At 43.6% G+C, this 136,700-nt stretch overlaps 2 protein-coding genes across 5 annotated transcripts; both read left to right on the top strand.

Annotated features, from left to right (window-relative positions):
- Window positions 1-17,504: 17,504 nt before the first annotated feature.
- On the top strand, window positions 17,505-21,061 carry LOC121586493 (DEP domain-containing mTOR-interacting protein). The gene is made up of 5 exons (XM_041903212.2): window positions 17,505-17,960; window positions 18,782-18,913; window positions 19,040-19,110; window positions 19,237-19,341; window positions 19,510-21,061. Exons 1-5 carry the CDS (start codon window positions 17,942-17,944, stop codon window positions 19,636-19,638), a joined length of 456 nt encoding a protein of 151 aa, XP_041759146.1. The 5' UTR covers window positions 17,505-17,941; the 3' UTR covers window positions 19,639-21,061.
- Window positions 21,062-23,247: 2,186 nt separating this feature from the next.
- On the top strand, window positions 23,248-134,041 carry LOC121586492 (collagen alpha-1(XIV) chain). Of its 4 annotated transcripts, none has more exons than XM_041903210.2 (47): window positions 23,248-23,588; window positions 26,013-26,138; window positions 28,445-28,561; window positions 35,582-35,722; window positions 35,882-35,986; window positions 49,125-49,277; window positions 49,604-49,723; window positions 50,007-50,171; window positions 50,563-50,724; window positions 51,191-51,478; window positions 53,040-53,185; window positions 54,065-54,194; window positions 55,464-55,603; window positions 55,954-56,080; window positions 56,461-56,600; window positions 57,448-57,580; window positions 60,542-60,598; window positions 63,207-63,349; window positions 64,989-65,118; window positions 66,244-66,366; window positions 67,699-67,848; window positions 85,995-86,111; window positions 88,789-88,935; window positions 93,204-93,278; window positions 96,052-96,191; window positions 96,409-96,532; window positions 97,234-97,377; window positions 97,534-97,698; window positions 97,822-97,860; window positions 98,264-98,402; window positions 99,041-99,183; window positions 99,493-99,602; window positions 110,530-110,688; window positions 112,212-112,289; window positions 113,316-113,402; window positions 113,678-113,731; window positions 114,702-114,797; window positions 115,929-115,982; window positions 116,820-116,873; window positions 117,001-117,054; window positions 123,413-123,484; window positions 126,270-126,305; window positions 128,229-128,295; window positions 128,514-128,702; window positions 128,995-129,072; window positions 130,228-130,383; window positions 131,833-132,404. In XM_041903210.2, exons 2-47 carry the CDS (start codon window positions 26,048-26,050, stop codon window positions 131,850-131,852), a joined length of 5,358 nt encoding a protein of 1,785 aa, XP_041759144.2. In that variant the 5' UTR covers window positions 23,248-23,588; window positions 26,013-26,047; the 3' UTR covers window positions 131,853-132,404. The 4 variants fall into 4 exon arrangements, with proteins under 4 accessions (XP_041759144.2, XP_041759142.2, XP_041759143.2 ...); XM_041903208.2 differs by lacking the exon at window positions 131,833-132,404 and adding an exon at window positions 132,412-134,041 and having other exon boundaries at window positions 23,250-23,588; XM_041903209.2 differs by lacking the exon at window positions 131,833-132,404 and adding an exon at window positions 132,451-134,041 and having other exon boundaries at window positions 23,251-23,588.
- Window positions 134,042-136,700: the final 2,659 nt, after the last annotated feature.

Below are 136,700 nucleotides of genomic sequence, written 5' to 3'. Positions count from 1 at the left end.
TCTTTTGGGACTGAAGCTGTAGAGATCAGTAAAACATGGCACTTCTGTAGCTAAATATCTTATTACAGTTTTTCTCGATTGCTAAGACACATTTCTTGAAACCTTCACCCATTTTCTCAAAACTTTCAACACAAAACCAAATCTTCAAACTACATTCATAAAACCCCTGACTCTTCTGGCAAAATTAAATAATCTCCTCAAAACCATTTAATCTGTGCTCAAAAACAAACAATGCTTTCAGATCATACACACAGCCAGTCAATATATAAACACTACAGAGCGTTCATTAGACACTACATCAAAAAAATGGAGAACACAGTGTCCAGGGCATGTAGTTACAGATATTTTTTAAAAATTGTATATAGTAAACGCATTTTGCAATTAAAACAAAAAGTATAGTAATCACAATTTAGTACAGTGAATATATTGTATACTGTAAGTACTGAAAGTAATACAGTATTGAATGTCTGTATATTCAGCACTTGCATAAAAATACAGTAGTCCAACTGCAAAAGCCCAAAGAACAAAGAAAACTCTAAATGAAAAGCACATTACAGTACACTCAAAAATGTTGTGCAACTGCGAAATCAAAGTCAATGAGAGATTCATTCTGCCTCAGCATCACGTCTTTGTGCTGGTTCCGGCCAGAGGACTTCGTCCACATCACAGCATTGTCCCTTGCCAGGCAACGGGGGAAAAACCCTCTGGTGTGCCGGATCCAGCCTTGACAACACTCCACACCTATGTCACCACAGGCCAATTCCATTGCCTGTAAGAGATTTTCCCTGGTATATGGGTTTCGGTCATAGACCTTCCACCTCCACGCAGAGAAAAACTATTATATTGGGTTGAGGAAAGGGCTGTATGGTGGAAGGCAAACATTTATGAATCGCTGGTTGATGTTGAACCACTCGCGTATCCGGACACCACGGTGAAAGCTGACATTGTCCCAAACCACGACATAGACAGGATGCACTGCCTGCTGATGATCCTGCTGCTCACGCTCAAACAAAACATCCCGAAGACCACCCAGAAATGTAAGAAGATGTTTAGTGTTATATGGCCCCAGGGTTGCATGACGGTGGAGAACCCCACAATTACTTATGGCTGCACAAAGGGTGACATTGCCACCACGCTGGCCAGGGACTTCCACAATGGCACGTTGGCCAATTATGTTCCTGCCTCTCCTTCTCCTCTTCGCCAGATTGAACCCTGCTTCATCTACAAAAATGTATTCATGGGGCCTTTCCATGGAATACAATTCAAACACTCTCTATATATAAAAATAGATAAATAAGTAGTTTAGTAAGTGATACAGAAAGACAGACCTCTGCAATAGTGCATTTGTATGCACTCCTGATTTACATACACTACAATATAGTGCAGTTTACAGTAACAGTAGGCTAGTAGCATAGCATTGTACTGTAAGCATCAGCGCTGAAAGTGTCTGAGTGTACACTTACTTGCACATACTGAAATCGTAGATCTTTGACCCTTTCTGAGTTGCGCTCAAAGGGTACTCTGTACACTTGCTTCATGCGTACCCTGTTGCGCTGGAGGACACGGTCAATGGTAGAAAGGCTGACACTGTTGATTCCTTCAAAGTTTAAATTGTGTTCAACATCTCTTTGCTGTATTTCACGAGGTCGGATGGCATTGTTTTGAAGGACCATATCAACAATGAGAGCCTCTTGCTGGTGGGAGAACATAGCAGGCCTTCCACACTCATGTGGTAGTCTTGCAATTCTACAAAAAGGGAAAATGCACTTACAAACGTATGCATACAGTAAAAATAGTAATGGACATTACTTCTATACGTAAAATATTGTATGGTAAGACATTTTTTTCTTTCTTCTTCAGTCCCCTTTCTATTGACAAAGTGATGTACTGAATCAAATGTATACAGTCAACTTTCAATGACCAAAATAAAAAGAAACAATTACCTGTTCTCTTCTCTGAATGTCCTGATTATGGTGGCCACAGAGAATCTGCTCAAATTGGGTTGTCCTGCTTCCCTCATTGTCATTCCATGAACCACAACATGGTCTATCACAGTTGCTTGAATTTCTTCTGAAATTACTGTTCTTGGTCTTGCTCTTCCTCGTCCTCGTACTCTTCCTCCTCGTCCACCACCTCTTACACATACTCTTCCTCCTCTGCCTCTCAGATTGTTTCCATCCATTGTTGGTATCAACATTCAACGCACCTGTGCCACCTGTGCACTCTGAACTGGCTTATATTCTGTACAATTGGTTTGATCACATCATTAGAAACAAGTGTGAACAATTTGGAGTCATTGTGTGTAAACGATGACAACTGTGCTGTAGTTGTGTTTAACTTTTGCCGCCTGTGTTTACCATTTTGTAACACAAGTGCATCACAGTGCGAAATGTGTTTTAGTGAGTGAGAATGTGTTTAGAGTGATTGATTCTACAAATGGGTTTAGGCCACTGAGCATTTGGTTCAGAGAATGGGGTTTAGTGTTTTAGCGATTCAGAAAAACTGTAATTCATTTATTTTGGTTTTTAAGCACTACATTACCTGGTATGATGATGCATTGATCAGTTATACAGTTTAAAGCCGTTATTTTTGGGGTTTTGCTCAAAGTCAACCTTTAAAGTAACTGTCCAGTGTTAGGAGATTTCTATGAAATACTACCTATAATTAATTACAATATAAGTTAAATAGTTTTCCTTCCAAATAGTTTTAATTAAGTATGTTAAAAAGCAGATTTTTCTGTGTTGGAATGGTGTGGGCATACCCCAACAACAGAATGGTGTGGGCGTATACCGGTCATAAAAAATATTGATGCGAGTAAAACGCTGATTGGCCAGCTCATCCTCAACAGTATTCTAGAAATAGCAAGCATTTTGAGGTGTTTTTTTTTAAAGTGTTATTTTTCTAAAATTCATGCTGTAGCCACAAATACAAGTATAGGATGAGTCAACAACATTATTTGGGTATGCGTTAACAGAATATTAACTTTTAAAAGTTTGATTTTCACGGGACAGTTATTTTAAAACTGCAACATTTTCTGTCAGTCACATGGCAAACTGTGTAGAATTGCAGGAAATGCATTTTAAAATGTTAACAAAAAGTCTGGGGGAGGTCCCCCAGTCTACTGTTCACCCCCCCAATATCTACATTTTACATTTTAGTCATTTAGCAGACGCTCTTATCCAGAGCGACTTACAGTTAGTGAGTGCATACATTTTCATATTGGCCCCCCGTGGGAAACGAACCCACAACCCTGGCGTTGCAAGCGCCATGCTCTACCAACTGAGCTACAGGGGACCAATCATCACTGTTATAACACTATACTTAACTCCCCTTCACGTAAAACAAGGCATTCATCTTCTCTTAAAGAATAATTGTAAAAAGCTTAGCAATAACATACAATCATCTTTGTGGTCTTTGTAACAATAAAGGTCTGAGACATCAATAAATTGGCCTCCCACAGTGTTTAACCCCAATATAGGCATACTGAGTCGTATTCATTAGGGCACACTGTATAGATTTCAGGTCTTAATTTGAGCCAGTTTGCTACAGCAGGAAAATAATCCTGCAGCAATAGGAAATGTGAATTATTACGTGGATTATAATTAATGGGCATTTTTGTAGGGGATGATACATTTTTGCAAGGGAAAATTAAGTCTGAAATGTCAAAGTGGAAATTGCAAACTTCAGAAGCCTTTTTAAACCTCAAATACACTACACTTTTTAAAGTTCCTGCATTGCATAAAAAGCTATCTTGCAACAGGGTGATCAAATTTAGATCCTACATCTGTAGCAAAACGTTTTGAAACTTTATTCAACGGAAAACAAACACAAGCGGTTTGGTGCTATTTACCATAGGGCAACAAGACTAGATACCTTAAAATCAGTTTAAAGAGACAAACTCAAATGATGAAAGATATATTTCCAGTGTCAACATTTACATCTACACCCTTGCATGGGAGGGTGAGCGCACAGGGTGATTCCATGTTTATTATGAAGATGAAGACACATTGAGATAACAGATAGGCCTGTACTGTATGTCAGGTATGGCATGTGTCCCCTTGTTGACCTCTACTTGTGGTACTAGGGATTTGACTTGAAATTGACACCTTATTGAAATATGTTTTAGAAATGCATGGAAAAGCACTCCTCTTGCCATTTGTAATTGCCTGTGTGATTATGCTCTTAATTCATCAAACCCAAAAAGCAAAGATAAAAGTATTTTGATACTGAACGGGGTAACGCATATTTGAGGTATGAGTCCTCAATTTCATTTACTACAACAAATACACCCCATTCTGTCTAGTTTACCGATCATTCTGTTCTGTTTACTGAGTCAAAGGGGACGTCACAATGCAAAGTGAACAGTTACTCAATGCTACTCTCAAGGCTATAATTATAGAGGGTTCAAACAGCCCACAGGGGCGTCCTTCAGTGCATGCTGATATACAGTACAGTACACAATGTTATATTACATTCATTTAGCAAGGGCTCTTATCCACAGCATTATAAAGACGCCAATGTTAGCAATACTCCGAAATCTCTTTTTTTCTGGGAGTCAAGCCCTTTACAGGAGGCTCTCTGTCACTGCTTTACTGTTTTGAAACTAAACAGGACAACCTTTGCTTGAGGGCATCCACTTCCTAAAATGTACTCCGATGTCATGAAATATTTATCAAACAATGCTGTTTTATTCAGCCGTTGGAGGCTTAGGGAGTCATGGGTAGCTGTTGAAAGACACAGCGTTAAGACTAAAAGCTTGTCCTGTCTCATTCGGCTATTCGGCCTTTGGAGCGGATTACCTGGCATGGCCATGTAGAAGTTTGATTGGGCCGTGAGACTCTGCTACCTTGGGGCTATGCTTACCTCCCTGATCCTACAGGATAGGGTTTGAACTTCCATGTCACCTGGGGACCAGTTTAATTTAAAACATCTCTCTCTCTCTCTCTCTCTCTCTCTCTCTCTCTCTCTCTCTCTCTCTCTCTCACACACACACACACACACACACAAAGGGAAACTTCCGATACGGACTAAAATTACAGCCTGTCTTGGCTTGGACACAGTCTCTTTCCCACTCAGGCTCTGGTTGGCTAACTTTACTATAAGGACACTTATTGGATATGATTTCTAACAATGTTATCCTGCGAATTTCAACTAGAGAATCCTGCATGTTTTTTTTTCTAACGCCAGATACACACCACAAGTTGAAATGGTTAAAGAAAATACATTAGACAAAGACGAATATAATGAATTTATGAGTTTGTCACTGGTCCATGTGCAGAAACCATTGCTCGGGACCCACCCTGCCTCAGTCTTTGTGCAGTCAAATGTGTCAACCACTATGACAGAACTTAAAAGGAAAATTGTTGTCGCTCTAGATTAATTGAACATATTAAGAATTGTCCAGGAATAAAATGGACAGTAATATGGTTATGGGAAGTGATGTCAAGAGTACACTCAAATAAGCTTATGCTGACATTGGTTGATAGCAATGTGAAAGAGCACACTACTGCACTTTGGACAAAGTTTGTAAATATTTGCCCCACCACACACACACACACACACACTAGTCATCTGTAACAACGTAAAGATTACTTGTCATCCTATGAGGCATTTCTAGGATTTTCATTAGCCAATGTACCTCATTGATGCCATTGGGTGTCTTTTTGACAATTACATTTACATTTACATTTTAGTCATTTAGCAGACACTCTTATCCAGAGCGACTTACAGTTAAGTGAGTGCATACAATGATGGTGGTTGTCAGCTAATCCCAGCAAAGGTTAAAGGGACAGTTCACCTAGGTCTATATGCCTCAATTAAAGTGACTGGAGAAGATATTATTTTATTTGGTGCTGATCCATCTATTCATTTGGGTCATGTAGCTGGATCTACGCATCCATTGCCGTGTGAAGTGGAATCATAATGTCAGACTACTTTTGAGGTCTGAAAACGTTATGATTTCGAAGTGAACTGTCCCTTTAAAGACAGCATTGTATATTTGTGTATGTTACCCTTTTCTTGGAATACGTATTCCATGTAATGTTTACAGAGAACTAATCATATTAAAGGTAATCTTGGCAACCCAGAACCAAATCTGGCTTGACCGCTGACTTCCCGCCAGCTTCTCGATTTGGGTCTGTGGGGAAAGGCTGAGATGTTTCACCTAGTACAAGTGGCGGAACCACGGTGGATCCTATCTGCTAGCAGACAAGTCAACACCCCCTCACCTCTTAAAACCTCATCCAAGTCTATTGCCAAATGAACCCCTCCTTTTTTGAAAATTAAAAAGATGCCATGCCAATCATGCATGATTCGTCCAAATAAACAGTGATGCAAAAACCAGCACACCAGTCGAATTGTTCCTCATGATACTCATATCCCACAGCCTACAGACAGACGTAACATGTTATTGTTTTATGTTATTCATGTTGTTTATTGCTCATAGTGTGTAGTGGTTTTGCACACACAGCCCACTAATGTAGCACCACCGACCTAGTGCAAACAATGCAATGTAACTAAAAAAACATATTTGAACTTGTACCGCATGCTGAAAGGCTGGTTCAGGGGTATTATTTCTTTATAGTATTGTTAAGGCCAAGCCAGTATTCACAAGTTTGATCATTGTGCGTTGAAAGTTTGCTCCTTGAAAGGCTGGCAGGTTTGAGGCTGTATGTCTCTATGCTCTGCAATTCTTTTAAAAAACGCAGCATCATATGATGCAAAAGTAATCAAACAGGGATGATTTCTGTACTTTGAAAGTTACATATCTTGAAAACGTGATTGATGACAAGCAAAACATTTTGGGACTATGTCAACAATGGACTAATGAAACAAATACCAAAAGATAGTTTTTGGGTGGAGTTTTCATTTAACCATTTGTGTGATTAAAAAATATCTGAAGCTGTATCAGTTGTTAGGAACTTCAACGTCATTGGAGGAAGTGGAGGACCATTCCTCCTCTATTTGAATTTAAGAAAAAAATATGGGACAAAAACATCATTTTTGGATTAATCTATTCTGAATAAATATCATGTCTTGTTGCAAAATACAGTATCTGGAAAAAACACTGTTTTTCAATGGTCTAGAGTAGTCCCAACAGCACACCCTATAGGTGAGGGCGGCTATTTTCTGTCCTAATCTAGGTTCCCATTCAGTATTTAAAAACTGTCCATTGCTTTATAATTTACACATTCCTGAAATCCCAATGAGTTTGTTTAGCCGAAGAGTTTGAAACCTCTCTGGTTTAACTGTTAATCTAAACAGCTGATGACAAGGTTGCATCAATGCACTATCTGCATTGGGACTCTTGAACTCCTCATCCTGAAACGTACTGTCTCTGCTGGTGAATAGTGGTACTGACATCATTTCTACTTTGAGTAAACTACAGTCATAGGTTCTTTGTTAAAGCACTGCTACTGTACAACTACAAATATCAACCTGGCTGGATCAAATCAAATCAAATGTTATTTGTCACATGCGCCGAATACAACCTTACCTTACCGTGAAATGCTTACTTACAAGCTCTTAACCAACAATGCAGTTCAAGAAATAGAGTTAAGAAAATATTTATTAAATAAACTAAAGTAACAAATGAAAAGTAACACAATAAAATTACATAACAATAACGAGGCTATATACAGGGGGTACCGGTACCGAGTCAATGTGTGGGGGTACAGGTTAGTCGAGGTAGTTTGTAGATGTAGGTTGGGGTAAAGTGACTATGCATAGATAATAAACAGCGAGTCAATGTAAATAGTCTGGGTGGCCATTTGATTAATTGTTCAGCAGTCTTATAGCTTGGGGGTAGAAGCTGTTGAGAAGCCTTTTGGAACTAGACTTGGTGCTCCAATTCCGCTTGCCGTGCGGTAGCAGAGAGAACAGTCTATGACTTTGGTGACTGGAGTCTTTGACCATTTTTTGGGCCTTCCTCTGGCACCTCCTAGTATATAGGTCCTGGATGACAGGAAGCTTGGCCCCAGTGATGTATTGGGCCGTATGCACTACCCTGTGTAGCGCCTTACGGTCAGATGCCGAGCAGTTGCCATACCAGGCGGTGATGCAACCAGCCAGGATGCTCTCGATGGTGCAGTTGTAGAACTTTTTGAGGATCTGGGGACCCATGCCAAATCTTTTCAGTCTCCTGAGGGGGAAAAGGTGTTGTCGTGCCCTCTTCACGACTATCTTGGTGTGTTTGGACCATGATAGTTTGTTGGTGATGTGGACACCAAGGAACTTGAAACTCTCGACACGCTCCACTACAGCCCCGTCGATGTTAATGGGGGCCTGTTCGGCCCTCCTTTTCCTGTAGTCCATGATCATCTCCTTTGTCTTGCTCTTGACTGCTTGTCAGTTAACTTGTCCATTGTTAGAAACAAATATAGATGTCCTCAATAATTACCACCGAACTAGTATAAAGATCTTGGATGGAGACTGTCTGTGAAAATAGAGGACATTGTTTTTTCTTACAACCCAATAAAGAGTCTAAAGGATCTATTGAACTTCAAAGAGATGTATCAAACTGAAAAGTTTTTAGCAAAGAATTACAAACTATGATTGCATTATTAGCACATTATTTTGATCAGAGGAGGCTGGTGGAAGGACTATAGGAGGACCATAGACTGAGTAACAGTGGTTCATTAAAAAAACGACTACCATTTTGTTGATCATAATCAGTGGAGGCTGGTGGGGGGAGCTATAGTAGGACAGGCTAATTGTAATGGCTGAAATGGCATGAATGGATCGAGTCAAACATGTTTCATATGTTTGATACCGTTCCATTTATTCCATTACAGACATTACAATGAGCCTGTCCTACTATAGCTCCCCCCACCAGCCTCCACTGATTATGATCAACAAAATGGTAGTCGTTTTTTTAATGAACCACTGTTACTCAGTCTATGGCCAGTAGATGGCAATGTTATATATAATACAAAAGCATCATAACAGTGGTCACCAACCCTGGTACTGTTAACACTTTTGCTCATGCGCTACACTGAAACTTGACCGAAACACCACATCCAGCTGACCAACCATTGTCTCCTGAAAATTGTGTCATTTCTTCAACCGTCTGTCAACTGACCTTAAATGGCAATGATTAACCATGTACAAGACAAACAGAAGTGACACGTGTTGACTGTTGAAACAAGCCACGCTGTAAAAATTACTGTGAAATAACACTGTGTGTATGCCATTGCTATCATGTAGGCCTATAGCAGGGATGGACTCTGTTATACATGATACAAAGCAAGGACAAATCTAAACTACATTTGTGGTTCCAATGTAGTACACGTGCTGATAAACAGTAAGTAATGTGGTAATACTATCATGTTGACTGTACTGTCATCTTGCAGCTCTCTAAACTTAGCTTATCTTCTATGTTTTTGTCACTGTTCAGTGCAGGCTTTTATGGTCATCTTGACCTGGGGACAGACAGAGACATGTATTGAAGGAAGTTGGGACACATACAGTATAGTACATACTGTACAGTGTGAATTCAGTCAAACCTGCCATAGCAAGTTTATTTACTATTATACAAAGGGTGGTTCTAATCCTGAATGCTGATTGATTAAAACCACATTCCAGCCAGTGTCTATTCCAAAAGTTACCACCGGCTAAATCTACGACGTTAAAATGCCTATTTACTCTGTTCCATCTGACTGCGCAATCCACTGTCTCATCAGCCCAGCCAGGCAATTTATAAACTTGAATTCCACTATAAAAAGCATCTAGACATAATCTCACACTTCTTTCAGACTAACATTTAGTTTTCAACAGTGGAGATTTGTATAAACCTGTCTCTCCGACATTTGCAACATTGTTTCAATATTCAAATTCGATCTCCAGTTGTCCCATAGTAATGAATGTGTCGGGAGTCGGGACGAGACAGGAAGGCAGTGTTTCTCAGCCAGTCGAAATCATGAATCAGCTGGCATCATTTTTATGGATATATACAAATAAATGTCAATTGAAAAAAGGTAAAATGAAACGAAGTGCAGCTAGTTTGCGGTCTTTCCAGCGTAAGTTTGAATTGATTGTGTTAGCTGTGTTGTTGGCTATCTCCTCTGAACAACAGTGTCCTGACGAGATAGCACATTTTCTATGCCATGCAAAAACGAGCCTCATTAGCTCATTGTTATGGATGTATCCAGAAAATGGACACTAGAAAACAGCTTAAACAAGTGTAAATGCAGCTACTGTTGTTATTCTAGCTGCACTATTTGACGTGACTGTAAATTAGCCGTAGTTGGCTAGCTAGCAAGCAAGGGATAAGAACATTGCCAGCCAGTATGGCAATGGAACATTTAGAATTAATGACTGGGTCGCGTCCATAGATACAGAACAAAAAGACTGAACTACTGGGTCGCGTCTCTGGCAACCGAACCGATAGAACGAACGACCGACCGGCTTGGGTAGCAACCCTAGATTTGTGTCGGGACTATATCTTATGGAAGAATGAAATAGTATGAATAAATTCATCAAAATAACGTTTTTTATGAAAATATGTCAATCATTATTTGAATATGTTGGTAACCCGTTGTATAAAAATGATAATGCCATCGAAGTCGGTGTTTGGAGGATATATACAGTACCAGTCAAAAGTTTGGACACACCTACTCATTCAAGGGTTTTTCTTTATTTTTACTATTTTCTACATTGTAGAAGAATAGTGAAGACATCAAAACGATGAAATAACACATATTGAATCATGTAGTAACCAAAAAAGTGTTAAACAAATCAAAATATATTTTATATTTGAGATTCTTCAAATAGCCACCCTTTGCCTTGATGACAGCTTTGCACACTCTTGGCATTCTCTCAACCAGCTTCACTTGGAATGATTTTCCAACAGTCTTGAAGGAGTTCCCACATATGCTGAGCAGTTGTTGGCTGCTTTTCCTTCACTCTGCCGTCCGAGTCATCCCAAACCATCTCAATTGGGTTAGGTTCAGGGGATTGTGGAGGCCAGGTCATCTGATGCAGCATTCCATCACTCTCATTTATTTTATTTTTTTCTTCTTGGTAAAATAGCCCTTACACAGCCTGGAGGTGTGTTGGGTCACTGTCCTGTTGAAAAGCAAATGATAGTCCCAATAAGCCCAAACCAGATGGGATGGCGTATCGCTGCATAATGCTGTGGTAGCCATGCTGGTTAAGTGTGCCTTGAATTCTAAATAAATCACAGACAGTGTCACCAGCAAAGCACCCCCACACCATAATACCTCCTCCTCCATGCTTTACGGTGGGAACTACACATTTGGAGATCATCTGTTAACCCACACCGCGTTTCACAAAGACACGGCGGTTGGAACCAAAAATCTCCAATTTGGACTCCAGACCAAAGGACAAATTTCCACCGGTCTAATGTCCATTGCTCGTGTTTATTGGCCCAAGCAAGTATTTTCTTCTTATTGGTGTCCTTTAGTAGTGGTTCTTTGCAGCAATTCGACCATGAAGGCCTGATTCACACAGTCCCGTCAGAACAGTTGATGTTGATAATGTGTCTGTGACTTGAACTCTGTGAAGCATTTATTTGGGCTGCAATTTCTGAGGCTGGTAACTAATGAACTTATCCTCTGCAGCAAAGGTAACTCTGGGTCTTCCATTCCTGTGGCGGTCCTCATGAGAGCTAGTTTCATCATAGCGCTTGATGGTTTTTGCGACTGCACTTGAAGAAACTTTCAAAGTTCTTGACATTTTCTGTATTGACTGACATTCATGTCTTAAAGTAATGATGGACTGTCGTTTCTCTTTGCTTATTTGAGCTGTTTTTGCCATAATATGGACTTGGTCTTTTACCGAATAGGGCTATCTTCTGTATACCACGAAGAGAGAGAGGAGTCGGACGTGGAAGAGGACATGGAAGAGGACGAGGACCAGTGCAAAGACGTATATCAGATGACATCAGGGCTACTCTGGTGGACCATGTGATAAATCATGGCCTGTCCATGAGGGAGGCTGGGCAAAGAGTCCACCCTAACCTCAGTCGCTACACAGTAGCATCGATAATAAGGACATTCCGACTGGAGAACAGGTATATCTTCAAGTTTCTACTCCAGACTGTACCTACTGTATGTGTCACATGATTCTGTATCATATTACAGTATTACTGTACTAACTATACTATACAAAAATGGGTAGTGCTGTGAAGTACTGTATATGTAAAGGAATACCATTGTGATGTTGCAGTGCTGTGTACAGTTTGAAAGTACAGTATGTGAAAAATAACCTAACCAATGACATCTTGTGGTGGCATTTTCTACAGAATGGTTGGACGACCTCCTCAAGGTGGAAGGGAACGGCTCTTCACTCAACAACAAGAGCTTGCCATCTTTGAAATGGTGCGAAAAAATAATGCAATCCGACTTCGTGAGTTGCAACAACGCATAATTGCAAATGGAAATGAATTCAACAATATCAACAGGGTCAGCATTTCTACACTAAGTCGCATCCTACAGAAACATAACTTCAAAATGAAGCAGCTGTACAGGGTGCCATTTGAGAGGAACAGTGTCAGGGTCAAGGATCTGCGCCATAATTATGTGCAGGTATGTGTCACTTTACTTTACATACTATATATTGTGATGTGGGAATGAGGGTTTATGCTGCCACCTGCCCTGCCTGTAGCTTGTAGTTTTTGTCTATACTCACCCAACCCAGCCCCTACTTGTGTGAAAATATAGACATTGTTGTTACTGTATGTGTTTTCAGTAACACTATTCAATATTTTCTGTTACAGACAGTTCTGGAGTTTGATGCCGCCGAACTGCCGCATGAGTTCATCTACGTGGATGAGGCAGGCTTCAATCTGGCCAAAACCAGGCGTCGGGCCGTAACGTAGTTGGACAAAGGGCTGTTGTAAATGTCCCTGGGCAGCGTGGGGGAAATATCACCTTGTGTGCTGCAATTACAGTTTTTTCCAACTGCTTACACACAAAATCTTTTCATGTCACATGATTTTTGAACCTCTCACTCAAAGTGCAAAACTACACACCAAATCTCCAAAACCATAAGCTATTTCTCAGCCTTTGACTCAGTTGTCAATTGCATAAAACACTTTTTTCAAAACACTACACACAATTCTCTACCTAAAACACAAAAATCTAACAAGAAGTGACTTGCTTTCCTTTTCCAAACACAACCAATCAAAATGCTACACTTATTCACCAGGTCACACACACACTCCTCACATGTGCAAACACTAATTGCTTAACTGATCACTAACCAATCATTGCTTTACTGTAGTATAGGCCTATAAATAGGTCAAAGGTCAGATTACCTGTTTTGAACAATGGATGCCAACAATGGACAGAGAGCAAGAGGAGTAGGAGGGAGAGGCAGGGGACAACAACGAGGACAAATTCAAAGATGAAGAGTTGGAAGAGTTGGAAGAGGAGGAGGAGGAGGAGTAGGAGGAAGAGGAAGAGGACGAGGCCAAAGAAGAGAAGGAAGGAGAGCCATCTCTGATGAGATTAGGGCAACACTTGTTGATCATGTGATCAACCACGGTTTGACCATGAGAGAGGCTGGACTGAGAGTCCAGCCCAACTTGAGTCGATTTACAGTGGCGTCCATAATTCGAACCTTCAGAAATGAGAACAGGTATGCAACTATCTAATGACTATTTTAGCATTAGAGTAATGTACTGTAAAATACGTATGACTGCATAGTATTGCATAAACATTTGTAACTCTAAGCCATCCATTTACTGCACTGCATTGAATGAATGAGGTTGGTTATCATGCTGTACAAATTTTTTTTGTACATTGTTTACAGTTCCTATGCTGAACACATACTGTGTTTGAATTCTGTACAGAGTGGAAAGGCAAAGACATCATGGAGGACGAGGACGCTTGTTTACAGATGTACAAGAGACTGCAATTATAAATATTGTTTTGACCAACAATGCAATTAGGATTCGAGAGATAAGAGAGCATATCTTGAATAATGACACCATATTTAACAACATCAGTGCTGTAAGCCTGTCAACCATACAACGCATCCTCCAACGGCACCAAGTGACGATGAAACAACTTTACAAGGTGCCATCTGAGAGAAACACTGACAGAGTCAAGAATCTGTGACATGACTTTGTAGAGGTATGTATGCAACACTACTTCCAGTACTTCAGACATACCATATTTACTCATCTGTATATCCTTTTGTCTGTTATAGAGAGTATTGGAGATGGATGCCCATGTAATTCGCCATGAATTTATTTATGTGGATGAAGTTGGCTTCAACCTCACCAAAACCAGGTGCCCCGGAAGAAATGTAATATGACAGAGGGCAATTACCAATGTCCCTGGACAGCGTGGGGGTAATATAACTATGTGTGCTGCCATCACTCAAAACGGGGTCCTCCATCACAATGCCACACTGGGTCCGTACAACAACGGCCATATGCTCACTTTTCTGGATGCAATTTACACAATGCTTGTCCCTGATCCAGATTAGGAGCCTGCTAGATTCGTGGTTATATGGGACAATGTTAGTTTTCACCGGGCTGTTCTGGTCCAAAACTGGTTTGCCACCCATCCACAATTTGTAGTTTTGTACCTACACCCATATTCACCTTTTCTAAATCCCATAGAGGAATTATTCTCAGCCTGGCGCTGGAAAGTGTATGATCGCCAACCCTATGCCCACATGCCGCTTCTCCAGGCAATGGAGGACGCATGTGGGGACATAGAGGTTGCCTCTGTCCAAGGTTGGGTATGCCATGCTAGGAGATACTTCCCTCAATGTTTGGCAAGAGAAAACGTATCTTGTGATGTGGACAAAGTATTGTGGCCAGACCCAACCCGGAGAAGAGATGAAGCGTAGCTTAGCACTGGTGTCTGCCCACCCCCCTACCAATTCCTGGACTGCCCCCCGGGACCCCACACACACAATTGTGTTCTTTACTGTATTCTAAAGAATATACTTTTGGTTTACATATGTTTATGGTTTTGTTGTGTGCTACTGTATACAACAGTAATGTTTGGCCTAATAAATATTTTCTGTTTCTACATTGCATTGGTGTTTACAGTGTACTTGTTACCCCTCTCAGCAGATTACTTTCACTGTAGAACATTGTATTGAAATGTAGATATAAGCCTATGAAATACCATAGAGCTTTAGATTTAGAACTACAGTGTTTACATGGTATATCCAAAAATTTACTATTATGAAAGATGTGTTTGTCATTTGATGCAAATGCTTCATTCTGACATGTGTTTATGGCATTTTGAATGCAGTGTTACATTTTGAAGGAGATGTGAGGCATTTTGCATTTTGTGTGTGCAGTTTTGGGAATTGTGTGTAGAGTTTTGAAAAAAGGAGACAGTTTTGAAAACGTGTGTAAGCAGTTGGAAAAAACGGTAGTGTCCAAGGAGTCCTGCATCATCATGCCACTCTAGGTCCCTACAATACAGGACAGATTATTGCATTTCTAGATGCACTACATGCAGTTGTGCAGGACAGACCACAGCAGCCCAGGTTTGTTATCATCTGGGATAATGTTAGTTTCCACTGGGCTGCTCTGGTCTGAGATTGGTTCAACAACCATAATAATTTCACAGTTTTATACCTGCCACCCTTACAGCCCCTTTCTAAATGCAATCAAGGAATTATTTTCAGCGTGGCGGTGGAAAGTATATGATCGGCAACCACATGCAGAAATTCTACTTTTGAGTTTTACAGAAGACAATGACAATAAAATGACAATAAAAATAGAAACACAAAGACTGCAGTGTTTTATATAAAGCCCATCTGTGTGTTGCTGGTGATATGAAAGAGTAATTCAAATGTTGCTTGTGTGTATGGTTTTGTTGCAAGAATTTCATTTTTAGAAAGGAGTGTTAAGTTTTGATTGCAGTGTTTCATTTTGGCATATATGTGAGTTGTTAATCTCCAAGTGCTATGTCTGATTGGCTTGTGTGTTGAGTTTTGACATAATGAGCCAAATTCTGCAAAAAGTGTGTAAGCAATAGGCAAAAACTGTAAGAAGGAAATAAATTCCACAAATTAACTTTTAAGAAGGCACACCTGTTATTTGAAATGGATTCCAGGTGACTACCTCATTAAGCTGGTTGAGATAATGCCAATAGTGTGCAAAGCTGTCATCAAGGCAAAGGGTGGCTATTTGAAGAATCTCAAATATAAAATATATTTTGATTTGTTTCACACCTTTTTGTTACTACATGATTCCATATGTGTTATTTCATAGTTTTGATATCTTCACTATTATTCTACAATGTAGAAAATAGTAAAAATAAAGAAAAACCCTTCAATTAGTAGGTGTGGCCAAACTTATGACTGGTAGTGTATATACCCTCGAAACACCAGCTTCTAGGGCATTATCACATAAGCGGAGTCTGTGCACAGTCACTCACTCACACAGTACGTTTTCTGAAATCCGGAGGCATCTACCTTTGAGCAGAGCCTAACTGTTAGTAATAGTAGTTTAATATCCAGGAACATTCTGTTTTTTTTATTTGGGGACATATGGGGAAATAGATGTAGGATCTTAATTTGAGCCAATTTGCTACAGCAGGAAATTAATCCTGCAGCAACAGGAAATGTGAATTATTATGTGGATTATAATTTATGGACATTTTTTGTAGGGGTTGATACATTTTTCGTTAGGGCAAATCAAGTCTGACATTTTAAAGTGGAAATTACAAACTTTAGAAGCTTTTTTAAACCTTGAATACACTACAAGTTTGCATTTCCTGCTGTGCAGGACGATTCTCAGCAACAAAAGAATGCTCATCCTACGTCTGTATGTAAAGTTATTGAGCTGTATGTTTTCTAAATACCTCAGGCAGTGTGTCATCCATATCAGACTTTATCAGCCTATTGATCATGATTCACCTCTATACATTATGAATTATGTCTACTTTTTAGCAATGTGAGAGGAGAGAGACATTGCTATTGGATATTGCTCTCTGGCTGGGCAACCAGGCAAAGGAGCCACAGAATAGAGGTCATAATGTTATACTACTGATCATGATGCACTCAGTGTTGGTGTGTGGTCAATGATCATCTTGGTTTGATGATCATCTTGGTTTGTCATTGAAATGATACAATACACTTTCTCTTGGATATAGTTGACATAATCTAGGACATTGATAGTAAACTATATGGCAAGATGACTGTCATTGGCATATGGTTTTTAAAAGTATTGAACAGGTTCATTGACCACAATGGCACCCAGCAAACACATGGACACTTTTGTTTCTAGAAACTAATATGTTTGATCCTATTATGTTCTATTTGCTACTACTTTTACATTTCCTGCAGCTTCTTTGTTTCCAAATGACCAATGCTATTATATAGGCCTGTTATATAATTGGGTAAATACATTGAATATTGTATTTGTAGATAGAGGCAAATGCCTCATGCTGTCAACAGCTAGGAATGTTCTTGATTTATCTCACAGAATGCCATTATCATTAGGCCATTATCAGCAGTTTGTTTGTCCATATGTCATTGTGGATGTAGTCATTGTTGATATGGATGTTGTTGTTGTTGATGATGAACCTTCCCACTGGCCACGTCTCTCATCCATGTACCATGACAGAGAATGTGTGTGTGTGTGTGTTTGTTTGTGTGCGCTTGTATGTAATAGAGAATGTCCAGTCCTTCCACTCCACCTTGCCTGACCACAGTGACCAGTGGAAAACTCCACTGTTTCTTTCCCTACCTCCATTAGAGCATTAGTGATCCCAATATGCCTTTCTCAGCTCTTATCTCCTACCCTGGGATAGCCTGGCAACAAGGCATCCCTCAACCCCTCCCTCTCCCTCCCAGCCAGCCTAGACTGTTTACTCTCTCTGGGGGTTAACATTTAACATTTACACCGGAGCACCACAGCTGACTAGATAATCAGGGATTGTGGACAGCACCTTCCCAAGTTACTTGGCACTTTGGCTGGCAAACCTTTGAAGTGAATTGTACGATGGGACCTCGGACAGCTGGTAAGGGCTACTTTTATTACGTGAGGCAAATATGTGGAAAGTGTTGATTTTAGGTTTACTGAACTTGTTTGGGTTTATTTGCTATGGCTAATGTAATATTGTGCCTCTTGTTAAATCATAAACATTGGTGTTGAGTTCACCTTTATGAGTGCTGTGAATACAATGGTATCACAAGTGACTGTGGATCTGTTTTTACCCCTAGTTGGGCTCTTATTAAGTATTGTTTATTCATTGTTTTTGTGAGATTGAGAACCATTTTATTGATGGAAAATTATAGATCAGTCCAATTATATGCAACTACAAATTAGAAGAGATACCCAACACAGATGAAAGCATTATTGCATTGAGTTTGGCTGGGGGTGAATTTTACCTTTATTCTATATGTCATCATAATAGTATGCTGGTGATTGTTATGTGAGGGCAGTAGCCATAGCTTCCAGGATAGGCTGCTAGATGAATATTAGCTTGTCAGGAAGTGTTACTGTGATATGAATCAGGTCAGGGAGTGTTCATACAGCACATTATGTGGCTATATTTGATTAGCAGCAGACACTTAGTTATTTCATAACACTCAGATATGAAATGGGAGGCAGTGGGGTATATGGGGTGTGTTTGATGTGTTCTATTGTAAACTACAGCACAGTAAACAGTTCTGAAACTGGAGTGTATGTATGTGTGTGTGCGGAATGAATAACATGGTGGCTTTCTTTTGTTATTAGTGCTTTTTCCTCTCAGTACACTTTGTCAATCACTCTCAATCATAAAACATGTCTATGCTCTCTGTGTGATATCTCTATATATTCTTATTTTCCTTCTCTCAGTCACTCCATCCAAGGAAAGAAAGATGGTGTCTGGGGGGCATGATAACAGTCTTAGTAGTGGCAACAATGGGTATTGTAACAGAGGTCCCATGCTTACCCCTACCTCACCTGTGCTGTCAAACCCCAAATCAGGTAAGAATCTCTCTGGTCTTCACCTAAAGCTGTATCACGTCCTCTCTACTATGCAGATTCAATTTAAACACCACTGTTCATGATTACACTGAGAATCTGCTAACAGTGTGTTTGTTCCATTGACAGTGCTGAAGAGACAAGTGAGTCCAGAGGAGCTCCAGAGACCAGGAGGTCCATACATAAAGAGGACGTTTACAGTACGTTACCACAGTATTATCTCTTATTCATGCTAAAATAATGAAACACAACCAAATATCAATAAAATCCATAACCTTTTTCATGATTCTATTACTTTGTAAGTAATGTGATCAATCTATCTCCAGATTGTGGGTGATGCAGTGGGCTGGGGCTTCGTGGTCAGGGGGAGTAGGCCATGTCACATCCAGGCAGTGGACCCCAGTGGCCCTGCAGCAGCAGTAGGAGTGAAAGTGAGTACCATGGCATTGTGGGACATTTAGTGCAAAGAGCAGCTCCAGTGCCTACAGGTTGATAGCTTTGTCAAATCAATACATTTGTTAAACTTCTTCCTCTGCCATATGCAGCTCTCATAAATTCTCTTCAATACGTGCAGTATTTGACCAAAGTCTGTTTTCCAGGTGTGCCAGTTTGTGGTCTCTGTCAATGGTCTGGATGTCCTGTCTCTGGACTACAAGACGGTCAGCAACCTCATCCTCACTGGATCGCGAACTGTGGTCATGGAGGTTATGGAGGAGTCTGATTGCTGAGGATGAGGTTGTGTTGTATTCGGTTACAGTCAACTTAAGGCCTCAGTAACCCATTGGCTCTTGGTGGTGGAAAGCTTAGAGTAAGAATGTGGACTGTATTGGCCGAAACAAATCCATAGAAACCTTATGACCTTGATATGGAGCCAAATGGACTTAGCTACATGATCGACCTGAGATGCGGGTCACAGCAACAGTGACCCCACAGAAACCTGATGAGCCTCACTGTGAAGCCATGTGTGCTTACATCATCAGTCTGAGACTCTGACCAGTGTTCCGTGGTTAACATGGATACAGCTTGTGTTTTTGTTCTCTCCCAGCGGTTTAGACTTTTGACCTGTGCGCCTACTCCTTGCCTGCTGTTTGCTTTTCCATCCACTCCCTTGTTTGCGCCAATGGAGGGTCCCTTCCTAGAAAGACAAGTACTTAGGGTGTTGTTGATTAAGTGAGGTGGCACATATTGTAAACAACACCACACTTTGTGACGTGGCAGAGGTGTTTTTGAATAGAAGTTGTTTTGATGAATTAGCTTTGCATTTTGCTTTGAATATGTTTGGCATTGAATTCTAAAGTTTGGTAGCAGGAGTAACTTAAACCTTGTATTCATATTGGACTGAAAATAGCACAATACTGTCAAACTGCAGACCACATACTTTGTGGCAGCATAAAAAGGCTTGAATGTCATCTTGGTTTCTGATTCCACTGCAATATTTTTGGAAGCCCACAATACTGATAAAAGTTCAAATAATCAATCAGTAGTAGCCTATCAACATGTTAATCTTTTTTTATTTTTGAAACAACAAATTATGTCAAAGCACTTTACAGAGAAATAGATAGATTATTACATTTACATTTACGTCATTTAGCAGACGCTCTTATCCAGAGCGATTATAGCAGTGATATTGTGCTTTTTGTAAAATATGTCAAGTGTAATGCATGATCACATGGTCCAACATAAGGTATGAAGGACCAAAAGCACTAAAGGATTTGTACTTTTATATAGCCATATAGCCTGACCCTATACATTTGCTATGGTCAACTGATCTTTAAAGGGTATTGGTGCAGGCCAGGCCAGCAAAGAGTATATACATTTGTGTTAGTGTCTGATCAGTGTGAAAATATTTTAATTAGCCAATGAATTAACGAAATAAAGTAATTCAATTTAAAATGTTAGCAAATGTGTATTTGTATCAATGTTTATGATATTAAAGCAATGATCATCACTTGCAAATAATACATCTTATTATCTTTAAAATAAGGGCTCACATCAAATTAAGCAAATTATTTTAGCAACATCACTGGAATATTTTTTATTTTCATCAAGATTATGGATAGAATTGTAACGGCTTCAATCTAATAGCAATAAAGTAAGAGCATTTATTGAACAATGACATGAACTTTAAACGGCAATAAAAGTTGAAATGACCTTGAAGATCAAGATCAACAGGATCACACTGACATTAAGATTAAGTGGTCAAGGAGTGTGCATGGTGCAATCATATCTGTAGATGGCATATGAACTATAAGGAACAACATTCAATAACGTAAGCAGACGATATGGCTCTGACCACCAGGTGGCAGTATGTACCGTCTATACAACTGATATTTCCCAATTGGATCTCATTGACTAAATATCCAAATCTCTTTTACAGGCTTTTTACTGTGAAGACCTTTTCAGTACTTTGAGATTTTTTTTTGTTTGTCATGTTTGTTTGATGTCACATTTGCCACAATAATATTACAATAACAAACCACAAGCTTTTTCCCTGCATTATATAGATTTTTCCTGCATTATTATTAGGGTTGCTATCACTACAGATTAATAGAGGGATACTAAAATATCCAGATTCGTGCCTGTTAGTGTAGGAAACGTATGTTAAAATAACTCTGATGAGGGCAGCAGAGGGGTTAAGGGGTCAAGGGTTTACGTGCAGTAGCATGGAATGCTCTTTAGATGGGTCAGGTCTTATGTCAAGGGCAGAAATTGTGAGGTATTTAAACTCCATCTAGTGATGAGCTCAGCATTATAAATCCACAAATGCACATGGTATTCAGAAGCAAGAGTAAGTGATAGAGTGTAACCATATCCTACTGTAACTACAGTTACTACTGTCAATTCTATAACTGCAGGAACGTTAAACCCATAAGGGGCCTCCAATAAAGAGAGCTGAAGAGGGATTCCATAGGTAATTGATTTTAAAAAGATGATTCTTTATCACCTCTGTCATGACCATGACTTTGCTGTCATGGCGATGCATAAAACACAGCGTACCTAACTACCCCTCTGTGCTTGTAGAAACACATTCGACATCGGAGCCAACTGGGAAAGGTGTGTAGCCCGAGGGGCTCTTGTAGCCCCTAAGACTTCATGGGCTACCCATGCTAACACACTGTATTCAGTCACAGTCAGCCTTTAGTCAATGCCGTGTTAACTGTCCATTGATGAGTGAGCACTAGTTTGTTGTGAGATGGTCTAATCAAAACAGCTATCCAGAAGTTACTCAGATAAGTCAAAACAACTATATTTTTCAACAGCAAGAGTAGAGCCTGTGTGTTTGGAACCATTTAAATAAAAAATACAATATTTATTGTGTGAAACATTCAACTTCATTTGATATTCATTCAAAAAAATTTAGGCTGTACCGGAGTGCCATCCCACTCATAACACCACTGTGGCAAATTCGGGGGTAACCTTATAGGCACTCTGACCGTAAGTGTAACACATCCGTTATTCCAAGAGGTCCAAGAGGACCTCTTGAAGCAGTTGCTAGGTTGTATTAAGGTTGGTGCAACATTATCAAAGTTAATGGTACTGTATCTTAACTTGGGTCCGTGCTATCTGATATCCTTGGGATGTCCCTACCCCATTGAAGTTGACATTTAAAATGGTTAAGGTAAGGATTAAGGTTAGGGCTAGGTAAGGGTTATTGTTAAGGAGGGGTTAAGGTTAGGGTTAGGGTTTAGGGTAGGGACGTCCCAAGGATACCGGATTGCACTGACCTCTTAACTTGACACAGATAGGGGCCTATTATGAAAGGCATTAACACATTTGATGTGGTCAATATAGGTAGTTAGTTAATTTTTTTAACAAAGTCACTTTCCAGAAATTATTATATCTCTTACCCAACCGATCAAATACAATATAGACTGATGGTACATATTTTAGTTGCATAAGCATAAGATTGATAGACACTTTCATACATGTCCCATTGCATATTGAGCCAAGAACAACTAGCTGCAACCTGATGATAGTGATGGCAAGATAGATGGAATGGAAACAAATAATAGAGCAGAGATGAGGATGGAGATAGTATTATAAATTGAAACCTTGAAACCTGAAATTGTTGACATATTCAGGTCTTGAGAGGACTAGGCTACTCAGAAACCAGGCAGGTAAAAGGTTGACAGTTAAATATTGTTGTTGTAGGCCTACATAACAACACTTATGTGTGTGTGTGTAATATAATAATAATAATAATAATAATAATAATAATAATAATAATAATAATAATAATAATAACATAGACTATGCTAAATTACCATATGGCTACCAGATTAAGCTACCTCTAATGTTTCAGCCACATCAGTGAAGAATTGCGCGCAGGTAGCGCTCGTGCTGACCAGAAGCGCGCGAAAATTACATACCTTAAAAAAAGCAAACCAACGAGGAGTAAAAACAGGTAGCCTACCCTGGGGGCGGTCAGAACAGAATTCATATTTCGTAGCTTGTCACCTCTTTTATATTGGCTGCCGCCGAAACACATTAAACGAGGTGAAGGAATGAATCGCTCAAGGGATGGGTGAATGAATAGCTGCACGGGATACACCCACCTTCGCAAGTCTGAATCTGAAGGAGCGCGAGCTGAAGATAGTTTGCCAACAGCCGGCGAAGGAAGACACAGAGGAAGGGTCCTTTGGGAGCAATATTACCTGTAAACATATGTTTTGAAAAGGTATGAGATATTTTCTTTAGTTTGGGATAAAGTCAGTGTTTAATTACAGCACATATAAAGTAGAAGTGGTCGGAAGTGGAACCTCACGTTCATGCGACAGTGGACGTGGGGGCGCGTTTGACAATATATGCTAATTTGATTTGGTCAATTTACTATATCTGTTTTTGTACTTCGTCAATACTGTTTGTTTATCATATTTATAATTAAAATATAATGTACAGCCGTTTTCCATTTTTACCTAAGTCTGTAGGCCTACACGAACCATCATCAAGGATAGTGGACTACTACTGTGGTTTACCTGTAGGTTAGCCTACTCTTACACCTTCAGTTTGTCATAATGGCAAGATTAGAAGGCTATTTAGGTAAATTGATTAGGCACGGCGATTTGAAGTGCTGCTTTGAAATGCCAGCTAGCCTAATGACGAAGTATTCCTATTGAAGTGTTTGCATAAGTTTGAGATAAAGGTGTGACATCATGCTTATCTATTTTTTACATCCTTCATTTGTTTGAGAAAATACTACTGCCACAGTACTCTGCAGGAGCAAAGATCCTTTGAATGATTTTTGGGTGTCATTATGGTTTAGATGCTTTGATGAGTTTATTCTTTCCAAAATTATTTGAAGGTTATCAATGATATTCATAAAATTGCTCTATAACTTCTAGGGATGTACAACTTTCCCTTTCAGGACGATTCGATACGTATCTAGATACATGGGCTCCGATATGATACAGGAACGATACGTTTTATTTTGAAACGATTCGTGCAATTCGGTTTGATTAGAGAACAAATCGATGCGATTCGGTTCGATGTGATACGATTTTATGCACTAACATTTGTTGCATAAACACATTCATTTTTCATTATAAACTCAAATCTGCTGCTGATGGAGCTCATGAGCTGGGCCTCTCTGAGCTGGATCTGTCTGAGCTGACTTCTGTGTGTGTGTGTGTGTGTGTAGTGTGGTGTGTGTAAATGATGTATGTCTATGGTGTACTGTATGTACTACTGTATGTAGCCACCTGAGCTGAGCAATAAGGGAGACTAGGCATCTATCATCCCACTACCACTATCAGATTAGGGGGGCAATGTAGCCTATGTTTTTTGTTGTTTAGCTATGACATAGCCAATGAATATATAGCACAATTTTGGATTTCACCCCCATCTCAAAATGGAATGTTTTTGACCATTTGGAAGTTTTTATGGAGGGATCTTCTCTTCTCCTCTTGCTTCGGCCATACAGTGTGCCTCAGTGATTACTGTCCTCATAATGAAATCATCAACTTTACCCTGTATATCTAAAAATAACCATATACACAGATTGTTTAAAGCAAAACTACAAGAACTATTGCTGATGGTAAACCTGAACAGTTATAATAAAATATATTGTAGTAAGCCCCGTTCAGCAGGTATAGCCAGATGAGAGTGTCCACTGGGCACAGACATCAGTTCAATGTCTAGTTTTGATTTACATTTGGTTGAGTTTTCAACTAACGTGAATTCAATGTAATTTTGTAAATTATAATAATCACCATGTCATTGGATTATGGTTAAAAGTTGGGTGAAAGAAAGACAAAATGCCATTACGTTGATACATTTTTGCAAATGCAAATCAGTTTTTTTTACGTTGATACAACGTCATTACATAGATTTTTTTGGTTGAAATTCCGGTAAAACACCATTTTCAACAGCGCATAGATAACAATAACCTAGCAAATTACATAGGTTGTCACTCAACTAATAAAGCCTAATATCACACATGCAAGACATTTTAGCGTTTCAATTCTGATGTGCACAATGCGCAATTTCACTAAGCTGCTGATATTGCCTGGGGTTGTTCCGCATACAAAATGACTTGTAGACCAATGACTACAAGACACAGTTACATGCAGTTTCACACTGAAGGAGAGCATGCATCAGTTGTCACAAAATATGAGGTATTTTCAGAAATAATTTAATATGAGCAAAAAAAAATGGTGAACCGGCGATTCGTAATATTTGAATCGATTTTCTGACCGATACATGCTTCATTTGGATCGGTTTGGGGTCCGCAGACCGAAGCACTTGTATCTTAAATCGGGACCTATACATATCGGTGAATCGTTACATCCCTAAATACTTCTCCAAATCCACGCCTTATTATGAAATTGCATTAAAGGGATCGTTTGAGATTTTGGCAATTAATCTCTTTATCTACTTCCCCAGAGTCAGATGAACTTGTGGATTACATTTTTATGTCTCTGCATCCCGTAGGAAGGAAGTTAGCTGTAGTTTCGCAAGCCAATGCTAACTAGCGTCAGCGCAATGACTGAAAGTCTACACGATTTCCAGTCAAGCTGTTCTTATAGACTTCCTTTAATAACGGAACTTATCTATTTATTTTCAATAGCATCAGGCATTGTCATTCCATTTGATGTCTCGTCAGGTTTTCTGAGCGCCTCTCCTATACCAGTGTGAAGGATGCCGGCTACAGGACTGATGACGTGGGTATGGAGTCATCTACTCTGTCTGGCTCTTATCTCTCTCTCACCTGCACCAGCTCAGGGTCAAGGTAAACACAATCATATAGGCTGCTTCTTATCCTCTGTCGTCCCGCGTGTGTCTTTTTGATGTGCAGCTTTTGTCGAAGCATTTATCTTTGTGTCACTGTCACTTTGTGATTATTTTACTTCAACGGGAAAAGTCACTATTTTCTGGTAATATAAGTTCATTTTTGTGTGTAAAATCACATCATTAACATTCAATTTGCAGTTGACTCAAGTGTTTTGAGAATATGCTTTGACATGAACTACCTACCGTTATGGTCTTTCCCCATATAGCCAATGTTGCAAAAAATATCTGCCTTTGGGCTTATCCTTGTTGATGTGAAGACAAACAAGAACTGCACCCTCAAACAGCTGCAGTTTGTTTATCTGGGCTTGTCTTGACACCGTTGCCCAGTCCTCAAGTGAAACGAACCAAAGCATTCCTGTGCTAAGCGTGCACTCTGCACTGTGCTAACCTGGGCTACAGCATAGTGCCGCTTTGAGTTGTATTGTAGCGTTACACCTTGGACAGCATCCATTGTCGGCAGAACCATTGTCGGCAGAAGCATTCTGCTCTGAAGGACCGCCCTCTTGTTTAAAGTAAACAACCTGTCCTTTTTACAGGTCAGAGTTCAAAGTGTACTGTCAGTGGGCTTCAATAGAAGTTTCCTTCAAAGTGCGCTAAAGAGGTTTAACTGAACGCATCCGGCCCTTGAGGCGATAGACAAGGGAGGGATGTCTGGGAACACAGGTCACTGTCACCCAATGGCATGTGGCCACATGCCCATCCCTACAGTGTCAGCATCTCACCCAATATGGCACTTCTTATAACTAATTCTTACATATGAATTAAAATGCATTAAACTTTCTGTATCTGACTTCCAAACTTCCCATGGGTACTTGAGGCCTCTTAAACCCTCCGCAGCCTGCTGGCTGTTTGCACAAGACGGCTATGAAAAATATATGAGAACTTAAGCCCATTTTCACACAGGCAAGTCCTTTGTCTTGGAGATGTTGTTTACCAAGCGTACTACTAGTCTGAGACGTCAGTTCTGGAAATTTCCTGTCTCACTGTACATGGTGATGCATCAAGTCTCTAAAGGTTTAAAAAAAAAAAAACACTCACAAACACACATGCTAATTCTCTCACTCGGGAAATGACATTCTTCAGAGAATATCTTTTTTTCAGAGAGAGTTAAGCCCTGCTGAATACCCACCCCCCATTTTCAGGTTGGTGAGCTCAGTACAGTATTATTTTTCGCCTGTTTGCACCATGTACCATCTCCGGGCTCTTTACCTTCCGATGAGTTACTCCATTCTATGTGCTTGGTTGTATTCTTTCCATACCTACATCAATGTCTCCAAATATATTCCCATACATACATCATTATTCTGTATGTTTCAACTGCAGAGCTTTGCTCTCATTTATGTCAGTCATAGTGAAGGTATTTAAAGAATACATTGTTTCCTGCTCCTAATGAGGACACAAACACGACCAGTTTGTGGGACTGTTTGCAACACTTTCCATTATTACAAAATTGGATGGGAATGTTTATTTTGTATTTTTTCTCTGGGATTTGGTCATGCCTAGTATTAACTACTGTGCGGAGCTGATGGGATGTTGACCCAAGAGGAAGTGGTGAAGTGGTATATAGTTCTACTTGCAGATAGATATCTTCTTGAAGACAGGAATAGATGCTATTCCAGTGCCTTTCCCTTTGTCGCTGCTGCAATTTAAAAAAAGTCACATTCTCCTCTGAAAAGTCCTCAAAGTAAAGAGCACACTCTTTGTAATACACTCTCAATTCGACTGCTCCAGCCAAATGCAATCATGATGAGACCGGGGATGGTACTTTGATGCTGAGATAAGTGCTGCACAAAAGACCCCCCTCCAAAAGAGATATGAGAGCTATCAATGGCAAAGGGAGAGAATGTGACTGCTTTTTTTGTGACATCTGTGGCACTCTTTGAATCTGTATCTTTTTTATTTGGCCAAGATACAATCTTTTAGGACTGTTGAAACACAGATGGAGTGCCTGTTACCTCGCCAAACTCTGGCTGGAGTTCAATCTAGCTGCTAACTGTTTCATAATCACTTTTAACTGGGGAATCTCAAGTTTCATGCATTTTGATTGGCAAAAAATCCCCAAACCTTTCACACTCTACTAGTTAATGAATTGGGACTGTTTTTTCAAAGAACATTGGTTTTTACGCTTGATTGAATCCCAACCACTGTCTTGGTGTCATATTAACCATGCATTCAATATTACAAACTCTTCTTGAGTTAGTCAGTTATTGTTAAAAACGGTGTTTTGTTGATTTTTTTGTCTAGGTGCCACCCCACGAAGACTTCGTTTCAAAGTCCTGAGCGCAACCCAGTTGCATGTGTCATGGAAAGAGCCTAAAGGAGACTTTGAAAGCTACAGATTTATTTATAGCACACAATCAGGTAAGGTCCAGCAATGTTACGAACAAGTTACGATTCGGCCCTGAAGGACTACGCTTTCTAACTTATGTTCCGTGTTTCACAAACAGCTTCATACTTGCAGTGTAGAAAACATACAGTTGAAGTTGGAAGTTTACATACGCCTTAGCCAAATACATTGAAACTCAGTTTTTCACAATTCCGGACATTTAATCCTAGTAAAATGTCCCTGTCTTAGGTCAGTTAGGATCACCACTTTATTTTAAGAATGTGAAATGTCAGAATAATAGTAGAGAGAATGATTTATTTCAGCTTTTATTTCTTTCATCACATTCCCAGTGGGTCAGAGGTTTACATACACTCAATTAGTCTTTGGTAATATTGCCTTTACATTGTTTAACTTGGGTCAAACGTGTCGGGTAGCCTTCCACAAGCTTCCCACAATAAGTTGGGTGAATTTTGGCCCATTCCTCCTGACAGAGCTGGTGTAACTGAGTCAGGTTTGTTGGCCTCCTTGCTCGCACACGCTTTTTCAGTTCTGCCCCCAAATTTTCTATAGGATTGAGGTCAGGGCTTTGTGATGGCCACTCCAATACCTTGACTTTGTTGTCATTAAGCCATTTTACCACAACTTTGGAAGTATGCTTGGGGTCATTGTCCATTTGGAAGACCAATTTGCGACCAAGCTTTAACTCCCTGACTGATGTCTTGAGATGTTGCTTCAATATATCCACATAATTTTCCTTCCTCATGATACCATCTATTTTGTGAAGTGCACCAGTTCCTCCTGCAGCAAAGCACCCCCACAGCATGATGCTGCCACCCCTGTGCTTCACGGTTGGGATGGTGTTCTTCAGCTTGCAAGCCCCACCTTTTTCCTCCAAATATAACGATGGTCCTTATGGCCAAACAGTTCTATTTTTGTTTCATCAGACCAGAGGAAATTTCTCCAAAAAGTACGATCTTTGTCCCCATGTGCAGTTGCAAACCGTAGTCTGGGTTTTTTGTGGCGGTTTTGGAGCCGTGGCTTCTTCCTTGCTGAGCGGCATTTCAGGTTATGTCGATATAGGACTCGTTTTACTGTGGATATAGATACTTTTGTACCTGTTTCCTCCAGCATCTTCACAAGGTCCTTTGCTGTTGTTCTGGGATTGATTTGCACTTTTCGCACCAAAGTACGTTAATCTCTAGGAGACAGAACGTGTCTCCTTCCTGAGCGGTATGACGGATGCGTGGTCCCATGGTGTTTATACTTGCGTACTATTGTTTGTACAGATTAACGTGGTACCTTCAGGCGTTTGGAAATTGCTCCCAAGGATGAACCAGACTTGTGGAGGTATACAATTTTTTTCTGAGGTCTTGGCTGATTTCTTTTGATTTTCCCATGATGTCAAGCAAAGAGGCACTGAGTTTGAAGGTAGGCCTTGAAATACATCGACAGGTACACCTCCAATTGACTCAAATGATGTCAATTAGCCTATCAGAAGCTTCTAAAGCCATGACATCATTTTCTGGAATTTTCCAAGCTGTTTAAAGGCACAGTCAACTTAGTGTATGTAAACTTCTGACCCACTGGAATTGTGATACAGTGAATTATACGTGAAATAATCTGTCTGTAAACAATTGTTGGAAAAATTACTTGTGTCATGCACAAAGTAGATGTCCTAACCGACTTGCCAAAACTATAGTTTGTTAAAAAGAAATTTGTGGAGTGGTTGATAAACAAGTTTTAATGACTCCAACTCCAACTGTAGGACTGAATCATTTTAATATGTTTGGTGGAGCGAGTCTTTGGTAACCAGACAAGAGGCACTTTTTGGAAATGGGGATGGATACAAGCCGAATGGAGTTTGCACTGCTGGTAGGCCTATGTGAATTGTGAATAATGCAAAAGCATGACGGCAAAAGCCTCACAAGTAGACAATTATTTTAGAAAACTTTTATGGATAGGCTTCTTGGCTAATGCATGAAATACACCCGACGCATTGCTGTTGAAACAGCTTTCGTTATAGTAAGCCTAGGGTAAGGGTGGCCTCCTGACAGCTTGAGCCGGCCCACTGCCTCAAGCTCAACCTCAACAAGACGGAACTGCTCTTCCTCCTATTTCTTTATAAGTTTTATCAAGAACCTTAAGCTGAAACTAGTCTAGCTGCAACCGAATGGCTACTTGCTATTAGCCACCGTTAGCGTCTTCACCATTGTCCGTGGCCTGCACTACCCACCAGCCAGCTCTAGCTCTAGCCTGGACAATTTGTCGGCCAGTCTGCACAGCGTGCTATCGACCCAGAGCATATCGGATTTTCTGCCGGAATCACTGGACCCTAGCGCCGGATCATCGCAACCAGCTAGCTGCAACCAAATGGCTGTTGTCGTTGGCTAATTACCATTGCCCCTTAGCAAGCACCAGTTAGCCTTGAGCTAGCCTCGAGCCAGGCCCATCTCCCGGCTATCTACCTCTCTGTCAACCGGACGGGACCTCCTAGTGTTGACACGGAGCCCCGCTGATCCAACACGACTGGTTTGCCGATGAAATCGTCTGATGTGGTTTCAACAGGCTTCCCGTTACGACGTCGACCACGAAGATCTATCTGCTAGCCCCGGCCCGCTAACACACGCAAGCCAGGCCTCTTGCTCGCCAGTGCTGTAGCAGCCCCCGAACTACCTCCGAACTCTCCTATTGCTGTTGACCGGACCTTATGATAACTCAGCTAAACAGCTGATGCCTGCTGGACTGTTCCTTTATACGGTACGGTTTATGTTTAGCCTCAGCCCAAACCTTGTCGCCATTACCAGCTGTTGTCTTAGCTCTCTCGAATAACACCTGTGATTGCTTTATGCCTCTCTCCCATGTCAATATGCCTTGCTTATTGCTGTTTCGGTTATTTCTTATTGTACTATTTCACTGTAGAGCCCCCAGCCCAGCTCAACCTGCCTTAGACAGCTCCTTTGTCCCACCCCCGACTCAATCGGTGCCTCCAGTGATGCTATCTCCTTCATCGTTACCCAACGCTTAGGTTTACCTCCACTGTACTCATATCCTTCCATATCCTTGTCTGTACATAATGCCCTGAATCTATTCTACAACGCCCGGAAATCTGCCCCTTTTTTTCTCTGTACCCAACGCACTAGAAGACCAGTTCTTAAAGCCTTTAGCCGTATCCTTATTCTACTCCTCCTCTGTTCCTCTGGTGATGTAGAGGTTAACCCAGGCCCTGTAGCCCCCAGTATCACTCCTACTCCCCAGGCGTTATCATTTGTTGACTTCTGTAACCGTAAAAGCCTTGGTTTCTTGCACGTTAACATCCGAAGCCTCCTTCCTAAGTTTGAGTTATTCACTGCGTTAGCACACTCCGCCTGATGTTCTAGCAGTGTTTGAATCCTGGCTTAGGAAGGCCACCAAAAAAAAATTAATAAAAAAATACAACATTTTCTGTCTCGATAGAACTGCCAAAGGGGGTGGGGTTGCAATCTACTGTAGAGATAGCCTGCAGAGCTCTATCATACTATCCAGGTCTGTGCCCAAACAGTTTGAGCTTCTACTTCAAAAAATCCACCTTTCCAGAAATAAGTCTCTCACTGTTGCCGCTTGCTACAGACCCCCCTCAGCCCCCAGCTGTGCCCTGAACACCATATGTGAATTGATTGTCCCCATCTATCCTCAGAGTTCGTACTGCTTGGTGACCTAAACTGGGATATGCTTAACACCCCGGCCAACCTATAATCTAAACTAGATGCCCTCAATCTCACACAAATGATCAACGAACCTACCAGGTACAACCCAAAATCTGTAAACATGGGCACCCTCATAGATATCATCCTGACAAATTTACCCTCTAAATACACCTCCGCTGTCTTCAACCAGGATCTCAGCGATCACTGCCTTATTGCCTGCATCCGTAATGGGTCCGCGGTCAAACGACCACCCCTCATCACTGTCAAACGCTCCCTAAAACACTTTAGTGAGTAGGCCTTTCTAATTGACCTGGCCCGGGTATCCTGGATGGATATTGACCTCATTCCGTCAGTAGAGGATGCCTGGTTGTTCTTTAAAAGTGCTTTCCTCTCAATCTTAAATAAGCATGCCCCATTCAAAAAATTCAGAACTAAGAACAGATATAGCCCCTGGTTCTCCTCAGACTTGACTGCCCATGACCAGCACAAAAACATCCTGCGGCGTACTGCATTAGCATCAAACAGCCCCCGCGATATGCAACTTTTCAGGGAAGTCAGGAACCAATATACACAATTAGTTAGGAGAGCAAAGGCTAGCTTTTTCAAACAGAAATTTGCATCCTGTAGCACTAACTCCAAAAAGTTTTGGGACACTTGTAAAGTCCATGGAGAATAAGAGCACCCCCTCCCAACTGCCCACTGCACTGAGGCTAGGAAACACTAAATCTACAATAATCGAGAATTTCAATAAGCATTTTGCTACGGCTGGCCATGCTTTCCACCTGGCTACCACTACCCGGGCCACCAGCTCTGCACCCTCCGCTGCAACTTGCCTGTGCAAATACCTAGGTGTCTGGTTAGACTGTAAACTCTCCTTCCAGACTCACATTTAGTTGATCTCCAATCAAAAGTTAGATCTAGAATCGGCTTCCTATTTCGCAACAAAGCCTCCTTCACTCATGCTACCAAACATGCCCTCGTAAAACTGACTATCCTACCGATCCCTGACTTCGGCGATGTCATTTACAAAATAGCCTCCAACACTCTACTCAGCAAATTGGATGTAGTCTATCACAGTGCCATCCGTTTTGTCACCAAAGCCCCATATACTACCCACCATTGTGACCTGTACGTTCTTGTTGGCTGGCCCTCATTACATATTCGTCGCAAAACCCACTGGCTCCAGGTCATCTATAAATCACTGCTAGGCAAATCCCTGACTTATCTTAGCTCACTGGTCACCATAGCAACACCCACACGTAGTCTGCGCTCCAGCAGGTATATTTCACTGGTCATCCCCAAAGCCAACACCTCCTTTGGCCGCCATTCCTTCCAGTTCTCTGCTGCCAATGACTGGAACGAAATGCAAAAATCTCTGAAGCTGGAGACTCTTATCTCCCTCACTAACTTTAGGCGTCAGTTGTCAGAGCAGCTTACCGATCACTGCACCTGTACCCAGCCCATCTGTAATTAGCCCATCCAACTACCTCATCCCCATATTGTTATTTATTTTGCTAATTTGCACCCCAGTATCTCTATTTGTACATCATCTTTTGCACATCTATCATTCCAGTGTTAATACGAAATTGTAACTATTTTGCACTATGGCCTATTTATTTATTGCCTTACCTCCATAATTTACTACATTCGCACACACTGTATATATATTTTCTGTTGTATTTTTGACTTTATGTTTTGTTTACCCCATATATAACTCTGTGTTGTTGTTTTTATCGCACTGCTTTGCTTTATCTTGGCCAGGTCGCAGTTGTAAATGAGAACTTGTTCTCAACTGGCTTACCTGGTTAAATAAAGGTTAAATAAAAATTAATAAAATAAATGTCACCCTGCTCCTCCGCACACTCCATTGGCTTCCAGTCGAAGCTCGCATCCACTACAAGACCAAGAGGAAATGCCCCTCCCTACCTTCAGGCTATGCTCAAACCCTACACCCCAACCCGAGCATTCCGTTCTGCCACATCAGGTCTCTTGGCCCTCCCACCCCTACGGGAGGGCAGCTCCCGCTCAGCCCAGTCCAAGCTCTTCTCTGTCCTGGCACCCCAATGGTGGAACCAGCTTCCCCCTGACGCTAGGACAGCAGAGTCCCTGCCCATCTTCCGAAAACAACTGAAACCCTACCTCTTCAAACAGTATCTTAAATAATCCTCCTCACCTTCTATTTGACTATTTGGCGAATGCATTGGGCAGGACATAAAAACAGCCTTCATTGGGCAGGACATAAAAACAGCCTTCATTGGCAGGACATAAAAACAGCCCCCCCCCCAGCTCTGACTCTGCTGATAGCTACGTTATTGAGGAAAATTTAATTTTGTATGCCTGTGATATGTGGTTGTCCCACCTAGCTATCTAAAGATGAATGCACTAACTGTAAGTCGTTCTGGATAAGAGCGTCTGCTAAATGACTAAAATGTAAATATATACAGAGTGTGTTGTATGAACACAGACATTTTGCTGAAAAGATAGTAAAATATCAGTGCTTTTCAAGTATGCTGCTGTACATTCGGAAGTATTGGTCAAGATTGTTTGAATCATTCATAGGGGTGCATCTAAGGTCTAGTTGTGTCAGATAAGGCCTCCATAATACCTATGAATTACCTATGATGGGCGCATCCCTCACAAAATATATTTTTTAATCATCTTTAAGCAAGACCTGACAAGACTTGACACCCCCATTTCTACAACATGCCTACACACTTCCATTTGCAACATGTTGCCTTCAGGCCATGCTTAGCAGATATATCAAAATAGTAATAAAGGAGGAACTGTACGTGTCAGTGAACACAGTTAAAGACGAGTGTGAAATGTCAGGATAATTGTAATTCCGTAGTTCTGTTCTGATATGCAAAACAAGAATGATGAAACCTAAGGTCAATGCATAAATAGTGCATTTTAGCTACATTCCCTTAAGTTCTCATCTGCCAGTCTCGATTTATAGAAATTGATTTAGAATCAGTAGGCTACACAGTGAGTGAATTCTCTCCTTTTTATTTGAGTCCCAACTGAGTGTCTCCATGTCCTGTGGGTACTGCTTAAAATAATTCAGGTGTGTTGGAACACTGAGGCCTCTCTTTACTTGTCCTGCAGCAGCCGCTGAGCCACTGCCCAGTTCATTTACTGCCGATATACCCCCCCGTATCCAGTAGTATCCTGCATTGCAACATCAAATGTCATTCCTGACATTCCACCTGAAAAGGAGATTTCAAAATAGTCAAAATATCCAAAAAGTATATTTCTATTATGGTAACTCATTTTTAATAGAATGCATTTAATAAACAATCAGAACACAAGTGAAAACAATTTCTTGAATATTGACAAAGTTTGGTCTTCTTTGTTACTTTCTCCCAATTACAGATGCAGAGGAGACTGAACTAGATGTGTCAAAGAAGGAAGCCAAAGTGATCATAGACTTTGACCCCAGCAAGTTATACACAGTCAAGGTCACTGCTGTGAAAGGTGCTCAGGAGAGCAAGCCACTTCTAGGAACATTTGAGGGTGAGAAGAGCCTTATACCTTTTACAAATTATTCTACGATTTCAGGAGGTTTATTCAAAGGAAATAGCTGGTCTGTGTGATTGCCATTGTTCCAACATATTTGACAAAATGTATTCTACAGTATAATGTGTCAATGGAAATGTGTTTGGTTTGTTTCAGCCCAACTTTCAGAGCCTGACAATAAGAACGTACAGCCCCAGAATGTACGACCCAAGAACCAGAAAGACACCAGTGTCACCGAGGAGAACAATGAGATATCTGAAGGTAAGTATGGAATGTATGAGTGACCAACCTCTGAAATCTGGAAATTGCCATGGCTCAGTCTTCAAATCGCAACACAAACCTGGATTTCAACCAAGATTTCAACATAGAGAAGATTAGCTTGATGACACACAGGTAAGTTGAAGCTCCAAAGGCCTCTTGGTTGGTGCTGAGGCTATACCTGGTGGTGGAGTGGACTGCTGTACATTTTTAATTGGGAGTGGATGCGACAATTAGAAAACATTGCCCTTGTGATGTTTTTGTTTGAACTTTTCTGAAGAAGAAAGGCCTTGAATGTGATCCTCATTCTCGCTCACTCCTTGGAGCAAGAACTGCAATGTGCTTCATTTCAAGTGGACTTTGAAGGAAAGTCCAGGGCTGGAAAATGGTCAGTTAAAAGTAAGTCTACATTGGATCCCAGTATACAAAACTTGTAATTGGACTTCAAGACACCAGAGGCACCACAGGCACTGTCTTGTGGTCCTGAATCAGAAAGAGCCTGAGTGGATCTGATTAAACCAAAAGCACTGGACATTGAAGCATTTTGGAGCAATGATCTACTAGTGATTGCTGTGTTCTGCAAAACCAAGGTAAGCCTAAACTGTTTTCCTTTTAAAATGAGCATGAAGTTGTTATAAATCTGTTATGATAAATGAGAATTTATAAAAAAACAGGAATGACAAAGTTTACAACCAGTCATCATGGCACTGATACAAAGCTGTAATGTCATAGGAATCTACAGCTATGTCTCAGGGCTAATACTGTATAGGAGGATTCAGCCCCAACTGAAATAACATCTGTCAGGGTAAAGGTTATGTATGCAATAGTTGCAGAGGTATTTTAACATGCCCTTCCAGTTGAGTTCAAACAGATAAAAGAGACCTAAGGGACTAAATATTGATTATTTGCACAGGATTGATCTCAAAGTGTCTGCCACATTATTCCTCCTTGTCTGTATCCAGCATCAATATTAAAAAAAACAGGGATATTGTAAGAGCTGTCGGTGGGCTGAAACAGGCTATTAGTGGGAGATTTAGGAGTTTGTTTTCAGACAAAGATAGTAACAGTGTTTATGAAACTCCTGTGGTGTGTGTGTCTCATGGTGACTTGGATCGTCTGTGCTTCTGGCATAAAGAGCTATGATTTGGCCGAGGTGTCAAAAAGTGTTTGAGGAGGGAAGGCTTTGTAGTTATGGGGTGTGGTGTAAGGATCCCTGTGGTGCTTTGAGGTCTGCGATGGATCACCTGCAGGCTCTTAAAATGCTGGAATTGCCTATGAGTAAAAGACAGAAGGGGGAAACTAACTCAGCTATAATGATGCTGCTTTGCTTTCTCCCTCACTCTCTAGCTTCTTCTCTCTTTCTCTCTCTTTTTCCACCTCTTTCTTTCCCTCTCAAGCTCTCATTTCTTCCTCCTCACTGTTTCTCTCCATTTTCTCTTCCTCCCTCCCTCTCTCTCTCCCTCCCTCTCTCTCTCCACTCTCCCTTTCTCTCTCCATTGCATGTAGACAGTTGACACAGGCAGCTAGCTCCTTGCCCACACTTGCAGAATACCATTGCTATGTTATCATGGGGCCCATTCTTGGATGGCTCCAGCCTTGCTAAGTAAACCCACTATAGCTCCCTGCATGCCTGGGTGTGCAGGGATACCAGAGGGCATACAGGTGTGGCAGAAGCCAAAGTCCCACACAACCTAGCACTTAGCTCCACGCCTACCCTCTCTGAACTGGGCCCAGGAAGGATATTAGACCCCAATATTTATGCCCTAATTGAAACTGCTGGGGCCATGCTCGGCAGAGTCGGCGCTTCCGGCGGTGACGGTGGTGTCATAAGGGACACATACAGGTAATTAAGGCCGGATGACTCATGCGTCGCCATGGCAGCGCTTATGTTGTGCAGTGGCCGGGGTTTGGGACCGAGGCTCAGTGTTGATTGACACATTTTTGAGCGAAAGGTAATTGGTGTCAGTCAGTGAAGGGATAAAATGGCATAGTTTATGTATGCCACATTGATTTTCAGCCCCTTTTGGCTCTAGATGACTATATGGGTATGGGCGTGTGTCGTGTGGTATATTACACTGCCATAACATTATCATAGGCATTACTTAACCTCTTTTAATTTATTTCCAGTTATGTTTTCATTCTACAGTGCCTTCGGAAAGTATTCAGACCCCTTGACTTTCCACATTTTGTAACGTTACAGCCTTATTCTAAAATGGATGAAATAAATACAAATCCTCAGCAATCTACACACAATACCCCATAATAGCAAAGCGAAAACAGGTTTTCAGAAATGTTTGCAAAAAAATATCTATATAAGGTCCCACAGTTGACAATGCATGTCAGAGCAAAAACCAAGCCAAGAGGTCGAAGGAACTGTCCGTAGAGCTCCAAGACAGGATTGTGTCGAGGCACAGATCTGGGGAAGGGTGCAGAAAAATGTCTGCTGCCTTGAAGGTCCCCAAGAACACATTAGCCTCCATCATTCTTAAATGGAAGAAGTTTGCAACCACCAAGACTCTTCCTAGAGCTGGCCGCCCGGCCAAACTGAGCAATCGGGGGAGAAGGGCCTTGGTCAGGGAGGTGACCAAGAACCCGATGGTCACTCTGACAGAGCTCTAGAGTTCCTCTGTGGAGATGGGAGAACCTTCCAGAAGGACAACCATCTCTGCAGCACTCCACCAATCAGGCCTTTATGGTAGAGTGGTCAGACGGATGCCACTACTCATTAAAAGGCACATGACAGCCCGCTTGGAGTTTGCCAAAAGGCACCTAAAGACTCTCAGACCATAAGAAACAAGATTCTCTGGTCTGATGAAACCAAGATTGAACTCTTTGGCCTGAATGCCAAGCGCCACGTCTGGAGGAAACCTGGCACCATCCCTACGGTGAAGCATGGTGGTGACAGGCTCATGCTGTGGGGATGTTTTTCATTGGCAGGGACTGGGAGACTAGTCAGGATCGAGGCAAAGATGAACAGAGCAAAATACAGAGAGATCCTTGATGAAAACCTGCTCCAGAGTGCTTAGAACCTCAGACTGGGGCGAAGGTTCACCTTCCAACAGGACAACGACCCTAAGCACTCAGCCAAGACAACGCAGGTGTAGCTTCGGGACAAGTCTCTGAATGTTCTTGAGTGGCCCAGCCAGAGCCCGGACTTGAACCAGATCTCTGGAGAGACCTGAAAATAGCTGTGCAGCGACGCTCCCCATCCAACCTGACAGAGCTTGAGAGGCTCTGCAGAGAAGAATGGGAGAAACTCCCCAAGTACAGGTGTGCCAAACATGTAGCGTCATACCCAAAAAGACTTGAGGCTGTAATCGCTGCCAAAGGCGCTTCAACAAAGTACTGAGTAAAGGATCTGAATACTTATGTAAATGTGATATTTCAGTTTTTTATTTTTTAATAAATTAGCAAACATTTCTAAAAACCTGTTTTTGCTTTGTCATTATGGGGTATTGTGTGTAGATTGATGAGGGGGGAAAATAATGTAATCAATTTTAGAATAAGGCTGTAACCTAACAAAATGTGGAAAAAGTCAAGGGGTCTGAATACTTTCCGAAGGCACTGTATATGCAGCGGCATAAGCAGTTACCAGTACATCAGAACCAATAACCGCAACCAGTACCAGACCATATCCTTTACCTTTCAGCTAGACTGCTTTCAGTTCCCGCTGGCTACATTGCTACCTGCTCAAGTTAGCGCAGATAGCATTAGCTTATCATCCGCCCTGTCGCTTGAGGGTCAAGGAGGATATTACGCGTCCTCAATGTCCCTTAACTAGCAGGTGGTTGGGGATGTGGTGCTGCCAGACAGTATTACGCTGTGATGACATGGCCCATTTGTTTAACTTTAATTACACGGTCATTTGTTCACAAGGAGGTAATTGGACTGTATCCGGAGAGGCCGGTGAGATAATGAAATCACAGCTTGCTCCTGATGTCCCCCACTCATCAGGGGACCCTAACGCGCTGTAGTGTAGCCCCCAGGAACCACAGGTTATATTTTAAGCATGGAAGACTTTTAGTGGTCTCCAGTAGCCTACAGGCAGGGCTGCTTAGAGGACAGAGATGTTTTCTCTAAGCTCATGAATAACAGCTAAGAGATGGGGACAGAAGAAGTAATGGTAGTGGTGTCTTTTGAGGCAATGTTTAGTGAAGGAGGAGGTCGTTATTTAGATTTTTTGTTGATTAAGATGCGATTAAATATCTGTGCAGTAGTGGATTTTTTTTTGACCATTTGCCTTGTAAAATAGCATAAATTCAGCACTAACAGGAGCAAACTAGTGTTTTGAAGCATGGCTTACTTTCCTAATTCTCTTGGCTGTCTGCAAAACACAGTATTTTCATAAGACATATAAGCAACCCGAGGTAAAATAATGTAGCTACAGGATCTCTAACCATGGACACAGTCACAGTTTTTTAAAGGCTGAACTAGTATAACTGTTGGAATTCTCTGTTCAGTGTCAAAGGCACAGGATTCCCTCAGTGTTCATTTATAATTCCCTATAATTAATTAGTTTGGTAACAGACTGTACAGTACCTTTGATATCCAGCCATAATGCTGTCCATGTAAGACACGCAGGAACACTGTAATGAAATGGAAATAATTTGATGGGCAAATGGAGATTTGAAACTTTTATGCTGGACACTTGGGATACTGCTTCCTATTGAGTGACAGGCATTATTGACATTTTAGTCATTTAGCAGACGCTCTTATCCAGAGCGACTTACAGTTAGTGAGTGCATACATTATTCGTATCTTATTTTTGCATACTGGCCCCCCATGGGAATCGAACCCACAACCCTGCCGTTGCAAACACCATGCTCTACCAACTGAGCTACATCCCTGCCGGCCATTCCCTCCCCTACCCTGGATGACGCTGGGCCAATTGTGCGCCGGATTCGAACCAGGATCTCTAGTGGCACAGCTAGCACTGCGATGCAGTGCCTTAGATCACTGCGCCACTCGGGAGATTATGTCATTATGTCATTCATATCATGGTGTTATAGCAGGTTTTATAACAGTTTCATACAAAAAAAATTCACTTTGCTGGCTCGGTCTGTCGGCTTGTGGTGAAAGGAGTTCACAGCTAATTTCTTGCAATTCTACACATTTTGCCATAGGGTGGAGACAAATATTTGCAGTTTTTAATATGATATCTGATGATCAATGGTGGCCCCCAGGTTGGTAATTCAACCATGATTACTAAAAATGTTGATAGCTGGACGCTAGACTAACAATCCAATCAAAATAATGTTAGCTGACATGGGCTAATTGAGTGACTGTCTTGACTGACATAACAAGAGAAAAACTGCTGATGCACAACCACATTTTGAAATTGCACCATGTGTATTCTACTATTGATCTACGGGCCTACAAAAGGGGGGCCGCGGTCCGCCAGTTGCCCATCCCTGCTCTAGCTGATGCATATACAGACAACTGCAAACTTACACCATACATTATGTACAGAATCAGCAATAAACAAACAACTCAACGCAATGTCATTTCCCCATGCTACAAATCACGATGAACGATGAATCATCAAAGCATGCCTCATCGCAGACGGATGCACTGTTGATATAGCCAAATTAAAAGTGAGCAAAATAGTGCTGTAGCCTAGACTGAGAGAGAGTCTGGCATTCCATTAATGCAAGTGCATGCTTTTCTGAGTTATGAAGCGTGGAGCAAAAGCTCCATCAATGGAATTTGACATTCAGACAGAGTAATTTGGAGTCCCAAGTGGAAATGGAAGGGTTAGGAATGTGACAGGTGACGAATGCTCTCAGGCAGGTAGGCAGGCACAAGTTTAAAGGTACCTAGTTAACCCCCTCCAGAGAAAAAATGGCACGTGATCACGTCCATATTGTCAGGTGGAATGGGCCTCTGTTGACCAGCATCATTCATTAGGTGGACGTGTTTAGCCTTGGAGGCTTGGACCAGTTTTCTTATAAAGAAAATGGGATGTTTCCTTTGTTTTTATTGGTTTTGATTGTGGGTGAGTGAGTGAGTGAGTGAGTGAGGGAGAGTACACTTTCTGAGATGTCACACGCACACACACACACCTGCCAGGTGTGTGAGTCAGTGTGGCTGTCACATCCCCCAACTCCTCCAGTCTGTCGTTAATTGTTTCTAGCGACAGAAGTGCATTTGAATATTCGAAGGATGCGTCTGACTTACAGTAATTTCCCCCGGGTCCCCACGACAACGTCTGAACGTTGTCACATTGTCTGTTCATTGTTCTGTTCTCTGCCGGATGGTGCTGACAGATAAACGAGTAACATCCTCGCTCGGTCGACAGCGCGGCCCTTTCTTCATATGCCACATCGCCTCACAATCACGAAGCCAGTACCCAGAGGTGAGGCTTTACCTGTTCCATTCTGCCCCAGTCGCTGTAGTCACATCACTCACTGGGAGTGGGGCCGTAGGGCCTCTACGCTTTAACATCTTCACAAATAAGCTTATGGTATGAGAAAGTATGATGGAAAATATGCAGACAGAAGGCCATACGTTCTGTAGACACATTTTTGATTTTATTGGACAAAAGGTTTTAAAGAAGGAGATTTTTCTGTCACAACAACGTCAGTTTTAAGTTGATTCTTTTTAAATTACCCATCAAAAAACATTAGCCTATTCCTGCATTGTTTAGAGAAATGCATGAGGGAAAATCCAGCTTGATCCCCTAGAGAATTATGAATGCCATAGAGACCTATCGTAATCTGATATCAATGGACCAGTATGAACCACACACCATCCCATCACTATTAATAAGGCACTGCCCATATCTAATGCCTTACATATTTCAGCCACATATTCCATATACTAGCATAGAATTAAGAGAAAAGTAGCATCGCTATATTGAGGCTTGTATTATTGGGTCTAGTCCGTGAGATGCCTGTGGGAGGGAATCATGGAGATTCCTCCTTATATACTGAACAAAAATAAACGCAACATGCAACAATTTCAAAGATTTTACCGAGTTACAGTTGTATAAAGGAATCAGTCAATTAATTAGGCCCTAATCTATGGATTTCACATGACTGGGAATACAGATATGCATCTGTTGGTCACAGATACCTTTAGAAAAAGGTAGGGGCGTGGATCAGAAAACCAGTCAGTATCTGGTGTGACCACCATTTGCCTCATGCAGCGCAACACATCTTCTTCGCATAGAGTTGATCAGGCTGTTGATTGTGGCCTGTGGAATGTTGTCCCACTCCTCTTCAATGACTGTGCGAAGTTGGTGGACATTGGCGAGAACTGGAACACGCTTTCGTACACGCCGCTCCAGAGCATCCCAAACATGCTCAATGGGTGACATGCAGGCCATGGAAGAACAGGGACATTTTCAGCTTCCAGGAATTGTGTACAGATCCTTGCGACATGGGGCCATGCATTATCATGTTGAAACATGAGGTGATGGCAGCTGATGAATGGCACAACAATGGGCCTCAGGATCTCGTCATGGTATCTCTGTGCATTCAGATTGCCACCGATAAAATGCAACGCGTGATCTGCGGTGGTGAGGCTGGTTGGACGTACTGCCAAATTCTCTAAAACGATGTTGGACGTGGCTTATGGTAGAGAAATGAACATTAAATTCAAAATCTGAGACATCTGTGTTGCGTGACAAAACTGCACTTTTATTGTCCCCAGCACAAAGTGCATATGTGTAATGATCATGCTGTTTAATCAGCTTCTTGATATGCCACACCTGTCAGGTATATGGATTATCTTGGTAAAGGAGAAATGCTCACTAACAGGGATGTAAACACATTTGTGCACAACATTTGAGAGAAATAAGCTACTTGTGCGTATGGAAAATGTCTGGGATCTTTTATTTCAACTCATGAAACATGGGACCTACATTTTAAATGTTGCGTTTATATTTATGTTCAGTGTAGTTTGGTCTGCATGATTTCATTATTCTCCTGTATGGTAGAGCTCCTCAGAGACAGCTCCTGTGAATAATGTCAACCCTATGAGATGATTAGGGTTTGATTTGCCACTGGGGTAGGAGGGCTGGTGTTGAGCTCCACTGGCTGATCACATCTATTATTGTCAGAGGGACCACTGGCTGATCACATCTATTATTGTCAGAGGGAGCTAGTTTGTTTGGAGTAGTTGCATACATTCATGGTATATGTGACAGGATTTTATATTTCTTACTTGCTTATTTACACTGAGTGTACAAAACATTAGGAACACCATCCTAATCTTGAGTTGCGCCCCCTTTTGCCCTTAGAACAGCCTAAATTCGTCGGGACATGGACTCTACAAGATATCGAAAGCGTTCCACAGGGATGCTGGCCCATGTTGACTCCAATGCTTCCCACAGTTGTGTCAAGTTGGCTGGATGTCCTTTGGGTGGTGGACCATTCTTAATACACACTGGGGGCCAGTATGAAAAAAAAAAAAAAGAAACATGTATGCACTCACTAACTGTAAGTCGCTCTGGATAAGAGTGTCTGCTAAATGACAAAAATGTAAATGAAACTGTTGACAGCAGCGTTGCAGTTCTTGACACACTCAAACCGGTGTGCCTGGCACCTACTACCATACCCCATTCAAAGGCACTTAAATCTTTTGTCTTGCACATTCACCCTCTTAATGGAACACATACACAATCCATGTCTCAACTGTCTTAAGGCTTAAAAGTCCTCCTTTAACCTGTCTCCTCCCCTTCCTCTACACTGATTTAAGTGGATTTAACAAGGGATCATAGCTTTCACCTGGATTCACCTGTTCAATCTATGTCATGGAAATAACATGTTTTGTACACTCATTGTATAGGAATAAGCAAGTATGTGTGTGTATACAGTACCAGTCAAAAGTTTGGACACACCTACTCATTCAAGGGTTTTTCTTTATTTTTACTATTTTCTACATTGTAGAATAATAGTGAAGACATCAAAACTATGAAATAACACATATGGAATCATGTAGTAACCAAAAAAGTGTTAAACAAATCAAAATATATGTTATATTTTAGATTCTTCAAAGTAGCAACCCTTTGCCTTGATGACAGCTTTGCACACTCTTGGCATTCTCTCAACCAGCTTCATGAGGTAGTCACCTGGAATGCATTTCAAAAAATAGGTGTGCCTTGTTCAAAGTTAATTTGTGGAATTTATTTCCTTCCTAATGCGTTTGAGACAATCAGTTGTGTTGTGACAAGGTAGGTGGGGTATACAGAAGATAGGCCTATTTGGTAAAAGACCAAGTCCATATTATGGCAAGAACAGCTCAAATAAGCAAAGAGAAACGACAGTCCATCATTACTTTAAGACATGAAGGTCAGTCAATACAGAACATTTCAGTGCAGTGCAGTGCAGTCGCAAAAACCATCAAGCGCTATGATGAAACTAGCTCTCATGAGGACCGCCACAGGAAAGGAAGACCCAGAGTTACCTCTGCTGCAGGAGATAAGTTAATTAGAGTTACCAGCCTCAGAAATTGCAGCCCAAATAAATGCTTCGCAGAGTTCAAGTAACAGACACATCTCAACATCAACTGTTCAGAGGAGGCTGTGTGAATCAGGCGTTTATGGTCGAATTGCTGCAAAAAAACACTACTAAAGGACACCAATAAGAAGAAGAGACTTGCTTGGGCCAAGAAACACGAGCAATAGACATTAGACCGGTGGAAATCTGTCCTTTGGTTCCAACCGCCGTGTCTTTGTGAGATGCAGAGTAGGTGAACGGATGATCTCCACATGTGTGGTTCCCCCCGTGAAGCATGGAGGAGGAGGTGTGATGGTGTGGGGGTGTTTTGCTGGTGACACTGTCTGTGATGTATTTAGAATTCAAGGCACACTTAACCAGCATGGCTAGCACAGCATTCTGCAGCGATACGCTATCCCATCTGGTTTGCGCTTAGTGGGACTATCATTTGTTTTTCAACAGGACAATGACCCAACGCACCTCCAGGCTGTGTAAGGGCTATTTGACCAAGAAGGAGAGTGATGGAGTGCTGCATCAGATGACCTGGCCTCCACAATCACCCGACCTCAACCCAATTGAGATGGTTTGGGATGAGTTGGACCGCTGAGTGAAGGAAAAGCAGCCAACAAGTGCTCAGCATATGTGGGAACTCCTTCAAGACTGTTGGATAAGCATTCCAGGTGAAGCTGGTTGAGAGAATGCCAAAAATTTGCAAAGCAGTCATCAAGGCAAAGGGTGGCTACTTTGAAGAACCTAAAATATAAACTATATTTTGATTTGTTTAACACTTTTGGTTACTACATGATTCCATATGTGTTATTTCATCGTTTTGATGTCTTCACTATTATTCTACAATGTAGAAAATAGTAAAAATAAAGAAAAACCCTTGAATGAGTAGGTGTGTCCAAACTTTTGACTGGTACTGTATATGTGTGCGTACGTGTCACTTTTGTCATGCACAGCTTTCACTAATCAATCACTTTAACCCTGCCATGTTCATACTGTAGTTTAATGAGCAGACCTTTGAGGTTATCTGTCTAGTGGACATACACGTGTGGAATCTGCTACTAGCTGCTGCACACAACTATTTTGCCCTTTCATGTTTTTGAAGAGGAATGTTAGGCCCTTTGCTTGAAGCGATGGTGACTTCTGTCCTCTGTGTGTGTAAATTACACACATTATAAATCTGGATGTGGATGAGAGACCGGTGCATGGATCAGCTTTGACATGGAGGAATGGGAATTCTTGGCTCCATCTCCCCCTAGGCGTTACTGCAGTCGCCTTAAACCTGACCCCGCCTTGGCCTTGACTGTTGACCCTGTGACCCGTCAGAGCCACAAGCGCCTGAGGTCCTCCACTAATAGCTATGTTCTAATATAATATCTCCCTCCCCCTTTCAACCCTCCCTCTTTCTCCATTCTTACTATCCCCTCTACCTTTCAGTGTCCTTCTCCTATCCCTCTGTCTGTATAGTGTTTACCACTCTCTCCTCCCTCTGTCCTCCTATACCTCTCTTGGAAAGGTGGCATCCTATGACGGTGCCACGTTGAAAGTCACTGAGCTCGTCAGTAAGGCCATTCTACTGCCAATGTTTGTCTATAGAGATTGCATGCCTGTGTGCTCGATTTTATACACCTGTCAGGAACTGGTGTGGCTGAAATAGCCGAATCCACTAATTTGAAGGGGTGTCCACATACTTTCTTATATATAGTGTATTTAGGAAAACTGGTTTGAATGTGAAGCCACCTGTTCTGACACCTGCTCAGTGTAGTGATAGGTCTTCTAGAGATGTCTCATTCTACTTCTCTCTCTCTCTCTCTCTCTCTCTCTCTCTCTCTCTCTCTCTCTCTCTCTCTCTCCTCTCTCTCTCTCTCTCTCTCTCTCTCTCTCTCTCTCTCTCTCTCTCTCTCTCTCTCTCTCTCTCTCTCTCTCTCTCTCTCTCTCTCTCTCTCTCTCTCTCTCTCTCTCTCTCTCTCTCTCTCTCTCTCTCTCTCTCTCTCTCTCTCTCTCTCTCTCTCTCTCTCTCTCTCTCTCTCTCTCTCTCTCTCTCTCTCTCTCTCTCTCTCTCTCTCTCTCTCTCTTCCCACTTCTCCCTCCCCTTCTCCCACCATCTATCCACTTGGCTATGTTTGCTGCCCTGCTATTAAAGGCACTCAGACAATGCTCTTTCATTCACTCGAAAATGCTGCCCTGCCCTTCAATTAAATGTTCAGAAAACAGAATGCTCTTTTGGGAGGTTATTTTATGAGGTTGACACACATAAAGCACTTCATACTGTAAAGTTATTTGATGTTGTTTTATTTCCTTTACTAAGGTCTATTATGCTGAGATATTGATTGGTTTGGAAACTGAAATTTCAGGACTGTACAGACTTGTAGGAAGTGATAGACCACTCTGTTTCTGTCAATAGCAAATTAAATGACTCTTTAAAAAATGCAGTTCCACTCTAGATTGCGTAAACAAGTATTTTTTCTACATCTGAGGGATAAGATGGTTATTGAATTATATTATATATTTTCCAACCAACATAGTATGTACACCTGTTTAATTTGTGTATGTTTTGCATGGATTTGATAACCGAAACCACACCTTTTTGATTGTAATATTGTTTAAGTGATGATCTCTACATTGCCTTTATGTACTGTACTATATTTCCTCTCTCCCCAGAGGTAGAGCAAAGCATCCAGAAGATATCTGTCCTCTCAACTCAGACGGAATATGTGTGCCACTGCAGCTGTGTGCATTGAATGCTCAATCGGAAAAGTGGCACACACCACCTACAGCCAATTTAGAATCTGAAATCAATCATTGTAATCCACCATAAAGCGTGATGGAATGCTGGATCACTTTTACAGTATTTTGCTTTTAAACAATAAACTGCTGCCCTATTCCAGTTATCTGTGTCTTTGCTGGTCACCCAATTTTACAATTCTCACACACAACAATTGGTATAGGAGAAATATACTGTACAAAAAAATATCTTGATTCTGGGAAAATTATTTCTTAGATTCTGAAAGTCTGACAGTTTTCTGAACTGTGAAAGTCAGAGTTTCTTTCCTGAACTTAAGAGACATACAGTATTCAATGCAGGTTTGTGCATATCCTGCAAAAACCTTCTGAATCCACACAGAGAGAGAGTTCTGGCTCAATGGCTTTCACTCATGTCTGTTTATGGTCTAATGACAGGCCTCTCTACTTTAATGGATTGGCACAGATTGTGAGAAGAGGCATAATGATATATATTATTATGTGACAAGCTATGGATCATAGAGTGTTCAAATAAAATGTCACCTAATCAAGACATATTTTCTCTTCATTGACTGGTGTATTCATAAGCACTAGCATTATTTTGCATGAATTATTAACTAAATTGTCCATCAGGGAATTTTGTGGAAAGATGGATTGAACTGAATAAACAAATGCTTTGGACCTAAGCTGCACTTCAAATAATATATATATATATATATATATATATATATATATATATATATATTTTTTTATCATGATAACATTGTAATTGTTTGATGTTTGATTCAGTTTACCAGTATTTGAGTTACTCTCTTCAGTGACCTTACTTTCCCCATTATGCTACAGCAGTGGTGTGTTGTATATTCTTGTGTTTTATCTAGGCTAATGTTTTAATGCTTTGTCATTAGTATGTTGGTATAAACATATCTGGTCTGTATGTCTTTCCCTTACAGAGCAGTTCATGTGTAAGACCCCGGCCATAGCGGATATTGTGATCCTGGTGGACGGATCATGGAGTATCGGTCGGATAAACTTCCGTCTGGTTCGCATGTTCCTGGAGAATCTGGTTAGCGCCTTCCATGTGGAGTTTGACAAGACCCGGATAGGTGAGGAAACAATCTGTCAGCCATTTTACTGGTTTCTTTATCATCCTCATTGGTGATGTTGTTTCCCTATCATTGTCATCATCATTATAATTATAAGCATGTGAAAGCAGCATTGCTAAAGCGCTCATGATTAGATGGTGATAGCCAATTAGCCATATGGTGATGGCCATAGCCTTTCTATTCCACCCACTCGAGTCACAGATACTGTCGTTCTGTGTTGTTGTGTTTCATCTGGGTAATAAATTATTAGCTGCTCATCAGTACAATAACAGCGTGTGATTGTGTGTTGAGAGAAGCTACCCTGAGTGTTGATTCCCTTTGCACAGGTCTGGCCCAGTACAGTGGTGACCCCAGGATTGAGTGGCACCTGAACACTTTCACCACCAAAGAAGCAGTCATCGACGCTGTGAAGAACCTGCCCTACAAAGGAGGGAACACACTGACGGGTACTGGAAAGGAATCCTTTCTTCCTCTGTACTCTGTAATACTACTGATCTCCACATAATACACATTACCCACACGGCACAAATTACGCTCATAATGTTATTCTACCACATTGTATTAGATAACCTGATTGACAATCCGTTTTCCATTACATTTTGACCATATCTTAGACATTTAGCCAGGCAACCCAATAACCCAACAAATATGCTAATACTGTATGTGACAGTCCTCAATAACCCCTGTGTATGCAGGAGTTAGACAGTATGCTGATCTTTTTCTCTCTAGGTCTTGCATTGACGTACATCCTTGAGAACAGTTACAAACCCGAGTCCGGATCCAGGGCCGGTGTTCCCAAAATTGGTATCCTGATCACAGATGGGAAGTCTCAAGATGATGTCCAACCCCCAGCGCGGAGTCTGAGAGAGGCGGGAATAGAGCTGTTTGCCATTGGTACGAGACAAAGCCTCATCTTAGTTTTCTCTAAATGCTCATATACTACTGTAGTTAAACAGATTGAATGCAGATACACTTTTGACGGACGGAGGACATTTTTTCACCTATAACATTTATACAGTCTGGTTTGAATGTGAAGCCACCTGTTCTGACACCTGCTCAGTGTGGTGATATGTCATCTAGAGATGTCTCATTCTACTCATCTCTCTCTCTCTCTTTCTCTCTCAATTCAATTCAAAGGGCTTTATTGGCATGGGAAACATGTTTACATCTCTCGCTCTCTCTCTCTCTCTCTCGCTCTCTCTCTCTCTCTCTCTCTCTCTCTCTCTCTCTCTCTCTCTCTCTCTCTCTCTCTCTCTCTCTCTTTCTCCCCTCTCTCTCTGTAAAGGTGTGAAGAACGCCGATGAGAAAGAGCTGAAGGCCATCGGGTCGCCTCCAGAGGAGACGCACGTCTACAACGTGGCCGACTTCAGCGTCATGAGCTCCATCGTGGAGGGTCTGACCAGGACCGTCTGCGACCGGGTCGAACAGCTCGACAAGGCCATCAAAGGTGAGACAGATTCAAGTACAGTAGTATATTCAGAAAAGAGAATTGAGAATGTTAAATCCAGACCTGGATTCAAATACATGTGTATTTGAGTATCTGTTATTTAAAATCAGTTTGTGTATTTTAGTATTTTCAAATACACAGACCAAAACAAGTACAGTACTTCTATTTGAGTATTTGAATGGTTATTTGTAAAATACTTATTTCAAATACTATTTTTGAATACCCGGGTTAAATGCATTGGATTGTATAGACATTTAGTCATATAGTGTTCCTTTGTACGAACAGACAGTGTTTAAATAGTGACACTTCAGTCATTTTGGACAAATCCACCGGAAAGCAAACAAATCCATCCTCTCATCCTTTCTTTCCTCTGCCACCCTACATCTTCTAACCCTTTCACTTTCCTCTGCCACCCTACATCCTACCATCCTTTCTCTCTTTCTTCTCCCACGCTACATTCTCTCAGGCGACACAGGCCCAGAAGTCACCATGGCCGCTCCCAGAGACCTGGTGACCTCGGAGGTGACGGCCAGGAGTTTCCGGGTGTCGTGGACCCACGCCCCGGGAACGGTGGAGAAATACCGGGTGGTGTTCTACCCTGCCAGCGGGGGCCAGCCTGAGGAGAAGGTGGTGCAGGGCACAGTGGACACGGTGGTGCTCAACTACCTCCTCTCCCTGACTGAGTACCAGGTGGCCGTGTTCGCCATTTACGCCAGCTCAGCTAGCGAGGCTCTCCGAGGCAGTGCCACCACATGTAAGTCTAGTTACAAAACTGAATCTCATCTAATTTAGTGGGGGCTAGAAGTTGATGAATGGCAATGAAATCCCCCTTTGGATATCTGTGAATACTAAGTACACAATTGACCTTGTCTCAAAGTTAATGGGGATGGTGAGTAACCTACCGCTGTCAAGACTGACATACAGATGGAGGGGGAAGGAAGACAATTTACGACATCCAAACATCCAGTAATGCTGTAAGTGCTCTCACTTTTGGAGCGCTTAAGTAGCCCCTATTGCGTTTAGGCCGACCATTTATGTATTTCTATAGACATGTAATTTAAGGGAGGGGCTATGGCCACTCTTGGTCAAACAGGTTAACAGGAATGGAGATTGCTTTGCTGTGTGAATTGTGAATTATACCTAATTGTTTACAATTTGACTTTTGCTTCTCCTCATAGTATGTTACGATACTGGTTAGCAAACCTACACACTTAGAAAAAAGGGTTCCAAAAGGGTTCTTCGGCTGTCCCCATAGGATAACCATTTTTGGCTCCATGTAGAACGGTTTTGGGTTCCATGTAGAACCCTCTGTGGAAAGGGTTCTTCATGGAACCCAAAAGGGTTTTACCTGGAACCAAAAATGATGAACCATTTTAGGTTCTAGATAGCACCTTTTTTTCTAAGAGTGTATATAAACTTTGGCCAATCAAGGACAGCTAGGACATGCTAACAAGTCTGTAACCTCTCGGAGTCGAGGTAAGCGAACAGGGTGTTGTATGTCTTTGTCCCTAGTGGAGACAGCATAGCCTACTCACCAGGGTCCAGGGAGAGCTCAGTTGGGAATCGGTAGTCGGCCAGCCCAAGCAAGTTATTAGGTTCAAATGGTGACGAAGATAATAGTCTACAAAAGGAAAAACAAAAAGGCATGCCAACCTAAGGAAAATGATTCAGACACAAATGGGAAAACCCTGCCGGGTCAGGAGGCTACTTCCAATCAGCTTCTCAGCTAGGTAATCACTCCCACCTGTGAACAATCACTCCCTACCGGCACTCCAAGCACCTGGACCTGCTGCTTCTGTGATATGAAGAGGGGAAATGGACTGCTACGGTAACTGTCCTAACCTACTTCCTACCGCTAACCCCTGATTCTACCAAGCAGCTGCACGTCAGGACCTTGATTAGAGTAGAATCAACTGTCTTAGACAGAGCAGGGCTGGAGCAAAAACCTGCATATGCAGTAGGTAAGCATTTCACTGTTAGTCTGCACCTGTTGTTTACAAAGCATGTGATGAATCCAATTTGATTTGATTTGATTTGAGCTCTCCATAAGGAGGGTTTTGCTAAACCTGGTCTACTGGTCTAAGTCATGTCCTAGTCTGAACCCTGTGTGAATTGTGTGTGACCTCTGTGTGACCCATATAAATAAAATTACTAGAACGGGCAAAGCCCCTCTGACCTCAGCAATTTGACTGCACCCTCATTGGTACGCTCAATATGACTGATATAGAATTGTAATCCTGAATGTTGACTTGAATGTTGATGGCTGTTCTAGTAATTCTATGATGTGACCCCTGTATAACCCTTGTGTGTTGCAGTGGCCCTGCCCATGGTGAACAACCTGGAGCTGTTTGACATCACCCACAATAGCATGAGAGCCCGCTGGAGGGTCGCAGAGGGGGCTTCTGGCTACATGATCCTCTATGCCCCGCTGACCGAGGGAGACGCCGCCGACGAGAAGGAGGTGAGAGAAAAAAGAGAGAGAAGGGAGGATGGAGAGGATAGAGAAAGGAGGATGAGAGAATGAGAGAGAAGAGGAATGAGATGGTAAAATAAAGACAGAGAGAAGGAGAAAAGACTGTCAGAAAGAAAAGTAAAGAATAAATATAATCCAAAGCACAGATGGAGAGGGAGAGAGAGAGAAGAGGATTTAAGAAATGGAGTGGCTAAATTTAAATACAGAGGAAAGTAAAGAAGTAGGGAGGGCATTTAGACTCAAAGCAAGGAAATATTTAAATACACTCTAACTAGTACAGTGAAAGGGGGCGTGGGGAGAGGGAGAGAGAGAGGGAGAGAGAAATTGAGGGCAAAGTCCTCCACCCCTCAAATTCCACCCATCCTGTTAGTGCTCATTAAAAAATAACACTCCCTCCAGGCACAGTAATCAGTTCAGGTTCACAGTTTCGCTTGCTCAGCCTGTTGGGGCACAACACAAGACCGTATAGGGCTTTTCTCGCTTTATTTTTCTCAAAGTGATGCTTTAGGTTTTTGCGCTTGTATCTTTTTTCACTTAAAGTTACATTGGCTGTTGTCGATTGATCGAGACAGGTTTTAAGTGCATATCTGTTTTTTTTTTGTTAAAATCTGCAGCGTCTAGCTAGAATAGCCTAAAACTAATGGAATCCTGAGGCAGTATGGTTCATTCTGGAAAAGGCAAGAAAAGTCACTTTATTCACACCCTCATGTATCACTTCTGGCTGGCTGCCTTGCCCTTGTTTGTTTGATGGTTGATATTCTGTCTATCAACCCCCTGTATATATCTTGCTCCTTTGCCAACGTCTCTGCGTACCTGTCTGTCACCTTGTCTAAGGTTGTCTAAGGTCTCTGATGAATGTTTGTGCAGGTGAAAGTGGCTGAGACGGTGAATGAAGTGGAACTGGAGAACCTGACTCCAGACACAGAGTACACAGTGACCGTGTACGCCATGTACGTAGAGGAGGCCAGTGACCCTATGACCAGTCAGGAGACCACGCGTGAGTAACCGCCTCATACACTCGTACGCATGCACGTGTACACACAGATTCACACACATTATGAATAAGCAGACACACCGATATATACGCACACACAGAAAACAATTTCAGCAACACTGCGCTACCAGTAAGAAAACAGTTGTGGCGCTTGTAAAAACATGAGTAGATAAAGCTGTCATAATAATTGTAAATCGCTATCAGAAGATGGGATGCATATTTACTGGCTGAGCATGAGATATTTACTGTAGGTATTTAGATGTTTGGTTAGCCATCAGGCCTAGTGAATTTGCATACTTCTGTCTGCATCTGTCAAGCCCTGGCAAGCTTTAGAACCAGACCTAATGAACAGGCTGCCAAAACAATGGTGTTTGTGCTAATGCTGCATTTCAGAGCTATTTGGGGACATCAATTTAGTGTTGACATTGACGAACTGTCAGTCACCACCTTGCTAACCGCCTCATTCATGTGTTATTATCCTTCTTTGAACATTTATAAGGGCGGTGTCACGACCTGTGTTGTAGATATACAGAGGCTTGAAAACAATTCAGAAAGTAGTTAGTCTGTTTTAAGGGAAAGGATAGTGCCTTAAAGGAATAGTTACATTTACATTTTAGTTCACTCCAAAATAAAACTTTATTGGATGTGGTGTAGATCCAGCCTATATGTCTCAACCCCAAAATAATGGGAAAGATAAACACTGTCTAAAACGCTGGTAGTATGTCCAATTCATTTGGAATTTAGATATGTAACATGATCTAAATAACAGATTGTGTGTTCTCAACTCATCTAGACCACCTAGGACATCTGAAAACATTAGACAAGCTGATTTTGGAGTGATCTGTCACATTTAAGAATGACAGCATTGCAGTATGGTAGGAATAGATCCTTGACAAACTTTAAAACCCTCCTTTCCAACTGAACCCAGTCCACCTTCACTGCATCCTTTTCATGCTCCCTGCGTCTAAAGTTAAACGCTGACCCTCATTTAAATTGAGGTGAATGAACCGCAGCAAGAAAAAACGGGAGTAATTGTAAGCAGGACTTCTAGCCCTACCTAAAGCTCCTTGTTAAATTCTAACTCTGCCAGAGAATGTGCTTTGTCCTCAAAAGGCCATTCTTCTGCCCTTTTGTTCCTCAGAGAGGAACTCTCAAACAAAAAGAGTCACTTACTTCATGCACCAGCGGGAGGGTGACTCAGGCTATTGTGTTTAATTATAACTATATTAGGGTTGACCCGTGTTCCTGTTCTCTGCCCCCCTCTTCTCCCAGTACCCCTGACCCCGGCGCGGAACCTGCACTTCTCCGACGTTGACCACAGCTCGGCCAGACTCACCTGGGAGGCGACGTCCAAGAAGGCCAATGGCTACCGCATCATGTACGTCAAGACAGATGGAGTGCAGACCAATGAGGTGAGAGCTCACGGCACTTGGCCAATAACGTAGCTGGGCTTTAAATCCATGAATAGATCGTGTTAATGTTAATGTTGCAGACTTTCCCCCTAAATAAATAACTTTACAAAGAGAGTTCTGTGTTTCTGCACGAATAGCATCTTGCTAACATATAAACCTTATAGAATATATAATGTGTTATATATAATCTGGTGCTGACTGATGTATAGAAAAGTAGGCATCACTGGAAGGATACCACCTTTATGAGATGCGATAAATAAAATAAAATATATATACTGTATATATGTGTTATTGTCACATAGAGGGACTCACACTGACCGTTAACCCTGACCTCTCTTCCGTGGCCATAGATGGACGTTGGCCGCATCACCACCCTGTTGCTGAGGAACCTGACGTCATTGACGGAGTACACGGTGGCCATCTTTGCTATCTATGACGAGGGCCAGGCAGAGCCCCTAACTGACAGCTTCACCACTAGTAAGACTGTCTCTACCCGTATAAGCAATGCTATTGGCAGCTCTTGGCTTTCAACAACAGCCTTTATTATACAAAAAAGGCCATAAATGCTGTGGCTTGTAGAAAGTGCCATATAAATATAATTAATAGAACGGACATTCCCAGTCAATTCAATGTTCCGTGATGGGTGGGCATTCTATTTCAATGGAAAGTGCTACCAAATTATCTAGCTGCATTTTAAGATGAAACGCTGAGTCATGAACAGTTTCTTACATGTGATAAAGTGTATCTAAAAGTGAGTGCTGACTGTGAATGTGACCACTCATATGGGGGATGGCAATGTGATGTGGAACTCTCCTTCCATTATTTTGAGGCTTCTTTACCCTTTGTGTCTAATCCAGAGACAGTCCCAGAGCCTCTAAACCTGAGGAGCAGTGAAGTCTCCACAGAGAGCTTCAGGGTCACCTGGGAACACTCAGCCCAAGACGTGGTCCTCTACAGACTCACCTGGAACCCAACCAGAGGAGGAGACACTAAAGAGGTCTGTGTCTGATGTCTGTTGGTTAGTTGAATGGATGGATAGTTCTCTGTCTGTCTGTGTTTCTGTCTGTCTGTCAGTGCAGTTAGTGTCTCACATCAGCTAAAGAATCTCTGACTGCAAATGAATTGCCTCTGCTAGCAGATTTTCTGCTACGTGATTTCTCTCAGGTTATGTATGCTGTATTGGAAGGTGTCTGGCTCACCTCCCACACTGCTTGGCATACTTTCTATCACATCCCTGAGCACTTAAAGATTGACATTTGCAGGCACTCATTGAATATTGACACAAAGCCAGTCATGCTAGATACAGATATGGATTGGTTACTTACCTTCTATGTGTTTTAACCTTTTACTGCAGTGGGCTAAATCGGGGTCACACAGAGTGATTCTTGGTAGTCTTAAACAAATCTGCTTTGAAACAAAAGTATACACCTCACACACATGTTTATGGGCTTAAAATAAAAAGACAGCTGCACCATGTCAGATATAGAGTTGACATTTATTCAATTTTGAGTTTGCATCCCAATATTACACTTTATATACATCACAGAAGACTGAAATATAACAAAACTGTTTGACATAGAAACACTGAATTTACGTCGTAAAAAATTATGAAATTATGAATATGATTAATAACATTCCACCCATGAGGCCACAGAGGGCACTTTTGGTCATTGACTGCAGGAATGGGCTACAGTGCTAGGTTGAAGCCCTTTTGGTGACTGTAGAATTCCAGTCCATAAGTGCATTCGGTAGCAGCAGAAATATCTGACATTGACTCAACTTCTCACTACATCCCCCCTCCTTCCATCTCCCTCCCTCCCTCCCTCCCTCCCTCCATGGTGAAGATGCTAGTGAATGGTAACATGAACAGCCACCTGCTGACTGGACTGAGGCCCATCACTGAGTACGAAGTCTCTCTGATTGCTGTCTTTAGAAACGAGGAGGAAAGCGACGCCGTGACCCTCACAGAGTCAACAGGTAATTAAGGGAAACTTCACTCCAATCAGGGTTAATTAAACATTGGGGATTGTATTGATTATTGTATTGATTTAATGTTGCCACTGTGCTACTGCTTGCTCTTTGGGGGCTTTGAGCCGGGTTACGATGAATCACCTTGTGACTTTCAATGCATTTGTTAAAATCCTGCATGTCCAGTACACAGCTTTTTTACCCATTTGTTGTATGTTTGCGACAGTGCATTGTTCATTGAGACTGGTCTTGAGAAACACCTTTGTGCTGAAATATTGACATTAAAGTCTAAACTACACTACATTACCAAATGTATGTGGACACCTGCTCATTGAACATCTAATTTCAAAATAATGGGCATTAATATGGAGTTGGTCCCCCCTTTGCTGCTATTAAAGCCTCCACTCTTCTGGGAAGGCTTTCCACTAGATGTTGGAACATTGCTGCAGGGACTTGCTTCCATTCAGTCACAAGAGCATTAGTGAGGTCGGGCACTAATGTTGGGTGACTAGGCCTGGCTCGCAGTCAGCGTTCCAATTCATCCCAAAGGTGTCCGATGGGGTTGAGGTCAGGGCTCTGTCCAGGCCAGTCAAGTTCGGGGGGCATTGTCATGCAGAAACAGGAAACTGCCTTCCCCAAACTGTTGCCACAAAGTTGGAAGCACAGAATAGTCTAGAATGTCATTATATGCTGTAGCGTTAATATTTCCCTTCACCGGAACTAAGGGCCTAGCCCGAACCATGAAAAACAGCCCCAGACCATTATTCCTCCTCCACCAAACTTTACAGTTGGCACTATGCATTGGGGCAGGTAGCGTTCTCCTGGCATCCGCCAAACACAGATTCGTCCATCGGACTGCCAGATGGTGAAGCGTGATTCATCACTCCAGAGAATGCGTTTCCACTGCTCCAGAGTCCAATGGCGGCGAGCTTTACACCACTCCAGCCAACACTTGGCATTGCACATGGTGATCTTATGCTTATGTGCAGCTGCTCGGCCATGGAAACCCATTTCATGATGCTCCCGACGAACAGTTATTGTGCTGACCTTGCTTCCAGAGGCAGTTTGGAACTCGGTAGTGAGTGTTGCAACCGAGGACAGACGATTTTTACGCACTACGCACTTCAGCACTCTGCGGTCAAATTCTGTGAGCTTGTGTGACCTACCACTTCGCGGCTGAGCCATTGTTGCTTCTAGATGTTTCCACTTCACAATAACAGCACTTACAGTTGACTGGGGCAGCTCTAGCAGTGCAGAAATTTGACGAACTGACTTGTTGGAAAGGTGGCATCCTATGACGGTGCCATTTTGAAAGTCACTGAGCTCTTCAGTAAGGCCATTCTACTGCCAATGTTTGTCTGTGGAGATTGTATGGCTGTGTGCTCAATTTTATACACCTGTCAGCAACGGGTGTGGCTGAAATAGCAAAATCCACTAATTTGAAGGGGTGTCCACATACATTTGTATACAGTACCAGTCAAAAGTTTGGACACACCTACTCATTCAAGGGTTTTTCTTTACTTTTTACTATTTTCTACATTGTAGAATAATAATGAAGGCATCAAAACTATGAAATAACACATATGGAATCATGTAGTAACCAAAAAAGTGTTAAACAAATCAAAATATATTTTATATTTGAGATTCTTCAAATAGCCACCCTTTGCCTTGGCATTCTCTCAACCAGCTTCACCTGGAATGCTTTTCCAACAGTCTTGAAGGAGTTCCCACATATGCTTAGCACTTGTTGGCTGTTTTTCCTTCACTCTGCCATCCGACTAATCCCAAACCATCTCAATTGGGTTGACGTTGGGTGATTGTGGAGGCCAGGTCATCTGATGCAGCACTCCATCACTCTCCTTCTTGGTAAAATAGCCCTTACACAGCCTGGAGGTGTGTTGGGTCATTGTCCTGTTGAAAAACAAATGATAGTCCCACTAAGCCCAAACCAGATGGGATGGCGTATCGCTGCAGAATGCTGTGGTAGCCATGCTAGATAAGTGTGCCTTGAATTCTAAATAAATCACTGACAGTGTCACCAGCAAAGCACCCCCACACCATAACACCTCCTCCTCCATGCTTTACGGTGGGAACCACACATGCGGAGATCATCCGTTCACCCACACCAATTCTCACAAAGACACAGCGGTTGGAACCAAAAATCTCAAATTTGGACTCCAGACCAAAGGACAAATTTCCACCTGTCTAATGTCCATTGCTCATGTTTCTTGGCCCAAGCAGGTCTCTTCTTCTTATTGGTGTCCTTTACTAGTGGTTTCTTTGCAGCAATTCGACCATGAAGGCCTGATTCACACAGTCCCCTCTGAACAGTTGATGTTGAGATGTGTCTGTGACTTGAACTTTGAAATGTTCAGTATTGACTGACCTTCATGTCTTAAAGTAATGATGGACTGTCGTTTTTCTTTGCTTATTTGAGCTGTTCTTGCCATAATATGGACTTGGTCTTTTACCAAATAGGGCTATCTTCTGTATACCCCACCTACCTTGTCACAACACAACTGATTGACTCAAACGCATTAAGACATTTCACAAATTAACTTTTAAGAAGGCACACCTGTTAATTGAAATGCATTCCAGGTGACTACCTCATGAAGCTGGTTGAGAGAATGCCAAGAGTGTGCAAAGCTGTCATCAAGGCAAAGGGTGGCTATTTGAAGAATCTCAAATATAACATATATTTTTATTTTTTTAACACTTTGTTGGTTACTACATGATTCCATATGTGTTATTTTATAGTTTTGATGTCTTCACTATTATTCTACAATGTAAAAAATAGTAAAAATAAAGAAAAACCCTTGAATGAGTAGGTGTGTCCAAACTTTTGACTAGTACTGTATATAGTGTATATCCCCTCTTATTCTTCTTCTGAAATCCTCACTATACAAATCAAATTGAATTCATAAATGTATTGATTTATTGATTGACCTGACCAATTTATCTGTTTTTCAGTGGCAAGAACAACGACTACCACAAAAGCTACTACAACCACGACTACCACAACAGCAGGTAAACTAGATTTTTTCGGTCATGCACTGTATAGATTTTTATAAAGTTAATTTTGTGAGAGCTTTTAATAGTAATTTCCCCAACTTGTCCTGTTGAATATAATAGTGATGGTAATGATAGTGGATTGCATTTATATAGTGCTTTTCACTTGGTTTGAAATTGCAACTCACCTCATCCATTATCAATGATATAAAGAGTTTATTTCCAAAACGCTATATCCCCCCAAAATATCACATTTGTGTTTTTTCATCAGAAATGATTACTTATGGGTACCTTCATAATGTGTAGGTAAAATATTAATTTTCTCCGGTTTTTTATTCATAGGTTTAAAAAATGTGTTTTTTTGCAAGACGCTATATATCCATTTTTTAGCTGGAATGGAGGTTCGTATACTGTAAATTTGACTGTGATATGTGGTTTTCTCATCTAGCAATCTTAAGATGAATGCACTTACTGTAAGTCGCTCTGGATAAGATAATCTGCTAAATGACTAAAATGTCAAATGTCAATGTTTTACATACAGATCTCCTATTACTGTATATAATTATTTTTGTAATTTTGTTTTGCTATTGGTGTCACAAATGTAGCATTTGTACATTTCTTTATGAAACGAAGTTATTTGGTACATTTGACTATGTAAAACCTAGCAGTACTACTTATTTCTCTGAGAGTGAGGCAGATATATAGTATTTTGAAAAAAAACATAATTATTTGTCTCTGAAATTAATCCATTAAGTGACAGATTTTAAATACGTCTGTCATTGAATCAAATCAAATCAAATCAAATTTTATTGGTCACATGCGCCGAATACAACAGGTGCAGACATTACAGTGAAATGCTTACTTACAGCCCTTAACCAACAGTGCATTTATTTTAAACAAAAAAAGTAAGAATAAAACAACAACAAAAAAGTGTTGAGAAAAAAAGAGCAGAAGTAAAAATAAAGTGACAGTAGGGAGGCTATATATACAATAGAATAAAGTGACAGTAGGGAGGCTATATATACAGGGGGTACCGTTGCATAGTCAATGTGCGGGGGCACCGGCTAGTTGAGGTAGTTGAGGTAATATGTACATGTGGGTAGAGTTAAAGTGACTATGCATAAATACTTAACAGAGTAGCAGCAGCGTAAAAGTATGGGGTGGGGGGCAGTGCAAATAGTCCGGGTAGCCATGATTAGCTGTTCAGGAGTCTTATGGCTTGGGGGTAGAAGCTGTTGAGAAGTCTTTTGGACCTAGACTTGGCACTCCGGTACCGCTTGCCGTGCGGTAGCAGAGAGAACAGTCTATGACTAGGGTGACTGGAGTCTTTGACAATTTTGAGGGCCTTCCTCTGACACCGCCTGGTATAGAGGTCCTGGATGGCAGGGAGCTTTGCCCCTGTGATGTACTGGGCCGTACGCACTACCCTCTGTAGTGCCTTGCGGTCAGAGGCCAAGCAGTTGCCATACCAGGCGGTGATGCAACCAGTCAGGATGCTCTCGATGGTGCAGCTGTAGAATTTTTTGAGGATCTGAGGACCCATGCCAAATCTTTTTAGTCTCCTGAGGGGGAATAGGCTTTGTCGTGCCCTCTTCACGACTGTCTTGGTGTGTTTGGACCATGATAGTTCGTTGGTGATGTGGACACCAAGGAACTTGAAGCTCTCAACCTGTTCCACTACAGCCCCGTCGATGAGAATGGGGGCGTGCTCAGTCCTCTTTTTTTTTCCTGTAGTCCACAATCATCTCCTTTGTCTTGGTCACGTTGAGGGAGAGGTTGTTGTCCTGGCACCACACGGCCAGATCTCTGACCTCCTCCCTATAGGCTGTCTCATCGTTGTCGGTGATCAGGCCTACCACTGTTGTGTCGTCGGCAAACTTAATGATGGTGTTGGAGTCGTGCCTGGCCATGCAGTCATGGGTGAACAGAGAGTACAGGAGGGGACTGAGCACGCACCCCTGAGGGGCCCCCGTGTTGAGGATCAGTGTGGCAGATGTGTTGTTACAGATGTGTTGAACAACCCCATGCCATGATTAGATAGTGAAAAAATACACCAATCTCTTTCAGAATTTCTTTAAACAATAAAAGCTAATTTACCAACATATCTGAAAATGGATATGTAGAGTTTTGGAGTGAAATTCTTCATACTGTATGTAGCTATGATCTCATCAGGATCCCTGTGTTTGTGTGCCCTCTCTTTCTGCACTGTTGCATCATTAGTCTATTAATATTGTGTTTATTCAAATATATGCATGCACCCACATAGTCCCGTGTAGCTCAGTTGGTAGAGCATGGCGTTTGCAACAGCAAGGTTGTGGGTTCGTTTCCCACGGGGGCCAGTATGAAAGAAAATGTATGCACTCACTAACTGTAAGTTGCTCTGGATAAGAGCGTCTGCTAAATGACTAAAATGTTAATGTCTGCATAGTAAAGCCACCTGGTGCCTCTATCCTCTCCATTTTCCACCTCCCTTTCTCAACTCATCATTGCTTCCCTTTTTCCCTCTCCCCCTCCCTCCACCCACACTACCCTCTTTTTCTACCTTCCTCCAACCTCCTGTACCCTCTCTCCCTCCCTTCCTCCATCTATCCTTCCCTCTACCCATCTCCCTCCCTCCCTCTCCCAGTTGTGCATCTGGGTGTGAGGAACCTCCTGCTTAGTGATCCCACCACCTTCAGCATGGAGGTGTCCTGGGAGCTGCAGGACCGCAACGTGCGTCAGTACCGCATTGCCTATGTCACCGCCAGGGGCGATCGTGACGAGGAGACGGTAAGACGCAGACAGAGGAGACTTCCTTTGTTGTTCACTAAAGGCCAGCCCAGAAATAGGAGCAGTAGAGTGGAACCCACAGCCCTACTCTGTAGCAAAGTCAAGGGGATTGATAGTTTGCATTCTTCACAGATACTTCATTCCAAACTAGATTGAACCGTCCAAATTATAAATAGTTTATGAAGGAGCGCCCACATTATAGAAAAAAATCTAATTTGGCAACGGCGGTGGCATTGGAACTCGGCCACTCGGGTCGCACTCCGTCCTGCGGTCCCCCCCTTCGAAAACACTAGCTGCTATTTTCATCACGTTTGCCTGAAATTGATTTGTCAAGCTCACCGCTCGCCGCTTGTCATGGCTGTGAAACTTTTTTGGATGGAGGAAAGGCTAGACCGCACACGCTCGGAATACAAACAGGAATGAGAGGAGGAATGGAGAGTGGATGAGAGAGAGAGACAGAGACGGAGAGAAAAAGAGGTTGACTGTGGTGGAGAGAGAGAGAGAGGGGAGGGAGGAGTGGCTGCAGTCCAGAAATGACAGACATTCTAGGGGATTCTGAAATTAGACAGCCTGCATTACGAATTCACAGTGTTCACATGTCGAGTTAGGCGTTGTTCAATACATTACTCAATTAACTTCTATAGCCTAACTCCTGAAAGTTTAAAAGTATCTTGTTTTACTATTTTTCCAATTACATTTACTGATATCAGTGTCTAGGTAGTCTATACCTTCATTTCAAATTCAATGTCTATTTATAATCAAAATTGTACATAAATTGGTGGCAAAGTACCCCAAAACACATACATGTTTAGCAAGACAAGCTTAGCATTATTTGTTTAATGCTCACTCACTTCATGTAGATTTCTATGAGTGTTGCCTATATGACTTTGCAATGAATTGCTGTTTAAAACTATATTCCTGTCAGCTATTAGATGTGGATATGAATAAATCATTGTTTAATTAATGTTTATTATGTGCATACAGAGATTCATACATAACCAGAGCCAGTATGATTCAAATTCTAGTTTTCTGCTCAAGTGCAGACCTGACATGTTCTTAACTATTTTTGGGAGGTATTCTTTTTTGTCATTCATTGATTGCCTAAAATATGTGGTTTTTAAGCCCTAAACGAGAGATTCTCCTAAATACAGTACTTCATCTCTGTCTGCTCAATGTTGTTTCATGGCCTTTTAATCATTCAATTCACTCAGTCATTTGCTGAATGGTTTTCTTCAGTACAGCATGTTCATTCACTTTACTATCACACGTTATTGCACATAACGTAAGGACATGAAGATTTGCTTAGCAAACAAAAGATGCGAAAACAGAAATCAGATCAATCAATCTTTCTGTTATCACTAAAAACAAAGCCATCACAGAGCTCCTATTAGCTCGCCTGGTCCCAGACAGTCTGTGCTGTATTGTCAATTCCTATGGTCATTGTTTGGCATGACAGCACAGACAGGTCTGGTGCACGGCTACCTACTAACTTAATCTGTTCCTCTGATACAACTCCAATACATTTAATCACCAGTCACATTGACCCAGTATGTCCCTTAACCGACCTCCACTCCAGACAATACCAGAACCTCGTCCTAGTATCGTGATTGCCAGTTGTGTGTGTGTGTCTGTGTTCTAGAAAATGGTCCCCAGTGGTCAGAACAGCCTCCTGCTGCAGCCACTGCTGTCTGACACGGAGTACAAGGTGACGGTCACCCCGGTCTACACCGACGGAGACGGCCCCGGTGTCAGCCGCATGGGACGTACCTGTAAGTCTGTCTGCATGACCTTCTCTCCGTGGTGACATTTTAGTGACAGGCTCAGACTCTGAGATATATGTTCCGTTCTGTTCGGCACAATGGAAGCCTCTGTGCTTCTGTATTCTTCTTTCATGTGGAATACGAACTTTAAAGATATATAATGGAGTAAACTCAGCAGGTAAAGCTGGGCAAACCTTGTTGAATGGTTGTAATGATGTCATTTCAACCAGTGTTGCCCATTGGGAATGAATGAGTTAGTTAGTTAGTTAGTCCATGAACCCTCACCGTAGGTGAGATACCCATGCTCTTTATATCATTGACACATATTGAAAAATCCAATGGAAGCTCTTCACCTCTACATCAGAGAGCTCTCATTGGCTTGAATCAGCTGTTGATTGACAGGAGATGGTAATCCCGCCTGTGGAGGTTGTCAGAAGCTTAAGGCACCCACATTGTTAGCAAACATGTTTTTATGGAATTCACATTTACATTCTTCATCTTCCTCAAATGCTAACATGAGTAGTTGCTGATTATTTTCCCTGCTCTGAAAATGACAGTCCCCTTTAAGAATGAAAAATTAGGCTAATCCCTCAAACAACATGTCATATTGGATGTGTGTGTGTGTGTGTGTGTGTGTGTGTGTGAATGATTTGTTTTGTATGGAACAGGTCTGGACAAATTATGCTAACACTACTGAATACAGTTGTAATTCAGTCCAATGCTGTGAGTCTGTGACTCAGAGTTAGTCATCTAAAAGCCCATCAGACATGTACCGTGTTTAATTTAAGAACTCTCAATGTGCTTCTCTTTTTAGGACAGGAGACTGAGTGATTCATATGTACACAGAGTTTCTCATCTACAATTCATTACTGTACTTGATGAAAATGTACCTTTTTTCTGAGTGTGTTCTGTTCTCTCTCTCTGTCTATCGCTCACTCACTCACTCTATACCTTTATCTCCCACCCTCTGTCTGTCTGTCTGTCTGTCCGTCCGTCTGTCTGTCTGTCTGTCTGTCTTTCTTTTTTCCTCTAATTCCCTCTCTATATTAATCTATCTCGTCTCCATACTTTTTCCCCCTCTATCCATTTCTTCTTTCATTCTCTCTTTCCCTTGCTCTTTCATTCTTCCTGCAGTACCACTGTCTGCTCCTAGGAACCTGAGAGTGTCGGAGGAATGGTACAACCGCTTCCGTATCACCTGGAACACGCCCCCATCCCCCACTATGGGCTACAGGGTCGTCTACAAACCCATCTCTGGTATGTACACACACATTCACACACACACAGTACTGCTTATTTCAAAAGATAGCCTATCTAACCCACATAAACCCTACAACACACATCAATACTGCTTATTAAAATGATCTATCATACAACCCATCTCTTCCACCTGACCTTTTACTACTACAACAACTACTACTACTACTGATACTAATACTAATACTACCATTACTAGTACTGCTACTAATACTACTATTACTACTACTGCTACTAATACTAATACTACCATTTCTACTACTGCTACTAATACTACTACTACTACTACTACTACTACTACTACTACTACTACTGCTAATACTACATTTACATTTACATCATTTAGCAGACGCTCTTATCCTACTACCACTACTACTACTATGACTACTACTACTACTACTACTACTACTACTACTACTACTACTACTACTACTACTACTACTACCACTACTACTACTAATGCTAATATTACTAATACTCTACTAATACTATTACTACTACTACTGCTAGTACTACTAATACTACTACTACTACTAATACCACTACTACTACTACTACTACTACTACTACTGCTGCTGCTGCTAGTACTACTACTACTACTACTACTACTACTACTACTACTACTACTACTACCACTACTACTAATGCTAATATTACTAATACTACTACTAATACCATTACTACTACTACTACTACTACTGCTAGTACTACTAATACTACTACTACTACTACTACTACTACTACTACTACTACTACTACTACTACTACTACTAATACTATTACTATTACTACTACAACTACTCCTACACACACATACACACACACACACACACACACACACACACACACACACACACACACGGTGGGAAAGTGCATGAACCCTCATTCAATATATTGTGTTAACTACAAAGGATGATCTTCTGGGCCACCTCCTACGCTTGTGATCCCACTCACATGTGATCTGGTCAGTTCATCACCTTCTAAGCACCAAATGCTTATTAATAGAGAAATTCCTACCACTCTATTTATATATCTGCTAGAGGGCAAAACCGCCTTGACACAAAACATGTTTAAAACATTCCACACAATGATGTCTAAAGCTGTTTTCTGACTGACAACCCACTACACTCAAACTCCACCACTCTTAATACAATGCAGTATTCATGAAATTCTAGCAATCACGGTCAGCTGCAAAAAATCAATAAGGTCTTAAATGCTCCTTAGGTGAGAGTAGCCCAAGAGTTCTGCAAGCAGTGTGCTGTAGTATGTGTGGTGGTGAATGTGAGCTCTTTCTCTCACACACACACACACCAACCCCTCTCTTCTCCACAGCTGCGGGACCTGCTCTGGAGACCTTTGTGGGCGAGGACGTGAACACCATGCTGATCCTGAACCTAATGAGCGGTACAGAGTACGGTGTCAGGGTCATCGCCTCCTACACCACCGGCTCCAGCGAGGCCCTCACTGGCAAGGCCAGGACATGTGAGTATATTATCAGTAGCCCCAGGTAGAATGGGACTCGAGAATGGATACTTTGCATATGCATAATAAACAGTTAATGAATCGATTATTTAATTATTCAATTATTCAACTTATTTAACACAGCGCCTCCAGGTAGAACAGGACTCCAGAATGGATACTGTGTATACTGTGACTGCATAATTACTTACTTATTTATCCTCTTTGTGCCTACGGGTGCATAACAACCTTTATTAAACTTATCAAACACTTTCTGGTCAAGGTGATTGGGGCACCATGTACAGTGAGGGAAAAAAGTATTTGATCCCCTGCTGATTTTGTACGTTTGCCCACTGACAAAGACATGATCAGTCTATAATTTTAATGGTAGTTTTATTTGAACAGTGAGAGACAGAATAACAACATAAAAATCCAGAAAAACGCATGTCAAAAATGTTATAAATTGATTTGCATTTTAATGATGGAAATAAGTATTTGACCCCTCTGCAAAACATGACAGTACTTGGTGGCAAAACCCTTGTTGGCAATTACATTTACATTTACATCATTTAGCAGACGCTCTTATCCAGAGCGACTTACAAATTGGTGCATTCAACTTATGATAGCCAGTGGGACAACCACTTTTCTTTTTTTTCCTTCTTTTTTTTATGGGGGGGTGGGGGAGGGAGGGGTAGAATGATTACTTTTATACTATTCCAGGTATTCCTTAAAGAGGTAGGGTTTCAAGTGTCTCCGGGAAGGTGGTCAGTGACTCCGCTGTCCTGGCGTCGTGGGGGAGCTTGTTCCACCATTGGGGTGCCAGAGCAGCGAATAGCTTTGACTGGGCTGAGCGGGAACTGTGCTTCCGTAGAGGTAGGGGGGCTAGCAGGCCAGAGGTGGATGAACGTAGTGCCCTCGTTTGGGTGTAGGGTCTGATCAGAGCCTGAAGGTAAGGAGGTGCCGTTCCCCTCACAGCTCCGTAGGCAAGCACCATGGTCTTGTAGTAGATGCAATCACAGAGGTCAGACGTTTGTTGTAGTTGGCCACCAGGTTTGCACACATCTCAGGAGGGATTTTGTCCCACTCCTCTTTGCAGATCTTCTCCAAGTCATTAAGGTTTCGAGGCTGACGTTTGGCAACTAGAACGTTCAGCTCCCTCCACAGATTTTCTATGGGATTAAGGTCTGGAGACTGGCTAGGCCACTCCAGGACCTTAATGTGCTTCTTCTTGAGCCACTCCTTTGTTGCCTTGGCCGTGTGTTTTGGGTCATTGTCATGCTGGAATACCCATCCATGACCCATTTTCAATGCCCTGGCTGAGGGAAGGAGGTTCTCACCCAAGATTTGACGGTACATGGCCCCGTCCATCGTCCCTTTGATGCGGTGAAGTTATCCTGTCCCCTTAGCAGAAAAACACCCCAAAAGCATAATGTTTCCACCTCCATGTTTGACGGTGGGAATGGTGTTCTTGGGGTCATAGGCAGCATTCCTCCTCCTCCAAACACGGCGAGTTGAGTTGATACCAAAGAGCTCGATTTTGGTCTCATCTGACCACAACACTTTCACCCAGTTCTCCTCTGAATCATTCAGATGTTCATTGGCAAACTTCAGACGGGCCTGTATATGTGCTTTCTTGAGCAGGGGAACCTTGCAGGCGCTGCAGGATTTCAGTCCTTCACGGCGTAGTGTGTTACCAATTGTTTCTTGGTGACTATGGTCCCAGCTGCCTTGAGATCATTGACAAGATCCTCCCGTGTAGTTCTGGGCTGAGTCCTCACCGTTCTCATGATCATTGCAACTCCACGAGGTGAGATCTTGCATGGAGCCCCAGGCCGAGGGAGATTGACAGTTCTTTTGTGTTTCTTCCATTTGTGAATAATCGCACCAACTGTTGTCACCTTCTCACCAAGCTGCTTGGCGATGGTCTTGTAGCCCATTCCAGCCTTGTGTAGGTCTACAATCTTGTCCCTGATATCCTTGGAGAGCTCTTTGGTCTTGGCCCATGGTGGAGAGTTTGGAATCTGATTGATTGATTGCTTCTGTGGACAGGTGTCTTTTATACAGGTAACAAGCTGAGATTAGGAGCACTCCCTTTAAGAGTGTGCTCCTAATCTCAGCTCGTTACCTGTATAAAAGACACCTGGGAGCCAGAAATCTTTCTGATTGAGAGCGGGTCAAATACTTATTTCCCTCATTAAAATGCAAATCAATTTATAACATTTTTGACATTAGTTTTTCTGGATTTTTTTGTTGTTATTCTGTCTCTCACTGTTCAAATAAACCTACCATTAAAATTATAGACTGATAATTTTTTGTCAGTGGGCAAACGTACAAAATCAGCAGGGGATCAAATACTTTTTTCCCTCACTGTACGTCAAATACTGTAACACCCTGGCTCTGGGACTCTAGATGTTGAGCCAGGGTGTGTTCTTTCTATGTGGTGTATTTCGATGTTGGGAGTTCTGGTTTGTTTATTTCTATGTTGGCCTGAGTGACTCCCAATCAGAGGCAACGAGTGTCAGCTGTGGCTGGTTGTCTCTGATTGGGGGCCATATTTAAACAGTCTGGTTTTCCCTTTGTGTTTGTGGGTTCTTGTTCCGTGTTGGTCTATGTTACCTAGGACGTTACGAGTCGTTTGTTGTTTTTGTTTACTGTCCGTGTTTATCGCTAATGATAAATAAACATGTTCGTTCATCACGCTGCGCCTTGGTCCTCCTCTCTTAACGACGATCGTGACAGAAGAACCCACCATACAAGGACCAAGCAGCGTGTCCAGGAGCAGGCAGACTGGACATGGGAGGAAGCGCCGGGAAAGGAGATGGAGAGGTTGGCGATGGCCCAGGTGGGCAAATCGTGGTCCTGGGAGGACATGCTCGGGGGCAAAGGGCCATGGGCTAGGATTAAGGCCCTGGTGAGAGAGGAGCAGCAGCGTCAGCAGTGTCATCGTCGGACGGACGAGAGGCAACCCCCAAATTTTTTTGGGGGGGGGCACACGGCATGGGCGGCTGGGCAGCAGGAGGCTGCCACAGGGCGATTTGGAGAGGAGGCCACCGGGTTTGGGGGGCCAGAAGGCAGGTTGGCGGAGCCTGGATGGAGAGCAGAGCCAACTCCCCGTACTCAGGCATGGCAGCATGAGACTGGTCAGGTTCCAGGGTATGCGGAGCTGCGTACTGTGCCACGAGTGGTCCGGCATAGTCCGGTACGTCCTGTGCGAGCACCCCGCACGGGTTGTGCGAAGGTGGGCATGCAGCCAGGACGGAGTGTGCCGGCTCAGCGCTCGTGGCCTCCAGTGCCTCTCCTCGGTCCCGGATATCCTGCGCCAGTGTCACGTGCTGTTATGCCAGTACGGGTACACAGCCCTGTACGTCCTGTGCTGATGCCTCACACAGAGTGTGTGAAGGTAGGCATTCAGCCAGGACGGGTTGTGGCAGCTCTTCACTCCAGGTCTCCTATCCGTCTCCACAGCCCGGCCCGGCCTGTCCCTGCTCCACGCACCAAGCCTACGGTGTGCGTCGCCAGCCCGGTCCGGCCTGTCCCTGCTCCTCGCACCAAGCCTACGGGGTGCGTCGCCAGCCCGGTCCGGCCTGTCCCTGCTCCTCGCACCAAGCCTACGGTGTGCGTCGCCAGCCCGGCCCGGCCTGTCCCTGCTCCACGCACCAAGCCTACGGTGTGCGTCGCCAGCCCGGTCCGGCCTGTCCCTGCTCCTCGCACCAAGCCTACGGTGTGCGTCGCCAGCCCGGTCCGGCCTGTCCCTGCTCCTCGCACCAAGCCTACGGTGTGCGTCGCCAGCCCGGTCCGGCCTGTTCCTACTCCACGCACCAAGCCAGGGGTGCGCATCGTCAGCCCGGTCCGGCCTGTCCCTGCTCCTCGCACCAAGCCTACGGTGTGCGTCGCCAGCCCGGTCCGGCCTGTTCCTACTCCACGCACCAAGCCAGGGGTGCGCATCGTCAGCCCGGTCCGGCCCGTTCCTACTCCACGCACCAAGACAGGGGTGCGAGTCGTCAGCCCGGTTCGGCCCGTTCCTACTCCACGCACCAAGCCAGGGGTGCGAGTCGTCAGCCCGGTCCGGCCCGTTCCGGCTCCACGCACCAAGCCAGGGGTGCGTGTCGTCAGTCCAGCACAACCCATGCCTGGGTCACCGGTGCCTGGTAAGGTACCGGTCAACTGCTCCACTACGGAGCTGAAGCTAACCGCTCCTGCTACGTCCAGTTCAGCTCCAGCCAGCGGGGCCAGACCGGACCAGGGACGCTATGGGGGGTTTATTGGAGGGTGGTGGGCAAGGCCGGAGCCAGAACCGCCGCCGAGGAGGAATGCCCACCCAGCCCTCCCCTGTTTTGCTCTAGTTGAGGCGCGGTCGCAGTCCGCGCCTTTAGGGGGGGGTACTGTAACACCCTGGCTCTGGGACTCTAGATGTTGAGCCAGGGTGTGTTCTTTCTATGTGGTGTATTTCGATGTTGGGAGTTCTGGTTTGTTTATTTCTATGTTGGCCTGAGTGACTCCCAATCAGAGGCAACGAGTGTCAGCTGTGGCTGGTTGTCTCTGATTGGGAGCCATATTTAAACTGTCTGGTTTTCCCTTTGTGTTTGTGGGTTCTTGTTCCGTGTTGGTCTATGTTACCTAGGACGTTACGAGTCGTTTGTTGTTTTTGTTTACTGTCCGTGTTTATCGCTAATGATAAATAAACATGTTCGTTCATCACGCTGCGCCTTGGTCCTCCTCTCTTAACGACGATCGTGACAAATACGCTGCTGTTATTTATCATCTTATTTCCATGGCTATTGTATCATAAGGTTAAGTTAGGCCCCTCTCTACATTTACCAGACGCTCTTATCCAAAGCGACTTACAGTAGCAATTAGGGTTCAGTGCCTTGCTCAAGGGCACATCAATAGATTTTTCATCTAGTCGGCTCGGTGACCTTTCGGTTACTGGCCCAATACTCTTAAACGCTAGGCTACCTGCCTCCCTCTCTAATTCCAATCCCTAACTTTCCCATCAAGCATCGTTTGGATCACATGTAGGTCAACTGGAACTGTCTGAGATTGAATCAGTGTGAATTATTGAGTAGCACAGCTTCACTCCATCGGAGACTGCAGACGCCACAATGATATCAAGTGGCCAGGCAGGCGTGCCTAATGTAGTACCAGTGTCAGCGACTCAGCACTGTAACAGAGATCATTGTCTTATTAGGGTTGGCAGCTCCCAGATAATCAAATTGTAGGGGGGAGTGGAAACTAGAGACTCGCATTCGTTTGCATATAACTATGATATCACCTTGTGCATGATAATTAAGTAAGACGTGCTTGGGTAGCGCATTATTTGAAGGGCAGATAGAGATATAGCAATCAGGATAGGGGTGTCTCTTGGGTGGAGTGTGATGCCTGACTCTGACATACAGTGAGCATGTTAATGAATACTGCACTATAATAAGAGAACATGGGGATAGCTCAAAGTCATGTTCAAGATCTCCTTGTTTTACAGGTATTTATGTGTATAGTTATTTTGTGAAAGTTAATGAATTGTTATATTGTATGTTATGTATTATGTAACACAGTCTACCTGTGTAAACATGATTCATTTATTCATATGCATTGTGAAATGTGCATGTTCCAAGATATGCAGATTAGATTATTTACCAAACAGTTGTGGGTACATTTGTTTTCGTGACTCTGAATGCAAAACAATGACATAATTTACTCCAAACTCCCCAAAATAATTGAAGAGTTTATTTCCAAAACGCTATATCCACCAATTTTTCACATTTGTGTTTTTTCAGAAATCATTGCTTATGGGTACTTTCATGTGTGTGTAAAATATTACTGTTCTCAGATTTTTTATTAATATATTTATATATCCATTGTTTAGCTGGAATGGTGTAGCAGGTGATTTGGACGGAGTCAGGCGCAGGAGGGTAAATCACAGAATAAATGGTTTATTCGGCAAATACAGCGGTACGCAGGAATGCGTAAAACACTACAGTGCGGTATAACGGCGCACTGGAGAAAACAGAGCACACAGGTGAATATCCCAGCGATACAAATATAGAAAGCTCCACCGAGCTATCGTCACCTCCACAATAAACAATCACACACAAAGACATGGGGGGCAGAGGGAATACTTATACAGGTACTGATGAGGGGATATGAACCAGGTGTGTTTAAAAACGAGACAAAACAAATGGAATGATGAGATGAGGAGCGGCAGCGGCTAGAAGGCCGGTGACGACGAACGCCGAAGCCTGCTTGAACAAAGAGAGGAAGCAGCTTCGGAGGAAGTCGTGACAGTACCCTACCCTTGACGCGCAACTCCAGCAGTGCGCCGACACCGGCCTCGGGGACGGCCAGGAGGACGCAAAGCAGGGCGAGCCGAATGGCGACTGTGGAAATCCCGCAACAGGGAGGGATCGAGGACATCCCTCACCGGGACCCAGCACCGTTCCTCCGGACCGTACCCCTCCCACTCCACGAGGTACTGAAGGCCCCCCACCCGACGCCTCGAATCCAGGATGGAATGGACGGAGTACGCCGGGGCCCCCTCGATGTCCAGAGGGGGCGGAGGGACCTCCCACACCTCAGACTCCTTGAGCGGACCAGCCACCACTGGCCTGAGGAGAGACACGTGAAACGAGGGGTTAATACGGTAATCAGGAGGGAGTAGTAACCTATACGTAACCTCGTATACTCTCCTCAGGACTTTGAATGGCCTCATAAACCGTGGGCTCAGCTTCTGGCAGGACAGGCAGAGGGGCAGGTTCCGGGTCGAGAGCCAGACCCGAGACATAAACTGGGGACCCCGGTCAGACACTATGTCCTCTGGCATCCCGTAGTGCCGGAAGACGTTAGTAAATAGGGCTTCCGCAGTTTGCAGGGCTGTGGGGAGACGGGGAGAGGAAGGAGGCGGCAGGCTTTGGAAAAGCGGTCCACAACAACCAGGATGGTGGTGTTACCCTGAGAGAGGGGAAGATCAGTTAAGAAGTCAATCGATAAGTGGGACCATGGCCATTCTGGAACTGGTAAGGGATGTAACTTACCTGCTGGAGGGTACCTAGGTGCCTTACTCTGGGCGCACACTGAGCAGGAGGAGACATACACCCTCACGTCCTTAGCCAAGGTAGGCCACCAGTACTTCCCGGTCAGGCAGCGCACTGTACGGCCGATGCCTGGGTGACCAGAGGAGGGGGACGTGTGTGCCCAATAGATAAGACGATCACGGACAATAGACGGCATGTACTGCAGCCCAGCTGGGCACTGAGGTGGAGATGGCTCTGTGTGTAACGCCCGCTCTATGTCCGCGTCCAATGCCCACAATACCGGCGCCACAATGCAGGAGGCCGGGAGTATGGGGGTGTTGTCTATGGGCCTCTCCTCTGTGTCGTACAGCCGTGACAGTGTGTCTGCCTTCACGTTCTTTGTGCCTGGTATGTATGACAGTGTGAAATCAAACCGGGTGAAGAACAAGGCCCACCTGGCCTGGCGAGAGTTCAGCAAGCTCGCTGCCCGGATGTACTCCAGGTTACGGTGGTCAGTCCAGACGAGGAAAGGGTGTTTCGCCCCCTCGAGCCAGTGCCTCCACGCAGTCAGGGCTCTGACAACAGCCAACAGCTCCTGATCACCAACATCATAGTTCTGCTCTGCCGGGCTGAGCTTCTTAAAGAAAAAGGCACAGGGGCGGAGCTTGGGTGGCGTGCCCGAGCATTGTAATAGGACAGCGCCTACCCCTACCTCGGACGCATCCACCTCCACTACGGACGGTAATGATGTAATGATGTATTGGGATGGGCCAGTACCGGGGCTGAGGTGAACAGAACCTTCAGGTTACTGAAAGCCCTGTCAGCCTCAGCAGACCAGCGGAGCCGGGACGGCCCTGTCAGTAGGTGCTGTAGGTGGGTGTGGTGTGGAATCAGGCACAGGACGCAGAAGTTAAGTCCAACAAAGACTTTAGTAGAGCACACAAAAATACAATCCAAACAGCCCGGAGGCGAGAAAATGCGCACACAGGCGTAAACAAACGGGCGCACTAAACATGTGTGAAAATCCTCTCCTAAAAATACAAGGAGGCAAGCTACAAATAGCGCACCGAAACGGGTAGCGCACCAACACGACAATGGGAACAATCACTCACAACACCTGACAAACACAACGAGAACTTATAGGACACTAATGACACTAAACGACAACAGGTGTACAATTCCAGACAAGACCAAACGAACATGGAAACATACAACGGTGGCAGCTAGTATTCCGGAGACGACGAACGCCGAAGCCTGCCCGAGCAAGGAAGAGAGGCAGCCTCGGCCGAAACCGTGACAGTACCCCCCCCTTGACGCGCGGCTCCAGACGTGCGCCGACTCCGGCCTCGGGGACGACCAGGAGGACGCGGAGCAGGGCGCGTCGGGTGACTACGATGGAATTCCGTCAGGAGAGACGGGTCCAAAATGTCTCCCCTCGGCACCCAGCACCGTTCCTCCGGGCCGTACCCCTCCCACTCCACTAGATATTGGAGACCCCCCATCCGACGTCTCGAATCCAAGATGGACCGCACTGAGTACGCCGGTGCCCCCTCGATGTCCAATGGGGGCGGAGGAGTCTCCCTGATCTCATTTTCTTGGAGTGGGTCAGCTACCACCGGCCTGAGAAGAGACACATGGAACGAGGGGTTAATACTTTTATACTCAACAGGTAGTTGTAATCTGTAACACACCTCGTTCAATCTTCCCAGGACTTTAAATGGCCCTACAAACCGCCGACCCAGTTTCCGACAGGGCAGGCGGAGGGGCAGGTTTCTGGTAGAGAGCCAGACTCGATCACCAGGTGCGTACACCGGTCCCTCACTGCGGTGGAGATCGGCGCTCGCCTTTTGACGACGGAGGGCCCGCTGCAGGTGGACGTGTGCAGCGTTCCATGTCTCCTCCGAGCGCCGCACCCACTCATCCACCGCAGGAGCCTCGATCTGGCTCTGCTGCCAAGGTGCCAGAACCGGCTGGTAACCTAACACACATTGGAAAGGGGTTAGGTTAGTGGAGGAATGGCGTAGGGAATTCTGGGCCATTTCTGCCCAGGGAACGTACCTTGCCCACTCCTCCGGCCGGTCCCGGCAGTATGTTCTAAGAAACCTACCCACATCCTGGTTCACACGTTCCACCTGCCCATTACTCTCCGGATGGTAACCCGAAGTGAGGCTCACCGAGACCACCAACCGCTCCATAAAGGCTCTCCAGACTCTGGAGGTAAATTGGGGACCTCGATCAGACACAATATCCTCGGGTACCCCGTAGTGCCGGAAAACATGGGTGAATAGCGCTTCGGCGGTCTGTAGGGCCGTAGGAAGGCCCGGCATAGGGAGCAAACGACAGGCCTTAGAGAACCGGTCCACAACGACCAGTATAGTAGTATTCCCCTGTGAGGGAGGAAGGTCAGTGATGAAATCCACCGAGAGGTGAGACCATGGTCGTTGTGGAACGGGCAGGGGTAGTAACTTACCCTCAGGCAGATGTCTAGGCGCCTTACACTGGGCGCACACCGAGCAGGAGGAGACATAAACCCTCACATCCCTCGCCAACGTGGGCCACCAGTACTTAGCACTAAGGCAGTGCACTGTCCGGCCGATACCAGGATGTCCAGAGGAGGGTGACGTGTGAGCCCAATAGATCAATCGATCCCGAACCTCGAGCGGAACGTACTTCCGACCCTCCGGGCATTGAGGTGGACTAGGGTCGGTGCGCAGCGCCCGCTCGAGTTCAGCATCGACCTCCCACACTACCGGTGCCACCAGACAAGACTCCGGCAGTATGGGAGTGGGCTCCACGGACCTCTCCTCCGTGTCATACCGCCGAGACAGCGCGTCTGCCTTACCGTTCTGTGACCCAGGGATGTATGTGATCTTAAATATGAACCGGGTCAAAAACATATTCCACCGCGCCTGGCGAGGGTTTAGTCTCCTAGCTGCCCGGATGTACTCCAGGTTACGGTGGTCCGTCAAAATGAGGAAAGGGTGTTGAGCCCCTCAAGCCAGTGCCTCCACACCTTTAGGGCCTGTACCACGGCTAACAGCTCCCTGTCCCCTACGTCATAATTTCGCTCCGCCGGACTGAGCTTCTTGGAATAAAAAGCACAGGGGCGGAGTTTAGGTGGCGTGCGGACCGTTATGAAAGCACGGCTCCTATACCGGCCTCTGACGCGTCCACCTCTACCTGAAATGGTAAAGAGGGATCCGGATGCGCCAGCACCGGAGCCGAGGTAAACAGGTCCTTCAGCCTCCCAAACGCCCTGTCCGCCTCGGCTGACCACTGCAGACGCACCGGACCCCCCTTCAAAAGAGACGTTATGGGAGCTGCCACCTGTCCAAAACCCCGGATAAACCTCCGGTAGTAATTCGCAAACCCCAAAACTGCTGCACCTCCTTCACAGTGGTTGGCGTTTGCCAATTACGCACGGCTGACACCCGGTCTACCTCCATCTTCACCCCTGACGCAGACAACTGATAACCCAAAAAGGAGACCGACTCCTGGAAAAACAGACACTTCTCTGCCTTGACATACAGGTCGTGCTCCAACAGCCTCCGCAACACTCGGCGCACCAGTGCCACATGCTCGACTCGGGTAGACGAGTACACGAGAATGTCATCTATGTACACGACCACCCCCCTGCCCCTGCATGTCCCTGAAGATCTCATCTACGAATGATTGGAAAACTGAAGGAGCGTTCATCAACCCGTATGGCATGACAAGATACTCGTAATGGCCCGAGGTGGTACTAAAGGCTGTCTTCCATTCATCGCCCCCTAATGCGCACCAAGTTGTACGCGCTCTCCTGAGATCCAATTTAGTGAAGAAACGCGCCCGTGCAATGACTCCGTCATGGTCGCAATCAGCGGGAGTGGATAACTGTACTTCACCGTGATCTGATTGAGACCACGGTAATCAATGCACGGGCGTAACCCACCGTCCTTTTTCTTCACAAAAAATAAACTCGAGGACGCAGGGGAAGTGGAGGGCCGTATGTATCCTTGTCTCAGAGATTCGTCTATGTAAGTCTCCATAGCTCTCTTCTCCTCCTGAGACAGAGGATACACATGGCTCCGTGGGAGCGCAGCTCCTGCCTGGAGGTCTATCGCACAATCTCCCTGCCTATGGGGAGGCAACTGCGTCGCCCTCGACTTACTGAACACAATAGCCAAATCCCCATACTCAGGGGGAACGTGCAATGCGGGCACCTGGTTTGGACTCTCCACCGAGGTAGCCCCTACGGAAACGCCTAAACATCGACCCACACACTGGGCAGACCACTCCATCAGAGCCCTCTCCTGCCACGAAATGAACGGGTTATGGTTACTCAACCAGGGCATGCCCAGCACCACCGGATACGCAGGCGAGTCGATCAGAAATAGCTGGATCATCTCCTGAAGACCCCCCTGCGCACACATCCTAAGTGGCGCCGTGACCTCCCTGATCAAGCCCGATCCCAACGGACGGCTATCTAGGGCATGAACGGGGAAGGGGACGTCAACAGGGAGAAGGGGAATCCCTAAGGCTAAACAAAATTTCTTATCAATAAAATTCCCAGCCGCGCCTGAATCTTCCAGCGCCTTATGCTGGGAATGAGGTGCTACCTGTGGAAAACGCACAGGTATACAGAAGTGCGCAACAGAGAGCTCTGGGTGAGTGGGGCGCCTACTCACCTGGAAGGACTCCCCAGTGTGGGGCCTGTCGTCTTCTCCCCTAGGAGGCCATCCCCAGCACCTAGCCGCGGTGTGTCCTCCCCGACCACAGTTGGTGCAGGAGATGGACCCCCTCGTACTCCGACCCCTCCTCTCTCTAGCGCCAGCGCCCCCGAGCTCCATGGGGCTCTGTTCGGAGACGCTGGAGGGTGAAATGGACGGACCTCCCTCGGGACGTCCGCGGGTAGCCAGCAGGGTGTCCAGCCTGATGGACATGTCGACTAACTGGTCGAAAGAGAGAATGGTGTCCTGACAGGCCAGCTCCCGACGGACGTCCTCACGTAGACTACAGCGGTAGTGATCGATGAGGGCCCGCTCATTCCACCCTGCATCCGCCGCTAGAGTACGGAATTCCAACGCGAACTCCTGGGCACTCCTCTTCCCCTGCCGGAGGCAGAACAGACGCTCCCCCGCCGCTTTCCCCTCTGGTGGATGGTCAAACACCGCCCTGAAGCGGCGGGAGAACTCAGCGTAAGTGATGGTGGTCGCGTCTATCCTCCTCCACTCGGCGTTGGCCCATTCTAACGCCTTGCCGGAAAGGCAGGAGATAAGGGCGGACACGCTCGTGTCCCGAGGGCGCCGGGTGCACGGTGGCCAGGTAAAGCTCCACCTGGAGAAGGAAGCCCTGACACCCGGCAGCGGTCCCATCGTAGGCCCTCGGGAGCGAGAGTCGAACTCCTCTGGGTTCCGGAGCGGGAATGGGCTGATTTGCTGATGGTGATGGTAGGGACGGTGGCGTTGGGGGTGTTCCTCGGGTCTCCCAGCGTTGGAGCGTGTTGATCACATCCTGCAGGGCGGTCCCGATCCGCAGGATCTGGTCGTTCTGCTCCCGAACCCGATCCTCCAACGTCTCCTGTGCTGCTGCGGCTCCTGCTGATTCCATTCAGAAGGTGAGTGATTCTGTCAGTAGGTGCTGTAGGTGGGTGTGGTGTGGAATCAGGCGCAGGACGCAGAAGTTAAGTCCAACAAAGACTTTAGTAGAGCACACAAAAATACAATCCAAACAGCCCGGAGGCGAGAAAATGCGCACACAGGCGTAAACAAATGGGCGCACTAAACATGTGCGAAAATCCTCTCCTAAAAATACAAGGAGGCAAGCTACAAATAGCGCACCGAAACGGGTAGCGCACCAACACGACAATGGGAACAATCACTCACAACACCTGACAAACACAACGAGAACTTATAGGACACTAATGACACTAAACGACAACAGGTGTACAATTCCAGACAAGACCAAACGAACATAGAAACATACAACGGTGGCAGCTAGTATTCCGGAGACGACAAACGCCGAAGCCTGCCCGAGCAAGGAAGAGAGGCAGCCTCGGCCGAAACCGTGACAGGCCCACCCTTCAACAGAGAGGTGATGGGAGCTGCGACCTTTCCAATGCCCCGGATAAACCTCCGATAGTAATTGGCAAAGGCAATGAAGCGCTGCAGTCGGCCAATTACACACGGCTGAAATGCGGTCTCCCTCCATCTCCACACCTGAGGTGGTGATGTGGTATCTGAGGAAGGAGACGGACTGTTGGAAGAACAGACACTTTTCTGCCTTGGCATATAGGTCATGCTCCAACAGTCGGCCCAGCACTCTGCGAACCAGGGACACATGCTCGGCGCGCGTAGCGGAATACACCAGAATGTCATCAATGTAGACCACCACACCGCGACCAAGCATGTCCCGAAACACATTTACATTTACATTTACGTCATTTAGCAGATGCTCTTATCAAGAGCGACTTACAAATTGGTGCATTCAACTTATGATAGCCAGTGGGACAACCACCCAATTTATTTTTTATTTTTTAAAATTATTTTGTTAATGGGGGGGTGGGGTGGGGGGGGGGGGGTGTAGAAGGATGACTTTTTTACTATTTCAGGTATTCCTTTAAGAGGTAGGGTTTCAAATGTCTCTGGAAGGTGGTCAGTGACTCCGCTGTCCTGGCGTCGTGGGGGAGCTTGTTCCACCATTGCTTTATCTTGGCCAGGTCGCAGTTGTAAATGAGAAATTGTTCTCAACTGGTTTACCTGGTTAAATAAAGGTGAAATAAAATAAAAAAAATTGGGGTGCCAGAGCAGCGAATAGTTTTGACTGGGCTGAGCGGGAACTGTGCTTCCGTAGAGGTAGGGGGGCTAGCAGGCCAGAGGTGGATGAACGTAGTGCCCTCGTTTGGGTGTAGGGTCTGATCAGAGCCTGAAGGTAAGGAGGTGCCGTTCCCCTCACAGCTCCGTAGGCAAGCACCATGGTTTTGTAGTAGATGCGAGCTTCAACTGGAAGCCAGTGGAGTGTGCGGAGGAGCGGGGTGACATGAGAGAACTTCGGAAGGTTGAACACCAGACGGGCTGCACTTGTCATCTCCCGTCTGGATAAGTTGTAGGGTTTTAATGGCACAGGCAGGGAGCCCAGCCAACAGCGAGGTGCAGTAATCCAGACGGGAGATGACAAGTGCCTGGATTAGGACCCCGGGAGGAAGAGCAGTGCCGTCTATCCGAGGTTCAGCTTGAGGTGGTGATCCGACATCCACACAGATATGTCTGCCATACATGCAGAGATGCGATTCGCCACCTGGTTATCAGAAGGGGGAAAGGAGAAAATTAATTGTGTGTCGTCTGCGTAGCAATGATAGGAGAGACCATGTGAGGATATGACAGAGCCAAGTGACTTGGTGTATAGAGAGAATAGGAGAGGGCCTACAACTGAGCCCTGGGGGACACCAGTGGTGAGTGCACGTGGTGTGGAGACAGATTCTCGCCACGCCACCTGGTAGGAGCGACCTGTCAGGTAGGACGCAATCCAAGAGTGAGCAGCGCTGGAGATGCCCAACTCGGAGAGGGTGGAGAGGAGGATCTGATGGTTCACAGTATCAAAGGCAGCAGATAGGTCTAGAAGGATAAGAGCAGAGGAGAGAGAGTTAGCTTTAGCAGTGCGGAGAGCCTCCGTGACACAGAGAAGAGCAGTCTCAGTTGAATGACCAGTCTTGAAACCTGACTAGTTTGGATCAAGAAGGTCATTCTGAGAGAGATAGCAGGAGAGTTGGCTAGAGACGGCACGCTCAAGAGTTTTGGAGAGAAAATAAAGAAGGGATACTGGTCTGTAGTTGTTGACATCGGAGGGATCGAGTGTAGGTTTTTTGAGGAGGGGTGCAACTCTCGCTCTCTTGAAGACGGAAGGGACATAGCCAGCGGTCAAGGATGAGTTGATGAGCGAGGTGAGGTAAGGGAGAAGGTCTCCGGAAATGGTCTGGAGAAGAGAGGAGGGGATAGGGTCAAGTGGGCAGGTTGTTGGGCGGCTGGCCGTCACAAGTCGCAAGATTTCATCTGGAGAGAGAGGGGAGAAAGAAGTCATAGGGTAGGGCAGTGTGAGCAGGACCAGCAGTGTCATTTGACTTAATAAATGAGGATCGGATGTCGTCAACCTTCTTTTCAAAATGGTTGACGAAGTCATCCACAGAGAGGGAGGAGGGAGGGGGAGGAGGATTCAGCAGGGAGGAGAAGGTGGCAAAGAGCTTCCTAGGGTTAGAAATTTAGAGTGGTAGAAAGTGGTTTTAGCAGCAGAAACAGAGGAAGAAAATGTAGAGAGGAGGTAGTGAAAAGATGACAGGTCCGCAGGGAGTCTAGTTTTCCTCCATTTCCAGAGCCCTGCCCGGAGCCCTGTTCTGTGAGCTCGCAATGAGTCGTCAAGCCACGGAGCAGGAGGGGAGGACCGAGCCGGCCGGAAGGATAGGGGACATAGAGAGTCAAAAGATGCAGAAAGGGAGGAGAGGAGGGTTGAGTTCACAAAGGACTGGAAAACTGATGGAGCATTCATCAACCCGTACGGCATCACCATGTATTCATAATGCCCCGTGGTTGTGCTAAATGCTGTCTTCCATTCGTCCCCTTCCTGGACACGCACCAGGTTGTACGCACTCCTGAGATCTAATTTCGTGAAGAAGCGCGCCCCATGCATTGATTTGATCACAGAGGAAATGAGGGGTAGTGGATAACTATAGCGAATTGTAATTTTATTAAGTGCACGGTAATCAATGCAAGGGCGCAAACCCGGTCTTTCTTCTTCACTAAAAATAAACTTGAGAAGGGACGTATGAACCCCTGACGCAGGGACTCAGAGAAGTATGTTTCCAAAGCCTCCATTTCAGTCTGCGACAGGGGATATACTTGACTCCTGGGCGGCACAGCGTCTAACCGGAGGTTTATCGCGCAATCCCCCGAGCGATGGGGTGGTAATTTGGTGGCCTGCGTTTTGGAAAAGGCATGCGCCAAAGCAAGGTATTCGGGGGGAATGCGCACGGTGGAGGCATTGTCTGTACTTTCCACCGTGGTCGCACCAACTGAAACAGCTAGACACCTACCCTGACACTCTCGCGACCACCCCGTGAGAGCCCTCTGCGGCCATGAAAAGGTGGGGTTGTGTAGTGCTAGCCAGGGAAGGCCCAACACAACAGGGAAATCAAGGGACTCAATAATATGAAACGTGATTTGCTCATTATGGGTCTCCTGCGTAAGCATAGTGACTGGTGCGGTAACCTCCCTAACAAAACCTGACCCTAATGGTCGATTGTCAAGTGCTTTGACGGGCAATGGAATAGACAGGGGAACCAATGTAATACATAGACTAAGAGCTAAAGACCTGTCAATAAAGTTCCCAGCTGCGCCTGAATCTACCAGCGCCTTACACTGGGGAACTATGTGTAATCAGGAAAGTTGACGTGGATGGTTAAATGCGCAGCAGAGTTTTCTGAATGAGTGTGGGCTTATGCTATCTGGGGTGACGCGAGAGTGCCCTGCCTGCCACCTCCAGAACCAGAAGACATTGTGCAGCAGAATGTCCTCTTCTGCCACAAGAGTGACACTGGATCTGTCGTCCTCCGTTCTCACTGAACGATGCACCACCCAGCTCCATCTGAACGTGAGCCGGGGTGAGGGGGGGTGAAACGGGCAGGCCCCTTCCACGACGTCCTCTTGAAGCCAGCAGGTTGTCCAACCAGATGGCCATGTCCACCAGTTGGTCGAAGGTCAGAGTGGTATCCCGGCAGGCTAGCTTCCTTCGGACGTCCTCACGCAGGCTGCATTGGAAATGGTCAATGAGGGACTGCTCGTTCCACACGGACCCAGCCGCTAGGGTTCTAAACTCCAGGCAATAAAAGTAACATAATGCTCAACAAGAGCTAGCGACACCTCCACATGGAACAATAACACACAAAGACATGGGGGAGCAGAGGGAATAATTATACAGAGACTGATGAGGGGATATGTACCAGGTGTGTGTGAAAAACAAGACAAAACAAATAGAATGATGAAAAGAGGAGCGGCAGTGGCTAGAAGGCCAGTGACGACGAACGCCAAAGCCTGCCCGAACAAGGAGATGAGGCAGCTTCGGAGGGAGTCGTGACAACTGTGGTTGTCTCACCTAGCTATCTTAAGATGAATGCACTTACTGTAAGTCGCTCTGGATAAGAGCATCTACTAAATGACTAAAATGTAAAATGTAAATGTTTTACATACATATTACTGTAATGAATTAATTAATCAAAAAAATATACATTATATATATTGATGTCACAAATGTATCATTTGTAAATGTCTTTGTTAAAAATGTAGTTATTTGTTACATTTGACTCTGACATATTTAGCAAAAAAACATTATTTGTGTATCTGAAATGAAACCATCAAGTGATAGATGTTAAACAAATACATGTCTGTCATTGAACAACCCTTGATTAGGTAGTGAAAAAAACACACCAATATGTTTCATAATTTATTTTAAAAATAAAAGCAAATTTACCAACATTTCTGAAAATGGATATATAGCGTTTTGGAATGAAACTTCAAATGTATGTGTGTCCCGCTGAAATATTCAAATCCATAGCAGCACGCAAGAATGAGATTAAGAAATGCCTGCAACATTTGCATAAATGAATTTGTACTGTTGATCGTTAGGAGTAAGATACCGGCATCATATTTAAACTCCCCAAATAACATTCGCGCCATATGGAAGCCAAGGCCCCATATGTTTAGAATCCAACCCAAATGGCGACATTATGCTGTGTGGCGATAGATGTCTGCTCATTATCATTAAGGATATGTTTATATTGCAGGGCTCGTGCTTTATCATTTAGTCACTTCTGCAATATCACTGGTGTTTTTACCATCACTGCTCTGGTTAAAGTCAAGTCATGATGACAAGATTATGATCCACTATGTTGCAGTATAGCATTACAATCTACTGTATACTGATCCATTGACATTATTTTCAGTCTTAGGCCAATTGTGAAATGGGTTCCAGTATGATATGGTGGGTCTGCCACATGCAGGACAACAACAAAGGAGTGGGCTCAAGCAGATCTGGCATCCATGCTCACACTATGTATCTCCTTCAGAGGAGTGACATGGTTTCCAATGTGATGAGGTGGATCTATTACAGTAATAATGTGCCTGTTTCTCTCTGTCACAGTATACCTGGGAGTGACCAATCTGAACACCTACCAGGTGAGGATGAACAGCATGTGTGCCCAGTGGAGTCCCCACCGCCACGCCACTCTGTACCGTGTGGTCATCGAGTCGCTGCTCAGTGAGTACCCAGCACCACACAATCACATACACACATACACATCAACTTGCCCTGTGCCTTTTGAACCAACAACAGTTTTTTACAGTATTGAGCTTACTAAAAGCAAGTCATTTGTCATGGCAGCACAATATCCACACCCTCTCCTTGACAGTATGCCCTTACTTCTGTGTGTAGACGTACACTGTACAGTACACTATATGCAACCAAATCCACATTGGTATTCCCACACACTGACACAGAGCCACTCTAGTGGAAGGAGGTGATTACCATGCGGCCACACATCTCCATGTGGATAAGGCTGTCAGCTCCCCCCTAAAATCCACATGTGATCCCGGTCAGGAATTATGCTCCTGGCAGGGAATCTCGGTTGGGACACGGAAACCTGCAGGGAGGACGATTCACTTGTAATCCCGACAGGGATTTCACACTTCCCCAAAAGAACTGTATAAGGAACTGGGGGATTGTCATTTGTAACAATATTCAAATGCTATGATATACCATGTTATATTATGCTATATTATATACAGTATAAAGCATGAGATATAACATCAATAGGGCAGACTGTACAGGTTTGGTAAAGGGGGATATTATTTGGGTTAGAGTTTTAGTTTAGAATCATATACATTAGGCCTACATGGCTTTTTAACAGGCGAGCTGAGTTGACGTTTACATATCCTATGGTTAAATAAATGAACGTTGGCTAGCCAAGTGTGTGTGGGGACAAGATATACTTGTTATACGGATGACCGTAATTGCACCTCATTGCATCTTTTTGAAAAAGTTAGGATGAGAAAGAAAAACAATTGGGTTTCTTGTTCAACGTGCTCTGACGGGGAGTTACAGACACTTCTATTTCAGCTTGTAGTTAATTAGATACTGAATTTGCGTCAAAGCAGTACATTATTAGGCAAAACAATTATATTCAGGAAAATATTCTAGGAGTCTTTTACCTTCTAAGTCATAATTATCACTTCACAGACGTGAGACTTCCAACCAACTGTCAGTGTGGGTGGGTGTCTGGAAGTGAAATGGAAGTTGTTTTCAAAGGGATAGTTTGCTACTCAGTCAGTGCAGTAGTCTTAAAGGGATATTTAAAGTTTGTGAGAAGTTTTGAATGCCCTCAAAGTTGTCCATATATCCATATGATTAGACGAAGTAAGTCCTATATTAATGAGAGAACCTGCCATTAATCTAATTCTAGCCAGTTAATGACATTCAATTCACAACGTATCCTAATATACAGTTAGCATATAGCAGGATCTATGCAACAGATGGCATGGAATATTTCAGCTATGGAACATTTAAAATGTCAATGTGTTATCAATGCTGTGTTGATCCCAATATGAGTATCATCTGCCAAATAGGAAAATAATGTGAGCAATTCATCAAGTTTAACACTGAGACCCAAACATCATTATTATCGTGTAGCGTTTCACACATTGCAATTTTGCAGCATTACCTTTGGGAGCTCCTGAAATATTAGATCCATCAGCCGGCATTAGGCCCAAATTAGGATTTATGATGGCTAGATAAATATATAATTACCCAAAGAAAATACCACCTCGGTGTATGAGGGAAAATGGCTTAAATTGAGGCCTTAAGGGGAAGGTTCCGAAATTACAATTCTGGGGTGAGAAATGAGAGCGCCACCTCCACATGAGACCTCATAATGAGATTCTACTCAGAGAAAGGCCACTGCTCGGGTTGCCAGATATTTGAATAACCCCCAACAGTTTGTGTAAGAGGCACAGGTCTTGATACATGTTTAAGACACAGCTTTAGTATGTTCAATAGGTGTTAATACTGTGTGCATATTCAGCTTTGTCCTTTTTGATGACTTAATACAGTGGTAGACACAGTAGTCATTGGAAATGACTGTAGAGGATGTGTTTGATATGAGGCTGTTACTTTGACAGAATCTCCCACCTCCAAATTCTATGTATTAGGCAGCTGCATTGTCAGTGATTACAAAATATGTCAACTGTACCCTATAAAAATCAAGTTACAAAATCATTGTAGACCGCCTGGTATCATCCATCATTATGGCTGTCATAATACTAGTCCTCCAATTCAGAAGATGGTTGACTTGTGTCACTTGCTTGAAAATCTGATATTGGTATTCACTTGATGCTTAAAGAAATAGATCCAAACCCTGGAAGAGCGGTTGTACAATATAATGTGGACATCTTAGAATTGGAATTCATTACTTACCTGTACATTTCTATACTGAACATGCTCCTGCTGATGACAACAGCATTGATTATGATGGAAACCAGTGGTAAACTGAGTGTCCAAAACATTAAGAACACCTGCTTTTTCCATGACATAGACTAACCAGGTGAAAGCTATGATCCCTTATTGATGTCACTTCAATCAGTGTAGATGAAGTCGAGGAGACAGGTTAAAGAAACATTTTAAAGATTTGAGACAATTGAGACATGGATTGTGTATGTGTGCCATTCAGAGGGTGAATGGGCAAGACAAAATATTTAAGTGCCTTTGAACGGGGTATGGGAGTAGGTGCCAGGCGCACTGGTTTGTGTCAAGAACTGCAACGCTGCTGGGTTTTTCACGCTCAACAGTTTCCCGTGGCGGGGTGCAACTCAATATTAGGAAGGTGTTCTTAATGTTTTGTACACTCAGTGTATATGTGATGGTGATTCTGTCTTTATTTTAGATGGACATAAACAGGAGGCAAGGCTGGGAGGAGGAGCCACCCGGCACTGCTTCAATGACCTGACAGCTAACACGCAGTACAAAATCAGTGTGTACGCCCAACTCCAGGACACAGAGGGACCTGCAGTAACCACCACAGAGAAGACCTGTAGGTGTCCCCCTCAACAGCTGCTTAGTATACACTCTACAACAGCCCTACAACCGACTTGCTACTATTCTCAGAAAGAATTCTTACAACATAGTGACAATGTTGTGACGACATAAGTTCCTGTCCGTCGCCCCCGGCCTCAACAGTCTAGCCCAGGGGTCGGCAACAGGCAGCTCGCGGGCCAAAACCAGCCCCCAAGTGATTTATTTTGGTGGCTCAAAGTTTTTAGTTAAAACAGAAATAAATGTTTAAATGATTCCCTCTAGACTGTAGCAACATTGTTACAACATTATCCAAACCGAACATACAGTACATCAACATGCCTTACAGACAATCACAACATACAATATTTTCACAACATTATTAGCCTCCTGGGAGGCACTTGAATGCCTCCCCTTGGAATGAATCATGATTGGGTCTGTGGCCAACTCACAACAGTAATAAAGGCACTCTCTCTAACCCACCAGGCATTTGTTTGCATTGAGTTGCTTTACTTCAAGTTTAGACACTGATTTATAGCTTTGTTTTGATGCAGATTAGAGCTAAATGACTTTTTAAATTACCCTGCGTTTCCCCAGGTGGCCTTGCAGGCTGCCATCAAAAGTAATTCCCAGTTTCATGTAGCTGAATTACTACGGCGGTAAAGTATATGCGGTTTTCGGCAGGGTTCCAGAGCTAGAAAAAAAGCAGTACAATTCATTTCAATTTGACTGCCGTTGTTGGTAGTGATCAAGCTAGAAAATTACTGTATATGGGTATATATAATATAATATAATATAATAATATAATAATATAATATATAATATAATCTAAGCACTAAGCATAAGCTACCATCCCTGATATATTCTCTGAATTCCTTCTGATTCTTCTATCATCTGACTAATAATATACAGTGGGCTCCAAAATTACTGGCACCCCTGACTGGCAATGCACAAACAATACTTAAAAAAATATAAACAACATAATTATAGCGATAAACTCAAAATACCAACGTGAGAAATACTGTACTTTATTAATGTTTCAATGGAACCAACCAAAATCATACAGTTATTTAATACAAAATACATTTCACCAAAATCAAGGTTTCATAATTATTGGCACTCCTCGTTTAGTACGTAGTGCAACCACCTCTGGCAAGGATAACAGCATGGAGTCTTTTCCTGTAATGTTTGACAAGATTAAGGAACACATTTGGAGGGATTTTGGACCATTCCTCTACAGAGATCCTTTCAAGATCCTTCACATTCTTGGGTTTCTGCCGTCTTCAACTCAGCCCACAGATTTTCGATTGGATTGAGGTCCGGCGACTGAGATGGCCATGGCAGAACATTGATTTTGTTGTCACAGAACCATTTCTGTGTGGATCTTGAGGTATGTTTTGGGTCATTGTCTTGTTAGAAAGTCCACCTATGGCCAAGTCCCAGCCTTCTGGCAGAGGCAACCAGATTGTCAGCCAAAATTGCCTGTTACTTGGTGGAATTCATTATGCCAACAATCTTAACCAGTGCCCCTGGACCTCTGGAATTAAAACAGCCCCAAAACATCACTGACCCACCACCATATTTCACCGTGGGTATGAGGTGCCTCTCCTTGTATGCATCTCTGTTTCGAAGCCAAACATGCCGATGCTGTATCTGACCAAAAAGTTCAATTTTGGTCTCATCTGACCAGAGCACCTTCTTCCAGTCATAATTTAAATGACGTTTGGCAAACTCCAAGCACTTACGTCTGTGTCTTGGGGTCAGAAAGGGCTTTCTTCTGGCAACCCTTCCAAAGAGCCTGTGGTTGTGGAGGTGGCGTCTGATGGTGCTTTTTGAAACCTGGTGACCCCAAGATGCCACCAAGGCTTGCAATTCTTTCACAGTGATTCTTGGGGATTTTGTTGCTTCTCTCACCATCCTCCTCCCTATGCTGGGGGCAAAATGCATTTGCGTGAGGTTTTCAACTGTTCCATATCTTTTAAATTCTTTAATACAGTGCTCAGTGGTATATTCAATCATTTGTGGATCTTCTTGTAGCCATTACCAGATTTATGAAGGTCTACGACCATCTGTCTCTTTTGAACTGCCAGTTCTTTTGTTTTCTTCATGGTGTTGGATGACAAAGGGATATTGCATGCATGTTACCTCATTTTTATACCCTAGTGAAACAGAAAGTGATGTAATGGCTCAATATAGTTCCTTAAGACTTAGATAAACTTAAATAAGTGTAATTTAATTCCTGGTTTAATTTAGGTAGATGTTATTTACAATCATCTTTAAGGGTGGCACTAATTGTGAAACCTTGATTTGGAGAACATTGATTTTTAATTAAATCAATAAATGATTTCGGTGGGTTCCATTGGAACATTAATATAGTACAGTATTTCTCACATGTTGGTATTTTGAGTTTATCACTATAATTATATTGTTTATATTTTTTTAAGTATTGTTTGTGCATTGCCAGTCAGGGGTGCCAGTAAGTCGGAAGTTTACATACACTTAGGTAGGAGTCATTAAAACTCATTTTTCAACCACTCCACACATTTCTTGTTAACAAACGATAGTTTTGGCAAGTCGGTTAGGTTAGGTTAGGTTAGGACATCTACTTTGTGCATGACACAAGTAATATTTCCAACAATTGTTTACAGACAGATTATTTCACTTATAATTCACTGTATCACAATTCCAGTGGGTCAGAAGTTTACATATACTAAGTTGACTGTGCCTTTCAACAGCTTGGAAAATTCCAGAAAATGATGTCATGGCTTTAGAAGCTTCTGATAGGCTAATTGACATCATTTGAGTCAATTGGAGGTGTACCTGTGGATGTATTTCAAGGCCTATCTTCAAACTCAGTGCCTCTTTGCTTGACATCATGGGAAAATCAAAAGAAATCAGCCAAGACCTCAGACATTTTTTTTTTTTGACCTACACAAGTCTGGTTCATCCTTGGGAGCAATTTCCAAATGCCTGAAGGTACCACGTTCATCTGTACAAACAATAGTACGCAAGTATAAACACCATGGGACAACGCAGCCATCATACCGCTCAGGAAGGAGACGCGTTCTGTCTCCTAGAGGTGAATGTACTTTGGTGTGAAAAGTGCAAATCAATTCCAGAACAACAGCAAAGGACCTTGTGAAGATGCTGGAGGAAACAGGTACAAAAGTATCTATATCCACAGTAAAACAATTCTTATATCGACATAACTTGAATGGCCGCTCAGCAAGGAAGAAGCCACTGCTCCAAAACCGCCATAAAAAAGACAGACTACGGTTTGCAACTGCACATGGGGACAAAGATCGTACTTTTTGGAGAAATGTCCTCTGGTCTGATGAAACAAAAATAGAACTATTTGGCCATAATGACCATTGTTATGTTTGGAGGAAAAAGGGGGTACTTACAAGCCGAAGAACACCATCCCAACCGTGAAGCACGGGGGTGGCAGCATCATGCTGTGGGGGTGCTTTGCTGAAGGAGGGACTGGTGCACTTCAGAAAATAGATTGCATCATGAGGAAGGAAAATTATGTGGATATATTGAAGCAACATCTCAAGACATCAGTCAGGAAGTGAAAGCTTGGTTGCTAATGGGTCTTCCAAATGGACAATGACCCAAAGCATACTTCCAAAGTTGTGGCAAAATGGCTTAAGGACAACAAAGTCAAGGTACTGGAGTGGCCATCACAAAGCACTGACCTCAATCCTATAGAACATTTGTGGGCAGAACTGAAAAAGCGTGTGCAAGCAAGGAGGCCTACAAACCTGACTCAGTTACACCAGCTCTGTCAGGAGGAATGGGCCAAAATTCACCCAACTTATTGTGGGAAGCTTGTGGAAGGCTACCCGAAACGTTTGACCCAAGTTAAACAATTTAAAGGCAATGCTACCAAATACTAATTGATTGTATGTACACTTCTGACCCACTGGGAATGTGAACTGGGAAGCTGAAATAAATCATTCTCTCTACTATTATTCTGACATTTCACATTCTTAAAATAAAGTGGTGATCCTAACTGACCTAAGACAGGGAAGTTTTACTAGGATTAAATGTCAGGAATAGTGAAAAAATGAGTTTAAATGTATTTGGCTAAGGTGTATGTAAACTTCCAACTTCAACTGTATGTTATGTTTGATGATTTAATCAATGTGGTATCTTCTGTGTGAAGCCATTTTTTTACTGTAAATGAAAGCTTCACCAAGCATGTTTGTCAGGTGAGGTGACATAGAAAACTAATAAGGATGTTATAATGATTTGTGTGTGTCTTATGTCATTGCTTTCATGCAGTCCCTGTTCCCACCCCGGCACCCACCAGGCCACCCACTACAACCCCTCCTCCCACCATACCCTCAGCCAAGGAAGGTAATGCAAAAGCCCTGTTGTAAACACATACCTGTGGGTCCTATTGTGGTGCACTCTTCTAAAAAATTGGGTATTTCCACTCCATTCCTATCTGGTAGACTAGTACTGAGGTCATCAGTGTTTTAAACACTGATGCTTGGTTGGGCTGCTGGAGAGAAATATTTTAGGTCTGTATTGCGTTTAGTAAGCTGTAATGCTTTTGGTTTGGCCTCAAAGCACTTCATGTATCTTTATGGGGTAAAGGGAACTAATACTGTCCTCCACCACTGTGAACATCTACCTGGGTGATGTATCGCAGCAATTTTGCACTTGAATGCTCACAAGTCATCACCCATTGGCGAACAGATACTGTAGAGATATCCCCAATGATAGATTATCTACACATGTGGTGGGCTGGACGCAGTGCACGCTGACTCGGTCACCAGGTGTACGGTGTTTCCTCCGACACATTGGTGCGGCTGGCTTCCGGGTTAAGTGGGCACTGTGTCAAGAAGCAGTGTGGCTCGGTTGGGTTGTGTTTCTGAAAAAATGTGGTTGTTGATCATTGCTAGACAACCATTTTCAGGTCTTGCCATAGGTCAAGCAGATTTAAGTCAACACTGTAACTCGGCCACTCAGGAACATTCACTCTCTTCTTGGTAAGCAGCTCCAGTGTAGATTTGGCCTTGTGTTTTAGGTTATTGTCCTGCTGAAAGGTGAATTAATCTCCCAGTGTCTGGTGGAAAGCAGACTGAACCAAGTTTTCCTCTAGGATTTTGCCTGTGCTTAGCGCCATTCAGTTTTTTAAATCCTGAATACTCCCCAGTCCTTAATGATTACAGGCATACCCATAACATGATGCAGCCACCACTATGCTTGAAAATATGGAGAGTGGTACTCAATAATGGATTTGCCCCAAACATAACACTTTGTATTCAGGACAAAAAGTGAGTTCCTTTGCCAGATTTTTTGCAGTATTACTTTACTGCCTTGTTGCAAACAGTATGCATGTTCAAATGGATACTTCAGCATGCTCAAATGGATATTTCATGTCTGCTTCTTTTTTTTTTTACCCATCTACCAATAGGTGCTCTTCTTTGTGAGGCATTGGAAAACCTCCCTGGTCTTTGTGGTTGAATCTGTGTTTGAAATTCACTGCTCGACTGAGGGACCTTACAGATAATTGTATGTGTGGGGTACATAGATGAGGGTAGTCATTCAAAAATCATGTTAAACACTATTATTGCACACAGAGTGAGTCAATGCAACTTATAATGTGACTTGTTAAGCAAATGAACTTTTTTAGGCTTGCCGTAACAAAGGGGTTGAATACTTATTGACTCAAGACCTTTTTGCTTTTCATGTTTAATTAATATGTAAAAATTTAAACAACAAAAAATTCCACTTTGACGTTATGGGGTATTGTGTGTAGGCCAGTGAGAAAAAATATCTCAATTTAATCCATTTTAAATTCAGGCTGTAACACAACAAAATGTGGAAAAACTCAAGGTGTGTGAATACTTTCTGAAGGCACTGCAATTTTGTTTGGTAAAAGGTAAAAGTAAACTAGAGAGCACTCAGAACAGGCAGGTACAATGGAAATCACTCTGTCAAGTTGCTGGGTCAATTTTAAACCGGTCCCTGACTGACATTCAAACCTCAAATGACTCCTGACACAAATTTGTGAATCTATTACACGTTCATATACGCAGTGTCTATTGCACAGCCATGACTATAGACGTCTGAAATGATAGTAAAGCTGTTTAATGGGCTTTTGGAATAATCACAAATCTTTTCAGACTTTCAAAAACGATCCCATATGAGCTTTTGAGTCTGAGATAATACCATAAGCTGGAACTTGTTACAGTCTTGTATCCTGAGTTTCAAGTCAGAATATCTCAGAGTTTACAATTCTCCAACAAACACATGCAACATAATATTATCTGAAGATATAACTTGTAGAACATTTGTAAAAGTTTAACTTTATTTGCTGTTTTTGAGAACAATAATCTTAGCAGTTTTCTTTCTTCCTACACAGCTTTCCGGGATGAGTCTTGAAATGTAATTGAAAACTCAGTCCCCTCTGTTGGAACTCAGACCAAGTCAATTTCCAAGCCTGTAATTCTTATTGTTTTATTATTGTTATTGTTTGCCTAGGAAACATAAACAAATGCAACTTTTAGTTCACTTTGCTTCCCACATACTAGCAACTTGGTTATTATCTTTGGTTCCTTTGAAAATGACAGAGCAGAACAACAAACAACAGGAAATGAGATGTTCTACTGGTCAATCTGTCCCTGGCTGGTCCTGATATGCGAGAGGGAAGTTGTTGAGATAATTGCCAATCATCGCAGCTCCTCTCTCGTAACCTGTGGAGAATGAGAAAGCTCTCTCCATTCTCCATTATGATTCTTCCACTGCTGCCTGGAATGTGTGTTTATGTGTGTATTGTTCTGTCTTTCTTTGTCAGTTTGTATTATATATGCTGTCTATCAGAACTCTTATTGTAGGCACTGAATATAAATTGCTCTTGATAAGAGCATGTTCTAATTGCCTTGTAAATGTAATTGTCCTCTTCTTTCTCCCTCTGTCTCTTTCTCTGTGTGTATATAATTTTTTCTCACTCTTCCACTCTCTCCCCTCTCCTCCTCTCCTTTTCTCACTCCTCACCCGCCTCCCCTCTTTCCTCATCTCTCCTCATCCCTCTATCCCTCTATCCCTCTTCCTCCTCCCTCCACCTCCTTTTCTCTACTTCTTTCACTATCTCCTCTCTCATTCCTTTCTCTCATGCCAGTTTGCAAGGCAGCCAAGGCAGACCTGGCGTTCCTAGTGGACGGCTCCTGGAGCATCGGGGATGACAGCTTCCTGAAAATCATCCGCTTCCTGTACAGCACCACAGGAGCCCTCAACACCATTGGACCAGATGGCACTCAGGTAAATATTGACACCTAGACCAACCAATGGAGGAGGTCCTGTAGCCAGCTAGCTCTTACAGTACTGTACTACATCTTGGTAGTGATATAGTCAAATAAATTGTAATTAATGGTCTTAAAATGTATGAGGGTACACTTATGTTTGACTATGTGTCACCTGTGCTTTTATGAACAATGCCCCATTTTCCATTAAACTAAAAATATCTTTCTCCCGCCAGGTGGCCATTGTCCAGTTTAGTGACGATGCCAGAACCGAGTTCAAACTCAACTCCTACGACAACAAGGAGAGGCTGCTAGAGGCCATTAACCGCATCTCCTACAAGGGAGGGAACACCAAGACAGGCAAGTGGACTTTATAAAAGCCAAACCTTTGCCAAACCTTATTCACTCCCTACCAATGTAGAGTTTTCATACAATTACTCTGAATCATACATTAAGTTCCTATTTCTTTTTCTTAGAATTTCTAAAGGGACTCCCATAGCTGTTAATTAACAGGATAACTGAATCCCATTGAGACAGCTGTAGCCGCCAGATGAACAGAAATACCCCTTATTGACTTTCCTTTTGTAACCTGCCAAAAAAGAATCAGTCATTGTAATCAGACAGGCCAGAGTTGTCAAGCGTGGCTTCCGGAAAGCAGTGAGATACTGTCACTAATCAGTGTTTCTAAGTACCAAACCCAGGAACCCCAAGGAGAGAGATAATGCATTCTCCAAGTCATCTAGCAATGTTTTCTTTTTTTCAAATGTGTGCAACGAAGAAGTCCACTTGGTAATGATAATTGTTGCATTGTGTTCTGCTTTGATTATGCTGTATTTGTGTGTATAGTTGCAGGTGGGGTGGGAATAATAACTAGATTATATGTTGTTTGCTGAATCATTTGCAGTGATCGTGATAACCCAAAACCATAATCCTCTACCAAGTAACCTGGCTATATCCTGCTGTCAATATCACTGAGTGTAACTCCTTTCTTTATCTTCCCCTCCTCCCTCTCTCTCTCTCCCTTCATCCCTCCCTTCATCCCTCCTTCTCTCTTACTCTAGGTCTAGCCATCCGGCATGTGAAAGACACCATCTTCACGGTGGGGGGAGGGATCCGGAGGGGTATCCCCAAAGTACTGGTGGTTTTGACTGACGGGCGCTCTCAAGACGATGTCAACAAGGTCTCCAAAGAGATGCAGATAGAAGGTGAGGCACATGATGCGAGAATTCAATTGAATAGTACATGAAAATAACATTCTACAACACAAAAAAGTATCTGTATATGTTAATCCACCAAAATGGTATAGATTTGTATGCACATTACACACAATTGGCAATAGTGTATGCTTACCTTCTTCACAGGGTACATTGTTTTTGCCATTGGTTTTGCGGATGCGGACTACGGGGAGCTGGTGAGCATCGCCAGCAAGCCCAGCGAGAGACACGTTTTCTTTGTGGACGATTTAGACGCCTTCAAGAAAATTGAGGAAAAGCTGGTCACCTTTGTTTGTGAGGCTGCCACTGCCAGTGAGTCCTACAGGAGCGTTAAAAAAAATCTCAATCTAAATCCATGTTATTTGAAAACGGGGGGGGGGCATATTATTGTGTCTATTATTATCCATGGAGTTACATAAATGTTTTGTCTTTCAGCTTGTCCTTCGGTGGCGATGAGTGGCAGTACCTTGCCAGGTTAGAGACTGGAGCATACTTACTTATATAACACTTCATGCCTCCTGGCATATAGGGCACAGTCAAGAACTCTCTCCTCTCTGACCCGTTGACTAGTTCCGACCCCAGTAGAACTGTTATGCACAATATCACTGTAAACTGGACAGGTACAGTACAGTTCACTCAGATAATTGCAAACTCTGGACTCTGAAGTGCCAACCCATACCATTAACACTGCGTAAAATGGCCTGTTTCCGAGTGTGTACAAGTAAATCAGAATATCTTTAATAATAAGAAGTAGAAGCTCAGTATTGAGAAGTCATGATAAAAACAGAGCCAGTCACATATTATTTTTACTTATCAGTAGTCAACTGGATATATCTGCTTTTAAACCAACTCATGGTTGTTTATGTTGTGGCTGCAGGTTTCAGGATGATGGAGATGTTTGGCCTGGTGGAGGGTCTGTATGGACGTGTATCAGGAGTGTCCATGGAGCCTGGCACCTTCAACAGCTTCCCCTGCTTCAGCCTGCACAACAACTCCCTCCTCGCCCAGCCCACCAAGTATGGACACTAGCATCTTAACTAAAAGGCATTACAGCACATTATCTTCCATCAATCATGTAGAATTTAGTAGGTGCTCTTGTCCAAAGTGACAAAACGTCAGTGAGTACAATGATACAGGCTGCTTAACACAAGTACATGACACTTCATAGGACCTTTAAGACAATGTATTTAAGTACTGGCAACACTTACCCAATGATAACATAAACATCACCTTATAGCATACAACTAACCCTACTCCCCTGAATTGAATCCTCTTTTCCTGTCATGTGGCCTGAAAATGCTGTTATTACAATGAAGAGGTGGTGATAATAACAGACAGCTGGCCTCACCTGGTGTATTTCCTCTCCTTTATCTGCAACAATCCCCACAACACATCACAGAAAGCATAGTGATTTTGTGTTTCATTCTCAAATTATAATGCAGCAAATGTGGTCCAAATACAGTATGAAGAAACAATAGCTTCCTGCTCCTAACCTCTCTTTTAGAATTGAATTACACTATTGAAATAATTTAATTGGTAAGTTGAAACAGCTTTTGAAATGGTTTCTAATAACAGTTGAACTGTGAAGGTGCTACAACAAAAGCCATTGTATGTTCAGACTAGAGCCTATTGTTCTGTGAACTTTCCACCCCAGGTTTTTCCACCCCGAGGGCTTGCCCTCTGATTACACCATCACCATGCTGTTCCGCCTGCTGCCTGAAACCCCCAAGGAGCCCTTTGCATTGTGGGAGATTCTCAACAAGGACAACGAGCCCCTGGTGGGCGTCATCCTGGACAGTAAGTAGAATGCCGGGGGACTGGCCTGGGACTTAGCTGGGACCGTGTGTCAAGTTCCCACTGTTTGGTTGCTGTCACAAGAGACACAAAGCAATGGATATTTATTTATCCAGGTGTCTCTGCTCATTTATCAATTGTGAGCAGCACAAACATTTTCTCAATGTAGGCTACATTTTCAAAAGCTATCCCATTGCTCAGATTGCACAATGTCTACTAAACCCTCCATGCCTCCTCTATTTGAAACGAGAACATTCCTCACTATATTCGAGTTGTACTGTATACTGGCAAACGTTCTCTTTCCAACTCTAGACGGTGGCAAGACCCTCACCTTCTTCAACCACGACTATAAAGGACAGTTTCAGACTGTGACCTTCGAGGGACCTGAGATCAAGAAGCTCTTCTATGGCAGTTTTCACAAGGTCAGAGTTCAAAAGCACTCCTTGTTGTCTCACTTCCTCAGTGCAAACACTGCTACAACATCACCCTAACACCTCAGTGAAGGTCCTGCTTGCTGGCTATAAGCCAGCTTGTTGAGTGATGTTAAGTCACTCTTGTCTGGCTGTCAGTGTAGCTTACAATACCTTAGGCCTGAGACATGGCTGTAGACTCCTATGTTCTCAGGGCTAACAATACCGTTGCCCACATGCATGGCCTGCTGCTCAAGTGAATGAGGATATGCTTTTTCTCTTCACTGGCACAGTTATCTGATAGTGTATTCAGGTCACCCACTTGCCAATGTCATAATCATCCTCTGTCTATGAATGCCAAAACTTTGCTTGGTAACTGACATTATCATCCATGAGTGAGATGTAGGCCTCCTGTAGCTCAGTTGGTAGAGCATAGCGCTTGCAACACCAGTGTTGTGGGTTCGATTCCCACGGGGGGCCAGTATGAAAAATGTATGCACTCACTAACTGTAAGTCGCTCTGGATAAGAGCGTCTTTTAAATGACTAAAATGTAAATGTAGCACCTGAAACAAACACCTACCTTTTTTGGAGCAGTTTGTAAATCACTTATGTTTTGACTGTTCAAATTGTTTAAACTTTTTGGCTGCACAATAGAAGTAGTATATGTCATTTAGCAGATGCTTTTATTAAATGCAACTTACAATCATGCGTACATACATTTTACGTGTAGGTGGCCCCAGTGGGAATCGAACCCACAACCCTTGGCATTGCAAGTGCCACGCTCTACCAACTGTGTCACACAGGACCACTAAACAGTGTGTAGCTGTACCATTTAATATATACTATGGGTAATACAGTGCCATTATGATGTTCACAAGGAATGGCCTTCATATTTAACCTGCTATCTGCTGAAATAATTTATTTTATTTTAGAAAATGCAAACCATGTGGAATGAAGCTGGCACCCCAAATATTGTCAAGATAATATATTCATATTTGAATCATAGCCACTTCCAAACAAGCTAAACCAACTAAACTATGCAGGGAAGAGGAACTTGATGTGACTGAAAGTGACTATGACCTGTATTCAACTAACCCACTGTTGCCTTTTTCCTTAGCAAATTATCACCAGTGATTACTGCAATTCTTTCCCCTGCCAATCCATAAGTATTCTTGTGTCATCTTGTCAGCACTTTGGTGATAATGTGGCAACATTTTAGATTACCTCTCAAGAAGACTTGATTGATGGCTAGATACTTTGCTGACTCCCTGCATTGCAGTAGGTTTAGAATTAGTTGCCTAATTCGAATGATTCATCAGGAATCTGTTTTTGTAGGAAAAAAAGGTGTAAATGCAAAGGAAATGCTACAGTTCCATCCTTATCAGAGCTTTAGCATTGTAATGCACCCAATGTCAATTAAAGCTGAAAGTGCTGTTTCATAAAGACACACATTTACAGTTGATAATCAGGTAGAATAGATACACTACATGGCAAGAAGTATGTGGACACCCCTTCAAATTAGTGGATTCGGCTATTTCAGCCACACCTGTTGCTGACAGGTGCATCAAATCGAGCACACAGCCATGCAATCTCCATAGACAAATATTGGCAGTAGATTGGCCTGTACTGAAGAGCTCAGGGACTTTCAACGTGGCACCGTCATAGCATGCCACCTTTCCAACAAGTCAGTTCTTCACATTTCTGCCCTGTAAGTGCTGTTATTGTGAAGTAGAAACATCTAGGAGCAACAATGGCTCAGCCACGAAGTGGTAGGCCACACAAGCTCATAGAACGGGACCGCTGAGTGCTGAAGTGCGTAGCGCGTAAAAATTGTCTGTCCTCGGTTGCAACACTCACTACCGAGTTCCAAACTGCCTCTGGAAGCAACATCAGCACAATAACTGTTCGTCGGGAGCTTCATGAAATGGGTTTCCATGGCCGAGCAGCCACACACAAGCCTAAGGTCACCATGCGCAATGCCAAGCGTCAGCTGGAGTGGTGTAAAGCTCGCCGCCATTGGACTCTGGAGCAGTGGAAATGCGTTCTCTGGAGTGATGAATCACGCTTCACCATCTGGCAGTCCGACGGACGAATCTGGGTTTGGCAGATGCCAGGAGAATGCTTCCTGCCCGAATGCATAGTGCCAACTGTAAAGTTTGGTAGAGGAGGAATAATGGTCTGGGGCTGTTTTTCATGGTTCGGGCTAGGCCCCTTAGTTCCAGTGAAGATACATTTTAATGCTACAGCATACAATGACATTCTAGACAATTCTGTGCTTCCAACTTTGTGGCAACAGTTTGGGGAAGGTCCTTTCCTGTTTCAGCATGACAATGCCCCTGTGCACAAAGTGAGGTCCATACAGAAATGGTTTGTCGAGATCGGTGTGTAAGAACTTGACTGGCCTCCACAGCAATGTTCCCTCTAAGCTGCACGCGGGCATGCAGTAGCCCCGAGACTGCCGCGCAGAGCTCAGAAGAAACATCAGCCCACGGAGAGAAGCACAAAATTGAACTTCACTCAACTTTCTAGACTTTTCCGTGTTAGTTAACACTATCAACGTTTCCCTTTACTGTGGCAATTGTTATCGAATCAATGTAATATTAGCCACTTTCAATGTAACATACCGAAACAAAACTAACTATACAAGAGATTTTGTTGTAGGCATCGGAGTAGGATTCTATTGTGCATCACTAGGGCTGTTGCGGTGACCGTATTACCGCCACACCGGCGGTCATGAGTCATGAGTCATGAAGGCAGTCAAATTCCATGTGACTGTTTAGTCACGGTAATTAGGCTTCTCCAAGCTCTGATGCTGCTGATGGTCATTAGTAGCCTACCAAACTTGCTAACTGCCTGGTACTCAGCACTCTATTGTCCCTCTAATCACTCTGACATCAATGCAAATGTAATCGAAAATCACTTCATGAGAGCCCATGAGCTGATGTTGCGCAACATTTATATAGGCTATGCAATTGCACGAGAAAACAGTGATTGCCTCTACTAAAAAGAGGAAGATCCCATCAGCTTTCTATAGACTAGGCCTACTATATTTATTTCTCAACTTTCCTAATATTAAGCACATTGTTTATCTTTATAACAGGAGTATAGCCTACCTGGCTGGCATGAAAATGAACCACAGGAAAAGCATCCTCCATTTGCTATTTAAGTGCATTGATTACATGTATTTTATCCCGCTGCCCCTGTTTCGATACAGGTGCATGATTAATGTTCCATTCTAAATCAAAACAAATTTCACACATATATATTATTTAGTATATGTAAAGACAAGATTAAATCAAGAATAGTCTGATGGGTGACAATATTAGCCTATCACTTGTTAATTTCTATATTATCACTTGTGAATAATAAACAGCAGTTTTTTTGCGACTTTTTCGAATCATAGTCGCACACCTCATTTAGCCTAGCTCATGTTTTGATAAGGTTTGTATCACAACTAAAGTGGCCAAATAACTTCTTAAAATTAAGCACATTAATCCGCTTTACAAGGGGTTTAGAACCTAACTGGCATACATAAGCAGCACGAGTTTCAAGTTTGGGGAAGATAATTTTCACCATAAACATGCACCTTTATAATAAAAGCATTACATGCATAATCGCATTTGCGGTCACTTTTGATAATGGTGTTTTCCCGCTAATGTAACATTCGCGCTTATAGCATAATGCCATGTGCGCATTGCTGCGCTTATGTGAAGAAATAGCCTAATAGATTTTCAACATTTTAAGCTAAACGTTCTGATCTGTTGCGTCAGCCATATTGCGTAGAAAATGTTTTTTTGATGCTAGTGGTTGTATTAATTTAGGATTTATTGCACCCCACAACTGTCCCAGACTATGTTTGGAATATTTATTTCTCGCACAGAATAGAATAGGTCGACTTTTGTACTATGGGGGAGAGTAGATTGACATAGGCTAGTGCTTTTGCTGTTCGTTAGGCCTACTCATCTTGTTGGCTGACGAAAAGTAAATGTGGACAGTTCTTCCAATATCTTCAATATGCACTTCGGAATTGGATAAGGACGCGCGCCGTTGCGTCCCCGATGTTTTTGTCTTCACTTGTAGCCTGTGAGAAAGACCCGATCACGTGACGGAGAGCCGTGTGAGTGAGAGGCGTTTCGAATTGCGCAGCACACTAAGGGAAAAGGGCACAACGCAGTACTCCGGGCCGCAAAAGGCATGCTTGTCAAAATTGTGAATGAGAGACTATTGGAGTGTGTACAGCCTGCGCAAAAAACAAAGCAGAGCTCATGCCTTTCAAGCAACTTTTTCAAAATCATCATAAGTCTCATCATGCAGCCTTACAATGTATTAAAAATCAAAACATTTAGCTAAACGTTTGTAGAACAAGTAAAGTTACATTCATAATTCTAAATTAAGCATATAGGAGTACCTATTTCTTTGTTAACCGCTCAACACAGAATAGCCGCATGTGCGCACTCACTCAAATCATTTGGATAAAATATTTACATTTTATTCAGCTTTGTTCAATTGTATTCTTCATACTATAAAATAATGCCACGGAATTATCAGCAAATCTTGTCTGCTAAATGAACTAGTGTAGCCCACAGCCATTTGGCATAGCCACATCAGGACCTAACTGTCACAAGTGTAGAGAGGAGTAGGCAGGAGGCAGTCGCAGGTTTAGAACTACTGAATTTATTAAAGCACCATAGCTTAAAGCAGGACGAAACCAACAGTGCTAAATATAAAGTACTCAGGAAATAGTAGGAGAGATTCTTCTCAGGAAAACAAGCAACATATACAATGACCGACAAAGACAAATGGCAGAGGGAGTATATATACAGTGATAGAGTGGGGATTGGAACCAGGTGTGTGTAATGATGACGAGACAAGTCCGGGGTTGATGAGTGAAGGGCGTTTGCCAGCAGTAGGTTCAGCAGCAGCTAGAAGGCCGGTGATGCCGAACGCCTGAGCTGGACAGGAGGGGAAGTCAAAGCGAATGCTGGTGTGACACTAACATAAGGACAACTCAGAGTATGCTATTCTTTTCTTCTGAATAGACTACATTTTCTTCATATCATGCTTCTTTAGACCTGTCTAAAATAAAGAATGGATTTATTGTGAAGGTGTAGGTTATATTACATGGATTTATTCTACTTTTTAAAATGGCTTGTAGGTGTTATGAGAATTATTTAACTAACTATTTCTGTGTCTCTGTGCGTCTCCCAAAAGGTTGTAATGCTTTTGGATCAAGAAACGGACAGAGTCCCGGTCTGCATAGTCAGGCCTTTATTCATTGAGAATTCTGTTATCACAATTTCAGAGTCCATCTTTTATACACACACGTCATACAAAAATCCCTCCCCTCTTTAGGCGGGTTGTAGTTTTGCACTTGAAAATTGCTCTCCTAACCATCAGGTCACACACACACACACACACACACACATACACACACACACACACACACACACACATACATACACACACATACATACACACACACACATGTTCTTATCATAGTCTCTCTCCTCCCTAAATTGGGAGGCCTCTTTATCTTGGTTTCTCAGTTGCCTGTAGACAGTTCTCCTTGTCCTTTGTTGTCTGGCCTAACTCTTACTCACATTGCTAAATAGTGTGATGTCACGAGAGGCTGTGTCCTGGAGGGACGTTACATCCCCCTGAGGTGGCTGCAAACCCAGACAGCTATGGCTCCATCTGCTGGTATGGTCGGGAACTCCACCCCTCTATGGCCAATCTTCCCACGCAGCTGAAACAAATGAGGAGCTGATGAGCTGAAGGTTTGGGAAGGGAAGAGACACAGTCTCCAACCTGGGCTCTCTGGAGGACAAGAGTGCTGCACGTCCACTTCCATGAGGAATATAAGGATTTGGAGATACTTACCTTTGGGAAATACTCACCTTTGGATATATGCACCTGTGGAAATACGTGAGAGACATTTGGAAGGACTTTTGCTGGGTTGGCCACTAGCTGCAACGTGGACTACAGTAAGGCTGGGGAAAAGTTATCTGAGCGAGTGAGAATTATGATTTTGGATGTGGAAGAGACATCCCTGAACTGTTAACCCTTAAAGAGCCACAAGAGAACAGAATTTTTGTTATATTTTCGTTAATTTCCCCAAGACCTATAATAAAATCCTTGTTTTGTTTGAACCTTGTCTCCTTGCACTACTTGAGCAATCCCGCTGAAAGCTGTGTAGCCTCTCGTGACGTCACAGATGGTGGAGAATACGGGCACGCTCAGCGTTAATAGTGCATGTCAGAGGAGGATACCGAAGGTTTGATCACCCAGTTTTCCAAGTTGGCCGTAGGCTCCCCGCCCGACTGAAATGGAGGACATATTGAAAGCCCTTGTTGCTGGCCAGCAAGCCCAGATGCAAGCAAACGTGGCTCTCTTGGAGGAGCAAAAGAAAGCCAACCTTCTGAAGGCAGAGGAGTTGCAGTTGCAGAGACAGAGGGTGGTCCAAAATACCCGCCCAATAAAGGCAAGTGACTTTATATCTAAGATGGGAGCTACTGATGACATTGAGGCATACCTGCATGCATTTGAGGCCACGGCCACTAGGGAAGCCTGGCCCAAGCGACAGTGGGTTGGTCTGTTAGCCCCCTTTCTAACCGGGGAATCGCTGAATGCTGTCCGGGACCTGGGCCCTGACCAGGTTACTGACTATGATGCCCTGAAGTCTGAGATCCTCAGCAGATATGGACTCACAAAGTTTGGTATGGCCCAGCGCTTTCACAGCTGGACCTTCCAACCAGACCAACCTCCTCGGGCGCAGATGCATGAACTTGTCCGAATCGCAAGGAAATGGCTGGATCCGCAGAGGAATACAGCAGCGGCGGTGGTGGAGGCCGTTGTGGTGGATCGTTACCCTACGCGCCCTGCCTTATGAGGCAAAACGGTTCATCAGTCAACAGGCCTTGACCACGGCTGATCTGACCGTGGAAGCTGTGGAAAAGTACCAGGCCACAGCGGAGATGCTGAATGCTTCCCGAAAAGACCCCAGGAGTGCGGCCCCACCACAAATGGGAAGAACCCGTCCAAAGGACCCCAAGGTCTCGAACCCAGCCACGTCAGGACTTATCCCGGCTCCAGGGGGAGCCAGAAACCAGACGGGTCCAAGAAGAGTACACCAGGAGGGGGAAACTCGACAGTGTTACCGGTGTGGGGAGATGGGACATATCTCCTGGCAGTGTGGGAAACCAGCCGATGAACCTATGCCCACTGCGGAGTCCTCCAGCTCAGCACCCACACACCGTTTTGCCTCGCTCTTGGGAGTCGTAGATGGCGGCCCAGATCGACCCCCCACCTGCCCGGTAACTGTGAATCACCATGATGTGGAGGCCTTACTGGATTCTGGTAGCCGGGCCACCCTGGTGCGTAAGGATTTGGTGGGCCCAACGTGTCTGACCCCGGGGAAAGTCCTCCCAGTTTCCTGTGTCCATGGGGACACCAGAGAATACCCCATTACTGAACTTACAATGACCAGCACACGGGGAACCATACACACGACGGCGGGGGTGGTTGATTCCCTCCCCGTCCCTGTCCTAATTGGACGAGACTGCCCAGCCTTTTACCCACTCTGGAGAGAGTCTCAGGAGAGGATAACTCGAGTACCTCGGAAACGGAGAGGCAAGACTCATCCTGGGGAAGGCTCCGGTGCAATCCTCCGAGTTACTCACTCCCGCCCGGGCTCTGATAGGGATGGCAGGTGCCCAGACCGACACAGAGACGGAGCTACAGAATCTGGACAAAGAACTGTCTGGTCTGAAGGGGACCGCTGAGAGGTATCGTTTGTTAAAGCAACAGTTAGACATGAAGACAGAAGAGTTAGATATCCTCCAGGCTAAACTCCAACAGAGCTCCTTCCCTAAGCAACAGGAGGAGCTGGAGAGGCTGCGCAGGACCATCGAGGAGTGTGAGGAGACCCTGCGCAGTAGTAAGGAGGTCCAGAAGAAGGCAGAGGAGAAGTACAAGGTGTTGGAGAACAAGATGAAGAATGCGGAGGCAGAGAGAGAGAAGGAACTGAAAGCTGCTCAACAGAAGCTAAACTCTGCTAAAACCAAGGCTGATGCGTTCAGTAAGAAACTCAAGGAGAGACAACAGGAGGCTGAGTCCCTGGTCCTAGAGTTGGAGGAGTTGAAGAGAGAGCAGTCTGGCAAGCACCACGGCAATGCGGACGCCCTCTCCCGGCGTGATGCCTTCTTCGCTGCCTTTACCCGACGAGGACGTCGGTCCCGAGGAGGGGGATGTGTGATGTCACGAGAGGCTGTGTCCTGGAGGGACGTTACATCCCCCTGAGGTGGCTGCAAACCCAGACAGCTATGGCTCCATCTGCTGGTATGGTCGGGAACTCCACCCCTCTATGGCCAATCTTCCCACGCAGCTGAAACAAATGAGGAGCTGATGAGCTGAAGGTTTGGGAAGGGAAGAGACACAGTCTCCAACCTGGGCTCTCTGGAGGACAAGAGTGCTGCACGTCCACTTCCATGAGGAATATAAGGATTTGGAGATACTTACCTTTGGGAAATACTCACCTTTGGATATATGCACCTGTGGAAATACGTGAGAGACATTTGGAAGGACTTTTTGCTGGGTTGGCCACTAGCTGCAACGTGGACTACAGTAAGGCTGGGGAAAAGTTATCTGAGCGAGTGAGAATTATGATTTTGGATGTGGAAGAGACATCCCTGAACTGTTAACCCTTAAAGAGCCACAAGAGAACAGAATTTTGTTATATTTTCGTTAATTTCCCAAGACCTATAATAAAATCCTTGTTTTGTTTGAACCTTGTCTCCTTGCACTACTTGAGCAATCCCGCTGAAAGCTGTGTAGCCTCTCGTGACGTCACAATAGTAACACAATGTCATAATCTTTACTGGTTCTACACTCACACATTACCAGGTAGTAGATTCTAACACATCTCACACAGTTTCGGAGTGTAATAATTAGTCACTACTATATATACAGGTACCCCCCTGTATATATAGCCTCCCTACTGTTATTTTATTTGACTTATGCTCTTTTTTTCTCAACACTTTTTGTTGTTGCACTGTTGGTTAAGGGCTGTAAGTAAGCATTTCACTGTAATGTCTGCACCTGTTGTATTCGGCGCATGTGACCAATAAAATGTGATTTGATTTGAAAGTACTAATCATACTTAAAACAAGAACATTTCACTATATTTAAGGGTGGAACATTTAGTCATTACTTTTAACCTGTATATATTTTAATTTCTATATCAGTAGGCTATGTGTGGAAGCCAGGAGATGCTAAATGTGTTTATGTTAATTAACGGTCAATTATCGTGAGTCCGACAGTTGTTTGCTTTACAATCACCGGCTGACAAAATTTTGTGACCGCCACTGCCCTATGCATGACCCAGCCCATACTCTACATAGACCAGTGCGGCATAGCCAATCAGCGCTGCAGTAGACCATTGCCATATATGGATCTGTGAGTAGATGCGCTTGTTTTGAGATCAAAGCAAGAGCTGCATGTAGACACGTGCAGATTTTGTTCATATCCTTTGCTATTTAGTGAGTTATTAGCCAAGTTATAGATCATTTGTAGTCAGCAAAAGGGGAGTGATTGCTTCCTACAAGAGCAACTTTGAAAAGTTAGTCAGGTAAAGAGCTTTTTTTTTTGTCTTAAAGGGGCTGTGTTGTATTTTGAGACAGGCTTGAATAAGCTAAGTAGCCAATAGGCAGAGGGTAGCATCATTTGTCAGATTATCTGTAATAATGGTATGGGAACAACAACATTTTCAGTCACCTCCTTGTCTGAAGGACAGGTGAATAAACAGGTTAATGTCAAGCCCTGCATGTTTTTTTCAAAAGCCTCATGGAATGTAGGCCTACATTGAACTCCACACATTGGATGCTATTGTAGGCTGAATGATAGAACAGATATTTCCATGTTAAAATGTTATGGGATGCATTTTCTCCATTGTTTTTTATGGTAGGCCACTCTGGTAGGCCTACATTATGAGTGTTCACAGTAAACACGCGCTGGAAGTTGCACAGAATTTTCACAACGTTCAATTTTGCGCTCAGCAGACCTGAAATTTGCTCAGTGCGGAAAAACATTTGAGGGAACATTGCTGCACAGTGCCCTGACCTCAACCCCATCGAACACCTTTGAAATGAATTGGAACGCCGACTGCGAGCCAGGCCTAATTGCCCAACATCAGTGCCCGACCTCACTAATGCTCTTGTGGCTGAATGGAAGCAAGTCCCCTCAGCAACGTTCCAACATTTGTGGAAAGCCTTCCCAGAAGAGTGGAGGGTGTGGTAGCAGCAGAGGGGGGACCAACTCCATATTAATGCCCATGATTTTGGAATGAGATGTTCAACGAGCAGGTGTCCACATACTTTTGGTCATGTAGTGTATGTGATGTTGCTAATGTCTTGAAATTCCCCCATATATTTCCCCATGAGACATCCCATTTCCAACGAAGCATACAGTAGAAGCTTGATGTGTCAAAGGTAGAAAAAAAGCAAATATTTTATTTGTCACAAAAACGTCTGAAATCACCCAACTTCAAAACTGACTCTCGTTTCAGATGACTGGTGGAATTCTCACGCAGAAATATGTCAGAAATTATAGAGCAGACCTTATTTTACAGCCTGTGTCTCTTTGAACCGCTGTCTGTGTTCTGGACTTTTGGAAAAAATATATTGAGACTCACACATAAGACGTTTCAATCCCACTGCATCTGTTCCAAACAGACCTGGGTTAAAATACTATTTTAAATAATTTAGGATCATTTAGCTGTGTTTAGGATTGAGCTTGCCTGGCGCAATGGAACCAATAGAATAGCCACAAAAGTGTAAACCCTGCCTAACTGGAACTCCAGGCAGGCTTTGGCAAATGCTCAAAGTATTTGAAAGATTTAAAATAGTATTTGAACCCAGGTCTGGTTCTTAATATTCCCTGTAGCTGCATGTGGCTATTAGCAAGACCAGCGCCAAGGCTGTCATCGACTGTAAGCTGGTGGGGGAAAAGGCCATCAACGCGGCGGGCAACATCACCACAGACGGCCTGGAGGTGCTGGGACGCATGGTTCGCTCCCGGGGGAAGAAGGACAACTCTGCACCGGTAAGCCCCATAGTCAGATAAATGCAACATGCAACAATTTCAAAGATTTTACTGAGTTACAGTAAAGGAAATCAGTCAATTTAAATAAATAAATTAAGCCCTAATCTATGGGTTTCACATGACTGGGAATACAAATATGCATCTGTTGGTCACAGATACCTTTAAAAAAAGGTAGGGGTGTGGATCAGAAAACCAGTCTGTATCTGGTGTGACCACCATCTGCCTCATGCAGCGCGACACATCTCCTTTGCATAGAGTTGACCAGGCTGTTGATTTTGGCCTGTGGAATGTTGTCCCACTCCTCTTCAATGGCTGTGCGAAGTTGCTGGATATTGGCAGGAACTGGAACACACTGTCGTACACGTCGATCCAGAGTATCCCAAACATGCTCAATGGGTGACATGTCTGGTGAGTATGCAGGCCATGGAAGAACTTGGACATTTTCAGCTTCCAGGAATTGTGTACAGATCCTTGCGACATAGGGCCATGCATTATCATGCTAAAACATGAGGTGATGGCGGCAGATTAATGGCATGACAATGGGCCTCAGGATCACGTCACGGTATCTCTGTGCATTAAAATTGGCATAGATAAAATGCAATTGTGTTCATTGTCCATAGCTTATGCCTGTCCATACCATAACTCCACCGCCACCATGAGGCACTCTGTTAAAAACGTTGACATGCACTCTGTTCACAACGTTGACATCAGCAAACCGCTCGCCCACACGACACCAAACACGCTGTTTGCCGTCTGCCCGGTACAGTTGAAACCGGGATTCATCCATGAAAGCACACTTCTCCAGCTGCCAGTGGCCATCGAAGGTGAGCATTTGCCCACTGAAGTCAGTTACGACGCCAAACTGAAGTCAGGTCAAGACCCTGGTGAGGATGACGAGCACGCAGATGAGCTTCCCTTAGACGGTTTCTGACAGTTTGTGCAAAAAATGTTTGGTTGTGCGAACCCACAGTTTCATCAGCTGTCCGGGTGGCTGGTCTCAGACGATTCCGCAGGTGAAGAAGCTGGATGTGGAGGTCCTGAGCTGGCGTGGTTACACGTGGTCTGCGGGCGTGAGGCCGGTTGGACGTACTGCTAAATTCTCTAAAACGACGTTAGAGGCGGCTTATGGTAGAGAAATGAACATTCATTTTTCTGGCAACAGCTCTGGTGGACATTCCTGCAGTCAATATGCCAATTGCACACTCCCTCAAAACTTGAGACATCTGTGGCATTGTGTTGTGTGTCAAGTGGCCTTTTATTGTCCCCAGCACAAGGTGCACCTGTGTAATGATCATGCTGTTTAATCAGCTTCTTGATATGCCACACCTGTCAGGTGGATGGATTACCTTGGCACAGGAGAAATGCTCACTAACAGGGATGTAAACAAATTTGTGCACAAAGCTTTTTGTGTGTATGGAACATTTATGGGATCGTTTATTTAAGCTCATGAAACATTGGACAAACACTTTACATGTTGTTCAGTATAAAAAAATATGTGTGTTTGCTGTTTTTATTGTCCTCAGTTTCAACTGCAGTCGTTTGACATCGTCTGCAGCACGTCCTGGGCCAGCCGAGACAAGTGCTGTGAGCTTCCTGGTCTGGTGAGTTCAAGCCTGACTACTGATCTAATCTACTGACTGACATGGAATGACCCTAACCTTTGTTGTAATGTGTAGTTGCATGTCGTAGGATCATGTCATAGATGTCATATTGTGTCATCCTGTTGTTGTGTTGTCTTGTGGTCATTATCCACTTTTTTCCATAATTAGCCTCATTATCATTATGCTTTGGTCAATATCATAATCATTAGGTCATTGTCCTTTTGTGTTCCATGTATTGTCATGTGGTCATACTTACTTACTTACTTACTTACTTTATTGTCCCCATGGGGAAATTTTGTTGCAGTGTCATGTACACATTTAAAGTGGCGTTAAATACAAAACAAGATTGACAATACAACTTTCAATAACAGTCACGCACCAATAAAAGTAAGAAATAAGAAATAAAACATTTAAAACATTTAAAACAAAGACTAGCCTGCTGGCCTTACGGGGTCAATGGGAACATTTGCCCGAGCTATTTAAGAGGGATATCACACCTGGCACAAATGATTGTCTCGTTCTATTTTTCCTGCTGAGGGGTGCCCTATACCTACGCCCAGAGGGGAGTAATTCAAAGTCCAGGTACAGGGGGTGACTTGGGTCTAAAATGATTTTGTGAGCCTTACGGAGGGCCCTGACCTTAAAGATCTCATCCAGGCCTGTCTGTTTGACTCCAAGTACCTTACTTGCTGTGGTAATAATCCTTCTCAGCATGTTTCTCTGACTGACAGTGGCATTGCCAAACCAACAAACAATACAAAAAGTTAAAATACTCTCAATAAAGGATTTGTAAAACAGAGTCAATATAGTACAGTCTATATTAAAAGAACCCAACTTTTTTAGAAAGTACAGTCTCTGTTGGCTCTTTTTGTAGATCTGGTCTGTACATTTACTCCACTGAAGCTTACTGTCCAAAAAGACACCCAGATATTTATATTCCTCTACAATTTCTATATTCTATACAGTAGCATAGTCATGTTATTGTGGTATTTGTCTCATTTGTCTGGTATTTGTCTCATCTCTCAGAGGAAGGAAGAGGACTGTCCTGCCATGCCCCGTGCCTGCACCTGCACACAGGACAGCAAAGGTCCCCCCGGCCCCACTGGACCCCCTGTGAGGACCCTCCGTCTCTCCTTCATCACCATAATTTGTTACTTAAAGCTGTTGTTGAACTAGGAACTCATTCATTGCATTCAGTGGCTGAACAGAACACGGCGTGACATTTGGGGATGGAAAGGGATATATACATAGCTACAGTACATACACCCCCTGTGTGTGATAGTGTGTTTAGGATTTGTTGATAGAGTGTGTCTTTAATGTCTATGATACGAAATGTTGATGGTGTGTGACAGAGAGTGTGTGTGTGTGTGTTTGTGTGTTATCAACAGGGTGGTCCTGGGATCAGAGGAGGGAGAGGGGACCGTGGAGAACCAGGAGCTGTGGTACAGTACACACACACACACACACACACACACACACACACGTTAGTAAAAACCCAATGAAAGTCAATGCAACTTGTAACACTCACTGAAACCAAGATATGTTAGAGTTCCACAAGCACTGAGTGGGTTGACAGACACATACCCACATTGATGGATACCTCTCTTCCATAAAAGACCCATTATACTCGGCTTGGCTGAAAACCCACTCTCTCTGAAAATGCCCCCTGTAAAGTTCTAATCTTTTATTCATTTCTCACTCTCTCACATGCTATTCGACTCGGATTGCACGGGTCCCAGAAAATTGCACTGGTGGTTGAATTGTGTGTTATTAGAGCATGTGAAGGTCCTTGTAATGCAGGCGTCCTCGCAGTGCGCCCATGCTGTCTTTCTACTCTCATGAATTTTAAATTCATCGGAGACGCAGCATGCCCCAATGAAAGTCAATGGCCTGCGACTGGTTGGCTCACGACAAGACAGACAGAGAGTGGCCTCACGGGTCTCTGATTTGCAGTTAAATCACAGAGTTAGCCTAAAGCCCCCTCTCAGCCGCCCAGAGCTCGGTCAGATGATGTATAAAGGATGAAGACAGTTGTATGGAATAAAATATATATTAACATATTGCTCGCCCTCCATGAAACCTTGCACAGCACACTATTGATATTCATATCGTCAACTTTTGAAAGCCTTAGATTGCAGTTCCGCTGTTGTAGTCCTATATGTCATTAAAACATGTTTACAGGACTATATTACCAGCTAGCAGTTCAACATTCACAAATGGGTATATTATTGTTGTTTCAAATTGTACTTTGTAATACATTGAAAATGAATTGTATATTTCCTCTGTTTGTTCCAGTGATACTACATAGTGGTAATGGCTGTAGAATATAGGGGATTTAACTAGATCACTTTATCTCTTTGTTAACTATATTCTAATCAATTTTATCAATGTGTTCTTCTGTCTCTATGACAGGGGCCGATAGGTCCAGTTGGGGACGCTGGTACTCCTGGGCTGCAGGGGCCTCCTGGCCCCCAAGGCCCCAGCGGCCGGACCATCATGGGCCCCCCGGTAAGACACACACATGCGCATACACACACTCACACCATCTAATACTGCACATATTAGAAGAGTCTAGTTTCCCGACATACATAACATAGCTACAGTACCAGATTCACCTAGGCCTGCTATAAAGTCTACCTTGTAAAAGCTGTTGTAATACTCGGATATCGATTCTTTCTCTCCCAAGGACTTTTGTTAAACGTAAGCCATAAAGGAGGGAGGATGTATCATAACCTAATAGACTGTAAACAGTGCAGTACAATATGAAGTACACTGTTACACCTGCATTGGTATTGACAGGTCAGTGACTGATGAAGGACGGGTAAAACATTAAAGGAAAAGCCCACGTGTCTTAACTTTACTAAGGCAATGTTTAAGCCAACCTATGTGTTGAGGAAAACTCGTTCAAGGAATCAGGCAGAACTCATTTATCAGCAATAAGAGGTTTATTCAAGCAATTGCAAGGAAGATCACGCTCTCAGGATGAACCCGGAGAGGATCTTCATTATTTACAAGTCACTCAGTCTTTATATACTCCACCTACACAAAGAGCTGCTTACCCCTCAAAAAGAGGCAAGCTTACAAAAGAGATAAGGGTAATTAGCTCTACTCCCTTAAAGCATTAAAACAAACAAAAGCAGGTTCTAGCCGATGTGTCTAAGATAGGGGAATGATCAGATCTTTAGAGCCTAAACAGACAGGATAATACTTCAACCTGGATTGCTTTTAGAGATAAGGAATGAATAACAAATCAATCCTTTGTAGGGTGTATGACGAGGTTACTGGACAGCTGTGGTAAATTACCAGTGACTGTAACAAAACCATTTTGCACCCACAAAAGCATTAGACTGTAATAAATTAATTTTGCTCCACCATATGGTACATTATTCTCTCTGGTATAACATACACAAGTTCTATATCGATGACCATTATTTATTCGTCGTTAATTCAGCATTATAGTGACAGCTAAGGGATTATTAAGGGTTATTAAGGTACAGCTACTGTAAGAGCTTGTGAAACAAATGGCATTTGTAATTAGAACGCAGATGGTGACCAAATAGTGACGACCCCAACTAAAATAGCCTCCAAATAAGCTTGATATTTGCTCTTGATATTTATTGTTGTTTTTTCTAACTTCAGGGTGGTCCAGGAGAGAGAGGTGAGAAGGGTGCAGCTGGCGCTCCAGGAATACAGGTAAAGATCACCATTCACTTCCTGCCCTTTCAGACACACTTTCCCTCATCACAAAATGGCATTCAATCTTCAAATAACATACAAATGACACCATTGCACCAAAGGGAGATCTTTGAATGTCATATTGAATTTATATCTCTGTAAGATAGCTGCTAATAGGAACAAGTAATTCTGAGTTCTGGTGAGAGAGTTTTGTGTGAAGGGCTCCTGCTCCCCTTTGGCTTATGTGATGTCATATTTATCTCAATGCATTAAATGATTTGCACAGGTAGCAAGAGGAGAAGGTAGAAGTTGGTCTTAACCACTGATAAAGGGTCAGATATCTTCCCATCCCCTTAATGGTAAATCTGAGCATTAGCGGATAGGATCATCTAATCCTAGATCTGTGGTTATGTTCAGCGCCTGCCTGGACTGTAACAAGACATCACAGCAGTTTTTACAGAACAACAATAGCTATTTCCCCTCTGTTGTAATGACTCATGTCTAAGATGCAATAAACTTTCATTATAGTCAATCTCTGAGCTCAGCCAATTAAGATGGATCCTGTCAATAACTGTAGAGGTTGGGAGATGTGTGCTTTTGTTTGTAATAGGCTTTGAGCCATGCCATTGTCATTCCGTACCTGTTGTGTCTGAGTGAGGGGAATTTGGCTTTGACGGCTGTGAAGGTCATGCAAGAGAGTGTGTATTACAAACAGCTCAGGCCTCACAACATTAATTACCTGTAATGAGTTAGGATAATGATCCAACCAACCGAGCCTGTCAATACAAATGTATTCATGCTGACACCTTAACAGGCCTTTCTGTTTTCACACACTCTCTCTCTCTACGGTTGCAGGGCATTCCTGGATCTCCTGGGTCACCAGGTCGAGAGGGACAAACAGGAACAAGGGTAATGTCTTGTTTGTCTGTTTAATCAAAAGGAATAGATTTATGTGAATATAAAGTCATGGTATATGAGCTGCCGTAGCAGCACAGTCTCATAGGCATTAATTTGGACATGTAACCCCTTTCCACAGGGACTGACTGGTAAAGATGGACCCCAGGGGCGAACAGGACCTCCAGGGACTATGGTAAGTCTGATTGTGTATGGATGGAGCATCAGGGACTGATGAATGAATTTGATTTAATTGAATTGAATTATAAAATACATTAATTCTGTAACTTTGAATTGTAAAATACAACCTGCAACTAACTACTTTCTGGTCAAAAGTACTGTCCCTGTAAGTTACTTGTTTGTGCTTCTTGGCAAATGTGACAGTTTTTTTTGTTTTGCTTCTTGGCCAAATGTTTTTGTGGTACCTCAAGTTACCACTGGGAAAACAAAAGTTACAGATTGTACCTTTGAGTCAGGGGCACAACTTTGGATTTATAAAAAAATATATATATTTTTTTTTTAGGGGTAGATCAGATTTAATATTGCAGATAAATTGTGTCTTCCATCAATGTAATTGTCTGCATCATTTCCAATCCCCCATATATATTTTTGTAAATGTATTATTATATTTTTTAAAATAAATTTTCCTTTATTATTTTCCCCTAACCCTACCATCCCTCCCCTAATTGGAGTAAACTAATGGACAACACTTAGGCTTCTACTTCCAGCTTATACATACTGTAACACTCTGGCTCCAGGGACTCTGATTGTTGAGCCAGGGTTGTTATTTTCATTTAGGGTGTCTTTTGTTTTGGTTTTGTATTTCTAGGTTTGCCTTTCTGTTGGTTGTATTTCTAGGTTTGTCTATGACTCCCAATCGGAGGTAACGAGTGTCAGCTGTCGGCTCGTTATCTCTGATTGGGAGCCATATTTATTCTGAATGTTTTCCTGTGGGGTTTGTGGGTTTTGTTTCCGTTACGGTGAGTGCACCGTGGAACTTCATGATCGTGGTTTATTGTTTTGTCGTGTTGCACTTTAATTAAATAAAGTCATCATGTTTATCGGTACACGCGCTGCGCGTTGGTCTCATCCTTCAGACGATCGTGACAGAAAAACCCACCAAAAAGGACCAAGCAGCGCGTCCAGGAGCAAAGGGTCTGGACACAGGGAGTTATGGACGCCTCCTAAGGATTTTTGGACATGGGAGGAGATTCGGGCTGGAAAGGGTCCTTGGGCACAACCGGAGGAATATCACCGCCCTCGTGAAGAGCTGGAGGCAGCCAAAGCCGAGAGGAGGTGGTACGAGGAGGCAGCGCGAAGGCGAGGCTGGAAGCCCGTGGAAGAGAGGCAACCCCAAGTAATTTTTGGGGGGGGGCACATGGCTTGGGCGGCTGGGCAGCAGGAGGCTGCCACAGGGAGAAAAGGAGAGAAGGCTAACGGAATACGGGAGCCATTGGCGAGTAGAGGAAGGGAAGTGTTTGTGGCACGGCGTGAAAGACTGACGTGTGTTGCCAGTCCGGTCCGGCCCGTTCCTGATCCTCGGTTGAGGCCAGTGGTGTGTGTTCCCGGTACGGACCGGCCTGTTCCTGCTCCCCGCACCATGGATACGGTGCGCTACGCCAGCCCGGCCCGGCCTGTTCCGGCCACTCGCACCAGGGATACGGTGCGCGTCGCCAGCCCAGCCCGGCCTGTTCCTGCTCCCGCACCATGGATAAGGTGCGCCGCCAGCCCAGCCCGGCCTGTTCCTGCTCCCCGCACCATGGATACGGTGCGCTTCGCCAGCCCGGCCCGGCCTGTTCCGGCCACTCGCACCAGGGATACGGTGCGCGTCGCCAGCCCAGCCCGGCCTGTTCCTGCTCCCCGCACCATGGATACGGTGCGCTTCGCCAGCCCAGCCCGGCCTGTTCCTGCTCCCCGCACCATGGATACGGTGCGCTTCGCCAGCCCGGCCCGGCCTGTTCCGGCCACCCGCACCAGGGATACGGTGCGCGTCGCCAGCCCAGCCCGGCCTGTTCCTGCTCCCCGCACCATGGATACGGTGCGCTTCGCCAGCCCGGTCTGCCCTGTTCCGGCTCTCCGTACTAGCCCTTATGTGCGTTCTCAGGGTCCAGCATGCCCTGTTGCTTCTCCCCGCACTAGCCCTGTGATGCGTGTCCTCAGCCCGGTACCTCCAGTTCCGGCACCACGCAACAGGCCTACGGTGCGCCTCAGACGGCCAGAGTCTGCCGTCTGCCCAACGGGGCCTGAACTGTCCGTCTGCCCAACGGGGCCTAAGCCGCCCGTCTGCCATGAGCCATCAGAGCCGTCCGCCAGACCGGAGCCGCTAGAGCCTTCCGCCAGACAGGATCAGCCAGAGCCTTCCGCCAGACAGGATCAGCCAGAGCCTTCTGCCAGACGGGATCAGCCAGAGCCTTCTGCCAGACAGGATCAGCCAGAGCCTTCTGCCAGACAGGATCAGCCAGAGCCTTCCGCCTGCCATGAGCAGCCAGATCCGTCAGCCAGCCATGAGCAGCAGGATCCGCCAGAGCCAGCCAGCCAGGATCCGCCATTCAGTCCGGAGCTGCCCCTCAGTCCGGTGCTGCCACTTAGTCAGGTACTGTTCCTTAGCCTGGTGCTGGTCCTTATCCCGGTGCTGGCCCTTAGCCCGGTGCTGCCCCTTAGCCCGGTGCTGCCCCTTAGCCCGGTGCTGCCCCTTATCCCGGTGCTGGTCCTTAGTCCGGTGCTGCCCCTTAGTCCGGTGCCGCCCCTTAACCCAGTGGGGTGTAGTTGGGGGGGGGGGGTAATGTGTAGGAGGCATATTAAGTGGGTAATGACTATGGTGGGGTGGGGACCACGACCTGGGCCAGAGCCGCCACCTGGACAGACGCCCACCCAGACCCTCCCCTAGACGGTATGCTGGTGCGCCCGGAGTGCGCACCTTTAGGGGGGGGGGTACTGTAACACTCTGGCTCCAGGGACTCTGATTGTTGAGCCAGGGTTGTTATTTTCATTTAGGGTGTCTTTTGTTTTGGTTTTGTATTTCTAGGTTTGCCTTTCTGTTGGTTGTATTTCTAGGTTTGTCTATGACTCCCAATCGGAGGTAACGAGTGTCAGCTGTCGGCTCGTTATCTCTGATTGGGAGCCATATTTATTCTGAATGTTTTCCTGTGGGGTTTGTGGGTTTTTGTTTCCGTTACGGTGAGTGCACCGTGGAACTTCATGATCGTGGTTTATTGTTTTGTCGTGGTTGCACTTTAATTAAATAAAGTCATCATGTTTATCGGTACACGCGCTGCGCGTTGGTCTCATCCTTCAGACGATCGTGACACATACTATATACAGTTGAAGTCGGAAGTTTACATACACCTTAGCCAAATACATTTAAACTCAGTTTTTCTAAATTCCTGACATTTAATCCTAGTAAAAATTCCCTGTCTTAGGTCAGTTAGGATCACCACTTTATTTCAAGAATGTGAAATGTCAGAATAATAGTAGAGAGAATGATTTATTTCAGCTTTTATATATTTAATCACATTCCCAGTGGGTCAGAAGTTTACATACACTCAATTATTATTTGGTATCATTGCCTTTAAATTGTTTAACTTGGGTCAAACATTTCAGGTAGCCTTCCAAAAGCTTCCCACAATAAGTTGGGTGAATTTTGGCCCATTCCTCCTGACAGAGCTGGTGTAACTGAGTCAGGTTTGTAGGCCTCCTTGCTCGCACACGCTTTTTCAGTTCTGCCCACATATTTTCTATAGGATTGAGGTGAGGGCTTTGTGATGGCCACTCCAATACCTTGACTTTGTTGTCCTTAAGCCATTTTGCCACAACTTTGGAAGTATGCTTGGGGTCATTGTCCATTTGGAAGACCCATTTGCGACCAAGTATGTGGTGATGTGGTGTACTGACTGATGTCTTGAGATGTTGCTTCAATATATCCACATAATTTTCCTTCCTCATGATGCCATCTATTTTGTGAAGTGCACCTGTCCCTCCTGCAGCAAAGCACCCCCACAGCATGATGTTGCCACCCCTGTGCTTCACGGTTGGGATGGTGTTCTTCGGCTTGCAAGCGTTCCCCTTTTTCCTCCAAACATAACGATGGTCATTATGGACAAACAGTTCTATTTTTGTTTCATCAGACCAGAGGACATTTCTCCAAAAAGTATGATCTTTGTCCCAATGTGCAGTTGCAAACCGTAGTCTGGCTTTTTATGGCAGTTTTGGAGCAGTGGCTTCTTCCTTGCTGAGCGGCCTTTCAGGTTACGTCGATATAGGACTCATTTTACAGTGGATATAGATACTTTTGTACCTGTTTCCTCCAGCATCTTCACAAGGTCCTTTGCTGTTGTTCTGGGATTGATTTGCACTTTTCGCACTAAAGTACGTTCATCACTAGGAGACAGAACGCGTCTCCTTCCTGAGCGGTATGACGGCTGCGTGGTCCCATGGTGTTTATACTTGCATACTATTGTTTGTACAGATGAACGTGGTGCGTTCAGGCGTTTGGAAATTGCTCCCAAGGATGAACCAGACTTGTGGAGGTCTACAATTATTTTTCTGAGGTCTTGGCTGATTTCTTTTGATTTTCCCATTATGTCAAGCAAAGAGGCACTGAGTTTGAAGGTAGGCCTTAAAATACATCCACAGGTACACCTCCAATTGACTCAAATTATGTCAATTAGCCTATCAGAAGCTTCTAAAGCCATTACATAATTTTCTGGAATTTTCCAAGCTGTTTAAAGGCACAGTCAACTTTAGTGTATGTAAACTTCTGACCCACTGGAATTGTGATGCAGTGAATTGTACGTGAAATAATCTGTCTGTAAACAATTGTTGGAAAAATTACTTGTGTCATGCACAAAGTAGATGTCCTAACCGACTTGCCAAAACTATAGTTTGTTAACAAGAAATTTGTGGAGTGGTTGAAAAACTAGTTTTAATGACTCCAACCCTAGTGTATGTAAACTTACGACTTCAGCTGTACGTACGGTTACTGTGGGGACTACGTCATCGATGCACTTGTTGATGAAGCCAGTGACTGATGTGGTGTACTCCTCAATGCCATCGGAAGAATCCCGGAACCTATTCCAGTCTGTGCTAGCAAATCAGTCCTGTAGCTTAGCATCTGCATCATCTTACCACTTCTTTATTGACCGAGTCACTGGTGCTTCCTGCTTTAGTTTATGCTTGTAAGCAGGAATCAGGAGGATAGAATTATGGTCAGATTTGCCAAATGGAGGGCGAGGGAGAGCTTTGTACGCATCTCTGTGTGTGGAATAAAGGTGGTCTAGAGGTTTTTTACCCTCTGGTTGCACATTTAACATGCTGGTAGAAATTAGGTCAAATGGATTTAAGTTTCCCTGCATTAAAGTCCCCGGCCACTAGGAGCGCCGCCTCTGGATGAGTGTGGTCTTAGTGCTATATATAAAATATAGATGAAAACTCTCTTGGTAAATAGTGTGGTCTACAGCTTATCATGAGATACTCTACCTCAGGCGAGCAAAACCTAGAGACTTCCTTAATATTAGATTTCGTGCACCAGCTGTTGTTTACAAGTATACACAGACCGCCAGCCCTTGTCTTACCGGAGGCCGCTGTTCTATCTTGCCGATGCAGCGTATGTTATCCATGTCGTCGTTCAGCCACGACTCTGTGAAACATAAGATATTACAGTTTTTAATGTCCCGTTGGTAGGATATTCGTGATCTTAGTTTGTCTATTTTGTTATCCAATGATTGTACGTTGACTAATAGGACTGATGGTAGAGGCAGATTACGCACTCGCCGTCGGATCCTTACAAGGCACCCCGACCTGTCCCAGATATCTCCGACTCTTTCACCTGCGAATGACGGGGATTTGGGCCTTGTCGGGTGTCTGAAGTAAATCCTTCGCGTCCGACTCATTAAATAAAAAATCTTTGTCCAGTACGAGGTGAGTAATCGCTGTCCTGATATCCAGAAGCTCTTTTCGTTCATACGAGACGGTGGCAGAAACATTATGTACAAAATAAGTTACAAATAACGCAAAAAAACACACACAATAGTGCAATTGGTTAGGAGCCCATAAAACGGCAGCCATCTCCTCCGGCGCCATTGATTCCTGAACACTCTTTTAAAGAGTGCAACGTGTACACACTGAACCATGCTCAACTCTCCCGTGCTGGTTGGTCCAGCCAGCCTTCCAGAAGCTTTGCCTTCACACAGCCTGTCAGCCCGCTCTGCGGTGTCAGCGCGGTCCTAAATCCAGTCGGATAAACACTCCAAACAGCCTACCCGACTGCTCGGAGGCGTCCACATGGTCCTAAAGCACACCGTTGCCTTGTTTTGTTTCACATTACAATGATAAATAATAATGATAATAATGTATGCACTAAGTCGCTCTGGATAAGAGCATCTGCTAAATGACTAAAATGTAAATGTAATGTAAATGTATAAAACTGGGGGGGACAAAAATGTCAGAATGTGGGGGGGACATGTCCCCAGTGAAAGTTGCGCCCCTGCTTTGAGTGATTGCTTAATCAGTGACATGACAATTTGTTTGTTTGTGTTTTTCTCCTCCTTCACCCATAGGGCACTCCAGGAGCTCCCGGGTCACCAGGGTCAAGTGGACCTCCAGGGTCACTGGGAGACCAAGGACCTCCTGTGAGTCATCTGACCTCTATGTCCATGCATGTTACTACTAATGGAGCTGACCCTCTAGCTGAGGAAATACCCAGCAAGCGGAACTGATTGAAATGACATCATTACAACCAGATACGTCAGCATGATGTCATTTCAAACGGTTTTGCCTGCTGTGTCTAGGATTAGGGAGGGAGGTTTTGGGAGACAGCAAAGCCATATATAAATATATTGTACATAGTCCTAGAGTACAGTGTATCTATCATAATTAGGACCCAGAGTTCTTCTTGACTTTATGACTTGACCAATGAAGTTACAAACTATAACAAGCGCCAAGCATTATTCTAGGGCAGGTCACATGGTCAGGAATATGTTGTATTTCTATGTATGTATAGAGATCTGGGAGAGAGGGTGACAGTTCAAAGGGGATATTCGGAGACAGGGAAATAATTTAAGGAACTATATATACATCTAGTTCTACATCTAGAAAATCTAACATTGTAAGGAGAAGGTATGTCAAAGATGTACTGTATGTTATGTTCGCCAGGCTTCAAAGTCCACCAACTTCATTCTATAAAGAGTTGAATAAAGAGAAACAATACCTTAAAAAATGAATAAATGTATAATTCTTGTGCAATTTATATAGGCTACATTGAGGTTTTTCTTTAATTATTTTAGGCTATATGCTATTAGTGCATAAGCCTAAGCTTCAGGGCTTAACTGTACGCATACCAAATAGCCGACACAGAAAATCACATTTTGCACAGTTATTGTATTTTCTCCCCAGTCCCTAAACGTCTTTGCTTCGCGAAAGATGACAGAGAACTTTACCAATGTCAACTAGATTGAAGCATTCATTCTATCGATCTATTACATTATTCTATTGAGCAAGGGTTTATTTAGTCTTCTAGGGAAACATATTATGACAAAAGAGAAGCTACATGTATCTAATTATAGACAAGTTGACTAACAAATAGCCTACCAAAATGTCGGAAATTATAAGCAGAAACATATCTAAATCACGCAACAACAAAGAAATCCTGCACCCCCTGTCAAAAAATCTTTCCTCCGTCATTGACTGTAGCCTATTTTCTATATTTGCGGGTTAGGGTTGGGTGCGGGCCTCAAATTTTCACTTTGTCACATAAAGGCGGGCGGTTGCGGATGGTTATTAGCAATTGCGGGTGGGTGCGGGCGAACAAACAGCTGACCCACACCACTATTCCAGACACATGTAGAATCTATGCTTGTAGAATCTATACATACTGTATGTTCTGGCGGCTCATGGTGGCCCAACGCTTTATGTTGGTGTTTCCATTATTTTGGCAGGTGCCTGTATGTTGCCGTTGTATATTTCAACATTGTTGCCAGAAAACAGACTTGTGACACTGAATGGGCTCTCTTTTCATTAGAGAATCTGAGGTTAACCTAACACTATCTTGAATATGGAACAGAATACATTGTGGCGGTTTATGTAAATCTTTAACAAATTGCCTTACAATGTCATGACAATATGCAATATGCAATTCAAGCTACATTGGTGGCCTTGCAAGGCACTAATATATTTTTATTTTTATTTATTTCACCTTTATTTAACCAGGAAGAAACCCATTGAGACACATTGTCTATTTTGCCAGGGAGACCTGGCCAACAAAGCAGCAGCGGTCAATACAACATTTAAACATACAATACAAACAGAACAACAACACGTCATTAAGTGCTGATCCGGCCTGGAGGAAACATTTACACTCCTCAACAGAGTTTTGGGCCAGAGTTTTAAAGCGTATTTTGCAGACTGTTCCATGCATCAGGTGCACAATAGGAAATGGCAGTCTTGCTTAACTCTGTAACAGCCCTGGGGACTTTTAGTTGCAACCATCTAGTAGACCGCGTCTGGGAATGGCTAGTGGTGATAGTGAAGGAGAGCAGGCTATCCAGAAGGGCTTTGTAGATGAACGAATACAAATGTAGCTGTCTGCGTATGTAAAGCAAGGTCCAGCCCTCCATTTGATACAAGGTGCACTGGTGGGTGAGCGACTTGGCATTTGTAACATAACGCAAAGATGCATGATAAACAGAGTCCAGTCTCTTTAACACAGAAGAGGCTGCATGCATATACAATATGTCACCATAATCAATTACAGAAAGAAAAGTGGCTTGAACAAGCTTCTTTATAGCCTCAAACGGGAAGCAAGCCTTGTTACAAGAATAAAAACCCAATTTCAGTTTAAGCTTCCTCACAATTATTATCTACAAGAACCAAAGATCAAGGTATTTGTAGGATGACACCTTTTTAATTGGTGTGCCGCCAGACGTCAAAATGCTAACCTTCTCTGGCTGAGAGCCAGAGAAGGTTGGCAGTAATTACATAGTAATTACACAGTCTTGCCCACTATGTAATTACTGGTACTGCATAGTTATTATTTGTCATTATATGACCTTTGCAGATAAATGGTTATGCCAGGGTTAAAATAATGACGCTAGCTTTCTGAAGGTAGCTTCTAGCTTTCTGAAGGTAGCTTCTAGCTTTCTGAAGGTAGCTTCTAGCTTTCTGAAGGTAGCTTCTGTTCATTCAAGTGCAGGGCTTTTTCCTGAGAAGAGTTGTTTTATACCTGTCATCCAGATTGTCTATCAATGTCTGCTGTAATTCTGTTAACCTTTCCAAATAGTTTTTACTTCTCTGGGAGAAATGTCTACTTCTTGATGCAACTTCTTGAAAGGAAAAATAAATGTACAACTCAAAATGTGTACAGTAAATGTACTTCATTGTTTTCTGTCCATTGTCATTCTGCCTCTTGTTCTGTTGCAGGGTCCCGCCGGAAACAAAGGAGAGAAGGGAGAAAGAGTAAGTCCTAGAGATAACAAACAGATTGTTCATTTATGTAATACTTCATATACATTGCTTTGGCATTAGTGACAACCACCCATTCATGCCAATAAAGCATGTATAAAATTGAATTGAAATAGTGTATGATACTTATGTTGTTCTGTATAATAAACAGTACAATATATTTACAAATGTATGTGGACACCCCTTCAAATTAGTGGATTCGGCTATTTCAGCCACACCCGTTGCTGATAGGTGTATAAAATCGAGCACACAGCCATGCAGTCTCCATAGACAAACATTGGCAGTAGAATGGCCTTACTGAAGACCTCAGTGACTTTCAACATGGCACCTTCATAGGATGCCACCTTTCCAACAATTCAGTTCATCAAATTTCTGCCTTGCTAGAGCTGACTGCTAGAGCTGCCCCGGTCAACTGTAAGTGCTGTTATTGTGAAGTGGAAACGTCTAGCAGCAACAACGGCTCAGCCGCGAAGTGGTAGGCCACACAAGCTCACAGAACGGGACCGCCAAGTGCTGAAGCGCATAGTGTGTAAAAATCGTCTGTCCTCTGTTGCAACACTCACTACTGAGTTCGAAACTGCCTCTGGAAGCAATGTCATCACAATAACTGTTCGTCAGGAGCTTCATGAAATGGGTTTCCATGGCCGAGCAGCCGCACATAAGCCTAAGGTCACCATGCGCAATGCCAAGCGTCGGCTGGATTGGTGTAAAGCTTGCGCGCCATTAGACTCTGGAGCAGTGGAAACACGTTCTCTGGAGTGATGAATCATGCTTCACCATCTGGCAGTCCAACGGACGAATCTGGTACCTGCCCGAATGCATAGTGCCAACTGTAAAGTTTGGTGGAGGAGGAATAATGGTCTGGGGCTGTTTTCATGGTTCGGGCTAGGCCCCTTAGTTCCAGTGAAGGGAAATCTTAACGCTACAGCATACAATGACATCCTAGACGATTCTGTGCTTCCAACTTTGTGGCAACAGTTGTGCGCAAAGCGAGGTCCATACAGAAATGGTTTGTCGAGATCGGTTTGGAAGAACTTGACTGGCCTGCACAGAGCCCTGACCTCAACCCCATCGAACACCTTTGAGATGAATTGGAACACCGACTGCGAGCCAGGCCTAATCGCCCAACATCAGTGCCTGACCTCACTAATGCTCTTGTGGCTGAATGGAAGCAAGTCCCTGCAGCAATGTTCCAACATCTAGTGGAAAGCCTTCCTAGAAGAGTGGAGGCTGTTATAGCAGCAAAGTGGGGACCAACTCCATATTAATGCCCATGATTTTGGAATGAGATGTTCGACAAGCAGGTGTCCACATACTTTTGGTCATGTAGTGTAATTCTGTGGAGTAAGTGTTTGTATGCCCCCTGAGTTCTTAACGTCAATGTTCAAGATAAGTAATGCCCTCCTTTCAAGTAATTGCTGCTCCTCAGCTTGGGGGTATTGGTGTTCTCTGAGAGCCTGACAGTATACAATTACCATTACAACAAGTTTTCTGAAGAGGAATATCACATGGTATACTGCACCCAGAACACATTTTGTAGAAGACCTATTCATGCATACTTTATAAGCTTTAGAGCTGTGTTACTCAGCTGTAGAAATGGGTTTCTACTTTACAGCAGTTGTATTTTAAAGAGCAATCTTTCTAGTGTTAAGTACTTTATGGATTGGTGTCGCACATAACAGCGAACAGTGAATGGCTAAGGTTTTTAGACAAGGCTAAAAAGCAACATCTAGGCTTGTCAACAACAGCCATGTTTTCCAATCGAAAGAGTTGATGCCAAATTCACAGCTGGCAGGCTTTCTACCCAAGTAATGGTGGAGGAAATGTTACCTGTGGGATCGATGAAACAGGTTGGACACATCAAACACACACAGTGTTATCTGTAGCCATGGTGTCACCATGTGTTTTTGCCTCCAGGGTGACCTGCAATCCCAGGCATCGGTCCAAGCAATCGCCCGGCAGGTCTGTGAGCAGCTGATACAGAGTGAGTCTTTTTTTATCCTGCATCTGACCCTCTTCCTGTGTGGGTTTGTGTGTATGGATGTGGGGTTGCACAGGTCTTGTGTATTTTGAGTGTAAGTGTATTGTATGGAAGGGGTGTAAAGTATGAAAATATGAGTGTTGTCTATGAAGGTGTAAATGTATTTTGCCATTGGCATCCATTAATGTGCCACTGACCTCAGTCTGACGTCTCTCCCACAGGTCACATGGCTCGCTACAACTCCATCCTCAACCACATCCCCAGTGCACCCGTTTCCATCCGCACCGTTCCTGGACCCCCAGGAGAGCCCGGGCGGCAGGGCGGCCCAGGACCACAGGGAGAGCAGGGGCCCGCGGGCAGACCAGGGTTTCCCGGGTCCAATGGAGAGAATGGACAACCAGGAGCCAGAGGTACTGTATAGAGAAGACTCAGATTTAACTCAAGCTATCAGGTAAAGATCTAGTCATGTAGCCTATGCCATAAGCTTGTGAGAGAAGATATTACAGTAAATGATACTGCCAGGTAATGTAAGAAAACATCACTAATATATTCAGAAAAAAAGGATTACACATTAGGCTAGATCTACAATATTGGACATGACACTTGTAGTGCTGAAGGTGATATAATATGGAAAGGAGACAAGCATGCCCACTTCTCTGCATTTTGTCAAAGTGTGTGTCCCCTCTGCCTTTGTCTGTCCAGGTTTGTCAGGAGAGAAGGGCGACAAGGGAAGCCCAGGTGTAGGAGTCCAGGGTCCCAGAGGCCCCATAGGACCCCCAGGTAACCGAAACAATGCCTGCTGAAAAACACCCCCAAAAAAACAATAAACTGCAAATTTCCAACTTCAATTTCCCTCCAGAGACTTCCTTTGCCACCGAGCCTCTGCAGAGGAAATCAAAATCTGTTAAGCGGGTGGATTAGAAAATGGGAAGTCATCCGATCTGTTTTTGATTAAGGGTCTCCCTCTTGATTCAAGGGGAGAATATGACACGGAGAGGGTAGCCCGAGTTGCATTTAATTTACTTTTGTTTGTTGTTTTTCATTAAGCTGCTCCTACTGGTTTAATCAAACATTATTAGGGGCATAGCTATTGACTCCTGTATTGATTGTAGTCTAGCTGACGCAGTGTGTTGATTGAACTCCTGGAGCGGTTGCCATGTTGGTCTACAGGAGAGAACTCAGAGCTCTTTGGAATCTGGCATACGCGAGATGAGCGCCTCCAAGGATATTTAAAAAATGATATTCATAGCCGCTGCATTTCCTGATGGAGACAGCTCAGTGATAATAGCATTGGTTTCCTTACCCTGTAAGATGTCTATGGGTAAGGTATGACAGCAATCCATGCTTTGGTTTAGTTTCCTTGGTACTGTTTCCACATGCTAATGTTTTATCATTTTTTGGCACAAATTGAATTCAAGTCATTGGACCGATATTAGCATTTTTCGCACATTATGTTCAAAACATCTATAAGTGACTTTGTTGAGCTTTACAATAAATTGTAGATACTTTCGGATGACTTGGACATGATGCGAGAAAAATGCTTATATCGGTCCCATGACTTGAATGGGATTTGCGCCACAAATGCTAAAATGTTAGCATGTGGAAACAGTGCCAGGGAAACTAAACCAAAGCATGGATTGCTGTCATAACTTGTCCATAGACTGCTTACAGGGTAAGGAAACCAGTGTGTAATTTTGTAATTTGGGTGAACTATCCCTTTAACTTCATGAATTCTACCTCAATATGCAGTGTTCTTAGTCACAATGAAGACAATAATAATGCCATGTTTCATTGGTTTGCCATAACGTTTCACATAATGATTTAACTTAGCTCAAAGTTAAAACCTTAATTGTTCATTGAAAAATGTATTTGTTTTATCAAAACACACTCTCCCCTTTCTCCGCCCTCTCCTCACCCCTTTTCTTTCTCCTCCAGGACCAACGGGTCAGGGGCGGACAGGTAGCCAGGGTCCGTCTGGTCGGCCGGGGAACCCTGGAACCCCTGGGCGGCCGGGTATCCCTGGACCAGTGGGGTCGGCTGGGCCTCCTGGATACTGTGACCAGAACTCTTGCGTGGGCTACAACGTAGGAGGTAATTATGACACGAATCCTCCCCTACCACTGTAAGCACACATTAGATCTAATTGTTTAGCCATAGAGGACTCCATTGGCATTCCCATCAGGTTGTTGTGTAGATAACCCTTACCTGAGAATGCACTCTCTGAGAATGGGTTTGTAATCAGAGAGTAGGTCATAGGGTTAGGACTGAATCTGGCCTTTTTTTCATGTCTGAATATCTGACGTATTGTATTATACCCTGACAATCAATCATCAACTCATTTAATCCAATAAAAGCTCTTTGAAAGGGAGACCTGAGCAAAGAGGTCTCATTGGGTTAAATCCGCCAGGGGGTTGACCCGAATCACACCCTTATCCACACAGTATTTCAAGGTGAAGCTAAGACAACATTACTTATCTGACCTATCTTGAAAAGAAAGTTCTCAGAAACGTCTACACTATAGTATGACTAACTTACCAGTTAGCCAAGTTTAGTTTGGTTGCCCATACTGAGATATATTTAAGAAATTGGCATTTGTTTTCTGATTTACTTTATTCTTAATAGACTTTGAATTCTAATGTATTGAGACCCACTTGATTAACCTCAGGACTGAACCTCATTAAAATAAATGAGTGGTAGCTCTTTATTCTCTGTTTACGACAGCTCAGGAAAATAATGAGCCCATTCTATTATCTGATGGTTTACAGTAAGATGGCTGTGAGCATATGGTTTATTTATGAATCCATTAGTTCCTGTTGTCATTTAAGCCTTGAAATACAAAATGCAGCCAAGGTGCAGAATTCAGCTTGGAAACAATGACTTACAATGTGGTGAATTCATGTAATGGTATCTGAGAATATTTTTTAAATGCTGCCATTTCAGTATCCCAGTATCTTAGCTTGTGGAATTGAATTAAACAAGCTTGCTTGTTTAAACTTCTATAGACCCTATAGATATTTGTGAATGCTTGTGACATGCATTTATGTACAATATAGTTATTCCGACAAAATATCTATAAACTCTCAAAGTCTTATCACGATAAGTCATATTTCAGTATTTGCATGTACAGACCACACTATTGCATCAAGTTTGACCACATTGTACCAAGTTTCAAAAAGAAAATTCTGCATCTTTACAGTCATGTGATCATGATATATTCAACAATGGTTCATCATCTAATATCATGGTTATTGTGAGTGTGGATACAATCTATAGCGCCCAAACTGTAAATGCATGTGTGCATGGACACCCAGACCATCAATGATGTCTGTCTCTATCGGCCATTTTCTCCGAGGAAAAGGCAATAGGGTGAGCACACTGTATGGCTAGATAGGCCTGCGCTGTTCTCCATGCACTCCACGGTGTGAGTAATACCAGCATGGTGACTTTATGATTTTGTCTCGTCTGTCTGACCTGTGGTATGTTTGTCTCCCTCTCTCTCCTTCTGTCATCCCTCTCTCTCGCTACTTTCTCTTACTCAAGTCCAACAACAGTATGGGTAGTGAGCAGCATTCAAAAGGGTTGTAGTGGAGGTGTTAGGGTAGACAGGCTTGTCCCTTGGCCATACACCCTCGCTATATCCCTGTCAGCAACGACTACTGCCTTGTTTCCTATAAAGCTGTTCCAAGTTCCTCTCTTTGTAGAAACACATTCTACCTGAGCCTGAGTCAAAAACTAATTTAGCCATAAATGCATTTTTTTTAGCTCACCGCATATAAACTAATATATATTTTATCCAAGGCTTCTCTATGCTTCTGCAGGGAATGTGTACCGTTTTTATATTCCATAAGGAACCAATGGTTGACTAATACTGATTGTCATTTGATGCGTTATTCAGTTGAGCTGTCTCATATATTTAATAAGAGACCCACTTAGACCTCCTGTCCCTGTCAGTGTAGCTCCTCCCTACCCCTCTTTAACTCTTCTGGACGCTTTGATGTCGTCGCTAACACTGTTCCTCCTGTGTGTCTCTGCCTCCTTCCTGTCCTGTCCCTTTCCCGCTAACCCAATCAAAAACAAACAAACACATGCACGCTTTGGGGGTGGCCGTGATGGCTAAAGAGGGTGGTGACCCATCTGACCGCCGCAATCTTCCCTTAGTCCAATTGCCCCCCAACGTCTACCAGAACTATGACGAGCCGGAGGAGGAGGACCCCTATAGGTACGACGTGGGGGGCTACCCCTCTGAGTACTATCAGCCCAACTACCCGGCGCCCCGACCAGTCGCGCCCGAGGACCCTGCCCTGACCCAGGGCGACGAGGTGCTGAGGTCCCCCGGGATCCACCGCTCCTCCAGGAGCCTGGCTGAAGAGGAGGAGGAGAAGAAAGAGGAAGAGGGGCCGGAGGAGAGGAAGATGGTTGGACCCATGAGGAAGGGTAGGCTCAGGAGAGCCTTGCGGAAGTCGGGGACACACGACTGAGGAGTAGGGACTGTTCAGTTAAAGGGAGAAATATCCAAAGGGGGTTCTAAGGACTATCATTAAGTGCCTGATGTCAATGTCAAAGGGACATATGGGAGGGGAAGGGTGGAGGAGGTTGGAGGAGAGAGTGGGAGGGACCATCTTCTTCTCCTTCTCTTCTCTCTGGAAGTGTTGTGGTTGGTGGTGTAGATAGGGTGTGTGTACTGTTGGTTCTAGTGTGGTCCGATTTTTGTGTGTGTAAATCGGTTACTTCAAGAGATACAATTGTATTGTTGTTTTCTTTTCGTTTTCAGCATACCACCTCTGTGATTCATTAATCTAATTTCATGCAATTGATCAATTTCCTGGTCACGGTTTACTTCAAGTGCTTGTTTATGATCTTAGTAAATACTGGAAAAACATAGGCCTACAGTGTAGTGTAGTATATTATAGTTTAGTATATTATAGTAGTAATATTTTAGTTCAATGGTAGCTTGTATTGCTAGGATATTACTCAAGAGTGGATAGCAAGTGCTATTTGAACATTTTGAAAATATAATTGAATATTAACGATCTACTACTTGGTGATATTAGTAGAGAATATAACTACCTATATTGATAACTATCCAACTAACATTATAAATATACTCAATATGACCAGTTATTCTCCAGCTGTTCAAAACTTGACAATTATTATTTATTTTGATGAAATGTCCCATATTGTAATATTTGCATGTGTTTGTTTATCATATAATCATTCCATATCAATTTATAATGCTATTTTGTACCCAGCCATTGGAAACAACATATCAACATAAATATATGCTTTCATATCTTGACAGGGTCATTCAAGCTATCAGCCATATAGCCCAACTAATACCCCCATTGCAGTGTTACGGTACAAACATTTTGCTCTTTGTATTTTTACGATACATGTATGTCTTTAAAGGGTGTTTGAGAAGGTGCTAAACATGTAATATAACAAGATTATTAGTTAAATATGTGAAAAATATATTTCTTTTTTTAATGTATGTTTGTTTTATTGCAAGTGTCTCGGAATATGGTCTCCAGAACGGGAGCGTTCAGCCTACAGTATTGTGATGAGTTGTTAGGCCTGTGGTCTATTCACCTTGCAGAGCTCCAGAGACTAACTATGTGGAACAGGCCACTGTAGCGTCTCTCATCAGAACACGTTTCAATCAAGGAAGTAATTTATTTTTTACTTGGTAGTGATTTTTCAAACAATAAAATTGAAGTACAACCATTATTCACAGTGGGTACTCTCAACACTGCTTCTTTGTTCATATGGATGTTTGTTTTCTCCGACAAGTAATAGCATGCACTTCAATTGAACCAATGGCAGAACTTAAATGACAGATCAGTTATAAGACTTTTCATTACTAAAGGACCCACACAGATGGCAACCCCAAAGCAATGTGTACTTGCTATAGCTGAGAGTCTTCTAGATGACATCATTAATCCTTGTCGTGGTTCTCTCAGCTATCGGCACTTGAAAAGGGATGCACTCACTCACACGCTGAAACTTTGTAAGCAAGCTGTGTGCAATACTTAATTATTTTGAATCCCTGAACCACATAGGTCTTACAACCAAATGAACTGATGCAACTGATGCACACCGAAACGGTGTGAAGCCAGAAACTTTCTTCCTCTGTCTAATTGCTGAGTGAGAGTAGAGTCTGCCTAGCTATCATTTCTGCCGCCTCTCGAGGGAAGATTTAATAACATGATCTGCACCCAGTAAGTCTCCAGGCCAGGTGTTAGATCCCCTGGGGTCACGCTGCTAAGTGGGCCCTAGTGACAGACAGACAGGTGCCCCGTACATAGGTCTGCCTTTTTGCTCCAAGTGGGGGCGAATGAATGATCATTGATGTGGACACCATGAGCTGAATGTGATTGCCACGGTCATGAAAGATACACACCGAAATATGTGCACTTAAGTGTGCAAGGCTTTCAGTAAGTAGTATCTGATGAAATCGCACTCCTCCTCTTCCTCCACCTTCTCCAATCATTCTCTTCCTCCATTTCATTCTCCTGCTTCCCACCAGCCAGCCAGAGCCTAGATTGAGCAACTTGCCCTCAAACCCACCTCAGGGCAAAGCATAATTTCCAAATGATTAGCCCAGCCCGGGCATTTACTACATTTACTATCATTCAAGTGCTCCATAGCCATAGGGGAACCACCACCATGCCTTAAGGAAAACTCTGATTTACCACAGTAGGTGATGACACTTGGCTTTACAGTGGGGCTTTGAGGTCATCAAAAGAAGAGCACAATCACAGAGATAGCACCAAGAGGAGGGCGTCACGCTCCTGGGTGTTCTGTTGTCCCTTGGTGTGAATATCTCCTGCAGCTGCTACTGAAATAAAGGGGGAAATACAGGCCTCCACCATCCCAATAACAAACAGAGGCCTCCACCATCCCAATAACAAGCAAACAGCCCCCTATATACTGTGTGGCAGGTAGATGGTAGATCATTCATCTGGCTATCTATATCTTCCTTTTGGTGGATATAGGTGCAGTTAGTACAGTTTTGGAGGTTGAATGCAAGTGTAGACTACTGCAATGTGCCATTTACAGGCTGTAGTAGTTCAGATAGAAATTCAGAATGCTGAAAGTTGGTCTATAAATGCATAATGAAGGCTTTAGGTTCATCATAACACCACTCAGGGCCATAAAATAACACTCTGATGTCAGTGTACCTGTGAACTTCATCTCAAGAGATAGAATGTCTGACTTATGGCTGACCTTAGACTGCAGTAACCTGAGGGATATAATGGAGTTTGAAACGTGTAATACAAACACTGATAGCGTTTAGAGGAGCCTACCTAACTAACTGCCTCCATAATCAAAAAAAGGAACCTCTAAAAGTAAAGTTATAAATAATTTTATCCTGCTCTCTCTCCCTCCCTCCCCCGTTCTCTTCTGCCACTCGCTCTCTTATCACTTTCACAAACTCAAACGCGCAAAAAACATACACACCCTATAAGGAATTTTTTTATCTGATTTCAGACAAGTCATGTCACGATCACTATTTGGTTACCAAGTATTTAGGTCAAGTGAAGAAAGAGAAGTCTCATCCTGGGAAAGGATACAGTGGCAGATGTTTTGCTCTCTAATGTGTGAGCTGTCAACGCTAACAACCAGGTAATTTACAGGTACATTCCGAGGACATATTGAGGCACGGCGTTACATAAAGATGCCACAATCACCATGTTTTAGACCTGTTTTTCCCAGTGAAAGGTATTTGCTCAAATGCTTGGGTTGTCCGGTTGTACAGAAGCATCTTGTAAATGTAAATGTTATTGTTACTTCTACTTTCACTGTGAGAGAATGTGAGAAACGTACATGGGCAGGACTGAAAATAAGCTTGAGAAAGAATTGTAAAGTTTGGACCTAGTGCCCCACCTAGTGTGGATTTTCAGATAATTCATTATCTGGAAAGAAATGTCTGCGCTATACATACATACTGTATATATTATATTCATCTATTTGATGTTGTGCCTGTTTATGTTATCACTGGGTCTCATTGTTAAATCCATCAAAGAATGTTACTGAAGCCCCTTACTGTTTCCCATAGATAATACAAATAGATTTGGACTGTTTGAATAAAAAGTGAGATTTCAATCATTTTAGTTTAGATGTCTGACTTTTAAATATATATCAAATCAAATAAATTAAAAATATGTCACATGCGCTGAATACAACAGATGTAGACCTTACCGTGAAATGCTTACTTACAAGCCCTTAACCAACAATGCAGTTTTAAGAAAAATTATAGTTAAGAAAATATTTACTAAATAAACTAAAGTTTAAAAAAGGTAGCACAATAAAATAACAATATTCCAAAAAGGAGAGAAAGTGCTTGATGTAACAAATGTACTTAAATGTGAATATGATGTAATGAAAATACAAAAAATAAGTTACAATGC

Source organism: Coregonus clupeaformis, chromosome 17 (genome assembly GCF_020615455.1).
Source record: "Coregonus clupeaformis isolate EN_2021a chromosome 17, ASM2061545v1, whole genome shotgun sequence".
Lineage (NCBI taxonomy): Eukaryota > Metazoa > Chordata > Actinopteri > Salmoniformes > Salmonidae > Coregonus > Coregonus clupeaformis.
Note: the sequence above shows the minus strand (reverse complement) of the source record. Positions and strands in the feature narration are given on the sequence as shown.

Coding starts and splice junctions, on each gene's coding strand:
- LOC121586493 (XM_041903212.2), top strand. Junction 18,914..19,039: donor GCTGTCAAACCCCAAATCAG/GTAAGAATCTCT, acceptor TTCCATTGACAG/TGCTGAAGAGACAAGTGAGT. Junction 19,111..19,236: donor ACATAAAGAGGACGTTTACA/GTACGTTACCAC, acceptor ATCTATCTCCAG/ATTGTGGGTGATGCAGTGGG.
- LOC121586492 (XM_041903208.2), top strand. CDS start 26,048: ATGCCGGCTACAGGACTGATGACGTGGGTATGGAGTCATCTACTCTGT. Junction 26,139..28,444: donor TGCACCAGCTCAGGGTCAAG/GTAAACACAATC, acceptor TTTTTTGTCTAG/GTGCCACCCCACGAAGACTT. Junction 86,112..88,788: donor GGTCATCGAGTCGCTGCTCA/GTGAGTACCCAG, acceptor TCTTTATTTTAG/ATGGACATAAACAGGAGGCA.